This window comes from Dermochelys coriacea, chromosome 17, assembly GCF_009764565.3.
Source record: "Dermochelys coriacea isolate rDerCor1 chromosome 17, rDerCor1.pri.v4, whole genome shotgun sequence".
NCBI classification, from domain to species: Eukaryota; Metazoa; Chordata; order Testudines; family Dermochelyidae; genus Dermochelys; species Dermochelys coriacea.
The window spans coordinates 11,243,889-11,365,784 of NC_050084.1; the positions used below are offsets into that span (position 1 = coordinate 11,243,889).

At 40.8% G+C, this 121,896-nt stretch overlaps 1 protein-coding gene and 1 long non-coding RNA gene across 2 annotated transcripts; one reads left to right on the plus strand and one right to left on the minus strand.

Annotated features, from left to right (window-relative positions):
- Positions 1-47,295: 47,295 nt before the first annotated feature.
- On the plus strand, positions 47,296-106,627 carry WSCD1 (WSC domain containing 1). The gene is made up of 9 exons (XM_038376042.2): positions 47,296-47,856; positions 61,861-62,571; positions 71,680-71,794; positions 74,628-74,812; positions 85,386-85,507; positions 97,347-97,524; positions 101,182-101,346; positions 102,362-102,562; positions 104,357-106,627. The coding sequence occupies exons 2-9, from the start codon at positions 62,145-62,147 to the stop codon at positions 104,707-104,709; spliced, it is 1,746 nt and encodes a 581-aa protein (XP_038231970.1). The 5' UTR covers positions 47,296-47,856; positions 61,861-62,144; the 3' UTR covers positions 104,710-106,627.
- LOC119844738 lies at positions 90,219-120,966 on the minus strand. The gene is made up of 2 exons (XR_005289385.1): positions 120,911-120,966; positions 90,219-90,435 (listed from the first exon to the last, which is right to left on the minus strand). It is a non-coding gene; the product is annotated as an uncharacterized LOC119844738 (long non-coding RNA).
- Between the last annotated feature and the right edge of the window lie 930 nt (positions 120,967-121,896).

Here is a 121,896-nt window from a genome sequence, read left to right on the forward strand (position 1 = left end):
TCATCTGGAAGTCACTGTACTGTACTGCAATAGGTAACTTCATACGAGATTTCCAAGGCTATAAACCCAGATGTAGGAACCCCACCTAAAATGTCTATTTCTGGTCCTTCTCCAGAAACAAACCTGAATCTAGATTTCAGCTTAAACAAAGGAAAAATCAGAATATTTGTCACATAAAACTCAAAAACATTGGTTATATAAATAACATGCCATGAAGATTTCTTTAATGCCTTTGCTTTCATAGGTCTTTAAGATCATAAACTTCACTCTTTTAAAAAATTTTTGTAAGACTTGTAATGAGAAAAGACAATACTGAAGTCCTGACATTTATAAGTTTATTGCACAAGGTCACCTTGCCCTAAGAATGACTTATCATCAGTGGAGCAGAATAGCTCTGAATATGTAATGACTTTTATCTGATTATGGCAGAGTATTCTTTTCTAAAGGAAAAAAAAGGCTTCAGATGTTGATAATTTGCATGTAGGCATAGAAGGGTTTGATGGAAGAAAATCAAACTGATTCAGGAGCATTAATGACAAAAGCAGCCCCAGAACTGGAGTGAAAATGAACTTTTGTTGTTCGCATTTCTATAAAATCATATTTCAGAGCCCAATTGGCCTGATACTCCTCTTGCGTATTCCATTATGTGTCGTTCAGGAGTGACTCCATGAAGTCAATGCACTGGCAGCAGTGTAAAGCTGGTGTAAGTCCATGGAGAATCAGGGCCTAGATATATGAATATATGTATGTGGGGATTGATTCTCCAGTGCCTTGCACCTGGTGGAGTCATTTACACCTGGGCAAAGTGACTTGGTATGGACTACCATCATTCAGATTCAGCAGCATTTTGCACCCGCTTTGCAAAGGTGTAAATGACTACACGGGTTCACAGCACCTTCATTATTATTATCATATATTTGTATTGTGGTAGCAACCAGGAGCTCAAGATCATGGACCCGCATTGTATAAGCACAGAACAAATTGACCTTCCGTGCCCCGAAGAGCTATTATCAATACAGTGGAATTGTGAACACAGGATTTTAAAAGCAGTGAAATGCTGAAGAAGCATAATCATGCTGTTTGGGTCAAATCCCAACCTCTTTCTCCAGATACTTTGCCCAAGAAGTGGAAGTGAAGCATAGCTAGTGTGCTTTCCCTTTGGGAGCATGTACATTATCCAGAGAAGTATAACTATTGCATTGAAACCAAGATGGATTATAATTTCTGCCATACCTCCTTAATCCATTTTGTGCATCTGATGGCCTTGATCCTACCCCACTGAAATCAGTGGATGTTTTGCAGGTGACTTCAATGAGAGAAAGCCCAGAAAGGAACATTTTGTTCATAAATGGTGATGCTGATGCTTATGCGTTGTTTTGATTCACTGAGTTCCATTGCATTTACTTACTCACCTGCCGCCACCGAAGATTTTCCAATGAAAACCACATCCAGTTAGAAACCCTATTTATAGACTAACGACATAAGAATGGTTTTCAAAAAAACATTTAAACATCATGCTCCATTAGCAATGGGGGCACACAGTGGAAATGGAGTCTATTTTTAAATTCATTATGTAACAATAGTTTCCTAACAATATTATCTATGATACAGCCAGTGTCTTAATAGGCATGCCATTTATGGGGGAACTAATTAACTGAATTTCATCAGGGAAACAATGTCATGTTGTACCACCTGTATTTTAAAAGACTATGTGTACATTTCGTGGATGACATTCCTTCATTGCAAAATGAGTCTAGGATCCTGCCGCCAAAAAAAAAAAAATCAACTGGTGGAGAAAATTTATTACAAGTAATATTTGTTATAGATTGAGGAGGAGATTTTCAATGGCACAAAAAGGAGTTTGATACTGAGATCCCATTGACTTTCAATGGAAATTAGGTACTCACTGCTCTTTTTGACTTGGAAAAATCTCCTGTTTGGGTGATAATATTTGCGATTAATTAATTAGTCACAAATTAAGATGTTCATAAACTTCATTTCAACTCATTCCTTAGCCAGCAAAACTCCTGTTGAAGCCAATGGGTGTTTTGCATAGAAAATTGGCTACTGAGAAGCAATCGTGTTCAATGGTCTAAGAATAGCACTCAACAGACCTAGATTCTCTTCCTGGTACTGCCATTAACTTGCCATGTGATCGTGAACACATCACTTAATCTCCATGAATCCATTTCCCTTTCTGTACAATGAGGATAATAATCCCCAGCCACATTTATAAAGCAGTTTGATATCTGTAGATAAAAAGAACTGTAGAAGTGTTAAGTATTGTTTGACCCTGTATACTCCTCATTATGTTCTAATATGAATTAATCAACACTGTACATATTGAGAAAAGACCACAGTGTCACCCACTGAATCGCATAATCATAGAAATCTGAGATGGAAAAGACCTCATAATTCACCTATTTCCCTGCCAGTTTTATTTCTTACAAGACATTTTCTAGATGCTTGTCCGTTCTAATTTAAAATGTCACTGTATGAGGATTAGATGAGTTAGTTTTACAACTCCTTTGCTTTGAAAAAAAAAAAAACAATTTAACAATTCTGAATTAAAGTTTGCATGTTAAACAGGCCACTCAGAAGAGAATTGAAAACGGCAGTCTGTGAATCACATTCTAAACACCATCTCCACTCGCTTTTTATTCAAACTACATTTAAGAGTTTATTCAGGTTAGGGATTAGCTGAGTCAAGGAAAAGAGTTTTCCTACAATAAATAACTAACACAGGGCATTTATATATATAAATATATATATAAATGAGAAAATATATATAGTGAGAAAGTTCCGAGCCTGTAATTGTGGGTCCCGCGCTTCCTGGCAGATCCAGGGGGCCTCAGAAACTCACTAAGGCCCTAATGTCACCTTCCTTTCACACTATAGTGACAAGAGTCACGGCTTATTGAGTTACTTTCATCACAGCCAGTGTGGGAGATGGAAAGGGGAAATACCCCACAGTCTTCATTGAGCTCAGCAGGCACAGTTCGGCCTCCTGAATGGACCCTTGCTTCTCCTCTCAAGGGGATCCCTGTAGAGTATGGGGTGGGGGAACCTGGGCCCGCCCTCTACTCCGGGTTCCAGCCCAGGGACCCTAATGGTAGCAGCTGTTGGTGGCTTTCTCTCTACTGCTAAATGCTGCTTTGATTCCCTGGGCCACTTCCCCCGTGGTCCCCTCTTCCTAGCTTCACCCTTTCGTCAGGATACAGCAATGCTTCCTCCTCCAGTTCCTTTCACCTTGGCTCTCCCGAGGGAACTGGAAAGGAGAGCTTTTAAGCAGTCTGAGTGAGACCTTGATTGGTTCCACCTGTCTCCATCAGCCTAATGACCTTAACTGGTTAATTGGCGTCAGTTGTCTTGATTGACCTGGAATAGCCTTTGTTTGGCTATCCAGGGAACAGGGACCTGCTCATCCTGAGGCTGACATATCTGCCATCCACCACTCTCTTATATCCTTCTGGTCTGACTCCATCACAATATATATATATAATGCCCTGTCTTATTATACACACACACACACACACACACACACACATAGAGACAGCACACATATATACAGTACTCAACTATAGTATGTTTTATTTTAATGACTTGATTCTGTTTAGTGTATATTTCTATAGAGCTTAGAGTCTCCTCTCCCTTATATCTGTTGATGAGCTGATGAGCTGATGATGAGCTGATGAGCCATGCCTAAATAGGGGTGAATGTAAATAGATCCTCCAGCAATCAATCTCTTCTCTGTGCAGCACATACAGGCCAAAAAGTCAATGCACATGGAGCCTTTATTAAACATTAGAAGCACCAGATCTGATATGAACTCACATATCTTAAGAAAACTACATTTTCCCTTTCCTCCTCTCCCAGCTGTCACTCAGGGCTAGAATTCTTTACCAAATGATTTCAAAGGATTTTAACTTCCTTTTTCTCTGTGTTTGTTCTTTTTAAAGTCAAAATCTCAGTCACCTCTTATTTGTCATGTCATAGAATATCAGGGTTAGAAGGGACCTCAGGAGGTCATCTAGTCCAACCCCCTGCTCAGAGCAGGGCCAATCCCCAATTTTTGCCCCAGATCCCTAAATGGCCCCTTCAAGGATCGAACTCACAACCCTGAGTTTAGCCGGCCAATGCTCAAACCACTGAGACATGTCATTTGCTCACAGCTGGCCACGGACCTGACCCAAAGCCCATTGAAGTCAGTGGGAATCTATCCACTGGCTTCAGCTGGCTCTAGATACAACCCCTCTGTGGGGAAATCCCCTTTCGTTTCAATACCTTCTTTCTTCAGGAATTCCATTATAATGGGGTTTATTACTATGGTGCCTTCTTGTGGCTCATCTGGGGATTAGCTGTTCACCAGTCTGATACCTCCTTTAGTTGCTTACCCTCTGGTCTCGGTCTCTCTCTCTCTGGACTTAGTTGCTCCCTCTTCATGACTTAGCCATCCAGCCAAGTCACTACATTCCCCCTCTTCCAGGGTACCAAAGTCCCACTGGATGAACTGTCTCAGGCAGTCTTCTGATCCACTCCCCAGACTCTGCCACTTCCCCAGTGGTTGGTAGGGGAACCCAGGTCCACCCTCTGCTCTATTCTGGGGTCCAGCCCTGTGACTACTTCACCCTCTCTTGGGTTCTTGCCAGAGTCTGTATTCCCAGGCAAGATCCCAGGGTTTATTGTCCCCTAGGCTGCCTCCTTGTCTCTCACCCACTCCTCGCCTCTCTAGGGAGTTACGTCCTGCAGCTGCTTCTTGCTTGCCACTTGCCACTGGTTTTATACAAGCTCAGTCTGCCCCCTGCCCAGCTGGGCTTCATCATCAGTTAGAGCTTATCAGCCCTGATTCTCCTTCAGGTTCAGCTTGCCACAGGGTTAGTTGGTCCTTTTTACCTACTCAGGGCTGGTGTGAGGTAGACACCCCGTCACACATATTTAAAAAAAGGAATTCTCTCATGATCTTTATCCCACAATTCTCTTTTACTGATGCAGAAACTGTGGGACAGAGAGATAAAGCAACCCACCCAAAGTTACATAGTCGATGGCCGAGCTGGGAATGCTACTTAGGGCCCTTCTGCACTGGTGCACAACATTTTCAAAACTGGCTAATGTTATTTTGAGTGCCCAGCTTGCGACTAGAGCTAGTTAAACATTTTCATCAAAAGAAAAAAGGAAAATGAAAAAAGTCTGCTTTCACTGAGTTTTATTGAGAAAAAAATTGGAAAAAACCCTATATTTTGAAAATGTTGAAATGTCTCATTTTTCATTTTCTGAATGAAAAGTTTTGCCCAATGAATTCATTTTGAAATTTACTTTATTTAATATAAAAAAGTAAAAAAAATTGAAAGATTAAAATAAAAACAAAATGTTTCACATTTATTTCAGTAAAACATTTTGATTGACCTAAATCATTTTTTTCTAGAGATTCATTGTGTGAAAAATTTTGGCTTTTTGTCCTGATCTGAGGTGAAATTTTTTCTTTGAAATCTCAAAATATTTCTTAAAATGGAGATTTCCAACCAGCTCCACTTGAGAAAATTCAGAGGGGCTTGTTTTCCAAAGAATGGGTGCTTAGCAGTTGGGGACTCAAAATCATTTGTTGGTTTATTTTTAAACTGTCCTAAATAACACAGGTTTCAGAGTGGTAGCCGTGTTGGTCTGTATCAGCAAAAACAACGAGGAGTCCTTGTGGCACCTTAGAGACTAACACATTTATTTGGGCATAAGCTTTCGTGGGCTAAAACTGATGAAGTGGGTTTTAGCCCACAAAAGCTTATGCCCAGATAAATGTGTTAGTCTCTAAGGTGCCACAAGGACTCATTGTTTTTGCTGAATAACACAGACTATTTTACCAAATAATCTCTGATTTAAATTGTGCAGTGAAATACCACAAAAGTATATCCAGGTTGCAAAATCTGCCAAGTATTGCTAGCATAACAGAGGCAACAAAACATTCATGATGCTTCACATTGCAAATGGTGCATGGTTGTGCTTCACTTTGCAAATCTTCAGCTACTGCACTTTCCATGGAATGTCAGAAATCCCAGAATGCATCAGAGCTAAATAAAATAAATGTCTTGTTATACCATTGCTGCTAATCCCTTTTCAATTCCCACTGGGTATTTCTAAGGAAACAGTACAAAAAATTTAATGAAGTTCAATTTAGCTTCCTTCATTCGCCCCTAGAATTTCAAGGATGGGATAGTGCACATAATTGAAAAGTAGTCCCAGAAACTCTGTTCAGCTATGGGAAAGAAATGAGTAGAGATATTTATATGGTAGCTTCCAACTATAACTGAAGACTAGCATGTGACACACTGAATTTAGGAAGATTGGCAGCTACAGATAACATATACAAGGCTTCAGGAAGCTGGAAAGAAAGGTACTTATAGAATTTGAAGACACTGCTGGATAAGTTGCTACTTTTTTGTTTTTAAGAGGAATATCACTGCAGAAGGGCAAATTCCACTCAATCCAAGTCACAGTAGCATATTTCAGTTTCAAACCCAGAGAATGAACAGGCGGCAGTAGAATCAATTGTTACTAAAACTAAAATTTCAGCAGAACTCATTATCTTAAATTTAATCGCTCCCTCTCAGACTCTGTCACACTTATTATGTTGGTTCCCTTTTTGACATGTTTTAAGCACCCCCAGAGAGAAGCCATACTGTAGCAGTAACAATGATGAAATTGCTGTCTAAAGCGTCACTGGACATCTAAAATAAGTAGAGTAAATTCAATCTTACAGCCCCTTTTAAAATAAAATAAAATAAAATAAAATAAAATTAGCATTGGGCCAAAATGGGAGAGCTTATGATATGTCCTTTTGAAATTAACTAAACACAAAAACATGGAGACAAGCATTAAGAGTCTTATGAACAAAGAAATAACCAAAAAAATGGAAAGCAATTTGGTCTGACTTTTTAGAGGTCTGTGATTAATGTAGACCCTAAAGACAAATATGTGGCTTCATTACCCGGCCTTTATCCTAACCCTCTTTATTTACTTTGTGTATTATGATGAATCTGTTATTTTGCTATAAATATATTTGCTATATTTGGAAAAAATTAATAAAACATTATAAATAATAAAAAAGAGTCTTATGAACAGAGGCAACTAATGGGGTTGGATCTCAGTTCTAAGTTGAACTATGTTAAGGCATGAGTGATAAAGATATAGGCCAAATCTTGAGTTCACTGCAAGTTTTGCATAGGTAAAAGCCATGAGGTTTTGGGCATAGAAATGGTGTATTAAGAAAACGTTGGACTGAAGTCATTATGTTTGTGTCCAAATAAAACTAGGTTGAAATTGTTTGCCACTGGACCACCAGAGCACAGCAGATGTAAGGCGGTTATTGGATTCCTCAATTAACTTAGAAAGTCAGATGGGAAATAGCTCCAGGACTTGAGGGGCAGAGGTTTCTTTTTGTGGGGAGGGGTAGGGGGAAGGGACAGTAGTCCCAGCTGTGGGAGGAAGAAGTTTATTTTCTTCATGAAGGTCACATTCGTGTGAAAAATCCAACCAAACTCATGAAAATAGGCACATTGCCACCCACCGCAGTTTGAACTCAGCATCATTTGAAGAACTCTTGAAACTTCAGTACAGTGGGGACTGTCATCAACTTGCAGAGTTTGTTTAGTGGTTCTTAAATTGAACAATGAGCTGGATCAAATACTGCCCAGTCCCACAAAGCTGCTTTTCAGGGGTTTGGAAAGATTTGACTTTTTAAAATCATGATTGGGTTGATGCATCTACTGGTTCTGGCACAGGAGTCCAAATTCCATGAGCAAGAGTACTCCTGTGACATTTCCAGCCCAGTTACAGACAACAAGAGGTCCAGGTAAAAAATGTTTATCCCAGTGAAAATCCAAGATATTATGTCATGCATCGGTAAGTAAGCCTAAAACAGAAGTGAAAGTTACCGTGAATTATTTTTAGCAAGTATTGCACCATTTTAATTGGCCCCCTGATAAATACTGGACTGAGAGCAGGGACAATTATTTCACCCTGTGAATTCAACAATAAAAAAAAATGCATTCTCTCAGGTCAGAAGGGGAGTTGACAGTGTGCTGTGCCTGTCAACAACTCTTCAAATATCCTGTCAGTTACACAGATGCAAAACTCAGACAACCCTCAATGGCTCACATAGTTAAATGGATCTGTTTATCATTCTGTATTTGAAAGGATAGACCTTAATGAGCAAGAGGTAATTACATTCAAGTATTTTGAGTGCCTTGGTTTAGCTGAAAATTCTCAGCTTAAAACTCCACAAAAGCCCCTTTGCAACAAATATGTCACCAAAACAGCAAGTTTTATTTTCCAGTTTTGAGGAACAAAGGCAGGTTCAACTTACCTGCTTTGTTGGTTTGTTTGTTTTTTGGGGGGAGGGGTGGGGAGAGAGGGTGTCCCTGAAAAAGAAGGTGTAGTTGGCCAGGACTGCAAACCTTTAGTTAAGCTGAGTTTGGAGAGAACTTGAGATAATTTATGATTTCAGTGGAATTCATTCATTGACCTCAACTGGGCTAATCTTGCACTGAAGTCAATAGGACTGCTCATGGTTTTAAATTCAGACACGTACTAAAGTCCCTTAGCTGAATTGGTGCCATATAGGTGAAGTTATACATGGGTGTGTAAGTGTTTGCAAAATCAAGCCCTTAAGGACCATCCAGAATTAACTGAAATGATACCTACCTTCCTTCCATCCCCCAAGACTTTAATGGGCTTTGGATCAAGCCCTATCCCCTGATTCAGCAAAGCATGTAAGCACATGCTTAACTTGAAGTCCACGAGCAGGCGCACAGAAGTCAATGTGACTAAGTGCTTTACTGAATCAGAACCTTAGCGAGCCATTTTTCACATGGCCTTTGCAGAATAAATATACTGAGTAGTATATAAAAAAGGAAGTTAAACGGTGAAACAAATATCCATAAAACCACTGATCTTTTAAAAAATAGTGAACCCTATAAAATGTTCCATTCTAAGGGCCCTCGGGCAAATCTTTTAGGGTCAGAGCTTCTGCTGGTGTAAATTGGCAAAGCTCCACTGAAATAAATATAGCTACATTGATTAACACCAGCGGAGGATCTATCTCATAGTTATTACTGATATAATGCCTAATTCTGACCCACACTAGCTGAGGGTCCGGCCCCCAGACTTCAATAGGAAATTTGCCAGAATAAAAACGAATTGATTGGGCTCTCATTTTAGAATTTTTTAAGTGCTTGATGCTCACAAGAAATTTTCAGAAGAGTTTGGAACATTGAGTTCATGTTAAGTGCCAATGAGTCCGACTGAAAATCTGTCCATAAATCTCACAATGGAAAGTGCTGGGTGCTAAATTTATTTCAAAATCTGGCCCTGATTGCAGATGCTGATCAATTGAAAATCTGCCCTTACCCCGTTTTGAAAATTTGGCCCCACGTGAACTATTGTGTTGTACCAAAATTTGGCTTCTTTTAAACAGATCTGTTTCTTCAGCAGAAATTCACATTGAAGTGTGTTCCACCGTGCTTGCAACCAGCCCCAGATCTTAAGCAAATCCAAAACATTGACATGGATCAGTTTATACAGTACTGCAGTTTTACAATGAGATAGCTATTATAATCTCCTTGACATTACTAGATCATTGCAATATGGTTTGCTCAAGCTAAAAGTGTTCTAAGAGGTGTTCAGGGTTCATAATGTCAGGGAGCAGTAAGTGCAGGACGGCTTGAGCCTTATTTAGATGTATTTTATTCTTCTCCTTTCATCACCGTATCCCAGTTTCACTGAATATGCAGTATTTAGCTTGAGGATTTATCTTGCTTTCTGCACTAGGTATTTTGCTTACCCAACAAATTGTACTTTATAAGATGTTATTAAAGAAGCAGAGTGAAATGTATCCAGCTCAAAGTTCAAAAGCACGCTGTAAACACAAAAGTCCCAGCAGAACCTAAGCTAATTGCTGTAAGAATGTACAAGCTGTAGAAACGGAAATGCTGCTGAATTATTTATTTTGCTACTATGGTCCATGTATTTCAAAATCTATGTTTGCCACAAATATAATTGAACTGCAGTGGGACTAGTCTTAATTTAACTCACTAGTTAAGAGATCAGTGGAAGTGACCTACTATCAAAACGTATGACATCATAGCAGGTTTACAATTTTACCAAAAGTGCTTAATCTATGCTAAAACACAATCTTCTGATTACATTGCTGTGGGCATTACGTGGCTTGTAAACTGATTTGACAAGTAATGGAATTACAGTTCTATTATTGCATTTGTAAAATGATTACTAAGCGTAGGTTATACCTTGCCTAGAAAATTGCTTTGATACTGAATGCCAATGACAAATCAATGCTCATTCTTTTGCTCTTGCTTAAAATTCTTAGGGTTAAAGGTAACTGTTGTATGATTCCACTTTTATATTCTATACTTTCTATTCTATTCTTTTTTGCAGTCAGTTTACAAATATATTTGGAGCCATATCACTTGACTTTAAGGATGTCTTTAAAAAAAACAAGACAGCATTCAACTTTGAATACAAATTGATTCTCTAAAGAAAGATGGATAAATGTCTGCAGAAAGATCAACTGCTGGGTTCTTGGGCTGTCCATCAAAACTGATATCTGTTTCCTAACAGTGAAGGAAGTGAAGGAGCCAAGAAACAGAGTCTCAGCTCCTGTTATCAGCATCCCTGTTTGAGGTAGGACTGCATTGATGCCCCTAATAATGAGTTGACTATGCTGGTGGGAGACATAGATACATGTCTTCCATATCTTTCCTTCCACCTCAAGGCAAGATCAAGCCTGCTTTTATCTTCCACTTTTTGCAAATTCAAAAATAATAGAGATTGGAAACATTATCTCCATTTTACAGATGGGGGGCTGAGGCAGAGGGAGACTAAGGGCCACATTTTTAAAAGGTAATTAGGCAACTAAAGATGAAGATAGGGGCCTAGTTGGATTTAAAGTCCCTAGGTGCCTAATTCCCTCTGATTTCAATCTGAGTTAGGCACCATAAATAGCTTTAAAAATCTGGCCCTAAGTGACTTGCCCAAGAAATCAAGAGCTTGGACAGGGAGGTCCAAGGCTCTGAGGTGGCACCAAACACTCACTCTCTCTCTTTCTCTCAGGTGCTTGGCTGGCTGGTTCTTGCTCACATGCTCAGGGTCCATATGTGGGGTGGGGAAGGAATTTTCCTCTAGATCAGATTGGCAGTGACCTTGACAGAAGGGGCAGAGGTCGCCTTCCTCTGTTGCATATGGGTTCAGGTCACTTGCAAGGATTACCTGGGTATATCTCTTTAATTATTTCCTTGCCATTGTGAGGACCTTGGTACACCTCAGTCCTTCCTATTCTTGCCATGTGGCACTTAATAGTCTTGTCTCCTCTCAGTTGTAATGCTTTGGTCTAATTTCTGTCACTGGTATTAGTGCGGGTGGTGCTAGTGGCCTGTGATGCACCGGAGGTCAGACTTGATGATCTGGTGGTCCCTTCTGGCCTTAAACTCTATGATTCTATAACACAGACCTCCTGATTCTAGTCCAGTTTCTTACCCACAATCCCACATTTCCTTTCATATGTAGGGCACAGAAGTCTAAAAGTGAGCGTGATAAGGACTGATTATTCAATTCTTCTGTGCCAGTCTATGGCGGAACCAACTTTTCTCTAGCCTCCAGGCTCTAACAGAGGCTGATTCTGCATTCACAGATTATGTGTAAAGCCAAAATACAGTCCTAATTAAAGTCTGAACGGTCAAGTCAGATGATCAAATAGGACAGGAGGAGAATATAGTAAAATTGTCCTTGGCTGGTGTCTTCGGACAATGGCAGTATTAGCACATGCCAGCACTATATGTAAGCATATTTTCCAAACACTGTTATGGTAAGTACTGTACAGCAACTGTACAAAACACTGATATGAAGTGCGGTAAAGTATGAATGAAGTTGCACTTATTATAATCAGATATAACAGGCCAAATCCTCTGCTGTTGTAAATCAGCAAAGCTCCTGGAGGTGGCCTGCTATTTATAGTGGTAACTGAGGGTTACTGTTATTTACCACATTAACATGAAATAGTGTGCAGTAGTTTGCAGAAATTGCATTGACTTTTGTTATGGATTCTTTATTCTCTTTCTGACAACAGGGTCAAAAACTTGTGGCACAGTCACATAGAGGAACATAACCATAAATCATGTAAATATCCTTAGCTTAGGCAGCAGAGCAAAGATGTACATTTTTCATTTTAAGGATCAAGCATGCTCCCAATTAGGGCTCCAAAAGGAAGCCTGAGTCCTTGATTCATCAACTGAAACAAATTGGAAGACTTCTAAAGAGATAAAACATCTTAGAAGAGCACAATGCCCAGGATTAAAAACCAGGGGAGAAAAGAGAAGCAGGCAGAATCATATTGCACAATAGACTTATGGGCACAATAGGTATATAAAGTATGTTCATAAATGTTTTCAGGAGTGTAATGGAGATGTAGGACAGTCAAAGCCCAGGAGTTTAACACAGGTAAGGACAACAAGATTTGACTCTCTAGGGATTCTTTTTATTTGGGATTAGGAAATGTGTATGTAGAAGTAATTTATACTTTCACATCATGTTTATTTTCAAAGGTAAATGTTCCTACTCACCATCTTGTTGCATTGTGATTGTCCTGCTTTTCTTGTTTTCTTCCCCCTTTTTCATACCCTTTTCTTCCCTGCTCTTTTAACTCCAACTCCCCTGAAGTTTTAAATAACTTTGCCTTAGAGAGTAAAAAAAGCTCACACTTTTCATTTGGTTAGGCATTATGTTTAGAGTTTAACAAATGCCTAGAGTATTTGTGCTTAGAACTTTAATGTCATCAGCCAATATACTCTGGGATTTTTCAAGTTGGACATTTGTGGGAAAATTGAATGCTACAATAAGATTAGTTAAATAGCATTATAACTATATTTCTCCCTATCTACCAAGTACGCTTAGCTCTAGGTATCTATACCCATAAGAATGTAAATATACAGAATCTTTTGAAAAGCCTCGGTGTTTTCTATTTACAAATGACAACACAGTCATCTTAAATGTGAGGGGTGAAATCCTGATTCCACTGAAGTCAATAGTAGAATGCCTATTGACTTCAGTGGCGCCAGGTTTTCACCCCAACTCTTAAGGGATGTAGCGCTGCAGTGAACTTAACCCAAAGGGCTTGACCCAAAGCTCATTGAAATCAGTGAGAATCTTTCCATTGATTGCAATGGATTTAAGACTAAGCCCAAAGGGACAGACTATGAAAATCCAGGCGAAAGGTAGAGATAAAAGGGGGCTTTCAAAGGCAGAAAGGAAAGGAATAAATGAAAGTCACGTAGAGTTTAGAGCCTAACTCTTCTTTGTGCCTTTGGAAATCTCCTTCAAAGGTTCAAAATTCCAGAGCCTTATCCTTATTAAGCTAGCAGTCATTACATCAGATACTTGTGGCTAGCTGGGTCTGTTCAAACATTTTCAAAATCTGAAATTTTGATGAAAAACTTTGAGGTGAAAGAAACAGGACAAAACAAGGTCATGAATGACTATTTCTTACTTACTGAGATAAATTGCTGGTAGTGTCTCTGCATCACTTGTATTTCAATCTGAAAAGAATGATCATAAAGAAGCAGTAGTGGACAGCAAGGCTTGCTCAGGAAAGGGTATTATCATTATCATTATTCATTAATTATTATTAATGCCTAAAGGTGCAGCTAAGCTCAGGGCCCCACTGAGTTACACACTATAGATGTACGTAATAAATGACTGTCCCTGCCTCAAAGAGCTTACAGTCTAAATAGAGAAGACAAAGGATTGGAGTAGAAACAGAAGCACAGAGAGGTGACTTGTTCAAGGTCACACAGTAGGTCAGTGGAAGCCGTTTCCACTACACAAGCTTTGTATATTAAACTTACAACCTCTCCTACCCACCACCTTGTCAGTTATCCTTCTTAAATCCAGAAGCAGACCTCATCTAACAATGAAATCTGTCTTAAATACTATTTCTCATGGCCCTTCTACTGAGACTGTTTTTCCTAACCCCCTGGTATGACTGTAATAAAAATGCAAAATTCTTTCATCTGCAAAGGAAGTTTTTGTATTGGATCACAGTCATTTTCACGGTTACCATGGCTCTTGGCACAGTTTAAAACTCCCGAGACAGATCACAAACCTCACATGGCACAGCAACGGTTAAACATAAGCATACTTTATTATACATCTGTACATCTGCCTAATTTTTTTCTGTTTATTCATTTTATACCAATGCACCTTTAAAATGGCCTTTCCAGGCAACATGTAGCTTAAGAATCTATATATTTCAACTAGTTCCCACAATGTTATCGTACAAGAGAAAGACTCCTCTAAATCTGCAGTAGTGCAAATGGGAGAAATTCACCTGTTTTGCAGAGGACCAACACAGGCACCAGGCACCACTTATGACCTGCATAATCCCTGCATATAGGGTTTAAATGTTGCACAGGGAAGGTGACTTTCATCCAATGGGAATACAGTTTGGAAAAGCAACCGCCCCTCCTACAGTTCCGAAAAGCATTGCAAGAGGCTTGGTGGCATTTCATTTTCCATTATTAAAATCCACATTGCACACTTCTGAAGATATCATTTCATCTTGTGTTGTAGCCTGAGACTAGATCAGGACAATTTTCTCAGTGTAGGTTTGCTGCAATGCACTGATTAGAAACAATAATGATGCTTAGCACTAACAGTATATAGTGCTTTTCACTTTGAAGGCATTTCACAATCACACACTAACTGAAGTGTATCTCTAGTGTGCTTGCTATTATTTATTTTACTTTGGTAAGGAACAATAAAATGTGCCCATATACTTGCAATGGGTGCTTTGCCAGATCTTTAAAATTGCAAAACCAAATACAAATGTCAGTTGTTTCATCTTTTCCATAGAGCTTCAGCTCTACATAAAAAAACAACCTACTAGTTGGGTCCACTGCTCCAATCTCCCCTCATTGTCCTGAAAGTCCAGGCACAGCAGAATAGCAGCGTGCCTTGAAAGTCAGCAAATCTGTCCTATTTCACACCAGGGCAGTAGGGCATTCCAGAGCACTGAGTTTCCTATGGAAAATACCACACTGCCAGTCCATCTCTGTTATATTAAGGGAGATCAAGCATCAAGGCCTCTGCTGATCATTCAGTTGTAAGCTCTTTGGGGTACTACGTTGTACAACACCTAGCACAATGGGGTCTGGGTCCATAACTGGAACCGTAGGCTCTACTGAAATGCAATGCAAGCAAACAGCAGCAGCAGCCATGGCAGTGTCATTGGAAGAGATGCAATCTTTCACATAGGCCCTTTGGTGTACTTAGCATGCTTGCTACTATAAAACAAATAACAAACAAATCTGGATAGCATTACAGTTCCTAGTTTTACCCAAGAACCAAGAAGGTAGCTCTTTACACCCTTTTTTTCATTTAAAGTGACATAAAACAAGAGTATGCAGCTAGGAACAGGCCATACGTTGCTTATTGTCGAACATGTATTCTGACAAAGAAATTTTAATAGCTACGTCATGCTGCTTCCAAGAAACCATACTCGTGACACCAGAGAGAAAAGCTGCTAAGCCACATTTCTCATCTCTTTTCACAGTTTTTTGCCAAAGTGCAATTCAAATTCCATTTAAAAAAAATGCCACTATACCATTCAAATGCTTTTTTTCTGTGAATATTGGAGAATGTATTAGAGACCTTATGTTAACCGGAAAATTCTTTGTTTTTCCACTGTAACTGATGCACCTTTTGATTCAGCGTTGCCATGTTACAGTGAGCAGATTTTTTTTCCCCACCAGTATAAATAGACACTTAAAACACCTCTAAATGGTTGTTGTGTTAATGACTGTTGCCCTGGAGCTGGAATAACTTACATCTCTCCTTAGTTGAAAATGATCTCTCCTGTCCCCTGCTTTTGAACAAATATGGTTATTTTAAATAATAGCATTTGCAAGCTATCTGTCATCTCAAATATCCAATTCTGTCAGGTTAAAAGGCATGGAGCATCCATAAAAAAAGTTCAGGGATTCTGTGGGTGGGCTCAGCAAAAGGTGGCTATGTGATTTTGAAGAACCAGCTGGATCCAACAGACACGGATACACAGCCTTCTTAGGGCTCCAGCATTCTTTGGCTAACAGGACAGTACTACATAGCACTGGTACGGGGTGCTGTAGATGAGGCCAATGGCTGTGTCCTACAGATGTACACAAAAGACCCTTTAATGCTACCCCATCCCCTTCCCATAAACACCATCTTTACAAACAGAGCTCTGCTGAATTAGTACATCAAATCTAGGCAAAAGAGGAGATTCTGGCTACAACAAATATTCCTGAAACTTGTTTCTTTGCAGTTCTCACATGACATATTTCTAAACAGTTTTCTTGTCAGGAATATTAAACAACTCTGGTTTCACGAGTAATATGCCAACTGTTTCCTGAGCATAAATAAAAGTCTCATAAGCATGTGACAATTTAATGATATGCAACAAGGACCCCCAAATTAAAGAATCAGTGTAATTATGGTGAGAAATCCAAATGTCTTTAGTTTATCTGTTATGAGAATTACCTGAAACCACCAACTTTTTACTTTGTGATTTTAAGATTAATATCAGGCACAACACCTTGATGTGAAATCTGACCTTACGCCCTCTTGTATCAGCAGATTTGTATCGGCAGTTATCTGATAGACAATAATTGGGAGGGGAAAACCCCTCTATTGCATAACTAGACACAACAGTTGTGTTACGAAAATGTAGAACTTTATCACACTGTTACTCATGCCCTATGTACTTTGGTGTTTACAAAATATCAGAACTATCCAATGCAATTTTCTACTGAAGTCAGCTATGGTTTAAGTTTGCCTGGCTGTGGAGTCAGGAAGAGCTTGATCCAAAACTTGATATGACCTAGTAGATAGGACACTGAGAACAAGATGTTCTGGATTCTATTCCCAAAGCAGCCACAGAGTGGCTCAGTGAATTTGGACAAGTCCCTGAGCATCATTCGGTGCCTCGATTTCCCCTTTCTCTTTTTCCCTGCCTTGGGTGGGCTTTTCAAAAGTGCCTGAGAATCAGGTTTTCAGATATATTTAGGTGCCTAAAGAAGCACATGGGCATCTAGGGGGGTTTACAAAAAATCACCTGTGTGTATAAGATGTCTAACTCCCATTAATTTTAATGAGACATAAGTGCGAAATCTGCTTTGGTGCTTTTGCAAATCTCACTAGGCACCTTATTTGCATGATTAGGTGCATAAGTACTTTTAAAAAAATCTGGCCCTAAGTGACTTAAGAGCACAAATCACATTGAAAGCCAACATGACTTATGACCCTAAATAACGTGGGTGCTTTTGAAATCCCACCCCTTATAAATTTAGATTGTCCTTATTTGGGTTAGATGGTGCCTATTTGACCATGCAGGATTGCTGAGGTGTTAAGCCCTGCCATAACCCTGACTCCTCTGTACTGTCGAGTATGTGTTGTTGAGACTGTGCTTTGGGTGGTTATAGGGAGAGTAGGGGTTGCTCAGCTGAGAATTCCCTGCATGGGCAGTAAGGGAGTAGGAGCAGCACTGGCTGCTACCAAACCGCCATAGTAGCAGACTGGGCGCATGGGAGTGGAGTAACATGCTCCATGAACAGGGGTGATGTATTTAGCTCATTCCTCTCATGAGAGAAATTATGTCTCTCTGCGTCACATTTTCTTTCCCAGAACTCCTACGGGGTTGGTGAAGCCACTTGCTACCCCTTGCACCCAATGGTTCAACCTATCCCATAGTTAGTAATCACTTCAGAATGCATTGTCGTATCTGCCAGAGAAGCATTAAAGGGGACGAGGAGGTATATAAAACACTCCTGTAGTGGATTTAACAACTTGTGATAAAACATTTTTATCCATTCCGGAGGACAATATTTAAATAGATACTATTAGTGGATGTATTTCAAAAGCCAGTGGGGGCTAAATAAATCTACCGTTTACTTACATTAAAAAAAGAAAGATGTTATGAGACTAAACACATATTTTTTTCCTTAGGTGTTCAATTAAGCAAAACCACATAGATCTCCTCACAATTTAAGACTGCCATGGACAGGAAAGCTTTTTGGTTAAGCATTCCTACCACTGAAAAGAAACAAATCAATTATTTTAAATAATTTACATTCTGGAAACAACTTTAAAAAATGGACCCAGTCAGAGTTAAAAGCATCGTAAATATAGTTTCCTATCAGGCTATATGAACTGCTTCGAAGAATGAATATCCCCCAAAGACTATTAAGTGGGAACTTGGAATGTGTAACCCCAGTTTTCTGAAAATGCCGGTGTTTATGAGGATTTCATTCAGATTTACTTTTTGCTGATGTCGAGCAAACCCTCTGAGGTACCTGTCTGTGTGTGTTTTTGCTTTGATATATTATCTGATGCATGTGTTTTCAACATATTTTTCTATCTGTGAAGCAAACAAAAACTACTTTTCAAAACAGAATTTGAGAAGGGGAAAATGAAAACATGTTTCTGTTTAGGAAATGCATAGAGATCATTTTAAACATGTCGCAAGTTTGTTAACTGAATGCAAATGATGATCACATTTATTTTCTGTAGGGGGGAGAAAGGAGTCTGTGTTACCTCTGGTGCTATAATGCTGATTTTTAAAAAAAAAAAAAAAAAAAAAGCATCTCTCCAAGCTCTACTTCAAATCCTTTGAGTTTGTAAATGATGATTGACATTTTAGAGCCTCTTGCTGCCCATCTTGCTGAAATATTAATGCATTCAAAAGTTCAAGATGGCTGGAATCACTTAGAACAGAGGCATCCAACAAATAAAAAGCAGACAGAAAAATAGATAACCTAACTTTGGTTTTGAACCTCAAAAAGGGACTCATAAGTGAGAGTACCAAGTAAAATGTCTGAGTCCTTACTCTATTCAAACTGGTTCCCATCATCCTTATTAAAAACACTGTGTCCAGTTTTGGCAGATAGAGTCAGTCAAACATTGTGGGAAGGGATGAGAGGTGGGGGTGCATAGTAAAATAGAACCCATGTCTGAATAAGATCGGGTTGCCTCCAGGAATGCTGGGAGGAACACATTCGGCAACAACACTTACTACACGTGCCGCATGTACTCTTCCTGAAGTGTTACCTTCCTACCGTCCTAGCGGATGCTAACTACGGGGGCACGACACCCATCCCCCAATCTGTGTAGACATTCCCACTTAGGACTGTTCAGTACTATTTGAACTCGACACTTATGGACGTATGTAGAGTACAGAGACTGCATGACCTGCTAGCACTGATAGAAATATCAGTGTGCACAGTGAGGCCCAACTTAGGTGAGTAGAGGATGCTGAGTGGGTGAGGTTCTGTGGCCTGCAACGTACAGGAGGTCAGACTAGATATTCACAACGGTCCCTTCTCTTCAGATAGTAAAAGTATCTGAGACAGAATACACATTACAATTTTAAACCTAACCTGTGTCCCTTAAGTGACTTGCCACAAGATGTCAGAACAGGTGAGTATTAGAGCTGAGTGAGTCTAATATTTATTTAAACTTCTTTCTTGATATAGGAGTAGATACAGTGCTCCTGTCAGACAATTTCTAAGTTATTATCTGCAAAAGAAGCCCCTGGAATCACAGTTAAAGTTGTGCCCTCTTGCCCCCGAAAACAATCTGAAATGGTGCCCCTCTGGGCCGGCAGAGAATTTGCCCTCCCCATGTGCAACCCCGTTAGCTTGACTGGAGCAACCCCCCAAATATAGAAGTCAAACTACACCCAGGAGGGTCTTTACACACCCAAGCAATGCATCCCCTGTCTATATTTTTAGTCTCCCTGCTCCTGTAGCCTTTCCTCACCACAGTGACAAGCTCTGGCAACAACCAGGTAGCAGGGAAAAGTTCTGGAAGCAACCCATTGCCAGAGACTTTCCCCACTGACTCTTCGCTGCCAGAGCCTTTCACTGCAGCGTGCAGTGACAAATGTGGATACAGCCTGCCTTTCATTGCAGCGCATAGTCACACATGTAGTGCCTGTACTCTTCACGCCAGGAAGAGTAGACACAGCCTGAGTGTTTCATTCTGATCATTTCAAAATGTGTCATTTCAATTTTGATGTTATTTTTTACTACTTTTTAAAAAAACTTTAAATGAACTTAAATTTCAAAATGAAAAGTCACTTCAAACTGAAGTTCTTCAGTTTGAATACGTCAAAACAGGGCATTTGAACAATTCTGAAACCTGTTTTTCAAACTTGGAAATTCATCAAAACCAGCCCTTTCCCAAAACCAGTTTTGGTTTCAGCGAGTCTGCATGTTCTATGACAACACGTTTTGTTGAAAATATCCTAGCCAGCTCTAGTCTTTATACCATGTTAATCGCTTTGCTATATGAGCATCTGTATCAAAAGGTCAGAGTTTATTACTGAACCACAGGACATATGCTAATTTATATGACATCCCTGTATCAATCTATGGTTTTTAACTGGGTGCCAATGATATTGTCTGTTGTTTCATAGTTCTTCCACAATGTAAACAGCTTGATTCTTTTGGATGTTGCTAGTTCTACAACAAAACAGGCTGGGGCGTGCTTTTGTTTAATTCTTTTTAAACGTTCATACATTGTTCAAAATATTTGAGTGTGTAGCAGCTTGGCGTGTTTGACTGAAGGTGTCAAAGAGCAATACATCAGTGATACAGAATAAGATTGTTCTTGCTATGCCCACTTGACCCCGGTTAATACATTTGTGAACAAAAAGGAGATAGGAAATTCAGAATAGGAGATGAGGTCCTGAATGTCAGGTCTTGAACAGATGTTAATTAATGTGGAAATATGATTTTGTAATGCTGCAAAGGGCACAGCGATCTGTGTTATGTCTCTCAGACCATATAATATAAAGCTGAGAAGGATGGGTAAACAATGATAATGGTGATGGCTGTTATTGATAATAATAATATGAATGCTGGTGATGTAGTCAGCACTATTCAAGACATAAATAAAGGTAGTCTCTACCTTAAGAATCTTACATACTCAGGGTGCAATCCAGGAACTAGTGAAGTCAGTAAGAGTTTTATCATTGACTTTAATGGGAGCTGGATTGAGCACAAAAAGACAGATTTGGATAAAACAAGATACTGTGACAAAGTTCCTGCTCTACCTTGGTGGGTCTTGCGCTTATTGGAGGATTTGCTCGCCTTGGAGCTTCACGGCAGCCCTCACTTTGGCCGTTTTTCTGAACCCACAGTCCAGGTCGACTCCTCTTGTGTCTGACCAGGAGTTGGGAGGATTTGGGGGGAACCCGGGCCCACCCTCTACTCCGGGTTCCAGCCTAGGCCCTGTGGAATGCAGCTGTCTAGAGAGCCTCCTGGAACAGCTGTGCGACAGCTACAACTCCCTGGCTACTTCCCCATGGCCTCCTCCCAACCCCTTCTTTATCCTCGCCATAGGACCTTCCTGCTGGTGTCTGATAATGCTTGTACACCTCAGTCCTCCCACAGTCCACGTTCTCACTCTCAGCTCCTAGTGCCTCTTGCTCCCAGCTCCTCACACGCACACCATAAACTGAAGTGAGCTCCTTTTTAAAACCCAGCTGCCCTGATTAGCCTGCCTTAATTGATTCTAGCAGCTTCTTGATTGGCTGCAGGTGTTCTAATCAGCCTGTTTTAATTGTCTCCAGAAGGTTCCTGATTGTTCTGGAACCTTCCCTGTTACCTTACCCAGGGAAAAGGGACCTGCTTTGCCTGGGGCTAATATATCTGCCTTCTATTACTCTCCTATAGCCATCTGACATGACCCTGTCACAATACCTTAGGAGATCTGATGCAATATAAAGGTGTTAATTAAAATTTGGGGGGAGGGTTGCTCCAACCAGCACTCCTTCCTCAGGCCAAACTCCCATTTAAGAATTGTAGCATGGAACCGTATTTGTTGTACGCACTTTTTCACACACACAGTTGTGAAAATTAGGATGAATTTAACATATAGATTGTGCTTTCATTTACCTCAGGAAATAATTTTGACAGGTGTTTAGAAATGTGTGAGTAATGTTTACTTCTGTAACGCAGCAATAACTTGCAAAAGTATTCTGATGTATACAAAATTGTTACCTATTTTTAACACATTACGGAAGAACATTCCAGTTTTATGTATTGGCATCATTTTATGTATTGGTTTTTATAATTTTGTTGTGGGGAGAACCACATAAATAAATTAAAAAACAAAACAAAACAAAACAACCTACGTAGTGATGGCATATTTTTCAGCTGTTTGACCTAGAAAAACTCTTTTTTCTCTGACCTCAGCTTCTTTGAGACCCTCAGGTTGATTTTGCACAAGCCCATTAACAGGGTATCTTCTTAGACATAAGGCTTGGGAAGGCTAGGAATTAAACTATGCTGCCCACTTGGATTTAGTCATCCTGAATTAGACATTGGTTCCGCAAAACACTTAAACAGTATAGCTATTGACTTCAAAGTTTGTGCTTAAGTATTTAGCTGAATTGGGGTCTTAATGAATAAAGTGTTGTTTCTAAGTCTGTAAATTTAAGACTTTGGTTTGGTTCCAGTGTTAATTGCTCACCCTTAGCTACTACGGTCCCTCATTTGGGTGAGGGTGCCTTATTCCCTCTAATTGCTGGGCTCCCTGGCCACGCTACATCTCCCATGATGCACTGTGGTCAAGAGACTCCCATTTTTCACCACAGCAGTTCAACCAAAGGAGAGACCACAATGCAACATGGGAGATGTAGGCCAGCGAGGTACCCTACCGAGACAAAAGAGGAAAATGGAGGCATGAGGTACCCAAACTACAGCTCTGCATTGATTTGCACTTACCTACAACCAGTGCACCACCTTGTGTCAGCATGCAATGTTGCAGGGGGTCTCATCTCCAGTGCCCCGGCAGATGGTCTCTTTTTATACACCGCTCAGGCCTTCAGCTGAGAAATGGCTAGTCCAAACCCCTTTCGGGGTAACATGTCCAGGTGTAGTCCAAAGCATCAACCTATCCTCCAAGCCACCTGCTCAGCCCTTTCCTGGGTGTCATAGCCTTTCCCCACTCTGGTATCAAGCACTGCCCTGCTCAATCTAAGTTTACCTGGAGTCCTCGCCTGCAACAGTCTCTGGCACTTCAGCCCTGCACAGGAGCCAGCCTCCCCAGTCTGGTAGCTGTGGCTTGTAATCCTGACTGAAATCTCTCAGACTATTTATATGGCCCAGGTTTCTGTGGGGTTATCACCTGTTTAGTCTCATCCTCTCTGGTTGACAAGAAACTACCAAATATCGTGCAGGTGAAGTAACCGTGACTAAGTGGGCCCTTAACCCTTTCTCGCCCATGATGAGGGTTTCACCCCGTCACAAGCTCCCATAAGCGCCATGGCAGCACTGGTGAACCCAGATTAACCCAAAACAGATGAACCCAGTGAACTGACCTGAAATGAAATTTCACAATTTGGTTCAACAAACCAGCATGTTTAGACTCTGCTTGATGTGACCAAACTGAAGGATTTGTTTAGATTTTTCCAGGAGGAAAACCAAAAAGTTTCAGATTTTTTTTGATTTTGCAGAACCTACATTTTCTATCAAAAATATTGACAGAAAATTCCTGACCAGATCTAATTGATGGTGTTAAAGACTAAAAGCCCCCTCTCTATCCACAGAACAGGTATGAGGAAGATCTACTGTACTTCAGTATCTGTGACCCATTTAATCCTTGGCTTTTCAGCAAAAGCCAGTTAGTGCCAATTTTGGGGATGGTGGCTTTTGTGATGTGGGCACTTGTTCACTGGGAACTGGTTTGTGACCATGAAGCTCATTTCACATAATCCATGGAACAGTCGTTGGATGTTAATTACTTTTGGTCTTTGCAGTTCTGTGTCATATTAGAGCTAGTGACATAAAAATGAAACATTGTCCGTCATACCATGCAATCAAATCTCTTCCCCTCACTCTCTCCACTGCCAAATTTTTAAGGATCAAAACTCTTCTCTTTTTTTTTCAACAAACATTTTAAGAAGTTTGGGAATTTATGTAAAACATAATTACATTTAATAAACTAAAAAATGCACAATACATTTTCACTGTAACAAAGGGTAGGAATGAATGGTCAGTTTTCAGAATGGAGAGAAGTAAATAGTGGTGTCCCCCAGGGGTCTGTACTGGGCCCAGTCCTATTTAACATATTCATAAATGGTCTGGAAAAGCAGTAAACAGTAAGGTGGCAAAATTTGCAGATAATACAAAACTACTCAAGATAGTTAAGTCCGAAGCAGACTGCAAAGAGCTGTAAAAGGATCTCTCAAAACTGGGTGACTGGGCAACAAAATGGCAGATGAAATTTAGTGTTGATAAATGCAAAGTAATGCACATTTGAAAACATAATCCCAACTATACATATAAAATGATGGGGTCTAAATTAGGTGTTACCACTCAAGAAAGAGATCTTGGAGTCATTGTGGATAGTTCTCTGAAAACATCCACTCACTGTGCAGCAGCAGTCAAAAAAGTGAACAGGATGTTGGGAATCCTTAAGGGATAGATAATAAGACAGAAAATATCATATTGTCTCTATATAAATCCATGGTACGCCCACATCTTGAATATGTGCACATGTGGTTGCCTCATCTCAAAAAAGATATATTGGAATTGAAAAAGGTTCAGAAAAGGGCAACAAAAATGATTCGGGGTATGGAACGGCTGCCATATGAGGAAAGATTAATAAGACTGGGACTTTTCATCTTAGAAAAGAGACGACAAAGGGGGAATATGATAGAAGTCTATAAAATATAAGATAGAAGTCTAGTATAAAATCATATGACTGGTGGGGAGAAAGTAAATAAGGAAGTGTTATTTATTCCTTCTCATAACACAAGAACTAGGGGCCACCAAATGAAATTAATAGGCAGCAGGTTTAAAACAAACAAAAGGAAGTATTTTTTCACACAACACACAGTCAATCTGTGGAACTCCTTGCCAGAGTATGTTGTGAAAGCCAAGACTATAACAGGGTTCAAAAAAGAACTAGATACATTCATGGAGTGTAGGTCCATCAATGGATATTAGCCAGGATGGGCAGGGATGGTGACCCTAGCCTCTGTGTCCCAGAAGCTGGGAATGAGCAACAGGGGATGGATCACTTGATGATTACCTGTTCTGTTCATTCCCTCTGGGGCACCTGGCATTGGCCACTGTTGGAAAACAGGTTGCTGGTCTAGATGGACCTTTGGTGTGACCCAGTATGGCCATTCTTATGTTCACTGTTCTGAAAATCCTAATTGAAAAACATTTGAAAATAGATCCACTCAAGGTTTAAAGTTCATATTTACTTCAAATTTAACATACGTAGGGGCGAGATTCTGCTTGGTGCAGTGGCCCTTCCACGCTGCTATGGAGCTCCAAAAGGGCTGTATAATTGATGGAACAGGCCTCTGGTGAATATCCCTGGGGTACGTGGGCTCCCCAGGTGTCACAGAGCTGACAAAATGGCTCTATACTTCTTCCCAACTCCCAGCATAGGAGTCATGCAGGAGGGTGTCAGGAGAAGGAGGCAGCCTGGCTGGAGTATGCTGTGCTGTGTCTTTTCTTAGGTATGGGATGTGTCCTACGGAGTCACTACAGCTAACAGCAAGTTAAAGAAGCCCTGAGACTGTTCTAACCTATGACGAGGACCAATCAAGGCCCTCAACTGTCCCAAGAATACAGAAGGCACAAAGATATTAAAGCCACCTTTGGGCCCTAACTATGCTCCTGTACTGAGCAGAGTTTAGAAGGATTAGACAATCTGGCTCTCACATCTAATTAACATCGATGTCTGTCTGTTTGTATAGCATTTCCAATAGTGCTACATACTTGAGATGTTGCTCAGAGATGTGTTCTCTGCACCGTTAGCCATTTCTTATTTTGCAGCTGTGCATGTTTCTAGGTGATGGGACAGAAGTGGTGAAATAAAAAGTGACAGTACGTGTCAAGTGTTGTTAAGCCTCTGTCATTTCAATTTTCAAACAGATTTAGTTGGCACAAAATGAATGCAGCTCTTCAGAAGCACTAAATGGCTTTAGCAAGATTGGAGGAGCTGACTGAAGACCTCTGTGCACAGTGCACAGCCCCATCATTTAAAAAACAAGGAATGACCTAACATTTCATACTACTGATGCTTCCAGGCAGGGCGATGATCTGGGTACTGCTGTTGCTTGAGATGAGCTGTGCATGTGTTCTAAGGAGCTACTATGGTTAAGCAGAGAGACTACAAAAAGCTAAAATAGCTGGTTCTCGTGCATTCTGATAGGATGAATGAGCTTGTGTTTGAGGACTCAGTTGATTGGGGTTCAATTTCTGGTTCTGCCACAGACTCCTTGTGAGCCTTCAGGCTAATTACCTAGCTACTCGAGTCTCTGATTTGCAACATGGGGCTAATACTACCTGAAATCCACAGGATGTTGTGTGGATAAATTCCTTGATGCTGAGAGATGCCAGGTACTGTTGTTGGCATCCTTTCGTCGACGAGAGACAGTGGGAATTGCAGCCTATGATGTAGATGGTTTGCAATGTCTCATGTGACTAAACAGTCCAATCCAATATTTGCATGATCTTTGGCAGTTGTGGCAACTGTATGTATGTTGGTTGGGAGCTGCCTGCTTTCTACAGGCTCTTTTCTCTTCAAGCTCCTGTCATGGACTTTGATACCCTGTGGAGACGATGGTGCCACTTGCTACAATCACTTGCCAAGATTTCCCATCAGTCAGGATCAATTCCAAATTCCTTCATATTTCGCTTGCATTTGTCTTTATAGAGAAGCTTGGGCCGTCCTGTTGTTCTCGTTCCCTCTGATAGCTCCCCATACAGCATGTCCTTGGGTGTGCATCTGTCTTTCAACCTACTCAGACTGTCCAGCCAGTGCAGTCACCCTGTCTCCAGGTACTATGGTGACAGGAGCTGAACTGAAATTTTCCTGGAGTTGGATATCACAGAATCAAGTCTGACATCTTGGGACTTTTCTGTAAAAATTCTTAATATCCATGGTGTTCTGAATCTGCCCTCTATCAATTTGAATTTGATTCTGGCTGCTAGTGATTATTCAGCTTTATCCATCAAAAGTTATTTCCCCACAGCCATTTTCTATTGCTGCTAATGTGGTTGGCCCCCCCCTTAGTCATACCGGTCAATGACATTCTGTTGTGAAGACTAGACAGGAATTTTTAACTAAAAAATGTCTCATGCTTTCATAGGTCTGAAAAGTGCCATTTGGATATAGTTAAAGAACATTACAATTTATGGATTGTGTGTCAGTTAGAAGTGGTTAGAATCTGAATAACCTGCCTTGGCAAGAAACTACTGGAACTCACTCATTCCTCACAAGATGGAGATTTGGAAGTGATACTGATTCCATGACACCAGTGTAACACAGTGCCATCCACAGCCTCAGAAACAACTCTGACATCATAATCAAAAAGGCTGACAAAGGAGGTGCTGTCGTCATCATGAATAGGTCAGAGTATGAACAAGAGGCTACTAGGCAGCTCTCCAACACCACTTTCTACAAGCCATTACCCTCTGATCCCACTGAGAGTTACCAAAAGAAACTACAGCATTTGCTCAAGAAACTCCCTGAAAAAGCACAAGAACAAATCCGCACAGACACACCCCTGGAGCCCCGACCTGGGGTATTCTATCTGCTACCCAAGATCCATAAACCTGGAAATCCTGGATGCCCCATCATCTCAGGCATTGGCACCCTGACAGCAGGATTGTCTGGCTATGTAGACTCCCTCCTCAGGCCCTTCGTTACCAGCACTCCCAGCTATCTTCGAGACACCACCGATTTCCTGAGGAAACTACAGTCCATTGGTGATCTTCCTAAAAACACCATCCTAGCCACTATGGATGTAGAAGCCTCTACACCAACATTCCACACAAAGATGGACTACAAGCCGTCAGGAACAGTATCCCCGATACTGTCACGGCTAACCTGGTGGCTGAACTTTGTGACTTTGTCCTGACCCATAACTATTTCACATTTGGTGACAATGTATACCTTCAAATCAGCGGCACTGCGATGGGTACCCGCATGGCCCCACAGTATGCCAACATTTTTATGGCTGACTTAGAACAACGCTTCCTCAGCTCTCGTCCCCTAATGCCCCTACTCTACTTGCGCTACATTGATGACATCTTCATCATCTGGACCCATGGAAAAGAAGCTCTTGAGGAATTCCACCATGATTTCAACAATTTCCATCCCACCATCAACCTCAGCCTGGACCAGTCCACACAAGAGATCCACTTCCTGGACACTACAGTGCTAATAAGCGATGGTCACATAAACACCACCCTGTATCGGAAACCTACTGACCGCTATTCCTACCTACATGCCTCTAGCTTTCATCCAGATCATACCACTCGATCTATTGTCTACAGCCAAGCGCTACGATATAACCGCATTTGCTCCAACCCCTCAGACAGAGACAAACACCTACAAGATCTCTATCATGCATTCCTACAACAACAATACCCACCTGCTGAAGTGAAGAAACAGATTGACAGAGCCAGAAGAGTACCCAGAAGTCACCTACTACAGGACAGGCCCAACAAAGAAAACAACAGAACGCCACTAGCCATCACCTTCAGCCCCCAACTAAAACCTCTCCAACGCATCATCAAGGATCTACAACCTATCCTGAAGGACGACCCATCACTCTCACAGATCTTGGGAGACAGACCAGTCCTTGCTTACAGACAGCCCCCCAATCTGAAGCAAATACTCACCAGCAACCACACACCACACAACAGAACCACTAACCCAGGAACCTATCCTTGCAACAAAGCCCGTTGCCAACTCTGTCCACATATCTATTCAGGGGATACCATCATAGGGCCTAATCACATCAGCCACACTATCAGAGGCTCGTTCACCTGAGCATCTACCAATGTGATATATGCCATCATGTGCCAGCAGTGCCCCTCTGCCATGTACATTGGCCAAACTGGACAGTCTCTACGTAAAAGAATGAATGGACACAAATCAGACGTCAAGAATTATAACGTTCAAAAACCAGTTGGAGAACACTTCAATCTCTCTGGTCACTCGACCACAGACCTAAGAGTGGCTATCCTTCAACAAAAAACTTCAAAAACAGACTTCAACGAGAGACTGCTGAATTGGAATTAATTTGCAAACTGGATACAATTAACTTAGGCTTGAATAGAGACTGGGAATGGATGAGTCATTACACAAAGTAAAACTATTTCCCCATGGTATTTCTCCCTCCCACCCCACCCCCCACTGTTCCTCTGATACTCTTGTTAACTGCTGGAATTAGCCTACCTTGCTTGTCACCATGAAAGGTTTTCCTCCTTTCCCCCCCCCCTGCTGCTGGTGATGGCTTATCTTAAGTGATCACTCTCCTTACAGTGTGTATGATAAACCCATTGTTTCATGTTCTCTGTGTGTGTGTATATAAATCTCTCCTCTGTTTTTTCCACCAAATGCATCCGATGAAGTGAGCTGTAGCTCACGAAAGCTTATGCTCTAATAAATTTGTTAGTCTCTAAGGTGCCACAAGTACTCCTTTTCTTTTTGCGAATACAGACTAACACGGCTGCTACTCTGAAATCTATTTCTTTCATAGAGCTACTTCTGTTCCCACAACAGTTAAAGGGAGATACGAATTTACTCCTCCCAGCTACATGTATAATTTTGGGAAAGTTCCCTGTTTCATTATTCTGGACACCTGAATATCCTGATCAGCACATGGATAGATACTAGTATATATTGCAATACATAGCTAATTATGTGGAGAGTGCACAGATATTATGGTGATTGGCAGCAGTATAAAAGCTTCTGGTAAGACAGATAGAAATACGTATTTCATAACAGTATGTATATAAAATTTTGTGGGTACGATGGCAGTTATATACATACATATATATAACTGTAGTAATTTAACTGCTCAACCCTTTATATCTGAACCTATATACCCTTATGCCATTTGTGATAGACATGATATATAAAAGAAGCATGAAAAATTAAAGTGAAATGGACAGAACATCTTGGATATTCACACATATTCCACTGACTTCAAACAATATTCCAGATGACCTATATGAATTTGGCCCACAGTGCTGAGCTGGTTATGCATGAGGAAAAGTGACAGAATTTTGCCACTAGGTTAATGGGAGCAGGATCAGACAGATTAACCTTCTGTTTGCCTAGAATTAATACAAACATGCGGCTCTTACAGGTTTTGATGTTGCTAGGTGCCAAGCAGCCTCAGCTACCACTGACCTCAATAATGGAGATGTCATCAAAATTCAGTCATACAGAATCAAGACCATATAGCACTGTTCATCCATAAATCTTACAGCACTGGGCAAGTAGCATTGCACCCAGTTTACAGACAGGGAAAGTAAAGCTAAGTGCCTTTCCCAAGGTCATAAAGCAGGACATCGTGAGAGAGAATAAAAGTCTAGTTTTCCTAGTTCCCAGTCAGTGCCCTACCCACTACATCATACTGCCTTCCAGAAATTAGGAGATAATTTCTGAAGTTTCTTCGCATAATTCTGATGTTGATTTATGTTTATATTCCTTAGAGGGAAAAAACAGCGTCCGAAAAGAAGAGAGAGACCAAAGATAATATAAATGAAAATGGTACTTGGAAATGTTAGTAGTTTTTCTTTCCATTCCAATTGGGATTCAGAAACAATAACATCTGAACTCCATGAGAAAAAAAAAAGATAAAAGGGTTTTTAGTGCCAAATGGGCAAGGCCAATGACACTGCTTGCCTTTGTGAAACCAGATGTGAAGAAAGAGAACTGAGAAGAAAAGCAAAGCCTGAGCTGAAAGGATGATTTAAAAAAAACTAAAATGAAAATAATCCTGAAAGAACAACTGTTCCTTTCAAAGCTATTAAGTTTGGAAAGTGCAATTTAAAAGGGATGCATTTTTGAAGTGTTGCTGCTGGTTACCAAGCAACCACTATGCCCCTGACACACTGGAAACAACAGCATGCCTGACAATTTGGGAGCCTGCGTGGAACAAGAAGGAAGGGGAAGGGGAAAGGGAAGCAGATGGGGAAGTGAAAAGAACGCTGTTCAGAGAGACGTCCAAAATATTTGAGATGGCACAGGGGAGGGATTATGCAGTCAAGCGATCTGGAGAACACAGACTCTCTCAATGGGCCTTTTTACATTAAGAAAAAAAAATGTGTAGTTAGGAACATTTTCAACCTATGGAGTTCTCATAAAGGAAATACAAATATTTTCCTTTGAGAAGAGTAGGAAAAGTTGGGGGGAGATGGAGAATTTAAAATAATGGAAAACATACAAGGAGAGGGAAAATGCTCAATGTAACTAACATAAGAACACAGAAATTGCCATAAAGGATTGGTTGTCCATGTAGTCCAGCATTCTGTCTTTGATAATGAACAATGCCAGATACTTTTTAAGGAAGCTGCAAAAACCCTTGGACAGTTCTGAGATAATCTATAGAGAATTTTTTCTGCCCCACCCCATCCTCTGTCAGTTAGTGTTTGGTTTGTATCCCTCCGTTTTTTATCTTATCTAATGTAACTGTCACTATTGTCATCCTACAAATGTCTAATCCTCTTTAGAATACTACAAAGCTCTTGACCTTAATGATATGTTGTAGCAGGGAGTTCCACCGTTTAATTAAGCATTGTGTAAACAAGTGTTTCCTTTCAACAGTTTGAAATGTGATGCCTTTCAGTTGCATTTAATACTCCATTGTTCTTATTTTACAAAACAGGCTAATTGAGAACCCTCAATTTACCTCCTCTTTACCATTCATTATTCAAAATCCCTCTATCTTGTCCTCTTTGGTTCCTATGTTATGAACCCTGTAGCTCTCTGCTTTCATCTTCTGGTTATCTTCATTTGCTGTTTTTGCTGTACTAAAAATGGGGTGGGCGGCGGGAGAAATGACAAAGGGAACCTAATTGGCCTAACTAGATACAGCCCTACTATGATATGCTAATTCAGTGGAAGTTGAAGAAGATAGACTAATTGCCATGACTCAGCTATTTCTCTTTTCAAAGCCAGTAAAAGGTGGTGCATGTTAACTACAAGGCCAACTTGCAAAGAGCACCGTATGGTATCTGGACTCTAATTTAAAGTCTGAATCAGCATGATCCCTGCAATGCTGAGTGTTTGGGGCTCACTAATTGATGTTGTCAGTTCCTGATAATGAACGACTGAGTCAGCATGAGACAAAAGACCCCTGATTCAGTGCTCCAGCAATCTAACTTTTCTCTTCCAAATCTGTAGAGGGAAGCTACAAAGGTTTATGGGAGATGCTGATGCCGTGGTTTTATGATACAGGCCGACATCAGGGACTTTAGATTGTTTATTAGTCAGGTGAAAGTCTATCTACTCAAGTGTATTATGATCCACTAAAAACAAAAAGCAAGACATGATTTATACTTGTCAAAAGACTGAGCTTTCAAGCACCAGACAAAAGCAGGCTGATTTTAATTGAAGACATTAGTTGGTGTTGTTTTTTGTGACTGGCACAGCATAAGGTCTTATAAAGTATATTATTCTTTCACACAGTGTAGCAGAGCAGTCTCCATTAAAGCACTCCTCCAAACTTCAACAGAGGGCTCCGTCTGGGAAGGTGATATCTCCAAACCACAGTGTTGTACAAGATCTAGTGAGCATGGGGAAGGACCATCTTTTTGTTGTGTTTGTACAGTGCCTAGCACAATGGGGTCCTGGCCCATGACCGGGGCTCCTAGGTGCTACCAGGATGCAAAGAAACAAGTACATAATTATTACAATTATAATACAGGAAAAAAATCTAGCTGACAAGCTGCACTCAAAAAATCTTGAGTAGAGTAAAATACATCAGCTTTATATTGCAAGATGTCATGTTCACGCACCCTGAGTTTCACGCTGGTGTTCAATCAAATCTACATTCTCAAAGCATAACTCTGTCAAAACCACTTGATATTGGAACTGTGGGTCAGATTCTTCCCTTTCGTGTGCTGGTTTAACCCTAGAGTAATTTCACTGACTTCGGTGGAGTCACTTCTGACTTTATCTAGTGCAAGAGGCTCCAATGGCAAACGCACAAGAGATGAGAGACTGGGGTGTGGGAGATCTGGCTATAATCCATGGCTTTTCCATACACTTCCTGTGTGACTCTGGTCAAGTCATTTAAAATCTCGGGGTGTCAGTTCCACATTTGTAAAATTATGGTAATATTGCTCTTTTCCGGCCCTTCCTTCTCTGTTTCATTATTAGGGTGCAGTGTTCTTCAGTGCTGCAAGTTAACTTATAAGGTAGGGATGCATCAATTAGAAGTAACGGAAGAGGAGAAGGACCTTGGAGTATTGGTTGATCATAGGATGACTATGAGCTGCCAATGTGATATGGCTGTGAAAAAAGCTAATGCGGTTTTGGGATGCATCAGGAGAAGCATTTCCAGTAGGGATAAGGAGGTTTTAGTACCATTATACAAGGCACTGGTGAGCCCTCACCTAGAATACTATGTGCAGTTCTGGTCTCCCATGTTTAAAAAGGATGAATTCAAACTGGAGCAGGTACAGAGAAGGGCTACTAGGCTGATCCGAGGAATGGAAAACTTGTCTTATGAAAGGAGACTTAAGGAGCTTGGCTTGTTTAGCCTAACTAAAAGAAGGTTGAGGGGAGATATGATTGCTCTCTATAAATATATCAGAGGGATAAATACAGGAGAGGGAGAGGAATTATTTAAGCTCAGCACCAATGTGGACACAAGAACAAATGGGTATAAACTGGCCACCAGAAAGTTTAGACTTGAAATCAGACCAAGGTTTTTAACCATCAGAGGAGTGAAGTTTTGGAATAGCCTTCCAAGGGAAGCAGTGGGGGAAAAAGATCTATCTGGTTTTAAGATTCTACTCGATAAGTTTATGGAGGAGATGGTATGATAGGATAATGGGATTTTGGTAAGTAATTGATCTTTAAATATTCAGGGTAAATAGGACTAATCCCCTGAGATGGGATATTAGATGGATGGGATCTGAGTTACCCAGGAAAGAATTTTCTGTAGTGTCTGGCTGGTGAATCTTGCCCATATGCTCAGGGTTTAGCTGATTGCCATATTTGGGGTCGGGAAGGAATTTTCCTCCAGGGCAGATTGGAGAGGCCCTGGAGGTTTTTCACCTTCCTCTGTAGCATGGGGCATGGTTGACGTGAGGGAGGCTTCTCTGCTCCTTGAAGTCTTTAAACCATGATTTAAGGACTTCAATAGCTCAGACATAGGTGAGGTTTTTCATAGGAGTGGGTGGGTGAGATTCTGTGGCCTGCACTGTGCAGGAGGTCGGACTAGATGATCAGAATGGTCCCTTCTGACCTTAGTATCTATGAATCTATGAATCTATAAACTTTTCCATTTGCATATTCTGGAGGAAGAAACCAACTAATGTAAAGAATGGGGCTGAGGGCATTGGAAAAGAACTGGGTACAAAAGGGAGCTTGTGGATGTTTGGCCGGCGGGATCCTGATAAGTGGGAGGGAGTTGAATGGGGGGGTAATTACAAAGAGTGCTGGGAGAAAAGGAGTGTGCAAACATGGCAGGGTAGGAGATGGAAGACCCACATCAGGTAGGAAAGAATTCTTTTTGCAGTGTAACTGGCCCATTTTTTTAAATCTTTATGAGGTTTTGTTTTTCAATTCTTTATCTTTAGATCGTTGAGACCTGTGGCCATGCTCAACAGCTACGAACATTTGAATTGGGGTGAGAGGAGGACAACTCTGTGGCCCGACAGAACCCAGGGACATGTCGCTCTTGGTATTTCCTAGCTTTTAATGTCCAAAGGGACCATTGTGATCCTCTAGTCTGACCCCCTGCCTAACACTTACGTGCCAAGGACTGCACCCAGCATTTCTTGGGGCTTGTCGACACAAGCATTTAGTTTGCAGCAAGCTGGGGCATAACTCTACCCTGCACAAGCATGCCACACAATAAGGGTATGCTACGCTGCAGTTAAAACCCCGTGGCTGACTTGGGCTGTTTAATTGCAGTAGACTTCTGGGCACAGGTTGCAGCCCGAGCTCTGGGCCCCTCCCACCTCACAGGTTCTTAGAGCCTGGGCTCCAGCCCTAGCCTGGAAATCTACACTGCACAGGTGTCTAATTGCAGTGTAGACATACCCTAAGTGTCCATGTGGACCATGCTACTGCACACTAACAGTTCCCTTCTGCACTTTGAGCTACTCTCGTTTCAAAGCAGGTAGATTAAAACACACTAGGAAACTGCGCCAGCAGAGTCCACATGGACACTTCGTGCACTCCAGGCTAATGCTGGGTAGATTTACACCCCAGTTTGCTGTGAACTAAGTGCTTGTGTGCACACGCCCGTGCACCAGAGCGTATCTTGTGACCCAGTGACTGCGCGAGAGCATATATTGTATCTAATTATTGAGCTAGAACACATAGGGTTGAACAAATTGTTTCAGACAAACCTAGCATTCCCCTGACCTTGCCATCTCACCCCAAATCCAAACTGAAACTTCCTAGAGTTTTGAACACTTTTACTGATTTTAACAGAAGCTGTGAGTGGCCCACACTTCATTCCCTGGCAAATGTGAATATTTCAAGCTTTCATCCCAAACCGGGATGCCCATGAAAGGTTGAAATATTGGAATTCTCCACAGGAAGGAAATTCCAAATCTCGCTCAGCTCTATTCAACATTTGGAACAAGGCAGTATACATGTGCACGTAGCAATCATAGAGATAAGGGACATGTATAAACGCTCACCCTAGACATATCTGTATAGCTGGATGGTTAGTAAAATACAGGTACCACAATAGTCAATGTATTATGAATGGTTGTAACTGGATGGTCTGTCCCTTTCAGGGCCAGAAGCCTGGGACCCCACCAACCCTGTTCATTAATCAGATGCAGCTGAAGAGGAGATGGTGCTCCCTGTCAGGAGTCAGAAAGGAGCTGTAGAGGGTCCCTGGGAGAGGCTGCCAGAGTCCCCAGGGAAGGAAGGCAGTGGGAAGCTGCTGGGGGCCTCCAAGGAGAAAGCCCTGAGTGGGTTGTGCTCAGCTAAACAGAGCAAGGAAAAGTCTTGCTGTAGGCCATGAAGCAGGGATGAGTGAGAGACACAAAGGAAGCTGTAACCCAGAATGGGTTGAGGAACAGTTTTTGTCTATGCTTGGAAAACAAACTATCTGGAAAGAGAGACTGGTATGGCTCTAAGTACTCCAGAGACTGGGGACAAGCCAGCCCCTTACAGTGGCTCTCTCAACACCTCTAATTTTAGAAGGCATTTTAAAATAATCCCTTTGCTTTTCACCCTCTTGAAGATCCTGATCCAAACACACCACTTGACTGCAGTGGGTTTTGTACAAAGCCCCGACTGCAAACACTGCTAGTAGCAGAGAGATTATTAAAACACGATTTTTAATGCCAAATTAGCAAAGGATTCAACAGAAGAAACAAAATATGCAGTCATCTGTGCTGTCTCACTGAGTGGATAGCACACCAGGAAGTTAGTTCTCTCAGATAAATCCCTTGAGTTTTCCAGTGTCTTCTGAGAAGATCCAGGTGTCTTTTTCCTAGTCAATTCTGCTTAAAGGCCATGTTGTCATTGAATTTCTGCCCCACCAGTTGTGCTTCTTTTCCCAGAGACGCTAACCAGACCACCAATGCCTGCTCGTGCATGTAGCAGCCTGTGCAATTGCCATCTGTTTCGCTGGCATCTCTTCAAAAAATACTATAATATCTGTGGAGCTTATAAGGGTGTAAATGAAACATGACAAAACCTGTAATACAACATAATGTATGAGTGAAGTAAGGGACCAACAACAAGTTCACAATATTTTTAATGAAAAAAAAAAGGAACAAGTGCTACACAAACTCCCCTGCTAATTTTTGGCAGGTTGCCAGATTTTCACTAGTTTGAACTTCCTCTGTCCACTTCAAAGGACAACCGTTCCCATATGGTGCACTCAGAAGGCCATTTTGCATGAGACTCTGAAATGTCCATGGGGATGTGATGAAGGCTTGTACCGTTTAGCAGGGGCGAAAAGGTGTGCGTTGAATTGTCTCCCTAGTTCAATGGCAGTGGTATGTGCAGATGGCCCAGATGAACTGATAGAGTTCAGCTGTGAAGCGGTGTGGTTGAGCTCCATGGAAGGTGAAGGCTGCTCTCGTCATTCAGTGTCCAATCCAATGCCAGCTGAAATCAATGGAAAGACTCCCAGTGACTTCCATGGGCATTCACCTGCTTAGCACGCAGTGCCTGGAGCAGCAGTGACGTTATGCCCTCTCTTCCAGCCAGGAGGTGAACCCCATGCAGTCAGAGCTTTTTAGAATGGATGAGGTGCCCAGAGTGGAGGGAAAACCTGGATTCCAGACCAATGGTTAGGGAGTCATCAGAATCTCATCTGCACTGGCATTTGTTTGATGGAGGTACTGTTGAGAGAAAAAGGTCGGGCCTCAAGAAGATCTACCGTCAAGTTTTACTAATAAAAATACAAACTTCCAACAGACTTGTGTTGTCATGTCCCTGAATTCCCTGAAGATCCTCTCTATCCTGTCTTTTCAGGTTAAGTCCTGCTTTCCTCACCTCAGGCAATACTCACATTGAAGTCAACGTCTGCCATATTGAATGGAGATTTACCCGAGTAAAGGCTGACTCCAGGATTTGCCTTCTAGAGAGTAGGTGGGAAAAATCAGCCTTTGGGACTAAGGATTCTGCACAAGCCTCTTAACTCCCCTTAAATCCTCTTTTGTGGACGTAAGTGGCTAATGAGCCTCTGCACAGAGGTAAATTTAATCCAGTGTGGCAAATTCTATTCTCATTACACCCATGTAAACATATAAAACCAGTGGAGTTATTCTGAGTGTACACCAGTGTAAGTGAGGGTAGAATCTGGTGCACAGGCTGAAAGCAGATTTTGTGGGAGGATGGACTTCAAAAGCCCTACCAAGGCTTCATGAGTACTGTGGAGTACTTCATCTTCATGAGTACTTCATCTGGAGTACTGTGTCCAGTTTTGGGCCCCACACTACAAGAAGGATGTGGATAAATTGGAAAGAGTACAGCGAAGGGCAACAAAAATGATTAGGGGTCTAGAGCACATGACTTACGAGGAGAGGCTGAGGGAGCTGGGATTGTTTAGTCTGCAGAAGAGAAGAATGAGGGGGGATTTGATAGCTGCTTTCAACTACCTGAAAGGGGGTTTCAAAGAGGATGGCTCTAGACTGTTCTCAATGGTAGCAGATGACAGAACGAGGAGTAATGGTCTCAAGTTGCAATGGGGGAGGTTTAGATTGGATATTAGGAAAAACTTTTTCACTAAGAGGGTGGTGAAACACTGGAATGCGTTACCTAGGGAGGTGGTAGAATCTCCTTCCTTAGAGGTTTTTAAGGTCAGGCTTGACAAAGCCCTGGCTAGGATGATTTAACTGGGACTTGGTCCTGCTTTGAGCAGGGGGTTGGACTAGATGACCTTCTGGGGTCCCTTCCAACCCTGATATTCTATGATTCTATGATTCTATGTTTTGAGAAGTTAGAGGAGTAGGTTTCATCAATACGGTCTGTGTAATACAGGAGGTCAGGCCAGATGATCACAATGGTCCCTTCTGGCCTTGGAACCTATGAATCAATAAAGACAAGAAACCCGAGGGTCAAATCCTTATGTGGTGTAAACCAGCATAGTTACAGTGAATTCAGTGGAGCTGGGCGGATTCATAGCACTTGTGGATCCAGCCCAGAGAATTACCGATGAATCAAAATTAAAGGAAAACACAATTCTCAATACATCCAATTTCATTTATCACTCAGAATTAATTATTGAAATTTGTATGTGAATACTGTGGCCAAAATTCCAAAGGGACTTTCCACCTTCATGCTGTCTCCCACAGAGAATCACATCACTCAACATGTTTATTAAAGTGAGACCAGGCAGGTGATTTAAATTAAACTTTATACAAATATTTCAGACTGGAGTGCTGGAAAATGTTATCATAATTTGGATTACAGTAGCACCTAGAAGGTCTCACCAAGACGGGGTGCTGGCACTACATTGAGATATAGTGAGAGACAAACTGAAAAACAACACAGAATAAAGTGGAATGCATTGGACCAGTAAAGAACTCTGGGCCCAGTTCACCACTAGAAAAAATCCACTGCAGTTTGGGCATGAAAGCAGTTATGTATAATGACTGCTTAACATTTTAACTCTGTTGCTGCTTTATAAAATACTAGCAAACCAAATGATCAAGACTGAATATTAAAAGATCAAAAACAAAACACTGATGACCTTAATTCCAGAAGCATTCTGCACAAAACTCATTTTATTTAACTACATTCTCTGCTCAATAGGCTTCAATCTCCTTTTTAATTAAGATCAAGTCAGGCAACAAAAGAACTTCTCTCTGAGTAGTAGATTTTCCTCAAAGTCCTGTTTTAATAATGGTGCAAAGTGGTAATAGAGGAGAGTTAATGCAGCTCCACCCTGAAGGCCCTGTTACTCACATTTATCTTAAAGCTTAGCAAACTCCTTCGCCTTTTACAGTGGTGGTTTTGCACTGCTGTACTTGAAACTGTATCAGCACTTCAGGTGCTGCATAGATACCTCTGTTTAAGGCATTTAAAAAGGAACTGCACAAAAATGATCAGTGATGGGTGAACCAGTAGGAATAAAACAAGAGCTGAACCACCATGGTTGATTGGAACCAAAATTGTACATTAGAGGCAGTGCTTGCCATTTAAAAAGACAAGACAGACAAAGAGTGAGAGAAAGGAAGCACCTTCATCCCAACATTACAGATGGAGAACAGAGGCACAGAGAAATTAAATGACTTGCCTAAGGCCAGGAAATCTATGACAGAGCTGGGACTCAAACCCTGATCGCCTGAGTCACAGTCCAATGACTTAAACTCTAGATCATCTTTCATTTCTCATTTAGAAATGAGAGTAAAGTCTTGTGTGGCCAACAGTGAGATTTGGGCTTCTATCACTCAGCCAGTCAGAATCCCAAATTCTTTCCAAAAAGTAGTTTTAGTGCAGAAGGCCTGCAAAGCCTATTTCACCTTTAGTCTTTATTCCTAGTCCCTGGAAGGCACAATCCTGCTGCTTCTTGAAACTGTGTGAAATAAACTATTGTCCTTGATGTGCAAGCAGAATAAAATGAATAAAATAATATTTTTTCTAGAATTTAATTGAAATCCAGATGGCGGTGAATTGGTATCCCACATATTCCTGGATTAGAAACAGCAATGGGTCCTCTTGATTTGTGTTGGCAAAAGACCTTGACATTTCTAAGGCCACCTCTGGTCTTTCCATCACAGCTTCTATGAAGAGGTTGATTTTCTTTTCCAGCTTCCCTTCCACTTACCAGAAAATGCTGTATTTTTCTAAAAGCTTTCATTACAAGCAGGCTTTTCAGCCGACTGATTCTCCCCCCACACCCCAACTTCATGTTTTTCATCATACACCCAACGCTTTACTAGATACACTAGGCAGAATTCTGCTCTCATTTACAGCAGTATAAATCTGGAGTAACTCCACTGCCTTCAGTGGAGTCACTCCAGCTTTACACCAGCATGCAGCAAAAGCAGATTTCAGAATTCAGCCTGCTATTTTCTTGACTACAACAGTTTATTGATTGTTACTTTTTCAGTGTAATAGTATATTAGTATCAAAAGATAGCTAGCACTATCTCTGTTGAATGAAAGATCACTGAATCTTACAAAAAGATGAACTGTCTGAACAACAGAACAAAACAAATAAAAAAGATTCAATCTATTTTTTAAAGTACTATCCTGATAATCTAATTGTATTGGAGTAAAAGGGAGCTGCAGAGATCTGCACCAGTTCAATGACTTCTACCTTCATTGCTGGAGAAAACATTGACAGCTATATGTACATTTCTGTATTCTTCCTTTTTGCAAGGGTTTGGGGCTTGTCATGACAGATGATGAGTGTTTTCTGCAAGGTGCTAATAATAAATAATATTACCCAGTTCTTATACAGTGCTTTTCAGCAGTAGATCTTAAAGTGCTTTACAAAGGAAATCAGTCATTAGCTAAGCACCTTTCACTGCCACTGACCTTACCAGAACCGTGTAGTATTTGATCCTTATTTAATTACACCAGTGCAAATTTGGAATGACTCCTTTGAAGTTTGCTGAGTTACACTGGTGTAAGAGAGTGTAACATTAACATAAAATCACCAGATGGTGCTATTTCTTGCTAGTTCAATTTATCTGATTATATAGCAGTTAGCTCTTATAGAAAATGCCTATTATCAGTTGTGGTGCAGGTCTTTTCAGGTGCTGCGTATGTCACTAGTAAAGTCTCTTATCCCCACCAGAGGCCTCGTCCACACACTAACTCGAGAAACCGGTTTGGTTTAGCCTGTGCAAATCCCTATTTTGGTTTAGCTCAAATTTCTAATTTCTATATTCATAGATTTTAAGGACAGTAAAGACCACAATGATCCTCTAGTCTGACCAGTCTAATCAACTAGTCTAATCAACTGCTGATCTAGTCTAACTTAAACTAAATGGAAATAAACTGGATTTAAACTGAAACAAGTGTTTACATAACCCTTTTCACTGGTTCAACCAAATCAGTGCACACTCACACTTGAGGTTAAACTAATGCACATAGACAAGCACTGAGCCTTTCTCCCTCTGAATCATTCTTAGAGCATGACTGCACTGCAACTAGTGGTGTGACTGTATTATGGGATGGCCAATCTGCGCTAGCTTTAATCGAGCAGAGCTAAAAATAGCAGTGAACTCTTCATAATCCTGCAGTGGCTGGGCTAACACTACGAGTACATTCACAGGGGGATTGGGTAGGCTTACACAGCCCACATGGAAATGTCTTTACTGCTATTTTTAGCTATGCTAGCTAAATTAAAGTCAGTGTGGATAATAGCTACCTAGCTGCAATCACACCTTCTATGCAATTGCAGACATGCCCTTAGTAATAGTTACTGCCCTCATGTGCACAAACAAGAGATCACATTGGGCCAAAAACTCACATGGTGTTAGAAGCCATGGACAGTATGTGCAGAAGCGGACTAAGAAAAGAGAAACTACCCAGGATTATGGAGTCTCCTGACATTCAGCTGCCCAAGTTCAGCACCAAGTCTACTAAATACCGCATTGAACTGGTCATGAAAAGAAACATTGTTTGCCGATACCTCAAAGAGTTTTTCTTCACAGAGCTTCGTGACCACGTAGAGGGGTCTCGTGACACACAGTAGCATTTTGTTGTGACCTATTTATCTGTGTCAGAAGAGAAATGAACAAAACTAAGGCCCAATCTTGCAAAGACTTCTGTTTTAAGAGAAGTAAGTGCGGCAATTTTGCAGGCTCTCCAGTTATCCACACTGCTAAATTTCCTAAAGAAAAAAAATCTGTGTGTTTGCTACAAGTGACAGAATTCTGGACAGCCTGTGAAGAATGAACAGTTACTGATAATCTTATTCTAAAAAGGTTAAAGGCTTGTGATTCCACAATCACTGAGATTGAAAATTACAAAGAGCATTCATTTGGGACACATGGAAGAGTAGCATGAGGGTAGGACCAGATTTTCTGTTTTGGCCTTGTATGAATGCACACATTGAAGAATAGACTCACCAATCCAAATATTACAGTGGGAACACTAAATCCTCGCCTCTTTTCCAGGAAGGAGAGGAAGGGAGAGTGCATGCAGAATTCTAATGGTCAGCGGCAGCCTGGCAGTGCCAACGCCAAGTTACACACACTAAGACCCATCTGATTGAAACAGACAATGGAGGAACATTGAGACGTGATCAAAAACATGTGATTGATTTGCAGGGAGCTAATTTTAATCCAGTTGGTTCTGATTATGACTCTGGAAATTGTGGGCTAGATCCTTTGCTGGTGTACATCATCATAGCTGCATTGATATCTACAGAGTGCCCCAATTTATGGTACATGTGGATCTAGCCTCTGTTTCCAGACAGACAGCAGTTTTGTTTAGCCAAGGGACTATCTGACACCTTTGAATGCACCAAAAGAGTGATTCTCATTTACATTAGGGCCAAATTATGTTGCCACAGGGGTATAAAGGGCCCTTAGTGTAAATGTGTCAGACCTCTCCAGTGTTTTTTTTTTTTCCTCCCCAGAGTCAACAGAATCCAAAAGTCACAGACAGGGTGCATATGTTGTATCACCATCTAAGTAACTGAAAATGTTGACATCAAAACAGACTCATCAAAATGGTGCTGAGATTGTGCACTGCAATAACGTATGTTGTGTGAAACTTGTCTTTGAGTTCGGGGCTTGCTTAAATCCAAAACTCAAAGCACAACAACCAAAAAAATCTTTCAAAGAATTGTGTTTAGATTTGACAAAACGATGCAAAAAGCATATTTTCCATCAAAACAAAGCACCTCCCTGGAATCCGTTCATAACTTGGTGCAGATGCAGATTTGTCTAGACGGTTTGAAAACCATGGCAAGTCTTTTTGCAAAACTGCTGATATTTGGTTTTGTAATGAAAATTTGGAGCAGGTGATTTTTGCCTGCTTTTGGATTTCTTAAGAAAATTTTGTCAAATCTTTGGAAACAAAGTTGTGTAATGAGATGACTTACCTCTCCTCTCATTGATTCACCAATATGCACTGGTGTAATTGTATTGATTTAGACCCTTAGACACTTAAGCATCAATTAAGGGTTTGGTGGGTTGGGAAATTATGGACCCATCCATTACAAGTGAGAGGAGGATACACCTGATATTTCCATATGTTATATTTTTATAGTTACATTGCTAATTAATTTGCTAACCTGCAAAGTCTGTAATTTTTTTTTTAACTGGAGTTCGCTCTTCATATTTACAGTCAAGCATTAACAGCAAGACAGCACTTAGTTCTTGTTACTAAGCCCTCAGAGCATTTGCTAGATTACTATGCAGCGCTATCCAAAAAAATTAAAAACAAACTAAAACTTGTCAAATCAAACTAGTACGTGTTTGTGATGCATCATCATTGGTTTGGGTTTTTTAATGTGCTTTTTCACTCACTTTCTTATTCACAAAATTTGCTACACTACTGGTCTTTACTGTGACTTAACGAGGTTGAGTGAGGGTTCAACACTCCTTCAGAGATACGAGTGCACCTAGCTATTTATTTGCTAAAATAAACTATAGCACTGGCTTCTTTCATGGCTAAAGGGTAAAAAAAAATACAGGATATTGTATACTTACACTATCCTGCATGTAGTTTGCTATTCAAAATCCAGAAACTCACTGTGAAATTGTAGCCCTGTCACTATGCTAAACCTCAGCAAATGTTTGACATGTTAATATCAGCAAATGGATTCTAGCAGTTCAGTTTCACATCTTATCAAGTCTGAAGGATTGTCAAACTTGGTGTGAATGGTATAACTGCTAGAAATCCTTAATCTTCGCTTCTTGAGTTTCCACATTTGAAAGCAGGTGGTGATGTTTTTGTTTTTTACAACAAATTGCAAATTTATTCATTGAGATAAAATTCACCAACAATCTAAAGATTTTTATGGTAGAAAAAAATGGGCTCATCTTATCAGGGATAACTAGGTGGATTTTGTCATTTTCATGGAGATAGTAAGTGTTCTTTTGTATTACAATAGCCCTAAAGCAGTGGTTCCCAAACTTGTTCTGCCTCTTATGCAGGGAAAGCCCCTGGCAGGCCGGGCCAGTTTGTTTACCTGCCACGTCCGTAGGTTCGGCCGATCGCGGCTCCCAGTGGCCACAGTTTGCTGCTCCAGGCCAACGGGAGCAGCTGGAAACAACACGGCCGAGGGACGTACTGGCCTCCACTTCCAGCAGCTCCCAGTGGCCTGGAGCAGCGAACTGCAGCCACTGAGAGCCACGATCGGCCGAACCTGCGGACGCGGCAGGTAAACAAACCATCCCGGCCCACCCGGGGCTTTCCCTGCACAAGCGGTGGAACAAGCTTGGCAACCACTGCCCTAAAGGATCCAACGAGCTTATTATGTACAGTACCTACACATAGCAAGATGTCTTGAACATCTTTCAATCAAAATAAACAAGACAGACCAATGGTGGGAGGGGAATCAGAGGTACAAAGAGGTGAAGTGACTTGTCCAAGGTCACACAGACACTCAGCGGCAGAAGTAGGAACAGAACCCAAATTTCCTGGATCCCAGTCCGGTGCCATATCCACTAGATCATGCTGCCATCCCAGATATATAGAAATTCACAGAGAAATGGAAGTTGACTTTACCTAGAAAAATGACCTTTGCTTTACAATAAAAACAAATATAAACTTTAGAACCAGGTCTTCTGGTGCATGAACTTATGCTCAGCTCAGCTGGAGAGAGAGAAGAGGAAGCCATTTTTCAACTTCCCCAATCTATAGGGTGCCTGGGCCTAAAACATTCTTGACATAAATTTGAACAGCCTCAGGGGTGCTCTAAGTTATGCTGCTTAGAAAGGCCCAGCCTTGCCTTTCCCTGACCTGCATACCAGGGAGAGAAGAGCTGATGACATAAATCCAGCATAGCTGTCCTAATGCCAGCTGAGGATTCCCCCAAGCATCCCAATTAGGCCTGGTTTAAGGGCCATTTGTGCCACTGCAGCTCTGTAAAGGGATTCTAACAGGGGCTGAGGATCCAGCCCACAAAGTGCAATCAACAGAACTATGATTATTCCTCTGGCTTTGCCATTTCTGTCAATTGTTTTCCTGGATGCAGTTAACTGTAGTAGAAATACCTGCATTTGTTTGCTTTAAAAACAAAACAAAACAAAAAAACCAAACAATCCTCCCATTCCCCAAACCTTTAGTCTGAAAATAAATATTAAAAAAGTAAACCCAAGTCAAATAATTACAGCACCAACCTTGTTTGCCTAGAAGTGACCAAACGAGAATTCCTGGGCCTAAATATTATAGCACCCAGATGGTGAAATTCCCCATTGGTGCAAAAAGCCAACACAAAATCTGTGTATGCCTGGAAGACCTCTGGACAAAATCTTGCAATATACTGCACAGAGATGAGCCCAGGTCATAGCTCCAAACTTCAGGTGTGTTTGAAATCCAGATCTGCATCAGGACTGGAATATTTTGCAAATGTTTATAATGAACAAACAAAACCATGGGTTTGACCAGTTGTGTGGTGACTGAAATACAAGTACAATGTGCCAGCTTGCGCCTCTCTCTAATTCAGAGACTTGAGACTGGGTGTTAGGGGTCTGCTGTTGGTGTGCTTTCTGCTCAAATAGCGCCACTGAAATTAATGGGCTAGTCACAGAGCAAGGCAATAAGCAACATGAAGAAGATTGACAGACTTATACCCTAAGCAGCACCAGAGATCCTGACTATCCTCTCTAATTAAAGTTACAGGTATAGTGGTTGGATTTTTTTTCTTGGTTAGAAATAGGGTTGCCAACTCTCCAGGATTGTCCTGGCATCACCAAGAATTACAAGATTAATCTTTAATTAAAGATTATGTCATGGAATGAAATCTCCAGGAATTTGTCCAGCCAAAGTTGGCAACCCTAATTAGAAAGGAATGTGATCCAGTATTAGCAATCTGAACACCCGAGCATTGAAGATAAGAGGCAATATGGGTCATTTGTAGGATGACCAGACAGCAATTGTGAAAAAACGGGATGGAGGGGTAATAGGCGCCTATATAAGAACAAGTCCCAACAAACAGGACTGTCCCTTTAAAAACGGGACATCTAGTCACCCTAATCATTTGAAATCCAGATCCAAAATTGGATCTGAATTTTGCATGTAACGTCCACAGCTATAATGGTCTGATCCAAACACGCTTGAATTCGGGAGTGACCCAAATCCAGGTGCAGAACTGAATTTGGAGCTCACTCCCAATCCCTCATTGAACACAGGTGTTGTTTTAATACTATTTGAACAAACAGGACAAGGGACACCAAATACACAGCGAAGATGATACTGCCTATCAGTCAATCTTATGGACAGCCAGTGAACTGTCTTTCAGCTCTCACATTTATAAATAATTTACTTCCATCCACCTGTGCCTTGAATAACAAGATGCTGTCTGAAATCTCTGAGCCTGTGTTGGAACAATTTCTGCAGAACCATGTACCTGTATTTCTCTCTCACCTGTTGGGAATGTATCTAGGAAAAAGTGGCACTAAAATAGATCTGATCCTAGTGGAAAAGAGGCATAAAAAAGCCTCCCTTCAGATGATAGTATTAGATCTTCTGTGTTGCGGATGATTAGATTTATTTGCCTTCCTGGACAGGTCTACAGGTAGAAGTCTATAGCTGTGAATGAAGTCTATAGATTTCTATAAAACAAATGTGAAGGAGGAGAACTTTTACAGCTCACTTGAAAAGGGAAAGCAAAGCACACAGATCATGGCTGCTGATTTTGACACAGTATGACACACTGTGCGTGTCATTACTTCCCTTCAGTTTTACATGCATAAGAGCATGGGTTATTTCTCCCTGTTCTGCCCTCCCCAACCCCCCACACCAAATACAATGCTCTAAAAACAAACATCTTTGGTATTTTCAAATCCTAGCTCCTGAACACTGGTCTGAGTCACTAGGACCCTGGAGATCTCCCAGCTTGGCAGCAGTAAAGACTGGTGAGCAATGAGCATGTGCAGACAGGATATGATCTCTTGCTGCTTGGTTAGTTACTGATATAAACAGCTGGAGGTATTGAAGTGCAGAGCTTAGATACAGGCAGAGCACTGAGGGGGTACTCAGGAGGATTACAGCTCTGTGTACTGAAATCTGGGAGGCAGAAGAAGGATTAGTGGGGAAGGGCAAAGAGAGCAGGATTTATCAGGTTTTCAGATATGCATTACAGCTTTTTCTAATATTTCACTGGATTGTCTAAGACTCTGCCTCATAATAATAGGAGTTCCTTGACCATAAAAGAAAGGTGAGTTTTTCTTCTTCTATTTCTTATATAGTTGAATTATCTTCTTCTGGAAGCTATTCATCTGCTGGCCATCACACAAATAATAACCAGACAACTTTTTGCTGACACTGAGGCATTAACATACCTTACAGACCCAAATGTCTGTTTGATTTATTACATTTATCCATGCCATCTCAAGCATGCAGGGCTTAGCTGCATTGTTTGTGAAAATTGCAGTTTGCTGCTGAGATGCCCTTCCCAGAGCAGGTAGGAAATATTATACTTAAAAAGTAGGAATGGATCATATGTGTGTGTGTGTTTGTTTTATAGCATGGCAAGGCAAATTACGAAGCATTGTTTCTTTAAGCAGTTTCAAAAGCCCCACTATACCGTATAAATAGAATCGAATAATTTTTGGTATGCGACTCTTATGACACTTCGGCCGTTTAGGGTATTGTCAGTTCAATGTATTTTATTGCACACAGAAACTGCTCTCATGTTTAGCTTCTGTGGGAAGTGCAAATCTATTCATTATGCATTTTCTCCAACAGTCTCTTGGAAAACTTCAGCCTGTAGCAACACAACCATATTGTTTTTCAGAAATTGCACATCATTTGCTGTGTCTTATTTTGAATTTCTAACATCAAAGAGATGTACGTTACACTAATGTGATTTAACTTGTACTAAAAGACTTTCCAGCCTCCAGATGACTTTTTGTAGATGTCTCTTTCTGTTGTTGTTTTTGAAGGTATGTGACAGGTTTCATGCACTCTATGTGTCTTTATGGCACACAATACTCTGTATACACCACGCATAATGAATATGCATGTCTGCTTTTATTCCACAGTGGTGTGGGTTCATTCTCCATGATAATCAAGTTATTGGATCACTGACCTATAAAAGGTGTTGAGTGTTGTTTTTCGTGAACCCAACATATCACTCTAGTACATTGAATGTTATAAACCTGTCATTTTAACACTTGCCAAGTCATTACTCTATCACAAGCTGAACGTTCTTTAACTTATTGTTACCTTTGGTGTGATCTCTCGTCATGCCTTCTTACAGGGCAGGGTGATGGTCTGTAAATGATCCTCTTGACTGACATTTACTTATGATAACAAATTAGCCTTGTATAAATGCACTACCCAATTAGAGAGGTGTTATGATCAGATTTGCACAAGTTAAATGCTGACTTTACAACTCGCTTGGGTTGTAGCTCTGTTGCTATTTGGTAACATCACCATTTACTTTTAAGTAAATGAATTTAGTACCAATTGTAACACTGCTTGTGTTGTATACTATATACCAACACCTCCATACAGTGTGTAGTGTGTAAACACATGTATTTTAACATTGACATGACAGTTTAGGGATTTTGTACATTTTTGCTGCCTGATATCTCTGCATAAATGTTTTCTGCTTTACTTAGATCAGCGTTCAGAATTATTTAAAAACTTTAACATGATACCTGTGTTAAGATAAACTTGGTGGGCAGATTAAATTATACAGCCTGTTCACTTCAAAAATAATAGGGGGAAAAAAGTAAACTCATTTAGGCATTCTTTGCCAGCTGCAGCATTTGCACTTGGCTGTGTGGAGAAATTCTGTTGCTCCCATCTCACTTCCAGTTTGCTGACTGACTTTATATTGTGTTTAAAGTATAATAATTCATTTGAGATTCATTACTCATAAGACTTACGTCTGCATCTGTCACCCTTTAAAGTATCAACATGGCAGTATTACTCAGGGATTAAACTTCACTAATGAGTTGGGTAGGAGGGCCCTTTTACAAAAGGGGAAAGAAATAATTACAGTTAAGACAAAGAAGATGAAGTGAACCCCACACTGATGTGTTGCACCTGCATCTTCCATTGATTTCAACTGGAGTTATGGGTGCTTAGCACCTCAATGTCAAGGTGTGAGGGCCAGATCCTTATCTGAGATAAACTGGCATAGATCAGTGGAGCTATGCCATCTTATATCAGCTGAGGATCTGGCTCTCTATAGTTACATCAATGCCTCTCTGAAAAAAAAATCAACTTTTAAAAAAAACAAATGATTTCCTGCCCAAAAGCTTGCAATGGGAATTCATTGAGAGTTTCTTATTATCATTAGTGTCTTACTGGTAATACTCATAGGATACACTAAGTTCTATGGAAAGGGGATGTGAGAGTTAAAAATATCATATTTTAAAAAATATTTAAAGCAACATTTTGTTTTTATCTAACTCATGCAACCAGGGGTGGGTTTGGAAAAAATGCAACCTTAATTTGATCTTAAATATAATTGTTTAAAATACATCATTACTAAAGCAAAAATAAATGAAAATATTTAGCAACTGTCAACTCTATACAGTGTTTGACAGAGTGTGGTCCTAGGAGGCTGTATAAATAGTGGACTGCTACCAGTTCAAAGTTGTTAGCCAAATATTTTTAAATTGAGATCAATGCTTGAGCCACAAGTAAAAATGATTTTGGTTTTCTGCTATGCAAAAGGGAGGACATGGCTGGGAAAACCAATGAACAATGCAACCAAACTAACATAGAACGGGCTGAGGTGCATTGGTAGTGCTGTGTGTGATAGCTTTCATGACACTTGTTTGCAATAAACCAGGCTCAAACCAAGGCTATTATTCTGTCTCATGAGCACTGTGTTCACTGGGATTAATTAAAGTGCATTCCTGTGAATGTTAATGAGTCTAAGAGCTACAATCTTAATACAGGCAAAAATCCCTTTGACTTTAGGTGTGAACAGGAACTGTAGGATTTAGCCCTATGTAGCTATACTGGTTTTTACCAGCTAAGGATCTAGCCCTATGTTAGCTGATGAAGAGAAGTCCATTTGTCCCTGTATCACAATCCTTCCTTTTTGTTTATTTAGGTTTATGGGATATCCAGCTTTCTGAGCTCCTGAGGCATGAGTGCCCCATGACTTGTAAACCAATAGCTCCCATTGATTTCAGAGGGAGATGTACCCAAAATGACCGACTGGATAGTTAAAACCCTGAATTTTAAATCTGAAGTTGAGGCATTTTATATTCCTCCCTGTATCTCCCCTCCCTCTCTCCATCTGAACAAGTAAAAGCCTCTCTGAGACTTGACTTTGTTATTTTCTCAGTGTATAAACTCTGACTTGTGCCTAGAACTGAGCCAACCACAGAGCTTATCATGAATGAGCGAAACCACAATCTTGCTCCCATTGAAGTGAATTGAAAAATTTTCATGATCTTCAGTGGTGTAGCACCAGATCCTTACTGGGCATCATCACTTTGCCTGAGGTCATACCTCCAGGGTCCTTAACCTTTGTCATAAGTTTGCCCTGCCGCCAGGTATACTGCAGGCTTGACCAAAATGCTTCAGCAAGAATTCTATTTCTGCTTTAAGAAAACCCATCACTTCTAGAGTGCCTCCTCCCATCAGTCTAAACCAAAAGGCACTCTGAAAGCCAATCTACTGGATTCTAGATGAGTCATATCTGAACATAATATTGTAACTGCCGGAAAAGTCAATTATCAGCTTATGTCCCACAGATCTGTCTCTTCGGTTTTTTCAAGTAAATGAGCTATTTCGGTAACTCTTCTTAGAAAAGCTTTGTTTTTGTTAAATAAAAAAAGAAGAAGAGAGGAAAGCGTGCTGGAGAAGCCACCTGTTTTTCTTGCATTTGCATCAACCACCAGAGAACACTGTGCAACAGCTGGGACAGCCATGCTAGTGCCTTCTTCAGAGGCCTGATCCAAAGTCCATCAAAGTCAATGGGAGCCAGTGGACTTTGCATCATGCTCTGTAGCAGCAAGATTTTTTCTTGTAAGCTCATTTTAAGGTGTTGTGATTTTCCACTTTAACATGAAATTCATCACCAACAGTATATTTCTGATCCTAAGCAACAACGACAAGATTTGTCTGGTGGGAGAACATGGAAAATTCTCATTGCCCCAAATTGGGAGGGTGGAGTGGTTGGAAACATCACCTTTGTGCGTCCTTCATTTGATTTCTGACAACTCAAACGAAACCCACCCCCCATATTGGAAACTATGGGATGAGCTTGCTATTCACTTTTGCAGTAGTGGTGATGACAGATGTTCTGCAGAGTAGTTCAGTCATTTGGAGCTTTACACCCGACACGAGCCACAAATTAAAGCTTAACTTTAGGCATGAGGCTGAATCAACTGTGTGACTTTTCCCTTTCTCACTAGTTTGTTTTCAGCCTTCTGTGCTCTGATTGAGCCTACATGTCATTATATTAATCCTTACCCTCCCCCCAACCTTAAAAGCCTCAAGAAAATGACCGTCTATATCCAAAAGACATGCTGCAAGCCAAAATCTATTTTTGTTAGGTCTTGAAATCATTTCCAAGCTGACTACATTTCTCTTCAAAGAGAGCTGACAAAGTAGAGGAGAAATGTGGAAGACAGACGGGTTTTTTTTCTAAAACTAATGTTGTTCAGGCATCCCATTTCATTTAGTTTAGGATACAAAATAGAACCTCACCTTCATGCCAAGAACTCTGCATTTGTAAAATCCTGCTGTTCTTTAACTACATTGTAGTATTGACCTAAGTCTGAGGTACGCAACATATTTAGTAACAGCCCTGAAAAGGGCACAAAATTCACCTGTCAGTCAATGATGCCTCTTCTTCAGGTTGTCATCTCTGAAGCCTGAAAAAAGTGAGTAGTATTCCCCAAAGATTTCTGTGGTTACCCCTTGGCTGGGAGGATAGAATCTCCAGTGTCTTTTTTTTTAATGTACTAATGCATGCCTAATGTGATTTTTTTGTTTTGTGGTCAATAGGAAAAGTGACTAGTGCCTGTCAACTGCCGTCATTTTAGAAGCATATTATCAACCTGCTTTTCCTTGTATCCAATTCTTTATGTCATGAAAGAAAATCAGAACTGTAAATGCCTCAGGTCTGATTTTTAGCACTGTCAAGGCACAATGGGATGCTAAGTGCTGAATGTTTTAGAGACGGTGGGGATTAAATGTACTCTCACATTTCTTGACACTATGTGTAACTTATCAGTGTTGTGGAGACACTAACTACAAGCACATTTTCAAAGCTATTCAGGAGAAGCAGTACATACAAATCCTTAAAAAAAAAAAACAAACACACCTAATTGTGCACATGTTAATGATGTGTGGGTGTTAAAAATATCTGTTATTCATGTCATTGCTATTACACATTTATAGAGCACTACAGGACTCTTTACAAGATAGAGGCCTACCACTACCATCCGGAGGGAATTAGATTAATAGGGCCAGGTCCTCATTACAGTGAATGGATCTACATTGATTTACACTCATTAAAATTCTGGCTTATAGGTTGTAAATGCGCCAAGGCAGAGACGGTCTCACTCACTCATCTCTGCAAGTCGCACCAATTCTAGTATGTTATACTTTTTGGCATGACAGCCCCAGAGGCAAATCTTCCCCCCTTGGGCCATGGCTATGGAGGACTCAGAATTACACCGAGGGGAACTACATGGAAGGGTACAGGATTTCTAGTGACTGGGCTGGGAACGACGCCTCTAGACTGCTAAAGAGCTGAGTAGAATGAGATTTACGGATGGGATGAGGTGGTCTGCAGGAGCTGGAGAGCTGAATCCACTTTTCGCAAAGTAGAGGTGTAACACCAGCTGCCAGGGTTAATGTGACCTTTGGGTTGCAACAACCACCATTGTACTGCTTATGCCAGTGATTTGTGGATTGTAAGGTCTTTGGGTCAGGGTCTTTTTATTACAGGCATGTATAGCACCTAGTAATATGGGGCATTAATGCATTATTGTAAAATAATTAATGAACATGTTCGGGGGTGGATTCTTTCTCAACCATGCCCACAAGCCCTCTTGTGCCACCCCAGACTAGGGTGGAGTGGGAGGACTTGACTGCTAACAAATTAACATATCTGGTATGATTTTGAGCCATCTCCTTCTTGAGTGGCTATTTTCAGGCCTGGTGGAAAGAAACGTGACTTTAGCTAGTTTCGGAACCAAATTTGTACCATATCCATTTTGAGGTTCTGAATGTTCAGATATTTTCTCACTTCTGGTATCTTGCTGGGAAATGTAGTGTTATAAGGTTCTCATGGTAATTCCACTGTGGCCAGAAGCAAGAAGAAAAACTAATTGTTCTTGTGAAAATTCTACACAAAATTCTGCAGACACAGCAGTAAGAATAGGCTACAGATGCCATAAGTGTTCAGACATTTCAGCACTTATCTGATCTGAATCTGGCCTATGAATATTTGGAGGTTCACCCATTGCTAATATAGTAAGAAAGGCTGTGCTTTTTTATACATTAGAATTAGAGGAATTTTCACACTTGATCAGACTCAAGGTTCCTTTGTCCAAAATGCTACGTCTGACACTGGCCAAAATAAGACACTTTCAAGAAATACAAGATACCGTATACTGGAAGATCATGGAATTATGGAAGACTATCCATAGAGGGAATTTCTTCCTAAATCTGGTCCAAAACCAAGCATTAACGGACAGGAATTATGGGAGTTTATATCCCTTCATATATCTTAATTAATGTCATGGTGGATGTTCTCATATGCCACAAAAATGTTTATTGCTTTTTTCAATCCTACTAATCCTGCCTTCAGTGATATCTTGTGGCAATGAGTTTCACAGGTAAGTTATGGTTTGTGTACACTGGCATTTACTCTTCTAGATTGCATTGTATTTCATTGTCATTGAATAGCCCTTTGTTTTTGTATTATTAGAAATAAGAACACCCAATTTACCTTCTCTATGCCATTCATTGTTTTATGCCTCTATTATGTTTTCTCTCTACCCTGAACAATCCCAGTTCTGTTATTTCTCTTTTCATTAGGAAGCTTCTCCATCTCTTTAATCATTTTCATTGTCCATCTCAACCTCCCTTCTGTTTCTACTGTAAGTTTTTTGAGATGCTGTGATTAGAACAGATCCTGATATTGCAGGTGTGGGTGTACTCCAAGTACATAATCACATATTTTCAACATTATGCTCTATCCCATTAATTATACACCCTAACAGTCTGATTTCCTTTTCTGACTGCCATGGGAATTATAGCATTCCTAAACAGGAATCCCAAATCTATTCAACCAATCTGTGTTGTCAATTAATCTGGTGCTAATAGACATCTAAAAGGATAAGTCCCCTGTCATATGAGAACAGGGGTAAAAGACTCTTCTGCTACTAAGGAATGCCTTTTTCATATTGATTTCAGTAGTTGAAAGTAAACATTTATATACACAAGACAAATTTTCAATTAGCAGATCTCACCATGTCTTTCTTATTCCTTATTTTTTAAATATAATTGTTAAAAGTGATGTTTTTCTAGACTTACTCGGGCAATACTGAAATACACAGTTCATGGAAAAATCAAATGGCATTTTTATATGTCAGTGGCAATGCTTGCTAGTGGCACTCCGCTGTTTTCCCACTAACAGAAACACTTACTTTTTGTGAGTTGTACATTTGCAGTATTGCTCCAGTGGCGTATTTTTGTAATTTGCCTACAATGTACTTTTCTGACAACTCTATTAAGGGAAACTGGATTTGGGGCTAATTTACACACATCACACTGCCTGTGCTAAAATTCACTTCTGACATTTGAAACTTTTTAAAAAATGGACAGGGTTCATTCTTTATTTAGACCTATTAATAGGGGAAAGGAAGCTAAAACAGAGAGTATGCGAGTCCCCCAGTTTTTATTAATCCAACCCGATTCAGGAAGATAGGATTTAATGTTAAATTATTTTGCAGGGAATAAGGATTTATTATTGTACCTCTTTTCACCCCTCTGCTCCTCTTCTGTGAAAAGGAGAGGAGCATAGCATTCGTACTGTTGTGCATGTCAACTGATGGCTGGACACAGCAATGCTGTCAACCCCAAACTTTCAAAAATGGTGTCATTCCTTCAAAACATATCACTAGATTAGCTTTAAAATCATAGGTTTCAGAGTAGCAGCCGTGTTAGTCTGTATTCGCAAAAAGAAAAGGAGTACTTGTGGCACCTTAGAGACTAACAAATTTATTAGAGCATAAGCTTTCGTGAGCTACAGCTCACTTCATCGGATGCATTTGGTGGAAAAAACAGAGGAGAGATTTATATACACACACACAGAGAACATGAAACAATGGGTTTATCATACACACTGTAAGGAGAGTGATCACTTAAGATAAGCCATCACCCACAGCAGGGGGGGAAAAGGAGGAAAACCTTCCATGGTGACAAGCAGGTAGGCTAATTCCAGCAGTTAACAAGAATATCAGAGGAACAGTGGGGGGTGGGGTGGGGGGGAGAAATACCATGGGGAAATAGTTTTACTTTGTGTAATGACTCATCCATTCCCAGTCTCTATTCAAGCCTAAGTTAATTGTATCCAGTTTGCAAATTAATTCCAATTCAGCAGTCTCTCGTTGGAGTCTGTTTTTGAAGCTTTTTTGTTGAAGTATAGCCACTCTTAGGTCTGTGATCGAGTGACCGGAGAGATTGAAGTGTTCTCCAACTGGTTTTTGAATGTTATAATTCTTGACGTCTGATTTGTGTCCATTCATTCTTTTACGTAGAGACTGTCCAGTTTGGCCAATGTACATGGCAGAGGGGCATTGCTGGCACATGATGGCATATATCACATTGGTAGATGCGCAGGTGAACGAGCCTCTGATAGTGTGGCTGATGTGATTAGGCCCTATGATGGTATCCCCTGAATAGATATGTGGACAGAGTTGGCAACGGGCTTTGTTGCAAGGATAGGTTCCTGGGTTAGTGGTTCTGTTGTGTGGTGTGTGGTTGCTGGTGAGTATTTGCTTCAGATTGGGGGGCTGTCTGTAAGCAAGGACTGGTCTATCTCCCAAGATCTGAGAGAGCGATGGCTCGTCCTTCAGGATAGGTTGTAGATCCTTGATGATGCGTTGGAGAGGTTTTAGTTGGGGGCTGAAGGTGATGGCTAGTGGCGTTCTGTTGTTTTCTTTGTTGGGCCTGTCCTGTAGTAGGTGACTTCTGGGTACTCTTCTGGCTCTGTCAATCTGTTTCTTCACTTCAGCAGGTGGGTATTGTAGTTGTAGGAATGCATGATAGAGATCTTGTAGGTGTTTGTCTCTGTCTGAGGGGTTGGAGCAAATGCGGTTATATCGTAGCGCTTGGCTGTAGACAATGGATCGAGTGGTATGATCTGGATGAAAGCTAGAGGCATGTAGGTAGGAATAGCGGTCAGTAGGTTTCCGATATAGGGTGGTGTTTATGTGACCATCGCTTATTAGCACCGTAGTGTCCAGGAAGTGGATCTCTTGTGTGGACTGGTCCAGGCTGAGGTTGATGGTGGGATGGAAATTGTTGAAATCATGGTGAATTCCTCAAGAGCTTCTTTTCCATGGGTCCAGATGATGAAGATGTCATCAATGTAGCGCAAGTAGAGTAGGGGCATTAGGGGACGAGAGCTGAGGAAGCGTTGTTCTAAGTCAGCCATAAAATGTTGGCATACTGTGGGGCCATGCGGGTACCCATCGCAGTGCCGCTGATTTGAAGGTATACATTGTCACCAAATGTGAAATAGTTATGGGTCAGGACAAAGTCACAAAGTTCTGCCACCAGGTTAGCCGTGACAGTATCGGGGATACTGTTCCTGACGGCTTGTAGTCCATCTTTGTGTGGAATGTTGGTGTAGAGGGCTTCTACATCCATAGTGGCTAGGATGGTGTTTTTAGGAAGATCACCAATGGACTGTAGTTTCCTCAGGAAATCGGTGGTGTCTCGAAGATAGCTGGGAGTGCTGGTAACGAAGGGCCTGAGGAGGGAGTCTACATAGCCAGACAATCCTGCTGTCAGGGTGCCAATGCCTGAGATGATGGGGCGTCCAGGATTCACAAAGTAAAACTATTTCCCCATGGTATTTCTCCCCCCCACCCCACCCCCCACTGTTCCTCTGATATTCTTGTTAACTGCTGGAATTAGCCTACCTGCTTGTCACCATGGAAGGTTTTCCTCCTTTTCCCCCCCCCTGCTGTGGGTGATGGCTTATCTTAAGTGATCACTCTCCTTACAGTGTGTATGATAAACCCATTGTTTCATGTTCTCTGTGTGTGTGTATATAAATCTCTCCTCTGTTTTTTCCACCAAATGCATCCGATGAAGTGAGCTGTAGCTCACGAAAGCTTATGCTCTAATAAATTTGTTAGTCTCTAAGGTGCCACAAGTACTCCTTTTCTTTTTTCTTTAAAATCATGAGAGTGATGCATTTGGGGTCCATTTTATTCATCTTCTGGTTTCTAAGCCCTTAAATCATACTTGCGTCACATTTCCAAGATTTTCTCTACAGCTGTGAGGGCTAGAAATTGCCCCTTTTTTTTTTAAATGAAAGTTGAGATTCTCCTGTAATCACCAGACTTGAGCTGAGGCTTTTTCGAAAATATAATACATTGAGAGGCTCACGATGGAATTGAGAGAGTTGGCAACCATACACGAGAGTAGATGTAATCAATATAGTTGAGCTCCCCCTCACTACTCACCCCTCCCATTTATCTCCAGTCCACCCACCAAATCTGGTCTGTAGGTTAAATGTTTGTGAAACTCTTGGGAAGTTCATCTGCAGTAAATAAATAACAATAATAAAAAGCTTCCCTCTGAGTCAACTCAGTGGGAGCTGAGAGGGTGTTGGTAGTCTCTTTCCAACAGGTAGTTCCCTTTCATGTGTAGGTAGATAGGTCATTGAATGGGGAACTGGGAGACCTGGATTCTGCTCCAGATTCTGCCACTGCCCTGTGGCCTTGGCATATCACATCAGCCCAGATCCACAAAAGGTATGTAAGCCCCTAATTATCTCTTGGGACCTGGACCAGACCGCTTTGTGCCTTAGTTTTCCCATCTGTAAAATTGGTCCCTTGTAAAGCACTTTGAAATCTTTGAATGAAAACCGGTAGAGAACTACCACCTATTGTAAACTAAGTATTGTGCTTGTCAGAGATGTGTTTTATTTCTTTTCCACCCAGCAATGCATTTTATTCAGGTTCCTTGAACATTTTCCGGGACCTTGATTTGAACCATTTTTTCTAATGATTTCTGGAACTTTTCCTGAATATCAAACAAAACCTTTAATTAAAAAAATGGGCAAAAGTATTGTGAATATATGGAAAAAAGCTATATATTCATGTCTCAGTGCTAAGAAAAAAGATAATAAAAAAACATTTGACTATATATGATGGCAATATTTATTGCCTTAATAAAGAGATCATAGTATTGAATGCTATAGCATATTAATAATTGCAGTTATGAAAATCTACATTATGAATAGGCTTGGAAGAATTAGATTTATTGGTAAATGTTTGTAAATGTCAATTTTGCTGTATATACACACGGAGATGAAAAATATTTCCATCAATAATAATAAAAATTTATAGATGGGCAAAATAAAAAAATGTGGGTTGAGATCTTAGAGTTTAATTTAAGGTTATATACTTGGTATAATTTGACATGTGATGTTGACAATTTGTATTTTAACAGTTATAAAGCTTTAACTTTTTGAATCTCAACATCTATTAAAAAATTATCTGCCCCCCATTGTCTCACCCCTCACAATTTCCTGCAACTGTGAACATTTAAATCAATAAAAATAGGAAAAAATGCTTACAAAACAATTTTGCACAACTGTGAAAATTTAAATTAACAAAAATTCTTAAAGAAACATTGATATTATCTATCAAAATTATTAAAAATATTAATTCTGACAAGCCTTTTTATGAATAGACTCAGACTTTAACGCCAGAAGGAACCATGATGATTATCTAACCGGACCTCCTGCACGTACCACCTACTCCTGTAATGGGCCCATAACCTCTGGCTGAATTACTGAAGTCCTCAAATCTTGATTTAAAGACTTCAGGTTTTCAGAGAATCCATCATTTTCTCTAGTTCAAACCAGGCAATGACCAAGACCCCATCCTGCAGAGAAAGGTGAAAAAGCCCCCAGGGTCTCTGCCAATCTAACCCAAAGGAAAATTCCATCCCAATCCCAAATATGGTGATCAGTTAAACACTCTGTGTGTGGGCAAGTCCCACCAGACAGACACCAGAGAAAAAATTCTCTGTAATAACTCAATAACTTCTCCATCTAGTGTCCCATCTCCAGCTGTTGGAGATATTTGCGAATAGCTGTCACAGGTGGGCCCCCTACTCCCTTGGGAAAGCTGGTCCAGAATATCACTCCTCTCCCGGTCAAAAACCTTTGTCTAATTTCAGCATAATTATAAGAGTAATAATCTGCAATATGTAATTATTATAAATAATCTTTTATTAATCTCAGTATTAATATAACCCCATTGTCATTTGAGCACTCAACGTTTTTGATCAAAGATGTTAAATAACTTAATATTAAGGGTCAAATCTTCAGCTGGTCTCAATCAGCATTACTGAATGGAGCCATGCTGATTTGCACCAGCTGAGGATCTGGCCTTAAATAGTTTATCAAATACGATGTGCCTTTTGGAACACATTGAATCTCTCAAAAGTTTGTCAGCTGAATTATGGATGTGAGCTGCAAAGTTCCACAGTTATTATTGGTGAGAAAATGAGAATTGCTTGTGAAGTTTGACGTTTGAAGAAAATGGAGTGGCAGATATGAACACAGCAAAATCTTATCCCACGTTTCAGATGCTACTCAGTCCTGTGGGATTAAGAATTGGATACTTTGGTTTTAAATTAAGAGCTCTCTAAATCAGGTCATCAAAAACCTAGTCAGCCTAATCTGCAAAATTGGAATGTATTGACCTTTTCTCCTAAACCCAATCTGCTATTTTGGAAAAACAGACTAAAAGGGGATTGGACAAAAAGAATAGATGATCAAATGAACTGTAATAAGCAAAGAGATTACACAACTAAGCAAAAAAGAGAATGAAGGATAAATTTTACATGGTCATATATGTTTTAGCAAGAGGTATATAGAAGCATCCTCAGATGTTTAATCAGGAACTGCAAAAAGTGGAGGAATGTTATGAAAAGAATGGATATGACTGGACAGCAAGTTTCCTTGTCCTGATGCTGGTTTTGAGGGTGCTCTGAATGCAAGTTAAACAAGAGCCATAATATTTTCTTTTCTGGAACAAACTGCATCTTTTCTCAGTGCTTTCATGGTTCCACAGAGGAGTGATTAACCAGGAACTCAGGCAACATATGGCAAGATGCCCATTTTTATTTGTTCCAGAAGGTTAAAGGTTACCTAGAGCATAAAAGAGCTTTTTCTTGCTTGGACAATCCCGTCACTGTGTAGATCAGCATAACTAAAAGCCTGGCAAAGCCCCAAAATAGTCTAGAAATATTTGGAAAACTTTAAAAGAAAATATAAGATTCCATTAAATTAAAACCTATACATATATACAAACTCCCATCCACACCCACTCACACAAAAGTATATAGAAACATACACTAGATTCAAATTAGTGGAAACTTTAGCTTTCTTTTAAGTTTGCAAGGCACAAAAATACACACTCTCTCTCTCTCTCTCTCTCTCTCTATATATATGTATGGGAACTATCCTTCCAGCATAAAGCCTCATTTTATTGTGATTCATGGAGATTAAGAATTATTCTCTTATCCTTTGAGAGCTGATGCCATTTTGTTTTTATTCACCATACACCCACACTGCTATTTTCTTCTGATCTAGATTTGTAGCTTAGCTACTGTAACACTGAAAAGAAAGTATCCAGTAATATCTTCCTATAGAGATGTCTATATTGTGACTACCTGGTTCCAGTCAGTAACAAAGACCGGAGATGTCAGCTATTTACCAAAGGAAATAAAAGGACTTACTGTTCCAAACATCCTGAGGAGAATATTCTAATCATGCAGGTGTTTCTTATACATTTCAAGTTTAAAATAAAGAAAAATGTAAAATTAGAAATCTGTAACTGGATCCTTTTTAAATCAGTCATTCTACCAGGATTATTGTCTTTATACATTTAGCTAAAATAAAGAAGGGGGGGAAGGAACTCAACATGGTAAGTGTTTCCTAATGGGATCAGAGCCAACTTTATTTTTCTTAATATTTCAGGTTTCCTATCCTTTTGGAATGTGATGTTATGAAGTGCAACTGGCCACAGTTATGGAACTGTTCTTAAGTTCACCTAAACCAGATCAGCTGCCCAGAAATCCCACAGTTCTATGGATATAAAGCATGATGTCATTGTAGTTGCTGTTGCTACTGAAAAAGACAATTTTTATGGGGGGAGGATACATTAAAGTGATGGGATGAACTTATGGGAGGAACTAATACAATTTCAAACGGTGATTCAGGGGCCGTTCTGAAGGCGTGAAGTGCCCAGTTTCAGTAAGGGTATGGCCAAACCTTTTTTCAGACTACAGAAATTTCTTCGGCGGACCCAGTTTCTGCTCTTCTTTCTCACAGCAGCTTACCTAATGGCTGGCAGCCTTCTCCTGTTGCAGCGATCCCGCTTGGTTATCCAACAAGGCACACGTGGGACCTCGAATATTCAGGTCTCACCGGTTTCAGACATGGTGATAGGAGTCGGAATCCTAGATACCAGAACAATGCAAAACCCTCGTTTGAGTTCTAAGCTTCTGGTGGACATGGATGTGCTCCATGACCCAACATCAGATCAGAGGTACGGGCCACGGTGGCTAATATCCCGGAACTCAGAACTGAGACAGTTAAGAAGAAGATGGTTTCACAGGTTCATTAATGAACAAGAATCCATGCAAGCAACGGGATCTAAGGTGATGCAACTTACAGCTGAAAACAAAGGTAAGGACTTTTCGCAACTTCAATTTTCTGTCACATAGGACTTTGTTTCAGGCAAAGATTGATACCATTCATAAGCATGTGAGAGGTATTCTGACTCCTTACAGGAATGTATTTCTGTATTAGCTCTTGAGCATTTACAAACCATTTTATACAAACTAAGTATATGTATGGTTTCAGAGTCTTCTAATTCGTGTTAGTCTGTATCAGTAAAAACAATGAGGAGTCCTTATGGTACCTTAGAGACTAAATAAATTTGTTAGTCTCTAAGGTGCCACAAGGACTCCTTGTTGTTTTAAGTATATGTATAACAGCCCAAAATATTTAGGATTCTGCAATCCTCACTTGTTTGAGTAGTACCTTACTCCAAAAGTAGTCTCACTAAATTTAATGGAAATTCATAGAGATAAAAAATGCTTAATGTGTGATTAAGGAGGTCAGAATCTGATCATAAATGAGGAAATGTTTACAAGCTGTTCACCAATCATAATCCTACTCTATGATTGAATGTTCCTTCATGTATGTAAAGCTGTAGATTCTCCTATGTCTGTACAAATATATTGCTGCCAATGCGGCCTTCTGTGAATGGTTTCTCAGGGGTTGGACTGTATAGCGCAGATTTATTTTATTCTTCCTTCAAGCAAGTGGAGATGAAAATTATTAAATTGGTTTTCCCCTCCCAGGACCATCACGAAAGAACAGAAAATCCTGGAACTGATTGAACTCTTCCTGGGTATTAGAAGAGTTTGCTGGAACATAACAACATGAAAGTAAACTGAAAGGGGAATGTACATCATTGCATCAATGCTGTGAATTAGAAGCCAAAGCACAGGGTACAAGATTGTGTGTTTTCACCTCATGGTTTAATAATAGTCTAAATGGAATGTCATCAGATTGATATAAACTAAATTCACCTCATGGTGAGCCTGATTGTGCCACCCTAACTCATGCTGAGAAAAACATACATGTGCTGCCCCATTGAATTCAGTGGGAAAACAGGCATGACCAAAGCATGAGTTAACACAGCAGAATCAGGCCTTATATTTTCTCTTTTTGTAAAACAGACTAGTCTCCTTGGGCTTGATTGTACCTTTAAGGCCCAGCCCAGCATTTGGGTCAGTGCAGAGCTGCATGACCACAGTAAGGGTACTGGAAATCATTCTGCCTCTCTGACCTCCCTGGTGCATTGTGAGAGTGAGTGCAAACTGCTACTCCCCTTTAAGGGGTACACCCTCCCCATGTGACTGTCTGGTTCCACAGGCTGGTGTGGCATGGAGGGAGGGGAAATGGAGCCGTGTCTTGCTGTACCCTCTTCCCCACTTTCGGGCACTGTGTGACCTTGAGGAAACCTTGCACTCTCTCTAGTGCGTGGAGCTGCTATTTTAGCCAGCTTTAAATGAAGGCTCTGTACTCCCTCCCCACACACACTACACAGCCAGAATTTCATAATTGCAAGCCTCATATTCTTAGAGCAGCCCCAGCCAAAGGCTCAGGATGCGGCCTGAAAATTCATAGTAAAAGTCACAATAATTTTATATAGAATATCAACAATAGGTCATAAAATATTATTCTTGAAGCTATAGTGTGTGACAGAAAGAGAGGAGAAGAAAACAAAGTGATTTAAACAAAGGGTCATACTTAGAGCTGGGCAAAAATTTTTGGATGGAACTTGCTTTCATTGAAAAATACCAATTTGGGTGAACTGTAATATTTCATGCATTAATGTTGAATTCACCAAATCATTTTGACTGGAAAAAAATCCCCAAATGTTTCATTTTGACATTCTTGAAAGAAAATCTTTTGATTTTTCAATTTGCAGTGACTTTTCGTTTCAAATTTTACCTCAATTGTTTTTAAAAAAGGAAGAGGTAAAACAAACGAACAAACAAAAACAGACTACACCACAAAACAAAAATTAAATGTTTTCTCTTGGGATGAAGTAAACATTGAGTTTGATTTGAAACAATGTTTTTGTTAAAAGAAAAGGAGTACTTGTGGCACCTTAGAGACTAACAAATTTATTAGAGCATAAGCTTTCGTGAGCTACAGCTCACTTCATCGGATGCATTTGGTGGAAAAATGTTTTTGTTGTTGTTCTGTGATTTGTTTTTGTGTTTCAGCCACTGAACTGAAAAAAATGCAGTGATTTGCACTGCTCAGTGATTTGCACAGTCCCACTGAAGAGTCCTATTGCGGGAATAAGTGAGAGATTGTATGAAAGCATGGATGCTGAGACAAGGGTGCATTATTAGAGAATAGGTTTCACACATTACAGTCCACCACAGCAGAGATAGTCACCTGCCAAAGTAGGATTGTCAAAAGTGCTTTAGCAAGTTAGGCACCTAACCCCCACTGGTTTCAAAGGGAGTTAGGCTCTAACCTGCTGAGGCACTTTTGACAATCCCATTCGTTTCCCATCTGCATCTTTTGGTGCCTAAATACCTTTGAAAAGCTGGCCTGAAAAACCTATTAGAGTACATGGAAAGACTCCCACTGATTTCAGTGGGAGTTGACTGTAATATAGCCAAGGCCTCTACAAAAGAACAGGATAAGATGGATTCAGTCAGCTGCATTAAAGACAGTCAGCCTTAAACAGATGTAAGGCAGGAGTAATGTGATCAAACATGCTGCTTCATTCCAAACAAGCTGAAAGTGATAGGGAAGCCCTGCTCATAAGACCTATTAGGGAATTACAATAATCAGAAGGATTTGAGTGACTGGTACCAAGTCACTACAGGATAAAAGAAGAGCACAGCCATTACGTGTACCATTATATGTTGAGCTAATTGTAGTCATCTGTAGCAAGTCCACTAGGATGCTGTAAAAGTGAATGCAAGTTTTCAACACCCAATGACAGGAGCCGCGTCTTGCCTATGTATGTGGAAATAGTGGCAAAGGCTGCCACAACAACATGACACGGGTATTAATGACCCCATCTAAACTTCACTAGCTCTAGACTGAACTGGGAAAGGCTGTGGTCTTCTGGCATATTCCCTGACCAATAAAGACCTAGAGGAAAGGGACTCCGAATAACTAGATGTTACGTTACCAACATTAATCAACCATATGAAGAGCATGTAATCCAAAGAAATAATATTGTCTGAAATTCCCCACAAAAAGATGCCTATTGGCTGCACCCAATGTGGACATTTTTTGAAATTGAGACAGGAAGTTACGATTAACGGTGAAGAATAGATGGATCGAAGTATTGCAGATGGAATTCTCAGGCTCACAGAGAACCAGATTCTAACAGGACTCAGGGCTTTATGGAGTAAAACTTCACAGTTAACTGGCTTGGGCGTCAAAGATCATAAGGGTTTATGCAATTTAAATAACATGGAGTCTAAGGGCATGTCTACACTTACCAGTAGATTGGCACTGCTGCAATCGATGCAGCGAGTGTCAATTTAATGGGTCTAGAGAAGACACGCTAAATCAATGGGAGAGCACTCTCCCATTGATTTGTGTACTCCATCTCCCCGAGAAGCCTAAGGGAAGTCAATGGGAGACACTCTCCTGTTGACACAGTGCAGTGTAGCCACCGCACTAAGTGGATCTAACTACGTCGACTTTAGTTACGTTATTCATGTAACTGAAGTTGTGTACGTTCGAACAATTTATCGCAGTAGTGTAGACCAGCCCTAAGTGAGATTCAGTAGACTGCACTGTGTCCATAGACTGTGGACTTCAGACCAACAGAAACTCCTAGACTAGCAAGAAACACAAAGCCAAGCTATTCCTTACGTGTCTTGTGTTTGACTCAAACTTGTGACTGACCTGAGAATGTACCAAAACACTTAGGAATGAATCAATTTTTTTTCAGCTAATAACTCTTCCCTAACATTGGTTCCCACATACTTTAATGTACTTCGGTCCAAAGGATGATTGTTGGTAAGAACCAACTGAGTCACCTGGAAGGTTAGTATTTAACAACTCAAAGGATCTCTTTTTTGATCATAAAGACAGTACATACCCTGCTTTTGCTCACCCAATAGATGACTGGTGATTTAGCAAGGCAAGAGCACATCCAGTACACGGGCTTGACAGGTTTGTTATATCATGTGATGAGATTTGAGGGGAGGGGAAGAGACTTTCATTGAACAGGTTCACATTATATTCATTTCATCCAGATTCCCTATGATTTGTACTTTCATGCTGCACATTTTTACACCCCATATAATTCTGATGAGTTTCAAGGTTCCCTCTGAAATAAACCTGATTTGCTGGCTTTGATAAATGCTCACACGCCCCATGACTTAAAGTCTGGACGGTGGAAGAAGCTATTAAGATGATAGCTCTGATTCTCCTCTCACTTACGACAGCTGTACGCTGTTCTAGCTCTCTTGACTTCAATTGATTTGTTGCAGATTAGCCCTGGTGCAGGTGAAGAGAGGGCGAGACTGATTGGAGAACTGAGAAGGGTGGCCTAGCGTGTAAGGTGCTAGCTTGGTAGTTGGAAGATACTGGTTTATTTCCCTGCTCCACTATAGACTTCCTGTGTGACCTTCAGCAAGCTACTTAGTGCCTGAGATCCCCATTTTACAGATTGGGAAAATAGAGGGGTGATGTGAGGATAAATACATTAAAGATTGTGAGGTGGTCAAATACTACAATAACGGGGACCATAGAAGTACCTAACATAAATAAGTATCTAAGGTTTGCCATGTATGCTCACCAAGGATTTGACTAACTAGCTATTCAAATGCTATGCTTGAGCAGTTGTGGGGTGGACACATCAGCTAAACATATGAGCAAGCCCACATGCTATCAGTATGAAGCCAAGAATGGAGGTGTATACAAATAAAACAGCCACTTTAAGGCGATGTGACATTTTATTGAAAGGAAATCACTATGTAGAGTTGAAACTTCAGCAGGCACTATAATCACTAAGTATTTCATTATATCTTGGAAGGGATCCATAATGAAATAAAGAGCCAGTAAGTTTACTAGGAGGGGGGGGAAACAGCACACTCTATACATGGAAAAGTTTAATTTTTAATTGATAGTAATTTCCAAAGGCTTGTTAACAATGCTGTTATTAATATTGTCACTTCATGTACATTTGAATATTCAAATGATGCATATTCAAATGTGCCTAATCCAGTGAGCTACAGCAATAAATAATCTCTTGGCTCCCTTTCAATTCGCAATTATAACATCAGCAGGGCACTAGATTAATGGCTGGTACTGGCACCGGCATTAACTAAGTTTATGGATATTTCAACTTTAATGTATTTTAATGTAATCAGTTGAAGAGCTCATAGTTCAACAAGGCCAGGATTTACAAAGGATTGTAAGGGTAACGTTTTCAAAAGCACCTAAATCCCATTTTCAAAAGTAATTTAGGGCCAGATTTTCAAAGCTATTTTGGTCCTGAAAGAGTCAGATTTTCAGGGCAAAGAGGGATTTTCAAAGGAAGACTAGGCTATGGGAGTTATCAGTTATAAATCAATGGGAGTTAGGCACATAACGTACTTAAGTGCTTTTTAAAGTCACACTAGGCACCTAGCTGCATCTAAATACCTTTGAAAATCTGGCCTTTAGACCCTTTGAAAATTTTACCCTAAGGAAATAAGACACCCAGGACGAGATCCTCAAAAGGATGGGCCTAAAACCCATATCTGGACTGGAGCACCTACTGAGATATGGGCCAAACTCACTTAAGCACCTTTAAAAATCCCAGTCTGAGTTTCTTGAGCAACAGTTTGGCCATTTAGATTGTAAAGACACCTTGGTGTGAAATTACTGACAACACAATACACCTGGATCATTTTTAAAAAAATAATTTTCTGAGGGGGAAATTTTACCTGGTGCAGAGAACCAGCAAAAGGTCTGCTTTCCTATAAAGATCATCACAGCATCCGGGATGCTCTTAAAGTCTTATTCAAAGGATACAGTCTCCTCAACTTTGGTAGGGCTGGAAAAGTTTTGATTTAAAAGGGGAAGGCAATGTCATGTTGTGTATAGGATGCTAGATGTGGTTCTATTCCCAAAAGGGGGTCAGCAAAATTTTTTGACAAAACTTTTTTTGTTTTTGGCAAAAAAAAATATAGATTCATATAGAATATGTTTCAGAGTAGCAGCCATGTTAGTCTGTATTCACAAAAAGAAAGGGAGTACTTGTGGCACCTTAGAGACTAACAAATTTATTAGAGCATAAGCTTTCGTGAGCTACAGCTCACTTCATCGGATGCATTACGATGAAGTGTTGCTCACGAAAGCTTATGCTCTAATAAATTTGTTAGTCTCTAAGGTGCCACAAGTACTCCCTTTCTTTTTATAGAATATGTGTAATTGTTTGTGTCTAAACTCCACCCCCAATAATTCCCCTCTACAAAATCAAAACATTTTGTTCTGACATTGTCAAAACAAAATGTGAAGTATTTTTTTAATTCAAAAATGACTTTGTTTCCAAATTTGTTTTATTATTTAAAATGTTTTTTTTGAAGAGCTCAAAATCAAAACAAAACATTCTGTTTGACTCAAAACTTTTTTTCCTCCCCAATTTGACAGAAATTTTGAAAAATGTCAGATCTGGGTCAACTCAGCAATGCCTCCCTCATCTCCCCCCGCCCCCCATTTTTGTGGAATTGCCCGGTAACTGAAAAATCAGTTATTCACACAGCTGTAATTTACATTTGCCATTGACTTGCTGCGTAATTTTGGTCAAGTCATTCCACTTCTGTTTCCCTTCATCATCCTTAACTTTCTTGTCTATTAGGATTCTAAACTCTTCCGGGCAGAGAATGTCTCTTCCGGGTATTTGTACAACACCTATCACAATGGGGCTCCTAAGTATTACTTCTAATACAAATAATAATAAATGGTGTGTGGCTGTGCAGTAGAAGATATATCCAGCTAATAATAATGCATATTTCTAGGATACTTTTTAAGAGATCATATGGCTTCATCGGAAATTATCGTCCCATTTCATGTTATTCCCTATTTGACAGACATTATCACTGAAACACCATTGCATTCTACGGTCATGTGGTCTGAGTGATCATATAAGGATTAAGGCAGATATTGATAAGTAGATAAGAGAATTATAGTAGTCTTTAGGGATGAAAATTACTCATGGGGCTAAAACCAGGTATAATTTACATTAACTTAGATTCTCTTCGCTATCTCTGAGTTTGACATGAACCCATGTTACATTTTCAGCAGCAACTGGTGGACTCAAGCCCCTGAAGTCAAAAGTCCCCACTGAAATATAAAAAATTCTTATTCCAGGTGCATAACTCACATCTCATTAACAGCTTTTTGTGGGTGTTTATTCACAGCTTGCGGATTTTCTAATTGCATATTTGCAAATTACCAATGTGCAGTTCTTTGAAACTACTGTGGTGTTTATGCCATTGGAATGTTGGATTTATCTTCTTAGCTCTGAATTCTCCATTTGACTGTGGAGTAACTCCCCCCACCCTGTAGTGTTATTTATTACTCTTTAGTATGGTTTTTATCAATTCTCATCTTATTTTCCCTTCCTGTCTACAGATCACATGATACTTGTATCCTCTAATATTTATATTTTAATAGGAATCAAATTCCAGAATCAAATTTCCTCTCATCCTTTATACCTGATGACTCCAATACCTGAATGACTCCACTGTACGTTATAAAGCCTCTCCATATTTCTTCTGGTGGGGAATTCTTTTCCGTATATCACAGCCTACACATGGTTTTCATGTAGTCTGTTACTGACATAGAAAAGACAAGATGCTTAATATAGGAGATAAGCTAACTGAAATATTTTGCTTTCAAACGCTAAGTAAAGCCAGGTGTATTTCAAAGGTCTCAATAACAGCGATGGGAGAGGAGGTGTGGTTCAATAGGATCGACAGACAGACAGCTCCATAGGTAAAGCTAAAGTTACCTTTCCACTACAGGTTTCAGAATAGCAGCCGTGTTAGTGTGTATTCGCAAAAAGAAAAGGAGTACTTGTGGCACCTTAGAGACTAGTCTCTAAGGTGCCACAAGTACTCCTTTTCTTCTTTCCACTACAGACTGAGTTTTCAATACATCCCTACCTATTTCAGAAAGAAACTCATCTTCCTGACACTTCTCACACCTCATTTCATTCCAGGGTAGAGTTTTTCAGGGAAGTTTTTTAACAATCCAAAAAGGGTTTTCCAAATCATGATATTTGTGAAAATATACTTTCCCTTCACTCTGAACATTTTTCCTAACTCATTTTGTTGGCTTGTCATAGGCCATATCTTGACCAATTGTTGCAGCTGCTCTGAGCTGGTCTCCTGGCCCAAAGCCACTACAGAGCTAGCTTACCTGGCTAAGGGGAATCCCAGGGAGGCATAAGGACCAGTATGGCCAACACTATTGCCCTAAATAGGTGGGCTAGCTATAGAAAGAAGGTGGAGCGTTGTTGCACTTTGTGACTGCTACTGTGGCTTCTGGCTGGTGGGGGCTGTTACAGCCAGGTGCAAGTTAGATGCTGCCATAACTTGCGCTGGGGGCTTAACTTGGCCCTGGCCTGGCCCCAGGAGGGATGCAGGATAGGGCTGCATGGAAGAGGATATAGGGTACTGGGAACATAGACAGGGCAGAGGACAGAAGATGTGGAGGTGTGATGAGGACTCAAGACAGGATGACATAGAAAGGTGGATCAGGGATGGTGATCAGGATGGATGGAGGGCTCTGTTGCCATGGGTGATGGACAGAAGGAACTACAGAAGGGAGTAAATGTGTGTGCAAGGGTCTAGGAAAAACATCAGGATCTTATATTTTAAAATAATATATGTGGATAAGTTTCCTTTTCTCTTACATTTCCCTCCCCTGTCCACTCCCCACATACCCTACCAGATATAACTCCCACCAGCATTCACAACTATCTCCTTGCCTTTCTGTGGTGAGCCCCATCCTTACTTTGCCCATCTCACGCAACCTTAACTTTGCCCCCTAGTAACAAAAGATTTCTTAGAGGAGTTGAATGTCAACACGACTTGTCTATGTATCAGCCCAGGCTACCAAACATATTGCTACTACCTGAGCAAACAGCAAAGTGCCACGTATAACTAAGGACCTTGAATTTTCAGTTGAATGTTCCAGAATGTAAGATTATCTCTAACTATTGTGCTATTTCATGTACTTTAGGCACTTACATTGGATGCTTCAGTGATGATTCCAGGGAGAAGACATTGAAGGGAGCTGTGTTTTATGACTTAAGAAAAATGACAGTATCTCATTGTCAAGAAGCTTGTGCTGAGAGGTAACGAGAGATTTTTCACTGCACTTTTAACTTTTCTCCGATAACAAAGGGAATTTAGAATTGAATTCATAAGGGGGAAGCACATGCATATATTAAAGAGGAGACAGACCGTTCTGAAAATGGTGTTTACCTCATGCCTCCAAACATAAGGTTGCTTGGCAACACTGCAAGAAGAGACTCTTTCACCTCTGCCTAACCACAGAAGGAAAGCCATTTTGGGGTCAGTGTCCTTCCCCAGAATTACTGCTTGGATACATGGGAAATGAACAGAGAGTGCAGGAAATGTTAGCTGGCCCAATTTGTGGTCTAAACTGTAATGTGACCTACATACTTGTGCATGGGGAATAAGAGGGGGTAAGAACCTTGGGTCTGGGTGCAAAGCCACTCCCCTGCTTACCTCAACTCTGGAGCAGGGGGTCAGAATGTTGGCTCTGCCCCCAGGCTCACTGGCCAGATTAGCTGAGCCAACATGTGGGTCGGTGGTAAGAATTTATGGCAGGTATAGGCCTGCACTTCTCCACCAGTCTCTCTGCTCCCAGGGGCAAGAGGAAGCAGCAGAAGAATGGAGACTCAGAGGTATGTCTCAGGCACACTGCTTCCTAAGATGCATCATCCCAGGAGTACCCTTATGTGCTGTGTAATCATGAGAGACTCGCTCTTGGGATATGCTAATTCTTCTAGCTGTAGTGCTTCAGGTTAGTGGGGCCTCGCAGAGCCCCCTTATGAAAACTGGTGAGACACTTCCTGATTCAGGACAGCTTGGAGTATTGGAATGGTTGATCTTACTCAGGATTTAACTTGATGCACAGGGGAATTATACTCCAGAGCAGGTGCTCATATTGGACTCAGGAAGCAAGGAAAATAAACCCCACGTCCTGCGCAGACGGGCTTATTCACCTGTACTCATGTCTCCACCTGGAGCCAATATAAACCACAGGCAATCAGCGCTTCTACAAATCAGGCCATTTATTTAAATGTTGATCTAGAGATGTAGGAACCAACTTTTGGTGACCAAGATTGAAAACCTTTCCTTTACACTTCCTAAGCTGCATTTGTAAAAATACACAATAATAGACGTTCCCAAAACAATCTAAATAGATAAGACAGGCAAAGAGTGAGAGAAAGGAATGGTTTATCCCCATTTTACAGATGGAGAATTGAGGCAAAGGGAGATTAAGTGACTTGACCAAAGTCCTAGAGACAATGTGTAGAAGAGTTGGGAATTGAACCCAGATCCCCTGAGTCCCAGTCCAGTGCCTCAACCATAAAACCACCCTTCTTCAAAGCTTATTTAGTATTAACTTTTAGTAACGATGATTGCGATTACAAGTATTAAATAACATCAGGTTACATTCAGACTGGAGAGGAGCTGAAGAGGCTGATACAATAAATAATACTGCAAGTAATAATACAGCTCTGCTTGATCAGCAATAGGGAATTAGCCATTAACTGTTACATTTCTTTTTAGTGGGGTAAGTGGGAATCCCTTTATAAGCATATTCTTGTTTATTGATTCTTGTTTGAAATATATTTAAGAATAATGAACCAGACCCTAAGCTGATGTTAATCAGCATAGCTCCAGATCTCACCTAGTGTTCTCACAGCTGTGTGTGTGTGTGTGTGTGTGTGTGTGTGTCTGTCTGTCTGTCTGTCTTGGTGTGGGTAAGAAACTCTGAGTGAGAGAGGTTTCAGAGTAGCAGCTGTGTTAGTCTATATTCGCAAAAAGAAAAGGAGTACTTGTGGCACCTTAGAGACTAACAAATTTATTTGAGCATAACCTTTCATGAGCTACAGCTCACTTCATCGGATGCATTCAGTGGAATGTGAGAGAGAGTTAGAGACTTCACCTTAAGAGACAAAGGCTTTCTATTTGTATGGCATCATTTTGTATTACCAGTTAAACTACATCAATGCAAATTTTAACTTCCATACACATGCCTATATGTTTGAATTTTTAACAGACACCTCCCTAATCAAAGCGGATTGCCCTTTCATACTTATTTTTGAGTTTTCATATTTTATATAGCAACTGTTTGCTGAAGCACACTTTTACACCTTGAAAGATGCAGCAAGCCTTTAATCTAAAATTTAAGTAATAGCCAGTTCTTTGTTTTGACCATTTGAAAGTTCCTTGACTGGATCAAAAGTGGCTCCTTTTAAAGGCTAGTCAAGATAGCTTCAGAAATGGACTTTTCTCCTGTGCTACCCTAAATGGTCAAATACTTTACAAAAAGTCGCTGAAATATTTTGGTTTGACTAAGACCCATCTCCCCTTGAGCTGCGATGCCGTCACATCTGACATTCTAAACTGGCTCAGACCTGAGCAGTGCTTGGATGAGAAACCTCCAGCAAACACTGACGTTTCAAGAAATGGTGCTGTGATTCAGTAAGAGACACTACTGAACCAATACCCAGCATAGTCTTAAGGGCACTCTGCTGTTGGGGTGTAATTTGGCTAAGATATGAAAATGAAGTCCTGGGAAAATATCACTATTAATATTTCCGTAGCACTTCTTTCAAAAGCAGGATTATTAAAACTGAGAGCACTGGCCAATTGCCTTGGGGATCTTTATATTCTGCCTAACAAAATTCCCTGTTTACTTTCAACTGGATATGTTATTCTGCACTTCTTGCCTATCACTGTCGTGCCGTGCTTTTATTCACTTTTTAACAGTTGCTGCCTTGCTCCCCAGAGTTGTCTGCATTTCTTGGTGGGGGCGGGGGGCATTGTGCATAGTTTGTATATACACGTTTCCCAAGTGTGCCAACTGTGCAGAGAAACTTTGGAATTAAAGGGTCTAGCTGTATTCAAGGTATTGTTTTCTTCCTACAGGGCTTATACCTATGCTGGCTTGGAGTATGGTGCAGAATGTTACTGTGGGAACAAGCTCCCCATAATGATTGCAAAGCAAGAAGAGTGCAACAATGAATGTAAAGGAGAAAAAGGTTCCATCTGTGGCGGGGTGAACAGGCTGTCTGTCTACAGGGTGGAGGAACTACGGGCAGGGGCCAAACGACGTAAGTAACATAGCGCTATTTGATGAGTATTTTCTCCCAACAGGGACAGGGCATTCAGCATGCTGTCCTGAGTGAGGTTCATCCCGCAAACAGGGCACATCAGACATAAGTGGGGCGGGGAGGGAGAATTATCATTTCACCCTCCCATCCTGCTCCAGAGAATCCTTCACTGGGGTTTTAAACATGGCAAATGACAGAAGCATCTTTGCAATGTCTGCTAAGGGCATGAGCCCAGATCTTCAAAGTTACTCAGGCAACTAATTCACGTTGATTTCAATAAGAGTGACGTGCCTAAGACTTTGAGAAGCTGGGCCATGATGTCCACTTATGGCTTGTGCAAGTATCTGGCTCAGCAAGGATGGTCGTTCAACTGGTTATTTAGGAGGAGTGTGAAGCAACTGACACAGTTGCATCAGAGTTGCTACACAAAGAGTTTGTGTAACCATGGAAACCAGTAAAATATAGAGCATTACGACTGTCACCTCAACAAGAGTTCATCTGCAAAAAAAAATCAGTCTTGCATTCATTATCACAGGGCAAAATGCAGATGTATTAGAAATTTAGGAAACCTTATATTTCTTCTGCCATTTGCTTAAGAGAATGCATGTACCATTCTCGCCCCAAACTTTCTCTTAAACAAAATCAATACATTTCTGTTTCCAGTGGTAGAGGAATATGCCTCTGTCTCTCCTAGATGAGAGCTGGTAATGATATGACGTGAAGATTTGCTAGTTCCTAAAGGACACCTATTCCCCTAATAGCTGGAGTTTGTGGGGAATTTTGCCTAATTTTGAGTCAATACTTGTTTGCCATTCAACTAGGATTTATCATGGGAGATAAACTAGATAGACCTTCAGACCAACACAAACCACGTACACGTCTAAGCAGCTGAACAGTCTTTACTTCTACAAACCTTCTGATTCTTTAACATTGCTATTTGCTGAGAACAAAACAACAAAGACCTTAGGTTGCATCAGCATATATGGTGAAAGAGGAGTCAAGATTTGTACAATAATGCACACTGCTACACATTAATTATAGATCACAGGTACACAGACCTAAATTGCTAATGTCAGGCTGACAGGCACATTGGCAAGTTTCCCAGGATTTGCATCACTGTTTAATTCTGAAGGGGGGGGGTGTTTAAGAGCCAGATTGTGATGCCTTTGCTCACCTTGAGTAAGATCTTACTCTTTGAGTGGTCCCATTGACATCAGCAAGACTATGGCCAAATAAGATATTAATCAAGGTAAATAAGGATAGCAGAATATAGTCCTGGAAGCTCTGTGGAGTGAAGTGAGGTACTGAATATAATCCACAAAGCAGATACAGTATATGCTATTGCTGCTTCTGCCTGCTTTCCCACTATTTTGCCTCTAACCTGGCCCAAAGGGTCAGTGGTAGAGCAGGTCTAACTTTTTCCAGTGGAACAGTTTTCTGATTGGATAAAGCTGGTTTGACAGAATCAAAACACAGGAATGTGTCGATTGTATCTAAACTTCCCATGGAAACCAGGCAGGCTGGCAGGCCAGCCTCCTTAGTTTCTCATCAGCCCACAAATCAGCCCACGAGGTGGTGGACAGCTGCAATGCCAGGTCCCCAGACTCCCTAGCAGCCAACCTGATAGATTTTCTGTATTCCTAGCCTCCGTTGGCCACTCAACTCCCTAGCAGCTCAGCTGGTGGGTTGCCTGAGCTCCAAAGGTATGTCTACCCTGCACACTAAGCCGGGGTCTGTGAGACCTATGGACTCCGTGTTTCCAAGCCTGCACCTGAGCATCCACACCATATTGTAAACTTGGGTTTAAAATTGCTGGATCTGGGTCTTACAGCCATGCTTATGTGTCCATAGTGCTCTGTGCACACCTTCTGACTCGGGTGCGCCACTTGAGCTGTATCCACACTGCAAAATGACTGGGCTTGAACCTGAGTCATAGCAGGACTTGATCTTCCTCCCTCGCAAGATCCCAGGACCTGGGTCTTCATTGCTTGCTGACCCAAGTAAGACTGATTTGTGTGTGAATGGCAGGGGGATTTGGGGTCAAAGCTGAGTCAGAGCCTGGGCTTAATGCGTAGTGTAGACATACCCCAAGGCTCTCTAGGTTGCTTGGCTCCCAAGCAGCACAGCTGGCTGCCAGGGCACCAGTGTGCCAGCCTGGATGCTTTCAAAAATTCCATTTTGGTTCATACCACTGAAAATTTCACATTTCCCAGCATTTCGTTCTGATTCAGAATTTAAAAGAATTATGCAAATGTGAATTTGTCCACTGGGTGGAAGTCAGTCTTTATCAAGAGAAATATTTTCACCAACATGGTCAAACCAAGGTACCTAAACTTAGATGCTTAAAACTCAAAGGAAAATAATAAACTAGTTACTGATTAATTGCAAGACTGATCCATCCACCATTGACAAAGGCAGCAGGAAAGTTGGTCTGTTTCTTCTTTTGGTAAAAAAATACATTACTGGAATCCACTTCTTTTCAATGTTGACTTTGCTTTCTGATGGCCAGCTGGGGATTACTTCAGTGGCATATTTATCAGCATTTATAAGTAGTCAGTGCCAGTGAAATTCACTTCTTTGCAGAGGTCTATGCATCTGTTAAGGCCTCAGAATAGGGCTAGTGCGATTTAAGGGATACATAGGCCATCTGCTGGCCCTCTGTACTTAGATGAATATTATATAGTTTAAGTAATATCATATGCCCCTTATGCTGGAGGAATTCCTATCTGTGAAGTTAGATACATATCCTGGCCTTTTTGTGCCATTCAGAAAGGAGAGGCTCTGTCCTGCAGTGTAGCTGCAATCCATAAAGTGATCGTGCTCCTGTCTTTGGAGGGGTGTTTGGTGCAAATAGAGGCACTAGCATGATGCTCTGGCTATGCCGAGAACAGAATGTAGAGCCTAAGCTGGGATGCTGGATGGCATGGGCCAGGGCTCCGAAGTGGCACTGAACAGTTTCTCTTGGGTGCTTGACTGGCTGGTTCTTGCTCACATGCTCAGGGTCTAATTGATCGACACTTCACTAGATCACTTCATTCTACAGAACTTCCAGGGCTATATTCTGCTGTCCTTATTTACCTTGATTAGGTATCTTACTTGCCCAGTAGTCTTGCAGACTTCAGTGGGACTGTTCAAAGAGTAGGGTATTACTCAAGGTGTGCAAGGGGATCAGGAAAGAATCTGAGGGTTCACAAAGGAATTCCCCCCCCCCCCCGGTCATATTGGCAGCGATCTTGGGGGAAGTTTGCCTTCCTCTGCAGTAGGGATATGTGTCACTTGCCAGGATTTTCCGGGTATCTCTCACTTAATCATTTCCCTGTCAAATACTGATGCAGCTCAGTCCCTTCTATTCTCTGCCTATAGTACCTAATAGTTCTGTGTTCTGCGGGCTGCAATGTTCTGGTCTCATTTTAGTTGCTGGGATTAGTGTGCGGGGTGGTGCTGGTGACCTGTGATATGCAGGAGATCATGATCCCTTCTGGTCTTAAACTCTGGGACTCTACATTACAAGCTGGGTCTCAAAATTCATTAATCAGTCAAAAGAATGAGCACAAACAAGTGAGGCTCTCTGTGGTTTGGAATCACCACTTTTTTCCCCACTCACTTTGTTTGGGGGAAGGCCTTTGGAACACTAGGGGAATGTGACTGTATTTTTACGGATCTTATATATAAACAGAGTACATATCAGGCTGGGGTGGCAGGAGGGCGCTTGAGAGGGCTTCCACCCATCCCTTGTGCTCCTTTGTAAGACCTCCTGGGATCAGGTATTGCAACAACTGCCATCTTGACTGAGTCAGGGCTCTCCAGAACAAAAATCAGCAGTCTCTACAGCTTTAAAGCTCTATACCTCGAGCTGAGAGCTGTAACAGACTCCCGTCTTCTGTATATTGGGCACAATGGGGGGTGCATAACATACACACAGAACCAGTGGTAAACAACAGCCCCAGCTGGAGCAATGTACCTTGGCTCTGTTACCAGTGTGCAGCTACAGCTAAACACAATAGAGCCCATCATTTCCCTAGGGGCAGAATTTGGCCATCTATTTATAGATTTCTCCCTTGCAAATCAGGAAGACTAAGACAGACCAATGCAATATGTTTAAAATATTATCTGTTGGCTGTATACAGAGCCCGCTGCTCTCCGGTCCCTTGAGAAAGTAGGTGGAGGCTGCTGGAGCTCTGGTCCAGATCAGATCCGATAGGATTCTCCATAAGTTCATAAAACTTTAGTTTCATGAATCAAATATTAATATAGGAAGCAATGAGTCTTTCAGGAGCGTCATGGGCAGCAGGGAATCTTTTATGCTTTTCTTTTCTTTTCTTTTGGTGCTGGGCTCTTTGTAACAGTCTGATCCTAGGGAGAGTTCTTTCTCCCCCCAGCTTGTTATTTTGCTTGCACATTTCTTGAGGAACCCCACGGATAGGACAAGGCCTTCCTGCAATGTAGCTGGTATTATAGCCTCTGTTAAAGTTTACAGGTTTCAGAGTAGCAGCCTTGTTAGTCTGTATCCACAAAAAGAAAAGGAGTACTTGTGGCACCTGTGCCACAAGTACTCCTTTTCTTTTTGTAAAGTTACAGTTCATCTTGAAGGGTATCACTGGTTAGAGGAACAAAGAACTATGGTAGAGGACCACACAGTTCAGAGTGCGGGTTGCTGTGATGCTTTCTAGAGATGTTCAGAAATGTAAGTCACCCTGTTACCCTCTATCTCAGCATAAAAGAGATCAGCTGGTGCTAGACTGTGTGGCAGCTCCCTACCAGCCCAGTCGGTTAGCCAGTCAAGCAAACTCCTTAGGACTCCACCTATCCTAACTTCAGTTTTCAGGGTAACCCTTGGTGTACTTCAGCTCCCAAACGCTGCAGAAACATCTCCCTGCAGCATCCAGCCCGTCACTGGTTACTCACATAAATGATCAAGTCCACTGCCTCCAAAGAGACAGAATATACACACCAGCTTGCTGGCTCAGCTAAGGATGCACATCTCACTTGAATGTAACAGCACTGAGATGAATTTATCATATAAGAAGAATATGTTTAGTAACAGATTTAAGTGATAATAGAAAGAGATAATAAAACAAAGGTACAGTCACACTTCCTCATGACTAAAACTTAACTCAACAGGCTACAATCCTTGACATAGACAAGTTTCTTCCTACAGCAACCTTTCCATGTCACCACCCCATAGGGCTGGGTATCCACCATTCATACAATGCTTTGTTATCCTCAGTAATGGATAACAAAAGGGTTCTTTCCCCTTCTTATTATTGAACTGTGTGCCTTTGAGATGTATTCTTTTGATGCATATCTCCAGATAAAGTTCTTCTCCCTTGCTGTTAGTGCTAGTAAAAACATAAAAACGTGTGACACCGATTTTTAAAAAAGGCTTCAGAGGTGATCCTGGCAATTACAAGCCAGTAAGCCTAACTTCAGTACCAGGCAGATGGGTTCAAACTACGGTAAAGAACAGAATGATCAGATTCATAGATTATCATGATTTGCTGGGGAAGAATCAGCACAGCTTTTGTAAAGGGAAATCCTGCCGCAACAATCTGTTGGAATATTTTGAGCGTGTCAAACACGTGGGCAAGGGCAGTCCGGGTAGAGTGTACTTGGACTTTAAGAAAGCCTTTGACAAGTCTCTCACCAAAGGCTCTTACACAAAGTAAGCTGTCATGAGAAGCGGGAAGGTCCCCTCGTGGAACAGTAACTGTTTAAATGATAGGAAACAAAGGATAGAAAGGGCAAAGGCGGAACAGGAGCCACATCACAATCTCTATGCCATCAGAAGATCCCTTGTCCTGAGGTGATCCTCCCATGGTTGGCTTTGTTGGCATGAGACCCATAATCCGTCAATGATGTAGTGGAATGTAGTCGTACCACAATCCAGAATCGAGGCCAAAGTCTTTCCACCAAAAATGATCAAATGGCCTAATTCAGGCCTTCTCTATTCATGCCCGCAGGTATTATCCTACATATCCTGGGGTAAGGTCTGACAGCACTACTATTTATAGGGAACTGTACAGTGTAATTGAGCAAAAGTCAGCCCACAAGCACAAGTAACCTCTATTTTGGGGTCTGAAGCAGAGCTGCAATTCACAGAATAGCCCAATCTCCCCTTCCAGCATTTGTGAGGCAGTTATCAACCAGAGTCACCCTTCCCCAAACAGGGGTACTCGAGTGGAAGGAATTTATATCTCAGCGGGTGTGAATCATTACTGATCTAGACCTGCTAAGGATCAGGACTATAATGTATTACACCTCTGATTCAAGGAAACATTTGGAGCCAGATCTCAGAGCAGATCTTGGTTGCTATTCACCAGCTGAAGATCTGGCCCCTAACAGATTTGAATAGAGTGGAGAAAAAGAGCAAGTGAGAGAGTTTCAGTTTTGACAGACTAATTCCCCTTCAGTGCCACCTTCCAACTATGATGTCATCAAAGGTCGGGGACTTGTTGCAGGGTAGAAGTTAGTGCAGGACTGGGGAACTGTTCTTGGTTAGGGGTTCTGTTTGGGGCCATGCAAAAAGAGCTAGAATATCAAAGGGGCCTGCTGGAGATAGAGGAGAGGATTGGTGGTGGGGCATGGAAGAGAAGGATGGGATGGTGGCGGGGGAGCTTCTGGTTGGTTCAGATGGTGGAAAGGAGGAAGATAGGAAGAAGGAAAAGGGAAGAGTGAGAAGAGACACATCAAAATGTGTGGCACAAATCAGATAAGTTTCAGATCAGCATGTGAACATTCTGATCGTCCTTATCTAAACTAGTAAGCCTTAATAGGTTTGCCCAGTTCTAGCCTTATAACATACAGGCACGTAGGATGGCTGTTCTTTATAATCAGCTGGTCTGATGCACATTGGCATGTTCTCGTAGTGGGACAGCTCTGGGGGCAACCACCATGTCATCTCGTTTTTACACTGCTTAGCACAATGAGGCCTCTGCATGCTCTTCTAATATACCTAGTAAATTACTATACCACTGCAGTAGATGGAGAAATAGTTCATCTTGAGCTAGTACTTTGAATTGGATTGGTGGGGATGGGGGAGGGAAATCAGAATGGAATTTCAGCAGTTCCTGTCTTTACCTCTGTCATTCTCTAATCACTGTCTTTCTTTCTCTGATGTTCTCCCTATATCTTTGCCATCTCCCTCCTACCTTCCACCCCTTCCACCCCGCATTTATCGATGTATGATTCTCAGCAGTGCCATGCTATATGGGACTGAAAACGGACAATGTGACAGGGATGGTGTGTTCAGATCACATTATAAGATCATCATCCACTGAGCACTGGTATCCTATCTAACCAAACAGAGCACATCAAAAGTCGTGGACCACAGATGCAGCTTCCTTACTGGAATAAAATAACTTACTTCTAGGAAACATTAGTCCCAACCCCTCTCAAATAGCATAACTGTTGGGGGTGGGGTAAATTGTCAAAGCTATGGGGCAGGGTTACATGGCCCAAATTATGATGAATTGCTTGGAAAATATTCACTTTTGTCTTGGGACAAATGGGGTGCTTATGAAATTGAAGTGAAGATGTGACCTGGATGAGGGAAGATGCATGTGTATGTATAGAGAGATCTAGCAAGGGATATGGACTTGATTTGTCTTTAAATGCAGGAAAGAGAACACAGGTTGCTGTTGGGGAATTAAAGACCCACGCCGGACCTGCACCTCTTCTCTTCCTGGTGTAGATCAGCAGTAACGTCACTGAACTCTAATATTAGACCCTGCACAAATGTGCACGAGATCAAAATCTACCATAAGGGTACATTCATCTGTGCAGGAGCCAGACTGTCTCAGGGGCTGATTCAAGGCTGTGGAATGAACCCCCTTAGAAACTGAGGACCATCACAAATCTACCCACCTTCCCCCCCAAGTGCAAAGTGTATTTCTTCAATCCATCTTCTCTCGTATAAACACAGAAGTGTGGACATTTAAAACTAAACACTAAAGCTCCACCGCACATGCAGTTCTCCTGGGGCGAGGATGAGAGAGAGAATGAACCACATGACATATCTTGCTCATGTCACTTAGTGCTCTAATGGAAGGGGCTCATATACTCCAGTGTTCTGAAAACCTGTGTAGGATCAGACCCTTTGCCTCCTGTAATCTTATCACGTTAGTGTGTATCCTGCTGCTGCCTGTTTTACTCTTGTTTCCTTATTCTTGTTGAATATATCTTGGACTCCACTTTTTTTTGGCACACTGAGCTCATTTTGTTCCCTCCTGAAATAAAAACAAAGAAACAAAAAGATACTTTTTGCCTGAGAATTTCATAGCTGGCCAGTACCATTTGAACATGCCGTTTTCCCATTCATTTCTCACAGTAGTTGGGCATTCAAATCCTGGAAGTCACTTTGAAAAATCTCAGCATTAAAAAAATAATCATTCAGTTCTGCGAACAGAGTGGTTACCATTGCAAGGTCAGCATTTGGCACCAGGTACTGCAGAGTGGTATCCGGGCTAGCATAATGTTTTCTCGTATTTAAAATAGAGAGATGGCTCAGTGGTACATGATGCTTTTAAATGGTGATCACTATATGCAGATCATCAAGCTGTTGAGATGCCAACACAACAGTTTAGCTTATCAAAAAGAAGATCAAGAGGTGACTTGATTATGGTGTAAAGCTACCATGGAGAAATAAGCTCCTGGTGAGATAATACTGGGTACTAAAGGGCTCTTTAATCTAATGGAGAAAGACATTTCAAGAACAAACAGCTGGAAGTTAAAGCCAGACAAATTCACATTGGAAATAAGGAACACATTTTAAAAAGTTAGAGTGATTATTGCCTGAAGTGATAGATTCAAATCAAGACTGAATGCTTATGGAAGAGATGCTTTAGTCAGACAAGTTATTGGGCTCAATACAGGGTAACTGGGTGAAATTCTTTGGCCTGCGTTATATAGGAAGTCAGATTAGATGGCTGAATGATCCCTTCTGGCCTTAAAAATCTATGATTTTATGCACAAAAGATTTTGTGAGAGTGAAATGATACCGGCAATGTGGCTTCTTCAGATCCCTACAGGGAAACAAACACATCACCTTAAAAATCGCATCTCAGTGATTAAACCTCTGATTTCTTCCTCCTACTGAGAAATGTAAAATTTTAGGGTCCAGATTCTATTGCATATACTCCTTTGTCACTGAGGAGCAATTCCATGGAAATCTGTGGATTTACTCTGAATTCACACTGGTGTAACTGGTTTCAGAGTAGCAGCCATGTTAGTCTGTATCCGCAAAAAGAAAAAGAGTACTTGTGGCACCTTAGAGACTAACAAATTTATTTGAGCATAAGCTTTCATGAGCTACAGCTCACTTCATCAGATGTATTCACTGGAAAATTAAAATCTAGGCCATGTTGCCAGACAGTCATAGTCATGTAATCTCTTCAAGGCCCCAAACTACATCTCCTATTAGTTCAGTCCAATATTAACTATATTTGCCCATTTACCATGATTTTTTGTTTTTGCTTTTTTGGTAGATGCACTATTGCCTAGTTAATAGAGCACTGGACAAGGACTCAGCAGACCCGAGTTCTATTCGCAGGTCTGTCACTGGCTTGCTGAGTGAGCTTGGGCAAGTTGCTTCACTTTTCTGTGCCTCAGTTTTCCCATCAGTAAAATGGGAAGCATGATATTTGCCTCCTTTGTAAAGTGCTTTGAGATCTAGGGTTAAAAGTGATATAAAAAGAAGGTACTGTTGTTATGTGACTGGGTTAGTAAAATATCATTACTTTCTGTATCATCATCATTCACCTTCTCAAAGTAGGAAAGCCAATTGCATGACTAGGCTAGTATATTTCCAGGACAACTTTGCAAAGGGACATTTATCCCTGTATGGTAAGTGGGATGGAACACTACACTCTAAGTACTAGCAAGACTCAGGGCCACATTCTGATCTTAGTCACTCAGCTGTAAATCTGGAGTAACTTTACTGACCTCGTTAGTTACTGAGCATTTACACTGGTGCAATGGAGATCAGAATCTGGCCCTCATGACTTCAGCAAAGAGCATGCATTCTTCCTGAATGCCTTGTAAAAGCTGAGTTTAGATTCTGAAGGCTGCAGTGAGCTCATCTGATCTGAAACGAATGCAAGTGCATGGGAAGGGAGGACGTTTTCATAACTGAACAGATGTGCAGAAAGGTGGGTCCCTAAAGGGGCTTCTGAACTCATTTAAATTCCATTTCTTTTCTGGTGCAGATCATGGGAAGCTTTGTAGATTTTTATCAGGGCTTTTAAGCCTTTCAGGGGAAAAATATCTTCAAAAGAAAACTGGGGCTTGCAAACAATAGCAATGCCCTCCACCAGCAGAATTTAATTTAAATTCTTCTCTGCAGCCCTACTTTCAATAGTTAGTATAGGGCTAAAGGGATGTGTTCCTTTCAGTATAGCAGGACTTGCAACACATTTTCCTAGTGTCTCTCTATTTCTCTTATTTCTAAAGTACTCTGAAAAATCATATATATGGAGAATTTTTTTTAAAGATTCAAAATGAATATTGTCCTTTGTGATAGTGCCAGGCTACTATGGATGCTGTTTTCTCAAGAGAAACCTATTTCATATCCCTGCAGGGAGGAATGTTATCTATCGAGGATGTTTTAGAGCTCCAGAAAATTTAACAGTCACCTTTCCAGCCTCTTTGATACAATCCAATTTGACGGTGGAGATGTGCTCTGAATTTTGCTCCAAGAAAGTAAGAACAGTTCTCATTTCACTTTTCTCTGTGTGTGTGTGTGTGTGTGTGTGTGTGTGTGTGTGTGTGTGTGTGTGTGAGAGAGAGAGAGAGAGAGAGAGAGAGAGAGAGAAAGTGTGTGTGTGTGTGACAGAGAGAGAGAGAGTGAGTTAATTTATGAAGTAAATAGAGACGCTTAGTGCCTTTGGAGCTGTGGATTCAAAAATTAGTTTCCAAAGGACAGATTTCTTCAAAGGAAACTCACAGTGGCATATCCAGTCTAATTATTATTGCTTATGTGGGGGAGGAGAAATCAGAATTCTGCCACTAAAGATGATGTACATGGAAACCAATCCTAAGTCACCATCCAATGGGCCAGCAGAAAGTCAATATTGTATGTAACATTACTAACAAGTACAGACCTGAAACTGATGCTAAATAGGACAAATTCTTCCCTTAGAGATTCAAGTTCAGCACCTTGTGTGTTCAATGTGCATATTGAATGGAAGAATTACGTCCAGTTGTCCCTCCCTCTACATGGCTTTGTACCTTGTGGGCCTGATTCTGATCTCAGTTATACTACTGTCAATCACCCGTCACACTGCTGAACTCACTGGAATTACAGCAGTATAACAGTAATGTATGGGTGATCAGTATCAAGCCCTGAGGGCCAGATCCTCCACTGCTATAAATTTATACCAGCTGAGGATTTTGTCTTCTGTATTGCCATCTACACACCTTTAAATAATAAACAACAACAACTAGTAGTATGAATGGGGGAGAAATATTATCTGGTAGCATTTTACACCAACTGTGCACAGGTGTAAGGGAGTGGAGGTGTAAGGGAGTGGGTCCAAAGTGTCCAAAATAATTTGGACGACAATCTGATCATCATCGCTTTGACCTTATTTCCCTTTCAAACCAGCTTTACCGAGAGATACCTCCATTAGCTACAGTGGTGTTACTTCCAGTTACCTGAATGGGAGGAGTTTAAGTTCCACTTTGAGTCTGGGAATGATTCTCCACTCTTTTGCGTCAAGCCCCAGTTTTCTTTTTACAGCTGTCCAAGGTGACTACAAAGGATCTGATCCTCATTTACACTTGGGGCTTTAAAGTGGATGTAGATTATGTTTATCCCCACTTGAAGGCCCCTTTGTACTGCAACAGTGTGTAAAGAAGCCAGAGTAATTGACAAAGTGACTATGAGCCTGATTCTCATTTACACTAAAGACACTTCGCATCGCTCTGGCAGCATAAAAAGAAGTGCAGTGCATTTACACGCACTGTAAAACCCCTTTACACTGCCAGGGTGGTGTGGAGCAGCCTTAGTTTAAATGAGAATTAAGTTCTATTACTGTTATAAGTGAGGCCTAGTCTACACTCAGTTTTGTTTGAGTATAACAGGTTAGGTGGTGCCAGTTTTTTTACTGAAATAACTATATTGGTACAACCTCAAGTGTGAATTCAGTTATACCAGCACAAAGGTTCCTTATAGCAGTAGCTCATTATCCTTTTCATATGAGTCTAAAGCTATACTGATATAAGCACCTTAATACTGATATAATTGTGTCCATACTGCAATTAGGAGGTGTGAATGCAGCACGTGTAGACATGCCAGCTTTGATCTAGGTAGCTTGTTACAATTGCAGTGAAGCCACACAGATGTAATCAATTTTTTTTTCAGTGTCCAAATTTTTTGGTCAAAGTAGAGTCAAGGTCCAGACTCCATAGAAAACAACACAAAAATAACAATAATGATAATAAGTAAATAAGATTATGTGGTCCATTCAAAAGCATCTGGCGGTCCAGATTTGGCCCCCAGTCTGCCTATTGACTACTCCTGCACGGCAGCATGGGCTGTACAGGCTGAGCCAGGATCCTGACTGGGTATGCACTTGAGGGACTATCCTGTCCTGCCACAGCTTCACTGCTATTATTACCAAAGGTACCTAGATCAAAGCTAGCTCAGGTCTGCCTATACAGGTTGCAGTCACACATCAATTGCAATGTAAACATACCGTAAGGGGATTGTACTGCCCCTATAACGGCATAGTTAAAGTGATTCCACTTGTGTGTTTAAATAAACCCTGAGTGGAGATTTCTGACTTAGTAACATTTTACACCCACTTTGCACTGGTGCAAATGACCAGACAGTGGCTAATAAAAGTTCTGCTACTTATTGGCCTGTAGACTGACAAACGGCATAAGAATGGCCCTACTGTGTTAGACCAAGGATACACGTAGCCCAGTGCCAGATGCCCCAGAGGGAATGAACAGAACAGGTAATCATCAAGTGATCCATCCCCTGTCGCCCATTCCCAGCTTCTGGCAAACAGAGGCTTGGGACACCATCCCTGCCCATCCTGGCTAATAGCCATTGATGGACCTATCCTCCATTAACTTATCTAGTTCTTTTTTGAACCCTGTTACAGTCTTGGCCTTGGCATACATCCTCAATCGGCTCAGTTTACATCTGCATAACTCACTCCAGTGACTTGAGTAAAGATGAACTGGTGTAATGGAGTGGAGCACTTGGACCAGGTACTTTCTATTGAAAGGAGGTCCTCCCCCCACACCCCAAAGTTGGATTGTATCTTTGTGCAGAGGAAGATTCATTTTGTGATCAGATTTAGCCTAAAGCCACCCTCAGATGACATGGAGTAAACCAAACATTCAATTAATTTGTCTTCTAGTAACACAAAGTGATTAAAACTATTAAGGCATGAAAAACAAATCTTCATAATCACTAGGTAGAGTAATTTTAGCAGTTTTTATCCTGTGATGGGGAGTGGGAAGTCTTTTTCCAGTCAATATATCCTTTATGCCACCTCCTCAGTTCAATGTGTTTCGAGAAAATGCCACTGAAGTGTTGTTCTGTGTTAATTAATTACCATAGTACGTGTGTGCGCATATGTAATACTGATATAGGGAGTATGTGGGAATAAGGGGTAGAGCAGAGCACTGAATTGAAGTACTCTTGGGTTCTATTCCAAGCTTTGCCCTTTTTTACACAGGGACATGCAGGGAAATCAATCTGAACTACCTAAAAGTGGGAATTTTAAATGAATTCATTAAACCACATTAAATCTCTGTGTGGACACTCATATTCTGAATTAAAGTGGCCTTAATTCAGTTTAGAAGTGAATTAAACTAAACCGAATTAAGGCCACTTTAATTTGGAATAAAAATGTCCACACGGGTTTAATGGAGTTTACCTAATCTACTTATGAGGTGTAATTATTGCTTGTCAATTTCTGAGATTGTACGGAAAACCCTGGAGAAGAAAAGTTATCATCATAAAATTCACTCAAACACTGATGTCTACATTTTCACAAATGACTGGTGATTTTGGATGCTTCTGTTTTTGGGATACCTTAAAGGGGAGTGGTTTTCAGAAAAGCTAATTCATGAGTACTTAGTTAAGATAAGACCCTTAGGGACCAGATCCAGCTCTCACTGAAGAATATGGGAGGCTTTCTGTTGACTTCACTGGGAATTGGAACTTGTCTTAACTCAGTAATATAATAGGAATTGGGCCAGATTTTCATCTGTGTAAATCATCATAGCTCCATTAGCTTTATTTGTATTCCATGAGAACCCATTCAGTATCACAGCCCCATTGTGTTATATGATTGTTTAGTACATAAGGATTTTTCCCTGCCCAAAGACCTTGCAATGTGAAATAAGCAAAGGTTTTTATTTCAGCGGGACAGCTAATTTCAGGGTACTTTCCTTTTTACTCTTAGAACAGGCCAGTTGATAGAAAGTTGCTAAATGATGTTTGACTTTGTTGCAAAATCAACAGGCTTATTTTCAAACAAATCTCAAATCAGCAGCAGCACTTGAGGGACTCCATTTTTCGATGATGGGCACAGTCTTTCTTTGCACATTTTTGTGCCTCTCTGTGCTTTTAGGGTAGTCGCAACTGTGTCCTCCTGTCTCAAGGAAAGCTGCATCAAAGGTTTAGCTGTGATCAGAGTTGAACTAATTATATATGCTTTTGATCTCTTGGTAATTCATTAATTGAATGGATTTATAATAAAAAAGTTTGAGAGGCTAGGGTTAAGATGCATTTATGTAAGTGGTGAAGAAAATGCTGTAAGGAAGGCAAACAAAAATAATTAGAGCTGTTTGCAGACTTATATTATGTGTATGTGTTAACTAGAATACCAATTTTAAAGTGCCTGGGCATTGATATTAATGGGACTCTGGTGCAAGTAAGCGACTCATATGAGCAATGAGGGCTTGCAGGCCCTGATCCTGCAAATGTTTACACAAGTAGGAACTTAACATAAACTGCTAGATTCTGCCATTTTGGGGCATGTCAGGTAGTAACTTATTCTATACAGGTAAAATCCTGGCTCCACTGAATTCAATGGCAAAACTCCCAGTGATATCAGTGAAGCCAGGATTTCACCCCATGAGCCCCAAGAAGTCCCATTTGTTTCAGTAGAATTGTGGGTGCAGTAAGGCTGGATCCAGCAGAGTACTTAAGTGCATGCCTAACTTTAAGCATGTGGGTAGGCCCACGGTCTTCAGTGGATCTACACTGCCATAGCACTGGAGTAAAGCAGCAGAGAATTGGGCCCTTTGAACTTCAGTTGGACTGTTCATGTGTTTAAGTTTAGGCACATGCTTAAATCCTTTGCCAGATCAGAGGCTGTGTCACTACTGAAGGTGAGATTGACAGAATGGGGATGGATTGTAGTTGTTGATTAAACAGTAAAGGGAAGTCATGGCTGAATACTTTATTTTGCAATCATTCCACTTTCTGCATAAGATATGCACAAAATCTGAATAATCAGGAGGCTGAACATAAAGAGTTGCAGCCCTTTGCACTCATGCTTCGACTCCTGGTGCGTTTCCCCAGAATGGTTGTTGGGCTCTCAACGAGTACAGTACATTTGCTGAAAATTGTTCACTGATGAAGCCAGCTTCTTGGTTTTTTCCTTTCCCCGACACATGTTGAAGCCAAAAAGGAAGATTATACATTAATTTTTATGGAAATAAGCTCTTAGAAATTCCCTCCAGGATTGAAAATTGCTCTGCATTTTTAGAATCAAGTCATGTTGCTGAAACCTTAATGTTGTAAATAAAGTAACATTATTATCTGAAATTCTCCAGTCATTTTGAAAATGTACAGAGATTTGACAGTTTAATATACTTGATGAAACAAAACAGTTCAAGCAGTTGAAGGGGAGATCTTCCTTCGATTTAAAAATTGCCAACATATTAAAGTCAATGGCATTGAAGGAATGGGGAAGGAACTCTTATTATCTTGGGTTCTCTTTGGGGCTGGCAAATGTGCAAGAAACTTTAGTGAAAAATGCACTGTGTATGTTGAAATTGGCGACCAAGCCATGTTTTCAGGCTAAGCAAGGCAGCTGACATTTAATGTTGGAGGAGCATTTCCTAAAATGTGGTAATTGATTGGCTTGACAGTTTTTTCCATTTGTTTACAGGCCTCATTGGGGCTGACCCGCCAGCTCACTGTATGAAGTAGGGGTGAGAGAGTAAAACCCTGTTTGTGGTTTTCTTGGGAAGAACCTTCACAGGGAGCCAAATTCTACACCCAAAATGGGCATTTGTGTTAACTTCAAAACCGCTGTTAGAATGCATGAGCATCTGTATTCCAGCCAGTGGGAAAGCACTGGTTACCCCATCCTCACACATAGTGATGCAATCACAGACTGGGGCTACCAGGAGTGAGAATGTATTAACTCAACAGCTGCATTGGGGGATATCCCCATGATAATAAAAAGATGAGGGGCACATCCATCCTTTCCCCCAAGGGTGGCACCTATGCTCACACAGCACAGACTATTCCTGTTAGGAGCACAAATAATAGGCATGGAGGAGGCTTATATGTTGGTGCTGTATCTGGGTCAAGTTGAGTATGTGCATAAAGAGAGATCATTACTCAGTGAAGCCCTGGCACTACTCCAGATAGCTCTTTTGCTTGGAAGCCTTTAGAAAGATTTCTCCTTGAAGACCTAGGGTTTCAACACCCTCTTCCCTCCCTCTCTCCCCCCCCCATCCCCCTTACTGGATACAAATTCTCTGATGCATATTTACACACAGCATACTGGTAGAATTTGGCCCATTCACTAGACATCTAGTGGAGGTACCAGGTACATTTAGCCACAGGATGTAGGATTCGTTCCAAGTTCTACCACTTGTTTGCTGAGGCCAAAGCTCCACTGACAGTAGAGAACCCTGGGAAAGGCACTGAGATACAGATAAAGAAAGAGCAACAAGAAATAGCTCCTGAAGTCAGTGGAGTCTGACCCGCATGATGCTTATGTAAGCAAGAGGAGAACTGGGCTTTTCGCGTCTTGCAGTAGTTTGAAACACTGAGGCTAGTTCACCACCACACTGTATCTTACACACCAATTCAGAGTGACAGCATTTCATACTCACTTCATTGTCGGTGGAAACAACTGCGAAGGGACAGAGGATGGTGAATCAGGCCCATTTGCTTAACTTTGCTTACACTTTTGCAAGCTTTCCATAGGTGCCCTATCTTGCTAAGAAAATGATGAAATTTTATTCTAAACCAAGTTAGGAGAGGAGATTTATGATTTTACCTATGCTGAAAAGCTGCAGCTCTGTTTGCAAACAGAAATTGGACCATTATGCCCTTGGACTGAATCTGCAAATACTTTTTCACAATCTCATCTCTCACTCAGTAAGCAAATGTTGGTAGTTTGGGTACAAATGGGGCACACATTGTATTTGACTCCTTATCAGAGGTTAAGCACTGGGGAAGAGCAAGAGATAAGCCACTCAGCAGTTTTGTCTCGTGCTTCCATAGATGAGAATCAAGATGATTTTAAAAGGTATTTGCTAAAAGTGTAAAGATAGTGGCAGTTGAGCAAGCCATTCAAATAGATTCAGTGGAATTCAACCCTCTGTATGCTTGAGCAATGCTTTGAACTTCTAATAAATGCTTGGTCGTCGACATTTAGCTTCCCTGCTGCATGCACATGCAAATACACCCACACTTCATGCAAACATTTATTGGGACCCTGTCTTTAAAAATTCCACAATGTCACTCTTCTATGGTAAAAAGAGGGAAACTCAGATTCAGCCATTTTAATTCTGTATGCCCTTGTTCAGCAATGCACTTCAGCATATACTTCACTTTAATCACGTAAGTGATCACATCCTTATTAAGAAGAGAATTTAAGCATGTGTTTAACTTTAAGCTCCAGCTTTAATGCCATTGACTTCAACTTGTGTTTAGATGCATATGATACACATATAGTGAGTCTAATGCACCAGCTTTATACCAGTGTAAATGTTTTCATGGGGAAAAAAATCAGCCAACTGTAATTGCCCCTCCCCCCACCGATGAAAATGCGGCTTTTGACAAAGGGAACAAAAATCAGCCTTTGCAGTCATATGCCTCAGCACACCTGGCCTATTTAAATCCATTTGTTCAAAAGGCTGTGAGCTCCTTTTCAGGAACAGAAGCACTTTGCAGAGGAACTTTACGATAGGAGCTTCTTCTTAACATTGCAGATGTTAAAGAACAACACATCAGTTTAATTCTTAGGCAAGCATTGGCATTACTCCTCATTCCAGGAACTAAAGGATTTCCATCCTTGTAACAGTGAGAGATATTCACAGCTATAATCCAACAGGCTGTATTAGCATCCATATGGCAGGTGTTAAACCTCGTGCCCAGAAGCAATCTGCTTGGGACAGATTTCCAGAAGAGTTCTGTTCCTTTTTGATACTTAAATAAGGGCCATATTTTCAAAAGTGCTAAGCACACAAAAGAGTGGCACTTCATTATTTAGTTTCCTGAGTTTGTGTTTATTTATAAACACTATGCAGTCTCTCTCCTCCCCCCGCCTCCCATGTGTCATTTTCATGTCTAAAATTAAATAAATATGCAAAACCAGAAAGTTGCCAATTCCCATGTGCAACCTTGCAACAATACAAAGCTTTGTCCTTGCATAGTGCCTGTGATCTGAAGATCTCAAATTGTATTGCGCTTGCTAATTAGTATAGCCTCATAGTCCCCTATAAGGCAAGTATTGGACCCATTTTACAGACAGGAGCACAGTAGATGTTCATGGATTTACAGATTGTAAGGCTAGAAGAGACCATTATGAACATGTAGTCTGACCTCCTATATAAATCAGACCATAGAATTTCATGCATGTTGTGTTACCTATAGACAGTGTCACCAGTGATGGAGTCAGGATTAGAACCCCTAGGTCTCCACCCTCAAACATTGTGCACCAATTCCTACACTGCAGTCCCTCTCTATAAAAATTCCTAGCATTTCTGTCCCAAAGTGCATGCCAATAGAAAAGTTTTTAAGGGGAAAAATATCCAGTCTCAAGACCGAGGAGTTATTTTATAAACAAGAGTCCAAAAGAATATTTTTAAAAGGATGAAAAATGGGGATGTTGTTTAAATGGGGAGAACATGTTAATAAACTTATGGTTTTTCAAGCTCTCCCAATCCTTCTGCTCCATTCACACTTCCAAAACTAAATTATGTTATTATAACTCTTCCCAACTGTGTACTTAAAGCGTGTAAAATATATATCACTGTGTTCCACTAGCTCTGTGCAGTGAAGTAATCTGCCTTGTTTTAGTAACCCCAGTGAAGTCTATGGGCCTGATTTAACATTGAATCCAACCCAGGATGTGCTGTCACATGGAAGGGAAAAGACATCAGGGATTTTTAACAGATCTCAGAGACAGATTTTTAGGGGCTCAGCACCCACAACTGGGATTAGGTTTTCAAGGGAGCTCAGCTCCCATGTAAACATATAAATAAATGGCCAGATTCTCAAAGAGCAGAACTCTTGAAAATTTTGCCCATAAATATCACCCCCGGTGCTCCGGGGTGCTGAAAACTTTTGAAAATGTGACCCTTATTTTGGTTCCTAAATAGGAGCTGAGCTCTTCTGAAAAATCTGCCCTCAATTGCAGGTGCACTTAAAAAAAATTTAGTCTGAGCTTCTTTAAAATCTGGTACCTAGTATCTGGATGTGTTGTTTAATTTTATATATCCCCAGTCACACTTTGATAGCAGCATGGTAGGTATTGACCCATGTGGTCAATGTAGTGTCATAGTTTCAAAAATTCCCAAGTGACCTAGGAGTCACAGCCCCATTTTACAAAATGATTTAGGGGTGTCTGCAAAGTTTAGATGCCCACAGCATTAGACAGCAGTTGAGCAGGAATTTTGCGAATTCCTGTAGTGCCTAAATGTTAGACGGGTAGTCCCTCTTGTGAATCCCACCTAGGTGCTTAAGTTTCCAACATTAAAGTCTAGGTGCCTAAGTTTCAACAGCTGGCCATGCACAATCACCTGCATCCCGACACTACCAAGCAGCTCAATGCCTAACTCACATCTAAGCCCTGGTGGGATTCACAAACAAGACGTTCCCCTGCCCATCTTGCCTTCGGCACCCCGATCCAGTAGATATACTTTAAGAGAGCCATAAAGTAAAATTGCAGTATGAAGTATTTATTTCAAGGGCTGATCTACACTGAAAAGTTACATTGGCCTAGCAACGTCTCTCAGGGGTGTGTAAAATCCACACCCCTGAAAGACATGGCTAAACCGACCTAAGCCCCAGTGTAGACAGTGCTAGATCAGTGGAAGAACTCTTCCGTCAATCTAGCTACTGCCTGTCCGGGAGGTGGATTATGGACAGCAATGGGAGAACCCCTCCCATCACCATAGTGTCTACACTCAAGTGCTACAGCAGCGCAGCTGTGCCACTGTAATGTTTTAAGTGTAGATATAGCCCAAGACACAAGGGAAGTGTGTGGCAAAGGTGCCCATCCTGCCTCTTTAACAATGACTGCATATAACTAAAAAGAAAAGGAGTACTTGTGGCACCTTAGAGACTAACAAATTTATTAGAGCATAAGCTTTCGTGAGCTACAGCTCACTTCATCGGATGCATTTGGTGGAAAAAACAGAGGAGAGATTTTTTTCCACCAAATGCATCCGATGAAGTGAGCTGTAGCTCACGAAAGCTTATGCTCTAATAAATTTGTTAGTCTCTAAGGTGCCACAAGTACTCCTTTTCTTTTTGCGAATACAGACTAACACGGCTGCTACTCTGAAACCTGCATATAACTGTGAATATGATACCATAGATCTCCCACTGGCTCAGGAAACCCTGATTGAGGCCCATGTGTGCTGTTACTTCAGTCTCTTTGTCTACAATGGTATACACATTTCTTCCTACTATATTTTTAACATAGTTTGGTGTAAAACTGATTGCCTTTGTTTTTAAATGACCGTTTTCTGCTTATGATTCATCAGCATGGGAGATTCCTCTAAAAGCTATACAAAATATACACTGTTTGGGCACTCAGACATGTGATTGAGTCAGACTAGGAGATATTCAGTTCTTCATGGTCTTTGATTGTTTTTGTAAATGTATGTAGCATTTAATTCATCTAAATTCCTGCTTTCCCCCTTGATCCCTTTCCTGAAAACAGAATTCTTGAAGTCCAAAGACAGTTTTCTTCTCCGTGGGCTCTATCCTGGCAGTTGACCTCAATGGTTATTCAATTTTGTACTGAGTCTGGGCTAGATCCTCAGCTGCTGAAAACCAGAATAATGGTGCTGATGTTGATGTGGCTCTGTTGATTTACACCAGCTGAGGAGCTGGCCTTTGGAGTCTTTAAATGGTGAATAAATATTTCTAAAAAGTTATGCTCTAGTTCAGCAACAAAATTATTGGGATTAGTAATGTTGACTTTTATAGTAAAGAATATCATCATCCTCCACTGTAGGAATTACCAGATAGAATTCTATGGCCCATGTTCCACAGAAAGTTAGAGTGGATGACTATAGAGGTTTCTTCTGTCCTTAAATTCCATAAATTAGTAGTAGAGATAGAACGTGTTTTAAATCTCTAAGTTCTCAACAAAACAATCAGAAAAAGATTCAAAAATTTGTCCTGAGAAATTGAAAACAGGTCTAATAGTGACATAGGTATGAGATTTTTAGTGAAAACAAATATCGCTTTGATCCTGACAGTTTACCCTTTGAAGTGTGACGGGGCAAGGCCAGATGGCTATGGAAGAGTAGTGGGAGATAGATATATTAGCTCCAGGCTAAACAAATCCCTGGTACCAGGATAAGTGAAATGGCAGCTGCTCCAGGTCAATTAAGACACCTGGGGCCAATTAAGAATTTTCCAGAAGGCAGGGAGAAGGCTAGGTTGATTGGGACACCTGAAGCCAATCAGGGGCTGGCTGAAACTAGTTAAAAGCCTCCCAGCCAGTCAGGTGGGTGGGCATGTCAGGAGCTGTGGGAAGAAGTTGCGAGGTTGGAGAGGCTGAGTAGTACACACCATATCAGGCACAAGGAAGGAGGCCCTGAGGTAAGGGTGAAGTGGAGCTTGAGGAAGTGAGGGCTGCTGTGCGGGAAGTAGCCCAGGGAATTGTACATGTCATGTTTCTAAAAGGTCAACTACCATAGCTGATACTATTAGGGTCCCTGGGCTGGAGCCCGGAGTAGAGGGCGGGCCCGGGCTCCCCCCCCCCCTTTGCCCCCTGTTTAATCACTGAGACTGGGAGACAACAGAGACTGTGCAAGGAAGGATAACTTCTCCTCACCTCCCTTGCTGGCTTATGAAGAAAATGGCTCAGTAGATTGTGACCCTTGTCTCTAGAGAAAGAAGGGTTACGTGGAGGGTCACAGTGAGCCTTTGAGGCTAGCGAAATCCACCAGGAAACGCGGGACCCCCGGAGGCAAGGACAGAGCTTTGTCACAGAAGATATAGTTTTTGCTTTTATATTAGGAGTGTCCTCTTAGGATTGTTGATGCCATGGCATTTGCATTCTGATCTGTTTTCTTTCTTGGATAGGAATTTCCCTTGGCAATCATCGGAGGGCCAGAATGCTACTGTGGCTATCCCACAATGCATTTCACTCTTCACGACAGCGTGGACAGGTTGTTCTGCAGCAGACTGCAGAACGTCAGTAGTATGGCTGAGGTGCCAAGAGAAGAGAATTACTATCATGTCTATCAGACTCCAGTACAAGGTAAATGCTGCAACTCAGCAAGAGCCTCCGGAAGTCAATGAAGCTATGCCTGTTTACACCAGGTGAACATCTAGCCATAGAGGTGTTAGCTCTAGTGTCCAGGCCACATTCTGATTTGAATCATTGCAGCCTGCCTATACCTAAATTCCCCATGCAGTTTCAGTTGTATATGGTAGTCTATCACTTCCTTTACCAAACTGATATGTGATTTAGTCAGGCACTATTGAAAAATGGATCATTTTCCAGCCCAGACATGGCAGCATTTCAGTGGTAGATAAAGTGGTTCCAAAGTGCTGTAGGATTCTTTGCTGTGTATGTGTATATAAACATATGTGTTAAATAGCATTAACGTATGTGTTTTATATACACACTATCCATATCTGTAATATAGAAATTAACACAACATTAACACTGTTGTGTGTGATGCTTACAAGAATAAAATAGCCATGCAAGCAAAACAAGATGTTATGGATACAACATAATCAAGTAGCGGCTTTTGGAAATCCCCAGCCTTAAAATTCCTGGACAGTTTCATGGGCATTTGATATTTCAAACAACTACACAAATTAGAACTTTTCCTTCACCCTAAACTAAAACTACACTGATACTGTGTTGAACTTCAATAAACCTCCTTACAAAGGAGAATTTCAAGGATTTTTACAATGAATTAAGCCTTACAAAGCCCCTGTGGATGTAAGTAATTATGTTACAGGTGGGGAAATTAAGGCACAGAGCTTAGCCTGCACTTAAACACTATGACTAAGGCCAGAAGGGACCACCGGATCATCCAATGTGACATCCTGTATCTCACAGACCAGCACCACCACTCATCACCTACACACTGAACTCAGCCACCCCCACCCCTTGCCCAGAGCCAAACAATAGCTATGTGACAGTCAAAAATAAAACCTAGACTTCTAGTTCTGTGCTTTAACCACAAACCATGCTCTCTCTGGCTCATACATATTGCAATTATAGCCGCATTAAAACCAATGCTACCAGCATTTCTAATTTACTTGAGACATCTTCCTCTAAATGTTCATCCTCATAATCATCTAGAAGTAGGTTGGTAACATTGACAATAAGGCTTCAATCCAGCAAATCACTTAAAGTTAACTGGCTACTTAAGCGCATGAGTAGTTTCACTGATCTCCTTAGGACTATTCGTAGGCATGAGGCTGAGCATATCTCTAAGAGCCCTGCTGGATAGAGGCCTAAACTTCTGCTCATAGCCCATTTTCACCAATACGTATCAGACAAAGTAGAGTAATTAAGGCCCACTTCTGAGCATTTATTGGTTCACACCCCTATTGGACTGCAGCCCTCTGAACTGATTTGAAAATCCAAAGATTTAATTGCGCACATTTCAAGATGTTTCAAAGTTCAAGTTATTTTGAATCCAGCAGTTCAGGCTAGGAATTTTCCCATTGACTTCAACCAGAGCAGGATCAGGGTTCCAAATATGAACGCTGAATACTTCAGAACGTGCTTTGATTTTAGAAATCACCCTGGGGAGGGATATTGGGGCACCCTCCATGCTGGATCACGTGCAGGCATTCGTCCATGGCAACTTTTAAATGGATGGCACTGCCTTCGATGGGATAAGGAGCAATGCGCAGCATTTCTTCTTTCTATTCATTAAGGATGACCAAACATAGCCCCTTCATGGGTTATGCTCATTGCCTGTTCTGAGGTTAGGCAGGCATTAATAAGTATACGGATATAATGCCAAGCTCTCACATGGCACTTTTCACCAGTAGCTCTCAAAGTCCTTTACAGAGGAGGCCAGTATCATTATCCCTGCTTTACAGATGAGGAAATGGGCATGGAGAGGCAAAGTGACTTTCCCAAGATGGAGACGGGAATAGAACCCAGACCTCCCAAAGTCACTGTGGTGTGGCTCCCACTAAGGCACACTGCCACATATCCATAGACAATGCCACTAAAGTTGTGTAATGATTGTGAAATCCTTCAGTTCCATAATGTAAGATGTCCATACACATTCTAAAATATAATGAGAGAAAATAGCTTATAGGCCACCACTCTCTGTTTTAAAGTTGAATCCATTTCATGTTAACATATACATAGTCAGGGTTTGATACTTTCTTCTAAGAAAGTACTTTCTTTCTTCTTCTGAGAAAAGCTCACACTAGACAGCTGACCTTACCTTCTACAGCATCCCTTATTTTGTGGATTGAATTTTGAGGCTGTCATGGGGCCTGTTGCAGCAGATCTGACATAACATGCTCGTGAGACAGGTTACGCCCAGCCTTTTTGAAGTGCCAGAAAGCCTCATTTCTTTTGATTTCCATTTCAGCACAAGCCTCTCAGGAAGGATGTTGAACTGAAGTCTGAAGCTTAATCCCTGCCCTTCCTCCCCCCCTCCCCCCACATTGATTATGGCCAATTGACTAATTTTCAAATACAACAGGAACATTCTTTACATACATGTTTACAGGTAGAATGTGGGTTTTAAGAGACTGCCTTGAGTTAGGAATGGTGCATCACTCCCCTGCCCTATAAAGAGCCCTGTACAAACAAAGACACAATCTTGCCTAGTGTTGTTCCATAGTGGGTGAGCAATCTGCCCCATCTCACCTTTATCATTTGCATTAATTTATGGCTGTTTCATTTGCAAAGCACTCAGATGTTTCCCTGGGAGATAGCAAAAGGTCTGGGAGATACAGTTACATACGTAAGGCCAGATCTTCAGTTGGTATAAATTGGGATAGTTCCATTTTCGTATGGAGCTACACTGAGCTACACCAGTTGAGGCTCTGGCCCATATACTGCAGATAGACAAGTATGCACTGATGCTGCATGACACATGACTGTTGGAGGATTAAGTGCCAAGGATGCATCATTCTGTAATGCTGAACCTGCTTCTGTAAATGGAAAGAGCTACATCTTCTACCTGTGGTGCTATATTTTTTAGTGATGCTTCTTTGCAAGCAGTGGCCCCGATTCCCTCCCCTCCCTCAAAAAGTACCTACATCTTTTCTCTCTGTAGATTAGTCTGTAAACAGACACCACAGTCAGCAATTGTCACCAAGATGACATTTACACAGATACAAAAAGAAGGACTGTGCCTGTCCTGAATGGCAATTATATTTTTAAAACACAGCACATGCAATCTGTTTTATTTGCAATATTTTAGCACTGCTTTTGCAACCATGAAAGGCCTTCAAAGCATGGAATATTGCTTTGCTTTTGAAAATCCCAAGCTAAGAGACTGAATTGAACTCTAACTTATAGGAAACCCCTCCTATTACAAAGAAACACTTGATTCACACGTCTAATGGCACATTCAGGCAGTCAGTGAACAGCCAGCCTGCCAGGCAAATAGCAGTTAACAAAAAATGCATCCAGAGGCTTTTTTTAGAACCTGTAGGTAGGTACAATACTTTCCTGCAGTTCTAATAATAAAGCATTGCCTAACATGACGTCAGTCTCTTGAAAGCCTCCTGTAAGGATAAACTCTTTGGCCTGTTCAGACTGAATTAATTTTGAGAAGTATCTGAATCACAACTGGACTCAAACTGATATCCTATGGTATACATAGAAAAAATGAAAGCAATAAACCTTGTAATCAGTAGCTGTCAGTAAAATTAATAAGAAGCCAACATGCTTACAATGAAATATCTTCTGTACTTACAGACACCCGATGCACAGATAGGATATTCCTCACTACCAAATCCAAAGTATTTGTTGCTTTGTCTAGTTTTCCTGGGGCCGGGAATACCTGGGCTCGTCATTTAATAGAACACGCCACTGGATACTACACTGGAAGCTATTACTTTGATGGAACCCTGTACAACAAAGGTATTGTTGTCGGAGACGTGAAAACCTGAAATCAGCTTTAAACATGCACGTGTACTTGTCTCGACATTTGTTTATAATATTGACAGATGTAGTTATTACAAACACCTATGTTAAAAATTAAACACGTTTGGAATGTGAGAGTACCAGCCTTTTATATGTATTGTACAGAGTACAGAGACTGGTTGAATAGCATACATAAACCGATTCAGATACATTTTCAAGAGTAAAAACTTGCTCTGATTTGTGGGGTCACATTGGATAAACTATGCAAACTTGAGCATCTATTATTATCATCATCCTTGTCTGTCTGTCTGTGTCTCTCTTTCTCACACACACACACCCTCTTTCTCCCCTTACCCCATTGTCAGAACTGGCCCACAAAAAAATTTTCAGCCACAAATGAGCTGGATTCTTAGGCTAAGATTTTCAAAGGCACCTAAAGAATTTGGGCCACGATTTTCCAAACTGACTAGTGGCTGTGGGCCCAGCAAGAGACAAGTTAAAGGGCCCTAAATTTTTGAAAGTGTTGAGCAGCTGCCTTCTGAAAATCATCTTTAAGGTGTCTCAAGTTGGGCACCCAAAAATCACTAAAGAAAATAATAGAATGATAGAAATATAGATCATTGCTAACCGTTCCGAGATTGCTTCCACTAATTCCTTGGCCACCCAAGTCGCATTTATTTACAATTAATATTGTGGTAGTACCTGGGAGTCCCAGTCATAGACCAGGACCCTATTGTGCTAGGAGCTATACAAACTCGGGGCGGGGGGAAAGGTGGTCTCTGCACCAAAGAGCTTACTGGTCAAGGAAAATTAAGAATTAATAGTCACATATCTGGTCATTGATAGAATCAGGAATAGAATTCCAGACCTCCTGACTCCCAATCCAGGGCTCTATCCACTAAATTACGTTGTCTCTTGTAGTTGTTAGAATTTTACACCATTAGAGGATCTTGTTTATAACGTGAAACCTGAATTTTTTTAAAAACAATGAAACCCTCATATTTTAAAACAGGTTTTAAAGGAGAAAAAGACCACTGGAGAAGCAGGAGGACTATCTGTGTGAAAACACATGAAAGTGGCAAGAGAGAGATTGAAATGTTTGACTCTGCCATCTTGTTGATCAGGAACCCATACAAATCTCTAATGGCAGAATTCAACAGGAAGTGTGCTGGCCACCTGGGATATGCAACAGATAGGAACTGGAAGAGTAAAGGTAACATGCCAAGCCATTGCTAACCAATAGGGGGAGGGATAGCTCAGTGGTTTGAGCATTGGCCTGCTAAACCCAGGGTTGTGAGTTCAATCCTTGAAGGGGCCATTTAGGGATCTTGGGCAAAAATTGGGGATTGGCCCTGCTTTGAGCAGGGGGTTGGACTAGAGGGCACCTCCTGAGGTCCCTTCCAACCCTAACCTTCTATGATTCTATGTGGTTGCCCCAATCTCAAAAAAGATATATTGGGTGTCTAAAATGGCCTTCAAACAATAAGGCTTGAAAGTGGGGTGCTATGGGTGCTGCTGGTAGGGCAATGCACTGAGGGCCTGATCACAAGCTCATTAAAGTCCCTGGGAGTTTTGAACTTTCCATTAGGTCCTAGGGCAGAGGGAGGCCCCCGGAAACCTCAGATCTGAATTTTGGAAGTGGTTAGAGTCTTAAACCACATCATCTGTCACAGAAAGAGAGCCCAGCCCCAGGACTAGCACAGCATGAAGGAGAAGCAGCCTGGCAGAGAGAATTTCTCTTTGCAGAGAAATCCTGCACACAACCCATTTAACCAGGCTGTGTGCTATGGTGAGGATTTGCCCCCCGCAGTACCTAATAGGTAAGAGATATTAAAAAGATTAGTTTAAGATCAAGGATATGATGGAACAGGATTTGTTGGGGTACATTTGTATGCATTTTACAGGCATTACTGTAGTACAGATTAGTAATAATAAGACTCGTTGACCATTACTCAGAGCCCCTGAACATGTTTCAAAAATGCAGCCACCACACTTCATTTTCCTTTTGATACTTTCAAGTGGCAAAGCAAATGACAACTTTAAATTCCCCACTGAATGCATTGCTGCATTTATACTTTACCATGCTAAAGAATTCAGCATGGGCTTCTCCTTTTATATATCCTGAGCATTAGAATAAGGGATGGGCAAACTGCACAAACTCTTTTGGAGGTTCTCCAACATTGTATATTTCTATCCTGAAACCATGGTTCCCCCTTATCCCGCACAACCAAGGACCATTCGTTTACAATCCAACAAACACCACAAATGATAGGAGTGGAGTGGAGGCACTGGGTGAAAAAGTTACCTAAAATCAGGCATATTAGTGGTAGAGTTGGGATTAGAACCCAGATCTCATGACTTCCTGTCCAGTGCCCTCTCTATTAGAATCACGCCTCTTTTTGCAGCAATTGAGTAAATAAATGTGCTGCAGGTTTCAATATACCAGTGTACTACTTGTGAAGAATTAGGCAAAGGCTTTCTAGTTCAAGCAGGAATTAGTTCAGTGAAGTCCTATGGCCTGTGTTATATAGATCAGATTAGATCATCGTAATTGTTCCCTCATTTTTAAAAAATTTATAGATTTCCTCTCCATACACACCCCTTTCTCTGATTCTGTTTTTCAATAAGTTTTCTAAGCAACATGCAAACTCATCAACTTTCATATTCAGACCAAACACACAGAGTTAGTGGGGGTTCAAACTAGAGCTCATTTTAAAAACAGAGAACATTTTCCACTAAAATGTTTAAAATGTAAATGAAATTTCAAAAATTTGAAAAAAAAATCATCTCACCAGCTGTAGGTCAAACTTAGGCAAAAAGAAGTCAGCTGTCCCTGACAAACAGGAAAAATACTGCTCCAATTTATACTTTTGCTGCCGCATTCAGCAAGATCAGATTTTGCCCCATTCTATTGCTGGCCCAGGAGAATGTTTGGGAAATTATTAAAACACAGTGTGGATAAAATCTAATATTTCCCCCCCTTCCCATCTCTTTCCCCTATGTTTAGAATGGCCAGACTTTGTCAACAGTTATGCCTCATGGTGGGCCTCTCATGTCTTAGACTGGTTAAAATATGGAAAACATCTTTTTGTTATTCACTATGAAGACTTAAAACAGAATCTCATCCCCAAGCTGAAAGAAATGGTGGAATTCCTAAACATGACAGTGACAGAGGACCGACTGCTCTGTGTCGAAAACAACAGAGATGGAAATTTCAAGCGGTCAGGTGCTAGGCAGAAGGATTTTGAGCCGTTCACCCAGGAAATGAAAGATCTTATCAACAGCTACATCCTAACGGTGGATAAAGCACTGAAAAGAAGAAACCTGACAGGGCTGCCAAGAGAGTATGTTCCAAGATGATATCCCAGTTGCAGTTAGCTGTGTTTTTAAAATAAAATAAAAATAAATAAATACGAGACCAGAGCTTTATACCAGCAAAAGCAAAGATGTTCTTGGAATCTGCTGAGGAATGCAAATTTTCTCCACACTTGGATGTTCTTCAGGGGCATAAAATGCTTCAAAAGGCAAACAATGAAGGACAGAAATTGGGTTATAAACCAAGGAAAAAGCTATTAGTGTCTGCCTGTGTGTGTCTTTCCCTATATAAACAGCTACAAATTTAACAGTTGTGCACTGCTAATTCTGGAAAAGGATTCCTTCTTCTCATCCTTACTGCCTACTAGCAATACCTGTCAAGAATAACTTGAGATTTTGCAGTGCTTGATTTGGAAATTCATCATACATATGTATGGAAAACCCTCAAAGGTGATAAATATTTTCATCCAAGCTTTTAAGAAAGTTAGTTGCTTTCTTTTTAAAAATTTTCCCCTCCCATCTCCTAAATTCTCTAGTTGCCACCCACTCATCCCATACTTTCTCACATTAGACTTTTGTTCGTGTGCAAGGGAGAAATAGAAATATACCTGCAGTGAACACTTCCACAGAGATATGAATGGTCAGATAAACCTTGTCTAAGGCTCACCTTAAAAACCTAGGCTTGGACTGGTCCACTGACTTGTCAGAAACTGCATTGTTGCATGGTAGATCTGATTCAAGACTGACCTTGGGTTTTCATCATAATATGGACTCAAAACATGTGCCAGAGGAGATATTAATATAATCTCCAGGAGGGAGGTGCATCCTGTCTCCAGCTTACCTCCAGCTCTTTGGGCTGGAATCATGGAGAGTGGGGGGTAGGATATATAGCCCCATGCAGAAGGGGCCTGAGCAGGGGAAAGAAGGAATTCCCAAAAGGAGAAAATGATGATTCAGTATAAAGGGATGGGTAAAAAGTTCAATGATATCATCCCACTCAAACCAGCCCCGAATTCAGAGGCATACCTCAGGGTTGGTAAAGGCCCCATTGTATATTATATCCTTGCTGGGTTGAGGAAGGGTTGATGAGATCAAGAGAAGAACAAAGCATTTCATTTCTGTTACGAGTGACACTCAATGCCTGAATGGGAACCCTTTGTCTTTAAGTTTATGGTCTCTACAATGGGTCTTGCCACTGGCCTGGTGTGCCATTTGGGCCCAAATGACAGCTTCGCTGTGTATAGTGCTGAAGAGTCAAGAAAGTGCTTTTCTATTGCAAGGATAGTGGCCATAGTTAAGTGATTAAAAGTAGCGAGTTGGAGGATGGGGAAGGTGGCACAGGCATCCATGGGAGAACAGAAGCTCTATGGGTGAGCAGTGCTGCTAGTAGACATGGTGAGTGAAGAGGACCATGCAGTGTTCTGTCACACAGCATGCTTGCTGGCCTCTTCACAGACAAAAAAAGTCCCACCTGGGTAGATTCACCCCTTCCAGATGTCTAAGCTCTCTAGGTAAAGACTAAGCTGCTCACTGTTGTCCTCAAGAGCCATCTCCAGCTTTCCTCCCAACCTCTTAAGGGCTGTATTTAGAGTTAGCGATGAAGTAACTTTTCCTTTGAGACAACGTAGGTCCAGTATGTAACTATGGTTGTTGTACCCTGAAAGGTGGATGATTGTCCAGGCTGGGGTTGGGGGTGAGGGGATTAATTCCATTATGCTTCCCTTCAATGTATTACATTTAATTCTTGAACACATGCAGCAACATGACACCAATTAGCTTTGTGCATTCAGCTAAGAGCCACCCTCGGTGTCAACAGGAGTCATACATGAAGCTCAGAGACATTTTATCACCCTACATGCTTTGAGGCTAGGCCTGGAAGGTTGTATTACTCTACAGTGTATTTGTTCATGTTAACTTTAAAAAATTCCCCTGACCCCCAATGGAAAATTAGTTTTAATAAAAACAATAATAAAACAGTTTATATGAAGGGAGCTGGCCCTCCTTTGAGTATGTACCATTGATGCTTTGAAAATATAGTAAATCAAGCACAGTCTGGTCTGTATCTTTTACAAGTTTTCCTTGTTTGTGCTCTGCATGCCATTGTCTTGTTTCTTTCTTCCTTCCTCTGAAGAATTGCTCAGTATCATGAAACTATCTACACAGTAGTCCCATCTCAGCTGGAACCAAAAATGGATGGAGACTTTTTTGCTTGAGTGAGGAGAGAAATTCTGGTATGAAATGGAGAAAAATGCCCATTGTGTGCCTGCTTTTCCACTCTATTTCTGCAGTTGACACCAGTGTAACTTCCATTAATCTCAGGGAAACTGTTTGTTATGTACACCAATGTGAGAGAGTTTAGAGTGAAGCCCAATAAGTCTAATTCTCTTCTCACTTACATGAGTAGTAAATCATAAATTAAATCAATGGAACTATGCTGCTGCAAATCCAGTTTAAGGCACATAGAGGATGACAGAGACAGAAGAGTGTCCCTGGACCAAAGAGATTTTCGAGGCTCCATTCAATTCTAATTAGTTTTAAGTGGAACCCAGGTAACCTTCAGTATTTTACTCAACAAGCTATGCAAAAAGAAAGTAAGAGTTGTCTTTAAAACATATACCAATAAAGATATGGTGGATACAGATAGAGCTTTGAAAGGCTTTCTTCCTATCTTGTAAATTGGGAATACAATAGTGCCCAGAACTCTTGGTCAAAAGCAGGGCTTCATGGTTCTAGATGCAGCACATACAGTCCGAAAGTGAGGGAGAGGAAGCATTTCAAGATAAAATTTTCACAAGCATCTAAGTGACGTGGATCTTACCTTTCAGGATCTTGGCATAAGTTCCATTTTCAAAAAGGGCCTAGTTTCCTTAGGTGTTTTTGGAAGTTATACCCACTATCACATTTTAGGGATGGAGAACTGACAGATACAAAATGTGTCACTTCCCCAAGGACTTTTATTGATTTCAGTGCTCACTGGATCAGACCCTCAGTACATCCACAGCCTTACTCACCGCATATTAATTTGTTTTAAGCAGTGGGTAACTAATACTGCTGATGAAAATCCAAATGGGAAGCAGTTATGCATAGTGAGTACAAACAAGTCAGTCTGTGTGCACCAGTCTGAGACATTAATGAGAATTGGCTTCATAGATAAAAAGGCAGCAGATAGTCCCATTTTACTTCAGAAAGCCTAAATCTTCTCTGTCCACCATCTCAATAGCTTTTTAGCTGGAGTGGAGTTTACCCAGAACATGGGTACAGCAATGTAACAAAGGTCATATAATTTTATTTTAAACTGAGGGGCCTGGCAGCATCATTTGAATTAAGACTATATCAGTGTTTATTTTATAAGCCATGTTTGTAATACCTTATAACACAGCTATTTTTGTTTACATCAGGGCAAAAGAACACAACCGAAGTGATTAACCTAGAAGCAATAATAAAAGACTGATTTAAAATGTGTTGGTTATGAGAAACATGGATTCCATATAATTCTAGAAGAGGGAAAATATTGACATTTCTAAAAAATTATGAACACTATACAGGTTCTTCATTTCAATGCATATTGATTTAGTGGACCACATTCTCCAGTGGTGTCATAAGGTGTCGGCAAATGGAAAGTGGATGTTAAGACACTAAGAAGTCAAAACAGTACCATTTTATGCCCACTTTGCAATTGAGTGCACATGGTGCAGGGCAGTGAAGAATCTAGTCTATAATTGTTTAGGCCCTAATTCCTCAAGCTGGTCTGCCCAGGCAGACCCTGGTGTACACAGAAGCCCCCTTGATTCCAGTGGAAGGCAGTGTTGACCAGTGGATAAAGCACTGCATTGAAACACAGGAAACCTGGGTTCTATTCCTAGCTCTGCCCCTGGCCTGATGTGTGACCTTGGGCAAGTCACTTCCCCTCCTTGGGTCTCAATTCCACAGCTGTAGAATGGGGATAGTGATACTGACCACCATTGCAAAGCACAGGTAAAGTTCTACTAATGACTATTATTATTCTAAGGCTCTATGATGTGAGGCAGCTTGCAGGATCACGGCTTTAGAGTGTTATGATTCCACTCAAGGTACAAGGCCAAAAGGAGATAAGAACAGTGGGCTCAATTCTTGTTTATACTCCAGGCCTGATTCTCTCTTACAACTCTCTGGCAACACAAAAGGGCCAATATATTGCCAATGAGACTCAGAGCCAATAAATTGCCAATGGAAGTTTTGAAGGTGAGTAGGTGGGATTGTTAGTTTTAAAAACACTTTCATCTTTATTTTCCCCATTATTTTATTACCACTAACAAAGCAAAGAAAAAACCTGCATCATTTTTTACAGAAACTGGCTCGAAAATGTATCTGTAGTGCAACATACTTAGGTGCACACACTAAATTTTTCCCTTTATCATTGGTTGAAGTCACACGTGAAGAGGCCCATTTGCAAATCATCATTGAAGTACCCAAATGAATATTTGGCACCCACTGATAACTGTTTGGGCTTCAATATATGGGATTTATTCATTGAAGTTTGGCCCCCAACCCTGAAAAACTTGGGCTACTCATGTGTACAAAGTTACTTATGTGTTTAAGCCATTGCAGATTTGAGGTTAAAATTTGGTGTGAAATTAAATGTTAGTGGATTCCTTCTCTAGCTGAGCATAATTTTTTTTTAAAACTGAAAAGCATTTGGATTATTTCAATTCTGTGCAAGTGAGGAAGAATAATACGACAGTTCAAAAACTCTTGGAAGAAAGCCTTCAATTATGTGAGCATGTTGTAATGAAGTCTCAAGCTGGCTAAAATTAGATCTTAAAGAGTATGAATATGCAGTAGCATTTTGCATGCCAAAGTGGGTTTGTTTTCCAAAAAAAGTAACACTAGCTAACTTAGGACCTGTCTATACAGGGAGGTTTCAGAATAGCAGCTGTGTTAGTCTGTATTCACAAAAAGAATAGGAGTACTTGTGGCACCTTAGAGACTAACAAATTTATTTGAGCATAAGCTTTCGTGAGCTACAGCTCACTTCATCAGATGCATTTGGTGGAAAATACAGAGGGGAGATTGATATACACACACAGAGAACATGAAACAATGGGTTTTATCATACACACTGTAAGGAGAGTGATCACTTAAGATAAGCCATCACCAGCAGCGGGGGGGGGGGGGAGGAGGAGAACCTTTCATGGTGACAAGCAAGGTAGGCTATTTCCAGCATTAACAAGAATATCTGAGGAACAGTGGGGGGGGGGGGGGAGAAATAACATGGGGAAATAGTTTTACTTTGTCCATTCCCAGTCTCTTTTGAAGTTTTTTTGTTGAAGGATAGCCACCCTCAGGTCTGTAATCGAGTGACTGGAGAGACTGAAGTGTTCGCCAACTGGTTTTTGAATGTTATAATTCTTGACGTCTGATTTGTGTCCATTTATTCTTTTATGTAGAGACTGTCCAGTATGACCAATGTACATGGCAGAGGGGTATTGCTGGCACATGATGGCATATATCACATTGGTAGATGCGCAGGTGAACGAGCCTCTGATAGTGTGGCTGATGTGATTAGGCCCTATGATGGTGTCCCCCTGAATAGATAGGCAACAGGCTTTGTTGCAAGGATAGGTTCCTGGGTTAGTGGTTCTGTTGTGTGGTGTGTGGTTGCTGGTGAGTATTTGCTTCAGATTGGGGGGCTGTCTGTAAGCAAGGACTGGCCTGTCTCCCAAGATCTGTGAGAGTGATGGGTCATCCTTCAGGATAGGTTGTAGATCCTTGATGATGCGTTGGAGAGTGGCTATCCTTCAACAAAAAAACTTCAAAAACAGACTCCAACAAGAGACTGCTGAATTGGAATTAATTTGCAAACTGGATACAATTAACTTAGGCTTGAATAGAGACTGGGAATGGATGAGTCATTACACAAAGTAAAACTATTTCCCCATGTTATTTCTCCCCCCCACCCTACCCCCCACTGTTCCTCTGATATTCTTGTTAACTGCTGGAAATAGCCTACCTTGCTTGTCACCATGAAAGGTTTTCCTCCTTTCCCACCCCTGCTGCTGGTGATGGCTTATTTTAAGTGATCACTCTCCTTACAGTATGTATGATAAACCCATTGTTTCATGTTCTCTGTGTGTGTATATCAATCTCCCCTCTGTATTTTCCACCAAATGCATCCGATGAAGTGAGCTGTAGCTCACAAAAGCTTATGCTCAAATAAATTTGTTAGTCTCTAAGGTGCCACAAGTACTCCTTTTCTTTTTGTCTATACAGGGAGCTATTCCTGATTAACTATATGGTGAATGCTTTGTGGAAGTGATTCAGAATAAGGCACTCCTTTTCCAGAATTAAAGCATCCACGCATCAGTCAGAAATAGTTAATCCCCTTTAAATTAACACCACACCATATTCTGGTTTAATTTTCCTGTGTGGACCAGCTCTAAATCTTATTAGACAGACATATATAGTGCATTCTCCATATTTCTTATCAGTGGATAAATTAATTTATGCAAAATATGAATTAAGAGCATTTGCAAATGTAAAGAACTGTCCCTGCACAAAAATACATTAGCACCTTGCACTAACATGCACTTTTTCACAAGTGCAGCTGGCATGTCATTTGCCAGTCTCTAACTAAAATTTCTGAGTTAGTGAAGCTGGACAGGAGAAACAGCATTTATCAAATGAAGGACCCAGAGGCTCTCCTTCTTACTATTATTATTTTAAAAAGTAGCAGCAACCAAGGATTTGTCAACCTTTGCAATGAGTTGATGCATTCATGCATCTCAGACAGTGTTCTACAAGGGTATCATGCACTTATATTTTTCAGACAGCATTATGTGCTATGAAATTATTCACAGATATTACATTGCTCTATAGAATCTGAAAACTGCCATGTCTAATGAATAAGACCCAGCCAGTGCACCTTTATTCTTTTATCCGGTAGACTCTAGCAAACCTAGGTGTATAGAAGACTCAAGAAAAAAAGCATGGGCTTGCTTTTTTAACTCAGGGATGAATAAGAAGTAGCTCTGAGGAATTAAGTGGGCCCAATTCACTGTTGCTCTGCACCTTGTGCAGCCATGTACACCATTGTAAAGTGAGTATAAAAACCTATCAGATTAGCATGATGGTATTTTGCACTGATGTGAATGTCTACCCAAGGTGTAGGGCAACAGAGAATTGAGTCCAACTAGGGTATGTTGGCATAAAACTGGTGTAAGTGAGAAGAGATGAATAAGGCCTCAAGTTAACGTAGTCTTCCTCCCCTGGACCCAGGGTTACAGTTTTCTCTGATCGGGTAAAGATTTAAAAAAAAAAATCAGTACAGTCAGCAAATGAGATCTGTATAGCCTATTGATCACTTGACTTTTTACTCAAAGTAACATTAATGCATAACATACATAGGTGTAAATTCAATCATCAGAATTCAACAACTCAGTGTACACTAACAGAAAGGATCCATTCTGGAGAGAGGAAAAAAAAATCCATGCAACAGAAAGACTCCCATTGACTTCAGTGGGCTTTGGATCAGGACTTACGGAACTCAGACAAAATGGCAGCATCAGATGCAGTTGTCTTCTGTATCTCACCCTCACCTCAACTATGCAGCAGCCTTGGCTTAGGGACTATTGATAAAGTTCTAAGGGTCTACTTAGGGATCATCTCAGATGAGTGAGCCCTCTCAAAGGTTACATTAGCTTAAAAAAGGGCTGAAAACCATGCAGATGCAATTTTCAGTTCGCCTTCAGGAATGCAAAATAATGCACTAAACCTAAACTCAGCAACCAAAATCCATGTACAGTACAAATGCTGAATTATTCATAAATTGAAGATTCCATAGGTTTGTTCTACCCCGAAAACTCTAAGATGTGAACGTAGGGCCAGACTCATGTGTACAACCTGCCTGCCCCATGCCAGTTCAGTGATGCAAGTCAGCCCTAAACCTGACTAAACCAGTCAATTAAGATGTGTTTGCAGCTGCTTTGCAGCATTGGACTGATGCAAAGAAGCCACAGTGTTTTGGTGAATCTGGACCTGCATTTGAATTACTTGATTTGCTTTCTTTCTATCAACTTCAATGAAATTCATGAAGCTCACAAAGAACTTTCTATTCGGTTTTAAAAGGCAGGAAGCAACCCTAACAAGGCAAGTTTTCTCATACTCTCCAAGCTCTAGGCTTATTGTATTGGACCTTAATTAAACAGGATGTTTTAGTCGGAAAAATAGGTGATTATGCCATGAAAAACTATGCTGATGTTCACCACACATCCTTTCCTATTTTGTATTCAAAACCAGCCTATTAGAAGTGACAACACGTACTCAATTCCCCGAGCTCTCAGTTTTCCTCAGGAAGTTAAAGCTATGATGATTCATAAGCAGAAAAGTAAACGGAAGCTCTATATGAAAGGAAAAAAGTTTCAATTTTAATTTAAACAAGAAGTTGCAGCTATAAATGCTTTCAAAGTAAGCTTCCCTCGGTCAAATTACAACATCTTGCCCATTACCCTGTTAAGCTTCAGTTTAGTCTGGAAGCGGAGCTGTGAAGGGTTTGGGTCACATCTGTTTCTGAGTGTCTTCACTTTCATTTCACATTGGATCATTGTTTCCCCCATTCTCATCTCTAGTTCAGACTTGGATGGACCCAAGAACTGCAAGCAAAACTCCAGCCAAAACCATTAAGGCTGACCTGGCCTTGTACACATTTCTAATGATTTAGGCCTAGTCCAAATTGCACTGGCTTCAATTACAGCCATTGTTGGCTAGTCACACATTTGCAGAGATCAGATGTGGATGGTCGTGTCTAGGGCTTAGGCCTGACTCCTCCCGTGGTTGGACCAGGAGCCAATAGCTAGGAATAGGAGCCAAAAGATCTGTCATAGGCCAGATGCCAGAGCCAAGTGGCAGAGCTTTAGTCATGAGTCAGGAATTGGAGCCAAGAGTCAGAGCTGGGTTACCTGAAGTAAGGCAAGGCTAGGCCAGGCCGGGGCACGGCTTGGTCTGAGACAGGAGCTATGAGCTACTGCAAGCCAACTGCACTCATCAGGTTGCCAAGAAACTGGCTCTGCTGCAGGCCCTGATTCCTGACAAACTCGTACCTTAGCATAGACAGACGTAGTTGCTATTTGCACCAATGTACCGCAACCGAGGTAAGCTCCACAACTGCAAATGGAGTGCAATATAGAGTTGGGGGTTGCAATGCTGCAGCCACACCAGTGGCAGGTCAACCAGGCTGAAATCCAATGTTAAAGCTGTGGACAATGACTGTCAGGACAAGTTCTTGCCAAACCAAGCTCTTGAAAGATCAAGCCTTTGGATGGACCTAGGCTGACTCTCAAGCATTTAATGGAACTCAGAACAAAGTGAATATTGTTTAGCTGTGTTTATTTCGGTATGGTACTTCCTGTGGGGAAAACAGGAAACAGCAAACTCCTGTACATGGCTTACCACCTGCTAACGCACTGCCTGGGAACACTGTCATTCTATTGGTGGGAGGGCAGGCCTGGGTATATCGACTGTTATGAACCACACTTCCCAAGAATCCCTCAGTTTGGGGCTCAACCAGGATCAGGGCTGCACTTGGCCTGTAGCCTCCTCTAATGGACCAACACTCTTTGTTACAGTTCTTACGGGAGGAAAACCAGGTAAGTTTTGCAAACATCATGTTTTGACAGTGATAACCTGACTCTGCCGACATTGCAGAGGATGCATAGTGGTTTTGTTTCATTTTGAAATATTCATCTTTTAAAATTTATGTATGATGCTAGTTGCATCCTGCTGCAGAACCTTAGGGAAACCACCTAAGAAATGTGACCTTTGGGAAGATCCTGCAAACTTTGAGCTTCAAGACTTCTCGTCCCTGTGCTCATCACCAGCCTTCATATTTAATTCCAACTGTTCTGTGCTGCCTTATTAATTTTCCATTAAACTCATTTCTTTTGAAATCTATTATTCACTGTTAAGACCAAGCTACTACTCCACTATAGCCACATTAACCTCCATAAAATAATTAAAGGCTGCATTTTCAGCAGGAGACCTTGTGTCACCTCTCTGGAACCTAATATGTCTTTCAATGGCATGGATTATAATGAGATGTTCAAATATAGAAAATTGAGTTACTGCTTGTTTCAGTTATGACATTTATCCAGCTAGAATGATCCTTTCCTTCTGACCTTGGTAGTTGAGAGTAGTCTTTAAAGGAAGCTAACCTTTTAATCTCTTATTTTATTAGCATTTAATTACTGTAACAAATTTTCAGACCTACAAATTCTATAAGGATTTTAATTCAATTTCCCTCCCTCAAAGTACAATATAACAAAGACCAATATATTTGTTTGAACTTTCTTTACATTCAGGATTAGTGAAGCATTTCTATCTGCATATTTGTTCCGTCGCCTCCCCTTATGGCACCTGTAAAATATATTCTATTTATTTTTAATTAAATGGTTTCTAGTGTCGGGACTTGTTCATAGCTCAGTGCAGTCCATTTCTATCTACTAAGTTTCTCACTAATTCCATTTTACTAATAGAGTAACTTTCATAGTATATGTCCAGGAAAGTGAGAGAACCACATCAGAAGTTAAATCATTTCTAAATGTATGGCATGATTGCTGTTAATGGATCCTTATTTTTGTCCAAGGCATATTACATCTATCCCACACTCCCACAAATGAAAAGATATGCAATTAAAGTGCCTTATTATAATGAAATGTTTTATGCAACAGAACCAATTTTACAGATCCAATTTTTTTTAAATATTTGTATTTATATGATCAATTTTTACTCATTTTTTGCATGTCTTATTTAAACCTCCAAGCTTTGTCTATTCTCTTATTTGGACCATATGCTACTCTACCTTATGCAGAACAAATAAAGATAGTCAACATAAGACTGAAAATTCCTTATGGGTGAAGTGAACTCCTGTGCAAAGGAGCAACACAAGGTGCATGCAACATTTCAGCATCCAAAGTAGGACTTACATTAGGTGTTCATAGAATCATAGAATATCAGGGTTGGAAGGGACCTCAGGAGGTCATCTAGTCCAACCCCCTGCTCAAAGCAGGATCAATCCCCAACTAAATCATCCCAGTCAGGGGTTTGTCAAGCCTGACCGTAAAAACTTCTAAGGAAGGAGATTCTACCACCTCCCTAGGTAACGCATTCCAGGGTTTCAGACCCTCCTAGTGAAAAAGTTTTTCCTAATATCCAACCTAAACCTCCCCCACTGCAACTTGAGACCATTATTCTTTGTTCTGTCATCTGCTACCACTGAGAACAGTCTAGATCCATTCTCTTTGGAACCCCCTTTCAGGTAGTTGAAAGCAGCTATCAAATCCCCCCTCATTCTTCTCTTCCGCAGACTAAACAATCCCAGTTCCCTCAGCCTCTCCTCATAACTCATGCGTTCTAATCCCCTAATCATTTTTGTTGCCCTCCGCTGGACGCTTTCCCATTTTTCCACGTCCTTCTTGTAATGTGGGGCCCAAAACTGGACACAGTACTCCAGATGAGGCCTCACCAATGTTGAATAGAGGGGAACGATCACGTCCCTCGATCTGCTGGCAATGCCCCGACTTAGACATCCCAAAATGCCATTGCCCTTCTTGGCAACAAGGGCACACTGACTCATATCCAGAGTCTTGTCCACTGTAACCCCTAGGTCCTTTTCTGCAGAACTGGTGCCTAGCCATTCGGTCCCTAGTCTGTAGCTGTGCATGGGATTCTTCTGTCCTAAGGCTTTAGTGCTTTGCATTGGGATGAATTTCCCCTCATGTGTTGAGAGAACCACTTGTCACTCTGTAAGGGAAGAATAAAAAACTATGTGCATCAAAGCAGCTAATGTGATGTTTCCGTAAGGGATCCATGCCAGATGGGCAGTGAAAGCTAAAGATCCACAAGTGTTCCATGGACTGGGTAGGAAACTGTGCTCAGGAGAGAGCTGAATCAATCCCCCTCCCATCCCACCCCAATTTGGAGAGTGAACCAAGAAAGCTGGGGGGGGGGCGGGAAACAAAAAAAAAAAAACCTGGTTTGTTTCTCACCAAAACTGAGCTCTCCATTTCTCACAAAAGCAAAAATAAATTTTGTTATGGATTAAAAGAACACTGGAAGTTAACTTTTTAAAAATTGTTATTGATCCTTTTTGTTTTTAAGTTAAATATAGCAAAATTTTTAAACGAAAAGTCTAAATGTTTAATTTCAAAATAGTTGAAATGAAATATTTTGACTTTTTCAGGAGGAAAAACAAACAGAACATGACACTTTTTTGGCCAAAACTGCTAGTCAAACATGACCTGACTTCATAGCTTTGGTGCATCCAAAAGACTGTTTTTCGGTGAATTTACTATTCACCAAAAACTTTTTTGCACAGCTCTAATCATAATGGTAGGAGGCCTTTCAATGTGTAGCTCTAGTGTATTATGATACACACAAGAAGTCACTATTCCTATTTGAACATGTTCTCTCTTGTGGTAAATACTAAGAAAACATTCAAGTTATTTTATATCACTCAGATAGCAAATTCAAAGAGAAAAACTGTTTAAATTTAAACTAGTTATTGACAGAATGTGCAGTTTGTATGGACTTAAAAAAACAGAACAATTTAGCAGATTGTTCTAACCCAACTGTTACATTCAGTAAAACTCAGCTTAGAACAACTCAGTCCTACGGGCAATGGAGAAGAATGCTGGTAAATAAATTTTTGTTCAACATTGTATCCACTGGGTACGAAATATCCAGACTCCCTGGAATTTGTTTAATATCACTGGAAAGTCAAAAGCACCTCAGTCACCTGAGTCCCCTGTGGTTTATTGAACTGGAGGGAGGAATGGTGTTTTGTCAGATGAAACTTGGAAAACCCAAGGTATCATTTTCATCCAGTGTAAGTCAGAAGTAACTTCACTGGAATTGATGGAGTTCTGCTCCCAGTTCCTGCCCACTTTGGGTAAGTCAATACAAAACCTATGATAGTTTTCATAAAATTAAAACCTTGCCAATACCCTTGGCCAGAGCTCCTCCTCCCATGCCAGTGTAGCATGACTGCATCTGGTTGTCCACCTGGTTGCAGCTGCATTTTAGTGGTGCTGTTTGCAGTTAGCACCTTTCATCCTGAAACCTGCTACATTATTGCAAACCGTTATCATAATACTTGAAAGGGAGCAAAGTTGTTTCATGCAAATATAAGTGAAAAGATCTTTCATAGTCACTCTTCCATCAATGTGGTATGTCAGGAGAAATACTCCACAACTGGGGCCCTTTTTATTCAATGACTGGAATACAACTAGTTACCATAAAACCACTGAAAGAAAAGGAGTACTTGTGGCACCTTAGAGACTAACAAATTTATTTGTTAATAAATAATAAATAAATAATAAATTTGTTAGTCTCTAAGGTGCCACAAGTACTTCTTTTCTTTTTGTGAATACAGACTAACATGGCTGGTACTCTGAAACCTGTCAAAAACCACTGCAGAAGAAACAATCGTAGAGAGACAGAAGAAACAATCATAGCTTCTTTTTCTTTCTGGTGTTGAAAGTCTTCATTAACCTATAATGCTTCTAAAATGAAGCACTTAGCATTTTTTGTCAAATTATACAGCTCATTTCATAGGAGAAAATTTTCATGTCACAATGGATAAGAAAACAGGTAGGGAAATGATTTAAAGGAAGCACCTTGCCAGTGACAAGAACATTTCCTTGAGATGAAGTAAAACTCCATCCTTCATGAAGCATCAAATATGCTGGAAAATGAACCAGATCTTGCTTGCTGGCATACTTTAACAATTTTCCAGAACGTCATTTTAATAAATGCAGGCTTGTGAACGCATTTTCTTTAACTGTATCCCTTGCAAAAGGGATTGACACTATGGGCCATATTCATACAACTTAAGTAAATGGATATACATTTGTGATGAGAATCTTGCCCTGTGATCACAGAGGGTTGTAATTTGTAGACCCAGCCTATCCCTGAAGCTAGCAGGAGAACAAGCTAGTCCTTCCTGTCCATTTAGAAAAGGGCCCACAGCTCCTGCCACTGAATGCAGGTCAAGTGTGGGGAACTGTTCACCATGCACAATACTGAATTGGGGCCCAAATCTGGCAGAAAGATCACTTTTTCAAGATCACTCAACAGGTCAATGGCAAAACAGAGAAGTGAGTTCTATTCCCATGCCCTAAAATGAAGGCCTAGTGTATTAATACTCAGTCTCTTAAGTCCCTGGTCGTTCACCAACACCAGAAATTCTAGGGTGTTTTCACATAGGAGAAGCAGATGTTCCCCATCTCTATCAATTTCTCAGCTCCTTATCTCAAACACATTGGTCAGCCTTGTTTTCAGAGCTTGCATAGTTCAAAAGGCCTCCGAACAATTCTGCTGAGAAGAGGACATAAGGATTGCTATGTTTTAGCAATGGTTATGCTGCATGATTTTTTTTTAATACTTCACTATATAGAACATTTGTTTTCTTAGAAATGTCTCTTTTGCAGACATTCATTTAAATGGATTCCACTGTACCTGTTTCATGCCTCTTCATTCCAACAAAGTTTAAATTAGGCTTTGAAGTTTGGTGAGAAATCCCATCGGCATAAAACTTCAGTTCTATTTCCTGAGTACTAGGGAGTTTAAGAAAAAAAGAAAAACAGCTCCTCTTTTCTTACTTTGTTTTCTTCAGCCTGATCCCAAAATGGCTGACTTTGAAAATAACCTTAGCACCTAGCCTTATGTGTTATTCATGATACTAAAACATGTAAATATGGTTTCTAAAAGGTTAAAGTAAAAAACTGCTTTCCTGCACAGGTCACAATTATTTAATATTCTGACACTGCTGCTTACTTCGTGAATATTAATAACAAAAAAGTGACCTAAAAGCATATTTCCCCCCAATATCTAAGACAAAGATTGCTTGAAAAACCTGGAGCTATAAATCTGTGTAAGATTTATTTTTAAAAAGCATGGGGGGGGGAAACAAAATATTAAAAATCCATTAGAATTTTGTAGAGCAGTTGGATTACCATTTAATAAATATCTAGGCTGCTAAAAAGATCAGTTTGTTATATTTTTTCTGTCATGGTTACAGTCTACGGGGATTGGGAAGAAGTCGGTTTTAGCTTTCCAGGGTAATTGATGCAATTTGTACAAATTATAAAAATAAGACTTTTTGTGACAACCACCACCAGGATGCACCTGGGAAATATTTTATATTCATGAGCCTAGACAAATTTAAGTTTGCCTTTCCATATACTGTAGACTTGGTGTGTGTGCCAACTACCTTGCACAGAGAAACAAGCAATTCATTTAAGTTTCACAGTATGGCTATGGGTTCATCGAAAAACAGCTTACTGATAAAACAATAGATGTGTTTACTATTGGGGCAGTAGAAATAAATTATATGAGAGCACATTGGGTTTTTTGTAGGTAGATTTATTCTCTCGTCTCTCTCTAGATATAGCTATCTAGAGAGAGATGAATTAGCACATTGAAGTTCAATACCGCAGACCCTTATTTACATGAGCTGTCCTTAGTCAGTTGTTCCACTAAAATCAACACGTCACTGACAGGCACTTAGATACCATGACGATGGGCATGGTATTAGAATCTAAATAAATAGCAAGGACTAGTCCCATGAGAAACTCTTTACAGGAATAGGATTGCTGTACTTCAGTGAGGTAGTCAAAAGCGAGTGTTATGTGACCGAGTGTGCCATATAGCATTCCAAAGTCAATTCACTCATACTTCATAATCCTCATAATGTACTGTGGTGAAGATGTGGCAGCATATCTTTGTGATGCCACAGGTCTTGGAACAAAGTGAATGTAAATCTATTTGCTCAACAATAAAGATGAAGGAGTGAACAAAGTATTACTTGAGTGATCTCTTGCTGGGTATCATTCTAGATACCATCTTTTTCAGCCACTGGCAGTGACAATAAACTGTATTTAGTGTCCCTAAATTTGATAAGAATTACAGAGCAGACAATATACTTTCTGATGCAAGCTTAACTTCCCCAGTTCTCTGTTTGACACAAAGTACTGCAAATCCAAAAAAAAAGCAAATGTAAACTTTTTATGCACACAGGATTTGATCCAAATCAATGGTAGTCTTTTCATGGATTTTAATGGGCATTGGATTAGGCCCACAGCCTAATCTGTTTGGTGCATTAAAGGTATAGGACCTGAGTTGACTCTTGATTATGTTAGTGTAAATCAGAGTGACTGTACAAGGAGTCAGTTGAGGAACCCAAGTGTAAAACCAAGTGTGAGAAGAGAAGACTCACCTTCAGACAGATGCTCTGAAGCTGTATCATTTAATCATGCTTTAAAGGCCATAATGCTCCATTGTGACCTGAAAGAGAAAAAGCAAACTCTCAGTGACAAAATATAAACAGGAACTTCCGACTCAAAGGAGAGTGACTTTGTGCATTCTGGAGACTGTAAAAGTTTTAGTGCGGTTAGCATAAGAGAATGATAAAATTTATAGTAATACTTTGATCATATTTTGATTCTACCAGAGGCATCACATATTGGGTGGGGGAGGGGGAAGGGGAAGAGAAGAGGTAGAAAAATAAAAAACAAAAACAAGAACCACCACCACCAAATCACTGTTCGTTAGCTTATCCCTGTTTTCATCCGTTTTCTAAGAAATACATTGCTGACCAGATCCTCAGTTGGTGTAAATCAGAATAGCTCCATTGACTTCAATAAAGTTATGCTGAGGTTTGATGTAGTAAATTGTTAGGGATGAAATTCATGCCCACCCCCCACACACACCAAGCAGAATAAGTCCCAGTTGAGCATTATTCTGAAGATTTAAGCGATGCAGAAGGCCAGCATAGTCTATTGACAAGAGTGAATTTCACCTGTAATGCATTAGATTCTTCAGCACACAAAAATTATCCCTGCCACACTGCAGTCACAAAAACCCTTGCAGCAGTAACACAAGTTATCAAGGAATCCATTGCTGTTGGGAAGAGAATGATCAGTAGCATGTTAAGTGGAATTTAGATGGTACAGCACTTCAACCTGCAGTAATCTTTACAGGTAAAATCCTTCTGAAAGCACAAGGTATAAGATTTACAATGCAGTTGCACATGGACTTCCCTTTCTAGCCATTTAGGAAGATCTTCCCTGCCTTCCTTTGAAATAGTGTCTTCCTACTGTCTTAATTTGTCTATATCTTGAGGTAGGAGTTTGAGACCTCCTGCCTGGGTCATCAACAGGATTTGAAGCCTGGACCTTCTGCCCACAGCACACTCCTATATCA

Bases quoted from the DNA above. Each gene is read 5' to 3' on its own strand.
- WSCD1 (XM_038376042.2), top strand. From the start codon at position 62,145: ATGGCCAAACCTTTTTTCAGACTACAGAAATTTCTTCGGCGGACCCAG. The intron at 101,347-102,361 runs GTATTGTTGTCG...ATTTTAAAACAG, and splicing joins TGGAACCCTGTACAACAAAG to GTTTTAAAGGAGAAAAAGAC. The intron at 102,563-104,356 runs GTAACATGCCAA...CCCTATGTTTAG, and splicing joins TAGGAACTGGAAGAGTAAAG to AATGGCCAGACTTTGTCAAC.